The sequence below is a fragment of the Molothrus ater genome, chromosome 1, assembly GCF_012460135.2.
Source record: "Molothrus ater isolate BHLD 08-10-18 breed brown headed cowbird chromosome 1, BPBGC_Mater_1.1, whole genome shotgun sequence".
Lineage (NCBI taxonomy): Eukaryota > Metazoa > Chordata > Aves > Passeriformes > Icteridae > Molothrus > Molothrus ater.
Genome location: NC_050478.2, coordinates 58,433,525 through 58,572,338, shown reverse-complemented (window position 1 = coordinate 58,572,338; position 138,814 = coordinate 58,433,525). Strand labels below are relative to the sequence as shown.

General features: G+C 38.8%; 1 protein-coding gene and 1 long non-coding RNA gene across 2 annotated transcripts; one reads left to right on the top strand and one right to left on the bottom strand.

The window, feature by feature from the left end:
- Window positions 1-32,298: 32,298 nt before the first annotated feature.
- On the bottom strand, window positions 32,299-37,945 carry LOC118700137 (uncharacterized). Its single transcript, XR_004982189.2, has 2 exons — window positions 35,740-37,945; window positions 32,299-35,202 (listed from the first exon to the last, which is right to left on the bottom strand). It is a non-coding gene; the product is annotated as an uncharacterized LOC118700137 (long non-coding RNA).
- A 322-nt stretch (window positions 37,946-38,267) lies between these two features.
- On the top strand, window positions 38,268-105,400 carry TPPP (tubulin polymerization promoting protein). Its single transcript, XM_036404501.1, has 4 exons — window positions 38,268-38,341; window positions 53,510-53,761; window positions 84,670-84,823; window positions 96,668-105,400. Exons 2-4 carry the CDS (start codon window positions 53,514-53,516, stop codon window positions 96,860-96,862), a joined length of 597 nt encoding a protein of 198 aa, XP_036260394.1. The 5' UTR covers window positions 38,268-38,341; window positions 53,510-53,513; the 3' UTR covers window positions 96,863-105,400.
- The last annotated feature ends 33,414 nt before the right edge of the window (window positions 105,401-138,814 follow it).

The following is a 138,814-nucleotide window of genomic DNA, read 5'->3' as shown; positions in this document are numbered from 1 at the left end:
TGGCATTTATTCCTAGTGCATTTAAACTTGCACTAGGAATTGTTGCAGAACTCTGTTTATGTAGATGAGTTGGGTTTGTGTTGCAGGAGGGTTTGTGTGTATGTAACTGTAAATGTGAATTGTATGTTTAAACACACGAAGTGGGGCAATGCTTTGCAGTTGAATGATTGTTCCCAGAATGATTAGAAATTACTATAAATCTCAGAAAGTAAGACCGGATTTTTCCCAGAATGATCAGAAATTACTATAAATCTCAGAATAAGACCGGATGCTGCTTCTGCAAGGAAAGACTCCTCAGGAACAGCCCTGTGAGAAGCAGAATGCCCAGCTCTCCATTTGCTTATGAAGTATTCAGTCCATCAGTGCAGGATTAAAACTTGGTGAATCTCTCATGGAATTATGAACTTACACTAACTTTGTTTTCAGAAGGGTCAATTTGGATAACATGAAATACCTTGTTTTATGTTAGGTTTGCTTCTTTGGCAGTTCATTACATTACAGAGCACAGTCTGAAGTTCTGTATAATGTTCGAATAAGACTTTTCATTTTACATGGGAGAGGGAGAAAGGTTTAACAGCATAATGAGAAAACACTGATAGGCAGTATTTCATTCGCTTTTTTATGTACAAAACATAGATTGTTGCTAGGAAATGGTACGATGTCACTGGAGCACCCTTATGACAGCACTGTAGTTCTTGTTGAAACAGAGGTTGAGCAGTCAGCACAGCTGTAGATCTAATGCCCAAGGTCTTTTGCAATGTTTTTAAGAAAACAGTCTTAATTGTGTGCCTGTTTTTGCTTCTTTTGAACATACCCTGGAAAAAACCAGGTTGCTGATGATTATCGTGCCTTTATAGATGATTAACAGCATTGCTGAAGCTTTGATGTGCCTGCAGTTGTGTTTTTTCTGTAATTTGCATTCTCTGTATTATCAGCTGAGGACATGTGTGTCAGCTGTGTTGTGTCCCATAACCATTTACAATGCTGGACAGATCGAGGAAAGGAAGACAGAGACCTGTAAATTCAGCAGCATGCTGCATTTCTTGTTCAGGAATTCTTGGAAGAGATGACAGATGATGTTATCCCATTCAGAGGTCTTCCTATATATCTCTTTCTCTGCAGGAGGAGATAGGTCTAAGATAGGAAGACATGAAGAATTCTACCAACTGCTGTGAAGTTTCCTTCTGATGTTATCTTTAAAATATAATTGGTCTATACCAGCTGTTGAGTGTAGTAAGAGGTTTCGATTCTAACACTGACAAAGGCATAAAAGAAAAGGCAGCCAAAACAGACATTTCTCACCTATTAGCCAAAATATTTCTATGTTCTAGCTGATAGACGATGTAAATACAAGAAATATTGAGTCTTTTTTTCCTTAAATTTCTGCCTCTTTTAGCAAATATTTGAAGAGGCAAAATCCTAAAACTTCTGTATCTCTACACTGGTCCTTTTTTGAATTAGATTTTATTTTCTCCAGCTCAGCTGTGGTTCTGTTTCTGATGAATAATAACTTCACCTAGACATCATAGGAAATAATTGCATTTGGGCAAACAATGAGACTTCCTGGACTGGTGAAGAAAACACACCTTCCCATTGTCCTCATATTGTGTCAGTGAGCAGTCATTCTCTTCAAAATATTGGTAATTGCTGTCATGGTAACAAAACAAAAACATGGTGTGGCAACTATTTTCAGCTTTGCACATGTGTTATCTCTCCTGGCTGTAAAACACTTCAGTTTTTAATCAGGACAAGGGGTGTCCTCTAGTTTAAGCCTGGCATGGATAATTTTTTTCTGATCAATCGTCCAGGTGTGTGTGTGTGTGTGTGTGTGTTTTGTTTTGTTATGTTGGGTTTTTTCAGGCAGATGGGCTTAGAGGTAGGAGGGGAATTAGAGGACAACTCCTGAACACCTCTGCAGCTAGGATGGGGTTGGCAATGGAATTCTGTGGGCTCTGGCAATACCAGTCCTTGTGTTCTTTAGCACAAAACCAACCAAGCAAAAATGACCACAGGAGCTTCACAGGAAGCTGTGGTCATGCTGCAACCTCCAGGGAAAAAAGGTTCCTCAGATAGCTGCAGAAAAAAAGCCAAGAAAACAGTGGGAAGGAGAGTGAGATAAGCTGACAGGGAGGGAACACTTATGGAGGAATCGGCAAATTATGAACCAAGTGTGCACAGCTTTCATGTGTAACTTTTTTTCTTGGGCTTTTGCAGTAACAATATCTTGCAAACATTTAATGCACTTCATGCATCTTTTCTTCTTTTTCTCTGCCTTCTTTGCACCAGCTAAGGACTTGTAACAATTGTAAAGAGCACCCAGAAAAAACCAACCCTGAGGAAGGCCCTTCATCCCTTCATCTACTTCTAAATATTAGGGAACATTTAATAATAAGTGATTCTCTTAGCATGTAATTCTACTGAGTTGGGGAAGAAAATGGAGCATGAGGGGTTTTTTAGAGTGTAGATTTACTTTCTCTTTTGAAGAAGGCATGCTGACCTTGCCACATTTGGGTTTGATTCCAGGGAGGAGGATTCAAAAATGTGGAAGAAAGAAGATTGTAATGGAGGATTAATTCATTCAAAATACTAATAATTTGATTTTCAACCCACACAGTTCTGTGGCATGTCACAGGCTACCTAAAATTTGAGAAAGGGTAGAGAGTGATATTTAGCTTTCAGTCAGTATGCATTAAAAATTTAAAAAATATATTCTCCCTTCTTAATATTGAAAATCTACTTTTGACAGTGAGAGGGAAAGGTGCAAAATGAATATAGGTCTAACTTGCACAAGAAGAAGATAGGCTATGCTGGATAATTTTTTTCATTTTCTCTTATTATACTGAAGCTCTTACCAATAAAAAAAAATTCAAGTAATTTGATACAAAACTATGTTAGAAGGAACACATACTTGATCACAGTTTGTTCTCCTTTGAGCAATTTTGTCATTAATACACTTGATGCTTTCTTAACTTTTTTTAACACATCCCTGGTCTTCCAGTCATCACCTTATTTTCTCACCCTGTTGTTGCTACAATTTACCCAGCAGTGAAAAATGTGCTAAGAAAAACTTGAATTATTCTGTTCCAGTCTTTGACAGAAATAAACATTAGCATGTCATGAAGAATCAACACTTATCTCTGCAAAGACAATGTATAAATTATTAGATTAAGGAAACAATTTCCAGGTTTTAGGGATATTTTTTAAAATTCTTTTTTGGCCATATTAATGAAACTTTATAATCATTCTAATTGTTCATACATGGATTACCATTATATATATGGTAATTATATATGAATGGTGCTGCATCCAGCTGGCAGCCAGTCACCAGTGGTGTTCCTCAGGGTTCTGTGCTGGTGCCAGTTCTGTTTAATGTTTTTATTGATGACATGGATGAGGGTTTAGAGTCCTTTATTAGCAAATTTGCAGATGACACTAAGCTGGGAGCGTGTGTGGATCTGTTAGAGGGACGGAGGGCTTTGCAGAGGGACTTGGAACGGTTGGAGGGATGGGCAGAATCCAATGGGATGAAGTTCAATAAGTCCAAGTGCCGAGTCCTGCACTTTGGCCACAATAACCCCCTGCAACGATATAAGCTGGGGACAGTGTGGCTGGACAGTGCTCAGGAGGAAAGGGACCTGGGGGTGCTGGTTGACAGTCGGCTGAACATGAGCCAGCAGTGTGCCCAGGTGGCCAAGAAGGCCAATGGCATCCTGGCCAGTATCATGAACGGTGTGGCCAGCAGGAGCAGGGAGGTCATTCTTCCCCTGTACTCAGCACTGGTGAGGCCACACCTTGAGTATTGCGTCCAATTCTGGGCCCCTCAGTTTAGGAGGGACGTTGAGATGCTTGAGCGTGTCCAAAGGAGAGCAACGAGGCTGGTGAGGGGCTTGGAACACAAGCCATATGAAGAGCGACTGAGGGAGCTGGGGTTGTTCAGCCTGGAGAAAAGGAGACTCAGGGGTGACCTTATCACCCTCTTCAACTTCCTGAAGGGTAGCTGTGGTGAGCTGGGGGTCGGTCTCTTTCTCCGGGCAACAACCGACAGAACAAGAGGACACAGTCTCAAGCTGCGCCAAGGGAAATGCAAGCTAGAAATAAGGAGGAAGTATTTTACAGAAAGAGTAGTCAAATACTGGAATCATCTACCCAGGGAGGTCGTGGAGTCACCATCCCTCGAAGAGTTTAAAAAAAGACTGGATGTGGCACTTGGTGCCATGATCTAGTTGAGGTATTAGAACATGGGTTGGACTCGATGATCTTAAAGGTCTCTTCCAACCTAGAATTTCTGTGTGATTTCTGTGTGATATAAAATCCCATATATTTTATTAAAGCAACCTTTTGCTACAATTTGTATACTCACAAGGAGAGAGAAGATATTCTGCTCTTAAATGTATAGAAGTGCTTTTCTAAAAATAATGTTGCTGCTTCAAGGTACAAAATTGGCTAAAGCACTGCTTTTACCTGTTTTATGGATCTCTACAAAAATTTTTTTAGAAGTCTGTCACACTCTCTTATGTGTAGAATTAGGCCATTGCAGTATCAGTAGCTGCCTTGAAACTGACTCAAATTTAGTCATATTTTTATCATACTTGTTAAACTAAGGCCAAATTCACAAGTGTTTTTTTCAGTAGTTTATAAAGAAATCAGCTTTGAAATTTTCACTTCCTTTCTACGTAAACTTCAGGAATTTCCAGCTCTTACTGTGCTTCCAGTTTGTTTCTAGTCTATCTGTAAATATCTTTAAGTTAGGTACCAATGGCTTTGACTTGTTTTAGAATAATGTTAACTCATCATTAGGGTTTGGAGATAATTGTTCTGAAAAGCAGGGGACTACGAAACTGACTTGAAAGTACAAAAGTGATCTGATGAAATTGATTTTCTCAAGTAAGTGTTTAATTCAAAACCTTGTCTTTTCCCTGGTCCTCCTAGTCCTGCAAGTGGGAAGAGGCTTTGTATTTCTATCTAGCAAGTGTTCACATTTACCCTGCTAAGCAGAGCCCAGTGCCTTGTGAAGACACATGGACTAGCACAAACACCGCTGCATTTGTGCTCCAGGAGGTCACAGTCATCCTACCCTAGTTCTCAACAGTGTGGTTAAGTCACAGTGGTGTGAAATATATCAACTAGGCATATGTTGGGTTGTACCTCCTTCACTCACTCAGCATTTTTCCTGCACTATACAATATTTGTTCTGTCTCATTTTCTCAAACATATATGGAAGTATTTTTGAAGAAATAATAATAATAATAATAATAATAATAATAATAATAATAATAATAATAATAATAATAATAATAATAATAATAATAATAACACTCCTCAAGCCATGCAAATCTTCAAGTATAATCTTTTTACTTGCCTTTCAATCCTGCCTTTAGCATGGTTGCAGAAGAAATGTGACATTTGAACTTCTAGGGTTAGGTTAGCTGAGTGTTGAATGCATGTAAAGTAACAAAACTAAAACTGACTGCCTGTAACTTCATGTATACATTTGGTTTATATAGAGAAAACTGGAAAATCATCTGTATTCTACACTGATTATATGCATGGTATTTGATCTAAAAATTTCTGCTTACAGGACTCATTCTTTAAAATATGAATCTGATTAAAATATCTGTTATATATCTTATGCAAATTTTTTTTGAAGAGCCATATTTGTCTTTTTTTCCACTCCACTGAAGGATGCTAATCTAATACAGAAAAAATATAATATTCTGTGAAATGTCCACAGGCAAGATTTTTACAAACAGCAAAACAGTTGAAAATGCTATCTTTTGTATTCTGTACCTTGTTAGATCTTTTTTCTGTAACAACATGGTGGACAAAATCTTGATCACAGTGAAGATGATTTGACTTAAGTGCAGGCAAAATTTGCTGCAGGTATCTAGAATGTTCTATCTATTGCCAAACTATGAACAGTATGAGGAAGCTGCTCAGAAGAATTTGAAAATATCTACGAGAAAGATAAAGATGTTGTATTAGGAACCTCTGATATGGAAAACAGGGCAGGATATGCCTTGGTCTTCTCTTCAGAAGAGTCTGAGTCATTTTTCTTGTGAACAACCAGATGGTGTTTCTCTCTCGCTGCCCATCCTCCATCTAAGCCCAGCAGCAGTTGCCTAAAGTAAGAAAAATCTCTAGGTTGGCCATTATTTAAAGGATTGGTATTTGAAAAAGAGTACTCTCAAACAAAGAGTAAAACCAGAAAGCAATTCATGCTGTTATAAAAAAAATGTAGGAAGGAGGGAGAGAGAAGAGAAAAGAGTAAGTATTTGGTAAAATAACAGTAAACAGTCACCCTTTTCTGCCATGTTGTGCAAAGGCAGAACTGAAATTATTTTATTGGAATTTGCATTTCAACACCTGGAAGGGAAATGATAACTCCTCAAATTTGTTTGAGATCATGTGAATTTGTATATTTCCTTGGCCATGTTTGGACCTCTGCCCTTTGAGTGTGTGCTTTTTGCTGCATATATACATTTAGCCAAACTGAGTGGGGACCACTAAGGGTAGAGAAAGCTGGTTCCAGGTCACCTGTTTATTTGTCAGTTTGGTCAATCCAGGTAAATAACCCCAAAGTTAAACATCCACACCCTTAATTGGGAATATGTACAGTTGCATTTTGAAATCTCTGAATAAAAAACACTGCACTCGGTTTATCAGGGAGAAAGAAGTTCTACCTTTTGAAAGTAGTGGCAGATCTTACAAACAATACTTTCCCATACCATTATATACTAAATGAAGCTCTAACAAAAGTTCTTTTGTGCTTTGAGAAAAATCTGTTTGAAGATTTTAATATTTTTGAAGGTTTTTGGGTTGTTCTTTTCCATTTTCTTGTTCTTTTACTGCTGCCTCAGAGCCAGAGTTCTGAGTGTTTTGTTCTCATCTCCTGGTCATTAAGCTACAATGTGAGACCTGTCCCACTGAGCTCACACAATACAGGTCAAACTGCTTCTGATGTAAGACATACAGCAAACTTGTAACACCGTTTCTGATGGATGAAATTACTGATTAACTTTGGGAGAACTAGCGTTTCATTTTTACCTTTAAAACAAAGTCAAAATCCTCTGGGTGATGACAAAGAATGAATGACAGTTTATGTATGCACAACCTTTCTTTAGCAGTAACGTGGAGTTTGTATTTCAAATTATTTGTATCTCTAGGTCCCCTGTTTTAAGGTGCTTCTTTTGTCTTAGGGCTTGGCCAATGTTAATAAAATATAAATATTTATACTGGCCTTTGAATTGTTAACTGACTCAAGCAATAGATTAGCAACTGAGATAACAGAGGAGGTTATCTCTAGCATTTTGTTCTTACCACACTATTTTGCTGCCAGAAGTGCTATGAAAGGCTTCAGAAAAAATCGTTTTGGTGCACAGGGATTACAACACTTTTAAAGTTGACTACTAAACAAACTGGCTTGCAGTGACTTGTAGTGCTGTGCAGTAGTATTCCTGTTGTGATTCAGGATAACTTGATTTAAGAATGAAACAAACTGATGAAGCTATAACACTGTGGGTGTGATGAGCACAGAAAGGCTTGTTGATGTTTGCACTAAACCATAAAGCTGCAGACATAATTTTCTTGCAAACTGAGTTAGTGGATCTTCACGCTTTAAATGAAACCCTGCAATGTACGTGTGTGCGTGCCAGTATATATGTCAGTATAGGTGTGTGGACTTCAGGCAAAGAATAATGCAAATGATTCTCCATTTTAAAGTGCTTCTTTTGCTGCTCTTCTTTGTGTTTTGTGTATTGGAGGGGGTTGTATGTTTTTGTTTGGTTAGTTTTTTTGGGGCTTGGGCTTTTTTGGGTTTTTGTTTGTTTGGTTTTTTTTAAGAAATTAGATATGTCTATAATTTCATAGAATTCTAGAATACTAGAAAGGCTTGGCTTGGAAAAGACTTTAAAAATAATCTCATTCCAAACCCCCTGCCATGGGCAGAGACACCTCCCACTAGACCAGGTTGCTCAGAGCTCCATCTAACCTGGCCTTGAACACTTGCTAGGGATGGGGCGTCCACATCTTCTCTGAGCAACCTGTTCCAGTGCCTCACCACCCCCACAGTAAAGAATCTAATCCTACTCCCTTTCACTTTGAAGCCATTCCCCCTTTCCCATCAGTCCCTGGCCTTGTAAAAAGTCTCTCTCCACCTTTCTTGCAGGCTCCCTTTAGGTACCAGAAAGTCCCAGTGAGGCGTCCCTGTAGCCTTCTTCAGGCTGGACAATCTGAACTCTCTCAGCCTTTCCTCATAGGAGGGGTGCTCCATCCCTCTGGTCATCTTAGTGGCCTCCTCTGGATTCACCCCAACAGCTCCATGTCCTTCCCATGCTGAGGAAGGGAAAATGGTATCTTATGTATTCTGGATGTAGTGCACGAGATGGAGTCTCATGAGAGAGGAGTAAAGGTGTATTCCATTAATGCTTTTTTAATTGATAGAAAAATATAGCCATACTTTCTTTTTTATGGATTACAGATAAATCAGAGAAACACATTCTGTTTTCTAATTAAAAGCTCACAAGTTTGGGGGTTTTTTTGACCCTTATGCCTAGGAGGTAGGTATTAGTATCTCAGTAAACTTGGGTTGTGTTTTGTAGAGTATTAGCTGTGAATCCTCTTTAAAAATTAAACACCACCTGCACTTATTTAAAATTGTTTTGCACTGTTACACAATCAAGCAATATCTAGTGCACTAAAAAACCCTACAACTTCTAGCAGTTGTGAAAAAATAAATTACTGTGTTTAGCTGGAGATTAATTTCATTTACAGTATCCAGTTCTGAAGGATAATTTGTGACACCTCTTTTTTTCTGAATGATATGATGGGTTTAGTTTGCTGCTAAATATTTCCTAGGATAATTCTCAGAAGAAGACAGCACAACAATGTGCTTGCAGAATAGTAAGTAAGCAAATTACAAGCAAGGTAGAGTTTGATTAATACTACTCTAGAATGAAAGCTTTTTTCTTTATTCCTCTCTAGAAGTGGGTTGGCACTTCTGTAGTCAGACTGTAGCATGATTAAGTTGACTGCTCTATCCATTTATAAAGTGAAGGAAAGGAAGGGAATAGTAATAACACGAGCCTCCTAGTGTTGGACCTTTTTACACCTCGTAATACTTAATTATTGTCTGTTTACTTCAGGTACTTCTGGATGCCCAGCTGCTTTGGTCTTTGCAAATTGCCAAGCAGCCTCAGTTACTGCCCTTGGTTGTTACTATTGGTACTCTGAATATCTGAAAATTAACAAGAAATATTCCAGTTTCTGAACTAGATTTCAGTTTATCCTTTGCAGCTCCAATTTAGGAACTCTATCAGTGTTCTGGTAAATATAACAGGTTTTTTCCTCATGTTGCCATATTTAATGTTTTCTGGCCCTGCAAATTTTATCATTTAGTGTCTCTTATTCTTATCTCTATTTGCTCCCTCTGTTGTTTGGCATATGTGGAATGTGTTATGGAGATTATTTACAAAAAGGGATCTGTTAATTGGACTCTGGTGATGGTTGTTTTGATTGATTGACCAATTAGGTCAAAGCTGGGTCATGACTCTGATGAGGGTCACAGGTTTCTCTTCAGTATGATATAGTTTAGTATAGAATAGTATGCAATGTAATATAGTACAGCTTAATGAAGCAATTGTTCAGCCTTCTGAATCATGGAGTCAGAGCATGTTATTTCCTTGGCTGGGGGCACCCCGCATCGGTATTCTACCTGCAGACTAGAGTAGAGCCCCTAAAATCATCACGAAAAAATCAAGAAAGGCTGTTGTGTCCTTCAAAGGCATTTACTCACTTTTGGGCTGTGACATGTCATAAATTAATTGCCTGTACAAATAGTGTATTTATTACTATACTGGGACCACTCCTCACTCAAAAAATAATACTACTATGGTGCTTTCTATGCAAAAATATTTTACACCTAGAAATGCAATCTTGTAGCCTGAAGCAGAAAGCTGAGGGAAATCAATGCGCCATTAGGGGTGTTGCATGAAATCAGGCTGAAATGAAATGTTTTTTGAAAATTTCTTATGTTTAAAGATCGAGCCAGTTCCAAATAAAAGATCATTGTCAGCTGTACCAAAATTTCAGAAATGTCATTGCTTGCTTTACCAGTTTCTCTCCAAGTTCTCAGGTTGTTCACTCAGTAATATTTATATGTAAGGTTGCTGGATTTTATTAAAAATGTCTTATGAGATGAAACTGAAGTTCTTCAGCTCTGAGCTTTATTAAGCTGAGAACAAGCCTGCACTACAAGTGAATTTTTGGCTTTCGATTAAAATTGCCAGCAAGATCCTGAAGGGCTAGAACCATGCACAGGGCTGTAGTCAGTGGCACAAAGTCCAGCTGGAGGCATGCTGCCAGTGGTGCACTCCAGGGATCAATACTGGGTCCAGTCCTGCTTAGTATCTCCATTAAAGGTCTGGATGCTGGGACAGAGAGAAGCTCAGCAGTGTTGCAAATGATACATATCTCTGAGGAGTGGATTATGTACCAGACGGATGTGCTGCAAATCAGATGGATCCTGGCAGGCAGGAGAACTGGGCAGAGAGGAACCTCATGAGGTTCACCAAGGGGAAATGCAAAATTCTGCAAACTGGGAAGGAATGACCCCATGCACCAGTACATGCTGGAAGCCCACTGGATGAAAAACAGCTCTGTAGAGAGGGACACTGGCATCCTTGGTCTACAAGTTGCCCATAAACCAGCCATCACCCTCACGTCTAAATCAGCCATCAGTGTTCTGGGCTGCACAAAACATCTTTGTCAGTACTGGGGAAACATATCTGGAATGCCATGTCCAGTTCTGGTCTCCCCATGTACAAGTGAGATGTGGACTTCCAGGAGCAATCCTAGAAGGCTGACAAGGATGGTGAGGGGATAGGAACACCTCTCATATAAGAAGAGGTTGGAAGAGATGGGACTCTTTGGTCTGGAGAAGTCTCATCAATGTGTGACAGGAGGCAGATAAGAAGAGGGACCCCGATTCTTCCCACCCTACTGGCAGGACAAGAGAAAATGGACACAAATTAAAATATGTTTTATCACTTGCTTGGGTTTTATACTTCCTGTTGGGTTGAACCATGTACCCACTTCCCTAGTGCTGGTCTGGCTGCCACAGAATGCTTTTCTCTCCACTAGTCACCTTAAGGCATATAACCCAGTGACCCACTCATGTGTCCACACAAAGAATATCTTTTAGTGCCCTTTGTGCTGAGATAAGCCTTTTTTTTTTTTTTTACAATAATTGGCAATCATTATTTATATACTCCTTGAGATAATTATTCTTTTGGTCATCTCCTCTGATCCTTCTTCTGTTGCCAGAGGGTTTGAGTCAGTTAAAGTGGTTGAAGGTCAGAGAAGCTAAACAGCAAGGAAGAATAGTTGGTCACTGAGTAAAATGTCAGGGCTTGAAGACAGATAAAATAATTTTCATTAATATTCAAGTAAAGTAAAATGCTTAAACCTGCAGATATGTATATTGAAAGCTGCAGCTGCAGACTGTCATATATTGCTCACGTTTCCTGTGTCATTTTGCTACTTTACTACCAGATTTCTTTTGCCATATTCTGAGTAATTTACTCTCCTCAGTAGTTTATTTTAAATTTTTATCCTAATTTATTAACTTCTAAGATGTCTTAATGAACTCTGTATTTTTATGGTCTTGAATAGTCCAAATTGGGAAAAGTATTTTATTTGAAAATATGCAAAAAATGTATTTTAGACACAGGATATGGAGATGTTTGAAACTAACTAAGCACTGCTAATATTTTCCCCAAATGGATAGATTCACTGGCTGACTATTGGATCACATAAGTTGATATCAATTTCCATTTTAGAGCAAACAGAATCAAATTAATTTAATTTGTTCAATTCCTGATCTATCAACATGAAGAAAGAAGTTTCAGTTTAGACAGTGCTTATTTTTTTAAGGAAGTCGGGTGGTAGTGAGGTGTAGGTTGTGGCAAGAGAGTAAGAAGAAGATATAAATTAAATTATTTAACATGAGGTTTAGATATGTCCCACATACTTGTATGAAAACTCAGCAGAAAGCAAGACTTCTTTTTTATATTTCTAAAACAAATCAGAACTAAAATGAACTTTTTGTAGTCAAGTGTTCAGTTGAGGACATGAAGAAAACAAACCATGAAACCGTAAAGGTATGATTTTTTAACTATAAGAACTTGTTTTCCAAGTTTAACTTATTAATATTGAATTATCTTTTTTAACCTAATTGTTATGACCTTTCACCGTGTTTCAAGGATTTCATGTCATCAGTTCAAGATTATTTTGTCATTAAGTAATAATTTTAAAAATCCCCTGTCATTATGCATTTCCTTCTAGAAATCAGTTTTAGAGCTCCTGACTGCTGATACATCCTAATTTTGTTGATTTAGAGATACAGGAGCATTGGAGGCTCTTTAAGGCTTCCTTGCTGAACTGCTACCTAAATCTGGGGCTGGTATGACAAATTTTCAGGAAAATCTTCAGCTGCAGTATGGCAAAACACTAAAACTCAACACTCAAACTTGGTAGGAAATGTCAAGATGTAAGCTAAGAATTCTATATAAATATGTGGCTAAAACAGCATATACATGTGTATTTTAAAATATAATTTTAAAATTAAAAAATATATATAAGAAAATATATTAACAAAATATTATTTTAAAACTTCTTAGTGTTTCATTAATCTTCATTAATTAGAAGAAGGAGAATTTTTGAAATTTCAAACTGAAAAGGAATGGGGTTTAGGGCATTTTTATTTAATTTTTTATAGGAAGAGGAAAAAGCAAGATCTTAGATTAACTGAAAATTGACATTGGTATGTTATTTGATGCAAACAAAAAATATTTACTTTTCAGTTAGATAACATCAAGGTTTGATGTTGATATTTAAATAGAAATGCTAATCTAAAGCAAAGTTCCAGTTGTATGAATTGATCTGGTACTCTCTTTTCCATTAAATAGAATGAATGAAATTTCACTCTTAAAAGTAAATATACTCCTTTACATATCTTTCAATTTTCTGTTTTCCAAAGATTTAACTTCGTTAAAACCTGAAGGCAAAGATAGGGAAAATATTGCTTTTCTTGATAGGGATGGTAGAATTTTTTTGTAAGTTGTGACTTTTAATTTCCAGAGTCTAGCACTCTGTTTTTGTAAATACAGTTTACAGTGGGCTTGAGGAAGAAAATAACTATTTTCAACACTTGACAAAATTATGAAGCTCAGCTTTTTTTGCTCTCAACTATGTGCTACAGGAAAACTTTACACGGCATAGAGAAATAACAAATCTGTATTTTCTTCCCTTAAATGCAGCATTTTGAAATGAAACTAGTAGGAAACATGTGCATGATCTCATTATAACTTCAAGATCATTCCACAAAACAATAACACAATGAATATTTTTAATAAGACCAGAAACCTTAATTGCTTTAAGGTTTTATTTCTGTTGCTATAGTGATTCTGAGAAAACTCTAATGCAACAACTGAATCAACTTCCTGCCATGGAAGCAATCCAAAAATCAGAACAAAAGCCTTCTACAGACTGGACATGATGTCCTGGATTGTTATCATTCAGCAAACATGTCTTAGTAAACTAGCAGCCTTGCCTAGTTCTAGTCCTAGAATGCTGCAGCTTCTTGTCTAGGGGAGAGAAACCAGGTAAATGTACTCTGGAGGGAAAGTGTCCAGATCTTGCATTGAAACTTATATTTACAACAGATTTGGTGGGCAACTGGTTTTGACAAAAGGGCAATACACTCTTCTTCAATAGTTTAATAAAGAAAAATGCAGCGAACCTCTCTTCTTGTAATGAACATTACTGACCTTATTTCCATTCTTTCTCTCTTCTGGTCTTTGGGGATATGTCCTTTGGCTGCTGCTGAGAGAACAGCTGAGATGAGTGGCACAGGAATACAACATGGCAAGGAAAGGGTAAGGAAAAAGCAAGTTGTTGCCAGCTGTCCTAGTATCCTTGTCCCCCACACAGCAGCAGGAAAACTGAGCCAAGCATCCCAGGTCTTAGCCACATGTTTGCCCCATATTGCACCATCTCCTTTTGCTGTTTATGGGGGCAATTTAGATCCATTCTGCTCATCCTTACAACAGCTGCCTTCAGTCTTGCCTGGGACATGGAGAAATCTCCAGCCAGTTTGGAGGCAATTTAATGAGGACACAGCAATAGAATTGAAATAATGGATAGGCAGTTTTTATGTTACTGGTTCTCTGGTAAACTGAGAATTATTTAATTTTTATGAGAGACATACCCATACTTAAAGAACAGATTTGCTTTTCAAAAGGTTAGGTGTTGTCTGAAAAATAATTTCTAGAGGTTTACAGCTACAAAGGAAAACTGCAGACAAAATGTCTAGTCATTTTCTGTGCTAAAAAAAACAGGTTTGAAACTGTCAAACTGTACTCATATCTTCAATTAAATACCCTCGGTAAAGGGTAAGAGAAACATGGAAAATCACCTGGGTATTAACAGAAGTGTTAAAAAGGTGTTGAATCCATCTTCAGAGAACTTGAAGCTAAACATATCAGTCACAAAATTAAGTGACATAAGTCTGCTGGGGCTTTTTGCTCCTGTACCTACACTACCAAGATGGTTTGACACAGGCATAAATATTCTTCTTGGCTGCCTTGATGCTGAACACTGGCCTTGTGGGTGGCAATGCTTAGAAAGATGCTTGTCCCAGTAACTGCAGTGCAGGAGGACGAGGGCAAAATGTGAAAGCATTCTTGCATCCTGGCAAAAGAGAATGGGCACAAAATTCAGAAAGTGTGTTCAAAATTTAGATTAAGTTTCATATTATCCTTACTAGAAAAAAAATAGTAGCAGCGCTGCAGGGGAAATAACGTGTATTTTGTAGTGTTACAGAAAAGATTTAGACAATCCTTGAGTTCAGTACAGCCTGGAAACACTTTTTTAGCCTATGCAAGAGATTTCAGTGGGCCTCTCAGCCTAAAGGAATCACTTCATTCCACAGAAAGTGAAAGACATTGATAAACTCTGGCAATCAACTTAACTACAGCGGTATTTTCCAAAACACTGTTCTTAGATCTGTTGTGACTGTTTCATGACAAAGGTATTCCAACAAAACAAAATCTTTCTAATCTCAGATTATCCATTTTTGTTTGTTAGTTATTTATTTTCCTCCTGGTTACTGGCAAGTGTTTGAAATTTCCTTTGTTAAATTGAAGGAATATTTCACAATTTTTTTTTTCAGAAAGAGAAATTGTATGTTTTATATCAATTTTTTCCTACCTTGCCTAGTCCAAGACATACCAAATTGAACAATTACTTTAAAATGAGAAGTAAACAACCACAAAGGTTTCCATGTAAAGAGTGGCAAAACACTGAGCTCTCTGCTTTCATGTCAGCATTTAAAAAAACATATTTTAAATCTGTGGAACTATAATAGGTTCTGCATATTCTTCCTACAAGGCACCAAGTGAACTTTCTTCTTTCCAGATCTTTGATTCAAGATTAAAATCTTATTGTGGGAAAAAGTCTTCATTCTGGAGACCCACATAAAGCTTTGTAAATGCCCTTTGAATCTAGACCATGTTATTTTAACTTTGAAGCTGCAGTAAGTGCTTGCATAGGTATTTTGTTGTAGTGCAAACAGAATTCTAAGAGGAAAAGGTTCCTTTTGTAGTCTGCAATCTGCTTCAGTGTTGTTTTGTTCACCTATAAATTCCATGTGGCTTGTAGTGAGTGGGGCATTGTTCCCCCAGGAGAATACCAATGTCTGTGTAAAGTGGCCAAACTTGTTTCTTGTCACCTGGCTTGCTGCAAAAGATAAGAACTGTCTTGTCTGTCTCAAATTTTGCCTGAAGGGTGTTGAGATACACTGTGGGTGTGCTCATGCACACTCACCTAAACTGAGTGTATTTTGGCCCACACTGAAATGAAAGTGCACTTTGATGATTGATATTCCTAATAAGTAAGTAATTTGAGCAGGTACAAATGCACTTTAAAATTAGTGCACTTCATTAATTAAGAAGTTGAATAGTAAAAAGGCTGGCTAGGGAGCAACTGGTCCACTTACCTGAGCCTTGATTTGGGCTGCTACAGCCTGTTTTGCTGTAGATCAGGAACCACATGCTTTGCTGGTTTTCAGTTCACAGTCTTGAGTATAAATTAAGAGTTAATCAGAGTAAGTGTAAACTACTTTAGAAGAGTGTTTGTCAAAGCACTGAGACTTGCAATTACAAAATTACAAAAAAAAGGAGCCATCAGGCACCTTTGAGAGTATCCTGTAATTCAGTCTGCCTTTTTCCTGCTACTGGTTATACTCCACATATGTATGGTGATGGAACCAAGGGGAGCAATTTTCTATGTTATGAGGATACATACTGGGTTTCTCTGCTTGACTTTAAGTACCAGAACAGCCATTTTAGCCTCTCCTGAGTCTCATTAAAACCTCATGTTAAACAGAGATCATGTTTAACCTCATGTTAAACAGAGGGTGATCATAGCCATACAAACTTTGTTGCCTTAATAAGCGACACTCTTTCCATGATGAAAAATTGGTGGGACCAGAAGTAGACATTTCTGTTTGCTTTTTCTTAACGAGGGACCCATGTGTGCTCTGTTCCAGTATCTATAACTTGGGAAGTAACTGCTGTGGGAATGAAAGAACAGATTTGCACATCTTTCTCTCACGTTAAAGGTTGCTGTCTGCAGCCAGACCACCACCAAATGGATAGCAGAGTTTGCTGTGTTAAATATGCCTAAAATATGGGGAGTTGTTAGTGGTCAGTGTGTGAGGAGTACATTTAGTGCTCATGTAAGGAGTACAGCTCCGAGTGCAGCTGCAGCTGGAGCTGCAGGTTGGGCTCTGGGTGTGGGAGCCCAAGCCCCAGGCAAGAGGCCATGACCTGCCCAGGGACCTATGGCCCAGCCAGGGCGCTGGACACTCAGAGACACTTCAGGAGCTGATGACTCCAGACTTCCCATGCTTAGACTGTGAGGGTGTAAAAGCCCAGGGGTTCCTTTTTTCAGGGTCCCTCCCTGGAGGCACTCAGCTTGAGCTGTTATTTTGTTATTGCTCCAAGATTTAATTATTTTAAGGATCTGGACATCAGAGACTCTGCTAAGGGAAACCTAGGTTGAGCCCATAAGGAATCCTGATCTGACTGGGAGTATGGGAGGTGTAACTGCAAAGGGGCCTTGGTCCTAGCTTTGGTGATGTCAGAGTGGCTCCTGGATGGTCAGACAGGGAAGTCTCTTTAACAATTGTCCTCCTTTGACCATCCAACTGTTGACTGAAACTATCTTATAGCATCAAAAGTTTTAGTGGGTTCTGCAACACTTTACCTGTCATCAGTCACTTTTGCCACATACATGGGCAAGAACTGCTGTCTGAGTGGAATGGGGTGGAGCAAGTGGATATTTCAGTGAGAAAGATCTGGAGGTATCAAACTAAGAGTAACGTAGTAACAGGTTACTTTGCAGGGTCTTTACGTTTAATTCCTTGATGTTCTACTGCCTTTCCAAAACTGGTAAGATCAGCAAGTCCTAATTAACTCCAGTTTAATGCTATTTTGAGGAACAAACAGTGTGGAAGTCACTTGCACATTTTGTGCTAGTGAACTGCACAGAATTTGTCAGCAGGTTACACACTGCTTTGAGTATTCTCAGTTCAAGCCACTTTGATTGGATAAGGGTCTGGAGTTTAATTAATTTTGTCACAATTTTGATGTCTTTTTATATATTTACACTGTTACTATATGATTAAGATCATGTAACAGCCATAGTAATGTAAGCAAAAACTGTATTTTCTGTGTTGCCCTGCTTTTTGTAGCCTTTTTATCTGCTTTGACAGGGCTTTCTGCCAAGCTCTAAGTGGTTGGAACATTCACTGAACTGAAAACTGCTGTCAATGTTTGTTTAAATATGTAAGTATTTGTTGTAAACAACTGTGATGATTGGTTAACTGCAGCACTTCATGCAGGATCTGCTAAGATTAAGGACACAGTTTACACTGGAAAGAACTTAAAAAAATTAACAACAACAACAGAACAACCATGTAACTTCATTTTCTAATGTCTTTCTAATGTCTTTTCCTTTAATTGCTTTTATAGAAATTACTAATGTGTTTGATTTCAACATCTAGAATGAAATTTTATTTGATAATTTTTTTCATTAATTCTTTTATTTTTATTCCCCCCCCCCCGCCCCGTACTGTGTGAGTGAGATCTGTTAGTGCAAGGTGTGGATTTCTGGCAGTATCTCAAATAAATACATCATGGAATCATATGTTTGTTGTTCAACTGATAGCACTCATATTTTCTATGACCCAATAAATAAATGAACACCTTTAGAGAATTTTGGTGAAAAATTCTGGTTTTATAGGCTATTTTTTAGTTGTAGCTGGTTCACAGACTTCTTGTCATAGTATTCTCATGCTTCAGAAATATTGCCTGAAAACTAGATAAAAGCAGAACAGCTTGTAAAGAAACATGGAAGCACTGAAGTGTATATTTTATCATTCCAGAATGAGTTTAAACCACAGCTACCCAACAACCAGCTGAATTAAGGTGTGTTCAGCAGTTTGAAGCTATGTGTCATATAGATGTCAAAACATCTTTGTGTGGCAACTGTTAGAGGTTGTTTTTTCTTTATAAGGAAAGGCACCTGGCAAGTGCAGTACTGAACAATTTAATTGAAAAAGCCCTTAAAGAAGATAGATAAATCTGAAAATGAATATGTGTTCTTTTCGGTTGTGACATTTATTAATACTTGTTTTAATAGAGACTCGTGAAGTTTTTCTTATGAATAGTTCTCATAGCCTTCAGATGTAACCCATAATCAGAGCAGTAATGAGGAGCCCGGACATCTTTCTTAGCATTGTTCTTAAAAGTAGCCTTTGCCCTGTTCCCTCTGGGACCATATGTAATTTTAATGTGCATAGAAGGAAGAATTATTTATCAAGAGCATGAAGTAAAATTTGCAAGCCAACAAATTTTTTCACAAATTTTTCAAGGGAGACCTGAAAACAAACAAATAATTGCTTTCAGTTTTGTTGGATTTTTTAATGAACTGTTTATTGGTGCATTGTATCGTGACCTATTTAGCTCGTAGTATGTTTCTACATAGCTGCCCTTTACTGGTTCAGTAGAAATGCTAATTTTCTCTTGTGTATGCACATATTGGCTCTCATTAAATGCTGCTGGGGATATTATTCTTCCAAGAGACCAGTTTGACAGTCTTTTCAACTGAGTGGTTGGGGTTTTCTACTGAGCAGTGTCTGGAACTGGACTGCTGCGGAATATATGCAAAGATAATGTCAATTTCTCTATAATAATTAATAAAGAGTCCAGCTTAGCATCTGCTCCTGCTTTGTGTGTTCCTGATACAAATAAATGAAGAATTCTTTAAAAGGCCTTGTAAAAGCACTAGCCTCTCTTCTGCACCAGTCCCTGATGGCTTACCCTTCACTTACTCAATTGTTTGGGTTATGTTTACTGGTCATTACTGACCTCTTTGTTAACATAGCTACTGTTGACCTCACTCCCTATCCAAGAGAGATAAGGCCTTGTGTTCCGTTGCATCGTTACAGGGCAGCTGTCCAAGTGCAAATTGTTCATCTATATTTGAAATATTTGTCTTCTGGGCTTTGTAATGAGACTTGTTTACATAGGGGAGGGGAGGAGAAAAATCCTTCTAAATGAATGCAGTAGTCTTGGTATAAAACCCCACAATAATTCAGTGAAATAGCAAGGAGAATGTGTTTTCCAGCTGCTGTTTGTAGATCCCTGTTGCTAGGGTGCTTGATATCACAGAGTATAACCCTGTCCCATAGTTACGCTCTGCCTATCTTTGCTTTTCTTGACAACAAGGTTAATGACTTTACCCTCAGTACTTATCTGATTAAAACCAGCTCAGAAAATTAATGCTCAGAGAAAAAAATCTTATGAAGCTCATGTAATCATCAGGATGCTGGATTTCATTAATGAACTGCTAAACCCATTAATGACTCATTGGAGAGGTAGACATGAAAACCTGCCTTGCTTGCATTGATTTTATTGACTTTAATTAGGGGAAACATGTCCTTCGGTGTGATAACTTGCTGCTATAAGAACAATGTCTTTATAGAAAAGAGAAGCTTTTGCTCTTTAGAACAAGGCTGGTTGCTGTGTCTTGCATTAAAAGCATGGGCCATTTAACCATGTAGTCACTGGGCACCTGAATGATACATCTCATTGCCCTTATCTATGCTACTAGGTTGTAGAAAACTGCTCCTTCTCAGTTCACTCAAACATCTCCTTGGTACTGATTAACCAGTGTCAAAATATTTAATAGGAACTGCAGAAAGTAGGAAAGCAAGAGTTTTTCCTGCAAAAATCCCAATGCTTTTTGCTCTAAACAAATAAAACAACAAAAAGGAAGAAAGTAACACACTAACACCTGTGTCCAGAAGAAAAGAAAGCAGAGGCTGGAGAAAATATCACAAGTTTATTCACAAGTTACCAAAATACTCCTTTGGGCTTCTAGTTTTCTCTACTTGGCAATTATGTCCCATTGTCTTCAATGGTAAACCTTGTTTACAATTCATGAGCTGAATCAATCCTTCCCTGACCTCATTAGTCCAGCTGTTGGCTGTATTCTAAGCTATGTGGCTGCCTAGTTGCATCTGACATGTTATTCTTTCTTTTTCTACCACCAGTCAGGACCAGAACAGCTCAAAGGGCTTTAAACTCCTGAAGAAATTCCACTGCTGTTAGTATGGCCTGTAAATCCCCTGCTTGTTATAATCACTCAGTGCAGTGACATGCACAGTACTTGAAACTTTGAAGCAACAAGACTGGGGCTATTATAAAGCTGAGAAATACACATGCAATCAGCCTTTTTAAGATGGGATTTTTTGATTAAAAATGCTTTAATGAGTCTCTCAAGTTTTCATTGCATTGATGCCTTGCCATAAAGAATTTTCATCAATAAATTACCTTTCCTTGAAAGATATTGTCTTAAAAGGAGATTTTCAAAAACATCCAGTTACTTTGCTATGGCTCCTCTGTTCTGGGAGCACACTGGCCCCAAATTAATTATTTGCGACAAGACAATCTCAGGGTTATTCTTGTGTTTTTACATGAGTAGTAAATGTTCTAGAAATGGCTGTTAAGAATGTTTTATTTATTATGCCTATTTGGCTGTACTTTCTCTTTTTTCTGCTTATGTCCAAGCATGGGGGCAGGAATGAAAAACTAAGATGCAGCTGTCATCTGCTGGTCACCTTCCAAGAAGCGACTCTCTTCACTTCAGTTAGGGTGGTTTATCACCTGCATACAATCACTTTAAAGGATGGATAATATCAGACTGTTATTAAGTTTGTAGTTGTGTATCTGCCATACTGGGCGAATTTTGGTTAGAGGGCACATTGATCCTTTTGATTTTCCATTTGTTTGGGCAACTAAAACCTATATGAAGGGATGAATAACAGGCTACAGTCATAATGTGACCTACATATGAATGACCAAACAGCATGGTCCCAATTGCAGTGGGGACTTGAAAGAAAAACACCTTTAATGGATAAGTACAGGGTCCAACTTCCACCACTATCAGTGACTTATCAATCTCCTGTTTTAGATAAACATAAAATGCCTGTAAATGAGCTTCACACATTCTCTTAGCTGTATGTATACAATATAAAGGTAAATTTAAAATTTAAGTGACCAGCAGTCGTGGGCTTTGAAAAAATATTCCTCTGAAAAAGTAGAGTTGGAAGAACAACCATCAAAAAGTAAGCAGTTCTGCAAGAAGGTTACTGAAGTTTTAAGTTCCTATAATTGCCTTAAAATCCTTTAATGCTTTAAAATGGTCCAGTTGCTTAAAACCAATCCTGTGTCAAATCATATGGTAACATAGGAGTTAAATTACCAAATTAAATTCCAAAAGAGTTCCTGTTTGGACAGATGTGGCTAAAAATAGCCAGCATTACCAGTTCTTAGTCTTATCGGAATTGTTTGTCAAACTAAACAAGCAAGCTTGTTCTGATATTTTTCCTCACATCCAGCACAAAAATGATAAAGCAGGATCTGTGTAATTAATCTTGGAACAAGTTCACAGCTCTGAAAAAGCAAGACATCTTTCTTCAAATGATGTCTAAAACTTTAGCTATCCATATTTTAAAGGGGAAGAAATGGGTCCTATCACACACAAATATTTATCCAACTAAACAAGGTGAGAACTTGTACCAGATTGAAAAGTTAACATACCACATTATTTTTGCTAATTTCTTGTTGTGAAAATCCAGCAATCCTGAAAATGGTAATTTACTTTCTTTTCTCCTGCCCTCCACACCTACTGACTTTTTTTGTCCCAAGATTTTCCAGACAAATTCAAGGGCATCCCTCTAGGATTAGTTGGAAAGACTTCCAGAAGAACATTCTTATAATAATGTCCACTGATAAAGGGTTGTTCTACAAAGAACTGTATAAATCATGTACAAGAGTCTAAAGCCCTCAAGTGGGTTTAACTGAAGAGATATTGTTGTGGTAAAGCACATTCTATTTTTTTTTTTCCATGTGACATACTTCTTCACTTCCCAGCTCCATTTTTTACTTAAAACTTTTGTTCATATTACCTTTGACAAAATTATTATGATTTGGGCGCCACTGTGTGTTCTTTGTTCCTAGAAATGACAGAAAAACTTTGTTGAGCTCTGTCAAACCCCCTTCAAGTCAATGCGTGAGAGAAAAATCCTGATTTCTCTTTGCAGTCAGTGTTGTCTTTGTGGGTTTAATGGGTGTTTTTTTATGAGTTCTGTGGGGAAGTAATAAGCATGGGTTTGTATGTTTATTTTATTACTGAACATTAGTATGCTGAGGGCGTGATGAAGCAGATGATATTCTCTGCTTTGTTGCCTTTGGGAAGGACTCAGAGTGTCACAGACTGGCAGCCAGTTTGTTGGAACAGCAGCTTTAGAGAATGACATAATGTGCTTTCAAATCACTTCTGAGTTGGGCCAAAGGAAAAAAAAAAACCTGAAGGATTGACCACAAATAGAGGATTTGCCTGCTGTCAGGTTGCTGAGGGTCTCTGACCTACATATAAGTGGGACTGTGGCTTTTTCTTTCCAGTAATACAAAAACATCTAAAGAGGGGATTCCATTTCCAGTTTAAAGTGCACTTTGGCACTAGTTCTAGAACAGGCTCCATAACCCTGTCTGTTCTCACCTAAAACTTCATTTTACTCTATTTTTAAGCTTTGTATTGTGAATATTTTTAGTGTGAGAGAGCAACTGAGAAACTCTACTAGAAATTACATAATTCCTCTGCAAATAATGCAGCAACTATTAACAATATGTCTGTAAATTAATTTCTTGTGACTTTTAAAGAGAAACAGTTGTGGAAATCAAGCTCCTGTGGGAAATGCTGAGGTGGTGCTGCGTATTTCTCAGATTATTCTGTAAAACATCTTTCAACTTCATTGCTAAGATTTTACTATATCATAGGTTTTTATTAGCATAATTATGCTAAATAATTGGCATAATTAGCTAAATAGCTAAGTATACCAGGAGTTGAACTCCATGACCCTTGTGTGTCCCTTTCAATTCAGCATATTCTCTGTTATAGTTTCCTAGAAGAAAGTAGCATAGATTTTTCTAACAGCAGATAATATGGCACTGGGAGGAAGTGTTTTCAAGAAGAGAGCTTTTAGCCATTCTGTGTTCTCACATGAAGCTAAAATGATCTTCTAAAAGTGCTAATTTCCATGCCATTTTTCATTCTCATTTCAGGCCAGGATTTCTGATACTCTATTGCCTTGGTGTGCTGATTGCAGCTTTCCTTTCCCTCCAAAATTCAGTTTAGAGCTTTGATACTCCTTTGTACCCTAATGTATTCCCATTTGATCCAAAGGAGTGAACTGTTTGGAGGTGATGCGGAAGCTGACCAGTTTATTAGGAATGAAATTCAGCATAAATTAAATGAGAGAATGAATTTGGGATTGCATCCCAGGCAGAATCCATCCTCTTGTAAATGCAGCTTTCCCTTGTTGCTATCAAGGGGTTTTTATGAATTTAAAAGAGAAGTAAATTTGAAATTTCTTGAGATATTTATATTTCTTGTTCAAGCAGATCTGTGTAGAAATGGTGGCTGGTATCATTCAATAACTGCCTGGGATTTCCAATGTATTCCTCTTCACTAGAATGGCCAGGCATGCTTCTGGCCAGCAGAGAATGGTGTAGCAGTTATTGCTGTATTTTGGTCCATGACTTGAAACTGGTTTGTTTTTTTCTAATTGTGACACTCCCTCATGTATAGCACAGTTAGATCTATTGTCTTTTCCTATCTCCATGGCTGGAGGTATGTGCTACTTTTTCATTATATCCAGTTATGTCTCAATTGGCAAATTTCAATGGGGGACCAGTCAATGTGATATATAATGTAAGAAAACTCTGTGTGCAACCATACAGAATGGGAAGGTGATTTTTATTTTAAAGCTCATCTCACTTAGATCATTCACTTATATTTCACACATTCTGTGTGAAAGAAGAACCAAGCTGTGTATATTCAAGTGGTGTGGCCAGGGTTACTTCTGGCAACATATCCTGGTTTCTGCTGAGATATAGTTAATTCTTTTCCTAGTAGCTGGTACAGTGCTGTGTTTTGAATTCAGTGGGAGACTGATGTTGATAACACACTGATGGCTCAGTCACTGCTCAGCAGTGCTTACCCTGAACCAAGGACTTTTCAGGTTCCTGTGCTCTGCCAGTGAGGAGCTACACAAGGACCTGGGAGGGAGCATGGCCAGGACAGCTGAACCAAACTGGGCAAAGGGATATTCCAAACCACAGAATCTCATGTGCAGTATTTAAACTGGGGGAGTTGGCTGGGAGGGGCTGATCACGGCTGGGAGATGGGCTGGGCATCAGTCAGTGGGTGGAGAGGAATGGTACCATGCATCACTTGTTTCTCTTGTTTTTTCTCTCTCTTTTGGTTATCTCACTTTTCATTATTATTATTAATTACTATTACATTTAAATTTATTTTGATTATTAAACTGTTCTTACCCCATGGGTTTCATCAGTTTTTGATTCTCCTCCCCATCATGGTGTGGGGGTGAGGGGAAGGGGAGTGAGTGATTGGCTGCTTGGTGCTCAGTTGCCAGCTGGGATTAAACCACAACATAGCAGAAAAAGGGGCACTGCTTACTAAGTCCTCAGCACACATTTTGTGTGGTCCTGGATTATTCATTATCAGTAATTATATCCTGGTTCTCCTGAACATACTTTTTGTTCACAGTGATTGTTATAATTCATTTTTTTCATCATGTCTTACCTCTGAGTGTTATTAGCATTACAATTTTATTAATTATCCTTTTGCCTCCTTTTCTAACAATAGTCTGTTCTTTGTTTGCCTAATTAGATATCTTGATAAGCTGCGTGCTTATGTGCTGAGGCTGTGACGACCTGCTGTTCTGCACTAAGGTCTGGAGTGTGGATGAGGTTAGAAAGAAGGTACAGGGCACATTCTTTGGCTCAGTATGAAAGACCTGACAACAAATGAAATAAATAGCTTAATAAATAAAGCAGCTTAATAAAACAGCTACTTTAAGAAGACAGGATAAATAAGATAGAATAAAACCAGAAATTTAAGTAGGGAGTAAACCTTTTGTCCCTTCAGATGCTGAGAAGAACACATGCACACAGTGTCAGGTGGACCCTGGGCAGACATAGCTACAGCATGCTGTGCAGATACTGTCTGTGGACAGAAGTTCCTCCTCTTTGTTCCTTCAAGATAGTTCATAATGTTCTTACAAGTAAGCAACTCTACTCCTGAAGGTTATTGAGCTGAGAACTTCTGGCTGCACTGTTGGACATGGGTAAAGGTGTACAGGTGGAGCAGGAGCTGTCTGCAGGCTCCTCTGCTGCAGCCAGCTGCTGAAGTGACCCTGCAGAGATGGGGACACAAACACATAGAACAGCACAGCCTGGGGGCCACACTGGTGTCACAGTACAGCACAGCACGGCTCAGCACAGCCTGAAGGCCGTGCTGGGTGAGCAGCACAGCACAGTGCAGCTCTGTGTCTGCTCATGCAAGCTGAGATGTGGATCACCAGGTCCTCTATCTAAAGAAAGTGGCTTCCCAGGCAGGATAAATACACCCACTGATCTAGGTGTTACCAGCACTCATTGTTTGTTTTTTCTTCTCTGTGTTCAGTTATGTATTTGCATTCATACTTGATTCATACCAGTCCCAATATTTCTGTTTCTCTTCAATGCTACTTTTGTATGTTGCTCCTGGAAGCATAGTGGAAAATTCTGTCTCTTTCTTTCAGTGCTTTCTTCCCCTCTTTGACTCAAAAAAGGTAAGAGAAGGGTTTTACTTTAAAAAACTTCTTGCTATCAGAGGAAGCACAAGACTGGGTTATCAGACTGATGGCCATCAAACACAGTGCTCTGATTTATTTTGTAAAGTACTATTCTGGACATGAACTGACAGAGGTGTTCTGAGACAGTCATTACATAACCTGAGATTTTTTTAGTTGCTTCTGGGTGTAGTTCAATATATGAAGAATGGCAGGGCAAAATTTAGTGGCTTTATTGAAGACTTATCTTGCTGGGGAAAAAGGGTAGACCATGTTGCATACTGTAAACCTTTGCCAAATAATTTTCACAGAGATTTCTCTCTATCATGCATGATGCTTTTTTTTTACCTTTGTATTTCATTTTGGTTTTTTTGCTTAGCACTTTTCTGTTTTACCCAACCGGTAGACCAATATTGCTTTGAAAAAACATTTTCCATCTATACTTAATAAAACAAATCAATATTATTTTAAGCCAATTATTTATGAATCATTAGCTGTAACAATTCACAGAACCAGAGCTTTGGAAATTGAGCTATAGAGCTCTGTTGAGATGATAGCTGCTAAATCACAGCTTTGAGCACATTATAGTTAACTGCCTTAGGGACTTTGATATCCTTAAAAACCTGAAGAAGCTGCCCTTTTAATTCCAGTTATTTTCACATCTCTTTGCAATATGAGAGAAATTAATTATTCTGGCTCATATTAGAAGTTCTTCTACTGTAACAAAAGAGTGTAGGACCATTGAATGAATTTCCAATGTTGAAAGGCTTTATGTTTGATAATTTAGTACTAATGGATGGGTTTCTGTTGATGTTTGTGGGGTTTTTCTCTAATGGTATATTAGGTATTTTCGTTCTGAATCTTTGTATTGTAATCAAAGAACTAGTTACTGTTCTTCTCCTAAATAGGATATACATCCAATAGAAAAGTACAAAGCTGACAAAATACATCATGTTTGCTCTGAGTAACTCAACTGACATGATTTTAGTGATCATTGAACCATGAGCATTTAAATGTGATCTGAGACTATTCTAGGAGAAGCCTGATCCCCAGTGTAGTTTTGTTTTTTGTCTGACATGACTTGTATGGCTGCTCCATGTGCACACACACAAAACACAAACAAAACCACAGCAGCCTCCCCCCACCACCAAAAAAAAGCAAGGACTATACCACAGCATTTGAGGCTTTGAATGTCCTATAGCAATGCATGCCTGATTTAACCCATTTTAATGCCTGAGTTCTTTTCCTCCTTATACTAACTTGTTCTTGTTCACTGCAAGAGTTTTACATTCCTAAAGCAGAAGTAGCAGAGTGCATTTTCCTATCTCAGGTATTCCCATTCATAGCCTGACACAAAATCATCTACCTGTAGCAGTACTTTGACACATCAGAGTATAAAATTTGCTGTTTGACATGTGGACAAATAGTCTACTCAGACATCCTGTTACAGTGGGGATAGAAGCGGAAGAAGTCTAATCTAAACACCTGAATACAAGAATAACTTGATGAGCTTCAGCAAAGTTTACAGAGCATGTGCCTGTGTCTTTTAGTGTGGAAAGAACAGCCTCCAAATCCACTGATTATTAGAATACATTGTATTAATCATAATTATTGACCAGAAGATACTCTGATTTTACTCTAATTGACTGTTTACTTCATATTTTCTAGTTCCTTGGTTTTTATTTGCAATAGATGAAGATCTAAATTAAGAGTGGGATGCAGCTATTTAGACACTTCTGGCAAATAAGCACCAAGTGGCCAAATATGACATTAGACCTAAATCAAAAACAGCTCAGAATTTGAGAACCGTTTTTGCATTTGACCCTTTGCCTCATGTTGAACCACAGTCTTAAGCAGTACTGAAAAGATTATGTTTTGATGTGTTTTGGTTTGGTTTCATTTATTCGGGCTTTAATCTGAGTTTTCTGATTTCTTTTAAGTAACAGTAACTGACAAGTAAGGGAATTGCAAATCAAATGCTACCTCCTTTTATGTTAATGATAAAGGTCTTAAATTTAATGGGGCTAGAACTTCACTTGTTGATTTTAGGTTGAACTTCAATAAATCCATCTATGGTGCCAGTACATTTTCACACTGATCAGATGAGCTCTGACAAAGATCCGTTTGTCTTAACACCAGTAGAAAAAAAAGTATCACAAATAAGTTTGTTGGATAGGCTCATGTTATTTTCTCTAGACAAGAAATAAGATTACATGTGGTAGCTGCTTGGATAACAATCACTTAGTTTTAACACAAATCTACATCTCTTATCAATTCATTTTCTAATCAATGAACACTTGTTAACGGTTGTCTGTTAAAAAATGTCACAGTAAAAGAATTCTAACTTTCACACAAACAAAATACTTGTGAAATCTAGTGCCATCAGTCAGCAGGATTTGATATGAACAAATAGTGACTTTGAGCAATGCTTCATATATTTTGTTATTTGTTGACACAAAGGAATTAAAGCTAAACTCAACAAAAAAATAGCGTCTCAGATTCCAGCAGCTAACTGCTGCAAGTACCTCTTCAGAAAGCTTCTGCTCTGTGGTAAGTCTTGCAAAAGTTTTCCTCTTTCATTTTGACTTTCCCAGCTCCTCCTGAAGCATTTGAGAATGTAGGTCATGTAAGGAAAAGCAGTGCTGAAAAAGCCTTGCACTACAGAAACAGCATGGCATGGCCATTTCCATATAAATTCCATCAAGCTTTTTTACCATCTTAACTGCAATGCTGAATCTTAGGTATTAGGCTTTACTGAAGTTTACCCTCTCAGCAGTTCCACTTCCTGGCCATTTCCCCTCCTGTCAAAAAGAGAAGTGTGATTTATATGCCTTCCTAAGAGTATTTTAGGGCTTTGAAAAGAGTATACAATGTTAAAGATAGAGTGAAAAGGGGACTATACATGATAAATTGAATAAACCAACAAAAAGGGACAACAAAATGTTTTTCAATGATTAACTGAGGAAGAAAGAAATTAGAATTACTAAGGCTTCAGCAAGTACTTCAATCTTTGCCATTGTATGAAATTATATGGAATATAGATATTTAGAAATGGCTCAGTGGTATTGGCTTTTGAATGTGTTGTCTTTAACTACAAAGTCAGTGGCTTTAACTACAGTGTCACTTCATGTAGAGTTGATATTCAGTGGATGAAGGACCTGTCTTGTCCTTACAACCTCTAACCCTTACATCCCTGAATGCTTCCCTAATAAGATTTTTTTTCCTTTAAGTAATGACTTTGTGCTACAATATTCTATGTTGCTCAGATTCCTTACTGTAAAATGGACTATCTCCAATTTATGTGAGCAAAACAGGTGCAGAGGGAAACTGAGAATGTTGATAGCTTCTTAATGGAAAGCCTGTACAAAATGCACTACTGGAATTCATGCTTCTTAAATCATGATTCAAAGCATTGGATGTACTGCAAAATTTATCCTTTCCTACAACTGCTCTTCATTGTCCTACTTTCTGTTAATTTTTAACTTTTTGGAAGGGCATTGGGGAAGTAAATATAAGAGAAGTTGGAACAGCATTCCGTTTGAGAGAAAGATCATGTGATGGATGAGTTCTCCCAAAAGGGGTTTGTGTGCAACAGAGAAGACTAAGTGAGAAAGGGTGTTTCTTTCAGAAAGCTTCTTTCAGAAAGCTCTGATTACAACTTAACTTTTCATTACAATTTTTGATGGAAGGCTTGGCAATGAAAATGTTATCATGGTCAGTCATTTGTAGGACTATGCTCTGTACTGTTAGAGTGATCAAGTTACTTGATTAATACATGCAGTCTAGCTTCCATATCTGCATGATTTTATCAATAATATATTTTCAGTAAAAGTGATGAGCAGTCCTGACTCCTTAAATATAATCAGATTAGCTTCTATACAAAGTTACAGGACTGCATATAGCAAAATACAGAATGTCCTAAATCAAACTTTCTGTGTATGAGAATGGCTCTTTATGCTTGGCTACAAATTTGAACTTCTAACACACTCTTCATGCAATTAAATATTCTTTGAAATTTCATATATTTAGAAATACATTTGCACTGCTGGTGAGTATCTGGCAGGCAGCTAGTTTTGCCCTCCTGTAAAGTGACTATGACAATACACGTAGTTGTACATAAATTGACTATGTGTAACATAGTATGACATATTGACAATATGTATGTTGCACTTAGATATACAAATGGCATTATTTATGACTATTGGTATAACTTGGAAAGCTGTACATAATACTCACAAGATGAGTAGGCTTGATGGATTTTCAGTTTCTGTAACTATTCCAAGAAGTGGAAAAAAGGAAACAAGGAGAAATCTGAACAACATCTATTTTTCTAAATGAACTGACTACTAGGCATTTCAGAATTATTCCATAATTTTGATGGAAGTTTCAACCAAATTAATGGTCTTTGATTCACACAGATTTTTGATTAAAACTTATCATACTTGAAATTTACAAGTGAACTAAAGTGACCTTTAATAATAATTATGTGATCTTGGTGATACATTTCCCTACCCAGGCCTGATGGCTCAAGAAATCCTTTTATTTACTCTTTACCAGTTCTGGCTCAAGACAGGATTTGTCCTCTGATTCACTGAGTAACATAAGATTTATGTAATCTAACATTTTGTCACCATTGCATCACATGTCTCTCAATCTGGGAACTAATGTTGCCCACAAAGTTTTCCAGCTCTGGTGGAACTGGCTTAATGTATAGCAAAGAAGCTGTCTAAGCAGGAAAGAATTCTGTGTCTTGTGGAGAACCAGGCAAGGAAAGAAGAAATAGCAAAAAAAAATTAAAATAATAAAACCTTTGAACAGAATTCATATGAGGCTAGACACAGAAGTAACAGAAATGGGCAGTAAGTATAGAAGCTTGAAAAGAAGCTGTGTCAAATGCAGGAAAGAGATCTGCATCCCTCCTAGAAGACTTTGTCTTGAAACAGAAGAAGTGGCATGGTAGTTGATGGAGAGAATGAAGTAGGGAAATATGTACAGTTTTATTTTTAATAGATTTGTGTTCTTCTTGCAGTGTTAATTAAAATCAATAATATTCTTGAATTCAACATGAAATCTGGTTGTGCTTTATTGTGTAGCTCTGGAAAGGGAAAAGGTAGAGCAAGTTTTCTACTCTCTGTAGAAAGATGTCTGTTGCCACCAGACCAGAGGCAAGAAAGTTCATCATTAAACAGCAGCTTGTAGGAATTTTGTACTCTGAAAGTCCCAGAGGGACCCAGATTATAGGCAGTGCCTGTTCTCTGTTCCATTCCTGGGTTCTAAGCTGTACTGTGTACTAGCCTCCTGGGGAAATGCAGCTAATCTTAGGATAAGACAGTGAGATCTCCAGGTTGTGGTCAAGGGTCTTTTCTCTTGTGAGAGAATAGACTTCCTGAGGAGACTGAGATATTTAAGGGTTGGACTATTCTCCAGATTTCCTGCAAGGCCCTGTTCTGTGGCAGAGCACTACTGTCTCATCAGTGTACAACTGAATAGATTCTTCTCTGAGAAAAATCACTCTTTGTGCAAGGATGAGAGAGGGCTTCTGGGAACTCTAAGGAATTATTTGTAACAGTGCAATTGTATTACATAATGTAAGTGTACTGAGTGCTGTGGGAATCCACAACGTACATGGTGGTGTTCACATTATTTCATTTTCTGAAAAATGTCCAAGGCACACACATAGGACCCAATGACAGCATTATCAAGATAAAAAATAAATGCAGTCAAAGAAGAAGCACCAAATTTGCTTTAAAATATGGAAGAAGTTAATTTCCATACAGGATTAAGATGAACCCAAAGTTACCTCACTTTATTAAGATAGTATGAAAATATGTTTGGTTGACCTTGGCTAGCCTGCAAGGCACTCACCAATCCCTCTATCACTTCCCTGCCTCAACAGGAGATGTGGCAGAAGGCTTGTGGTTCAAGATAAGGGTAAGGATATGACTCAGTAATAACTGTCTTGGGCCAAACAGACTCAGTGCGGGTAAATTAATTTAATTTATTGCAAATCAAAAGTAGGACAATATGAAATAAAAACAAAATCTTAAAACACATTCCTCCCACTGGTCCTTACTTCAACTTCACTCTTGACTTCTTTACTTCCTCCTCCTGAACAGTGGATGGAGAATAGGGGTTCAGGTCAGTTATTAATGCTTTCTCTCTTCCTCCTCATGCTCTTCCCCCAGCATGGGGTGCCTCCCATGGTAATAAAGCCTCTTATTTGGCCTTATCATAATGCAGAGCACTAGGGCTCAGGAGCTCAGTCCCTGGGTAGGGACTGGGTGCCCGAAGCTAGCTCGCTCATGCCAAGACCGCAGGGCTACCATCTAGCAAGCATGGTGATTATCAGCTCTATAGTGATTGCAAGCTCTCAGGATTTCAGCTTTGCTTGCTAGGTAGTGGTGCCCTGGGCTTGAGGCTGCAGCAGACGGAGAGAGAGGAGAAGGAGAAGGCGCAGGCTGTTCCACGAAGATGGCTTTATTTGGGGAGGTCCGTGAAGGGTCTCTGCTCTTCTTCTTTCTCTCCTAATGGGGTACAGTATGCTTCTTTTATAGGGTTGGAAAGGATCCAAGCTTGACCAATGGGTAAGGGGTTAACATGACATTGCCTTATAGGGTTACAGAGGTAGGTTAAGGGGTGGAGGACAAGAAAACAGGAATTTTCTTTTGCTGTTTCAGCATTCCTATTGTTCATATCCTCCATGGTGCTTTTCCTAAATCTATGGGGTTTACTACACCATGGGAGACAGTATTTCACAAAATTATACAACACAGATCCTTCCCATGGGCTGCAGTTGTTCATGAACTGCTCCAGTGTGGGTCTTTTCCACAGGGTGCAGTCCTTCAGGAACAGACTGCTGCAGTGTGGGTTCCCAGATGGAGTCACAGGTCCTGCCAGAAAACCTGCTTCGTCATGAGCTCCTCTTCATGGGGTCACAGGTGCTGTCAGAGGCCATCTCAATGATGGGCTTTTTCTTCTTTGGTTCACAGGTTCCTTCAGGGAGCATCCACCTGCTTGGACATGGGATCCTCCACAGGCTGCACGGTGAATGTCTGCTCCGTAGGCTGCAAGGGCACACCTGCCTTACCAGGGGCTGCACCACAGGCTGCAAGGGAATCTCTCCTCCAGTGCCTGGAGCACCTCCTCCTCCTCCTTCTTCCCCTCCAGACCTTAGGGTCTGAAGAGTTGTCTGTACCATTCTCTCACCCATTGGCTGCTGTTCTGCAACACTTTTTTCCCCTTGTTAAATACACTGTCACTGTGTGCTGCCACCAGTAGCTCAGCTTTGGCCAGCAGCGGGTCCGTCAGTGCCAGCTGGAGTTGACTCCTTCTGGCACAGGGGCAGCTTCTGGTATCTTCTCACAGAAGCCACCCCTGTAGCCTGCTTGCTACCAAAACCTTGGCATGTAACCCAAATATGGATGATCCAAAAATGGGCTTTTATGATTTTATACTTGAATTTTCTAAAACATAGTTTGGGAGGTGTAAAAGACAAGCATCTTGAACAACAAACACCAGTTGAAAGAATGAAACAAAGGCTCCAACATTTTGTCTCATCTCTATCCTGGCCACTCGAGAGAGAGCTACTTGGTAGACTGTGAACTGAACGGTGGAAAGGAGGACAGTGTGGATTTGGTTGGCATCACATATATGCCCTGAGGTATCACTGATTTATTTCTGTGACTCATTTGTCTTTGCCAAAACTTCATGATGCCACATTTTCAATAGTATGACTCCAGGACCAGGAACTAAATTACTAAATTCCACTAAATTAAATTGCTAAATTAAATCTCTAAAATCTTCTCCGTCTGAGAATATAGGGTCTTCAAAGTGTGACCAGAATTAAGTGTTGGTAGGTTATTTGATAAAAAGCTCATGTCCACACTTGGCGCAGAAGAACAATATCAAAGAGAGGAACCTTCATCTTTATGGGGAGCTCAGAAAAAAGATTCCTTGTCCCAATCTCAGGAGTGTCACAAAAGAGAACTGATGGTCATCATCCAGGTCTGAAACACACCAGATGAGTCTGGATAGGCCTTCCAGACAAACTTAGGGGTTGAAGTCAGGGATACAATTGATGGCATTTGAGTTTTGCCTTTTTTTATTTTACATGTTGTCTGTATTCTTCACACATATATTTGTAACTATGCCACCTATTGTATTAGTACCTAGCTTTCCCAGTGATTTTCCATGGCTTTTCCCTAAGCAGAAAGACAAAACAACTTCCAGAGCTCCAAGCCCTGAGGGGTACAAGGATCCATGCTATCTTGGTTCTTCCTGGGAACCAAGAGTCAGAACCACTCTTCCAGATATATTTCATGGACAAAGTACAATTAGTGCTGAAGGGGGGCTCCAGAGAAGGGGCTTGGCCTGGGGGGGGGGAATTGCATCACCACTTGTCCTCCTAATTGGTGTTTTTTATCCATTATACTAACCTATAAAAATGTACTTACCCCTGGGAGAGGGTGGGTGGGCTTTTGTGGACATCTTTCCATAGATGCCTCTGAAGGCCTTCAAATAAATTTCCCCTTTTATATTACCTCCTTACTAAAATTATCTCAAGTTTCATTTCCAGGTTGGGCAAAAGGCAACACTATCTAGAGGGTATAACACACACTGTGGATGCAAGGGAATAGAATAGAATAGAATAGAATAGAATAGAATAGAATAGAATAGAATAGAATAGAATAGAATAGAATGTTCATCAAGTCCAACTGCCTGATTGTGACAGGGCTGATTCAAAGTTAAAGCTGTTTTTAGGGACATTTTCCAAATGCCTCACACACTGACAGCACAGGGCATCAGTAACCTCCACAGAAGACCTGTTCCAGGGAATGATCATCCTCTCGGTAAAGAAATGTTTCCAAGTATCAAGTCTGAACCTCCCCTTAATAAAGCCTCTTATTTGGCCTTATCATAATGCAGAGCACTAGGGCTCAGGAGCTCAGTCCCTGGGTAGGGACCGGGTGCCCGAAGCTCGCTCGCTCATGCCAAGACCGCAGGGCTACCATCTAGCAAGCATGGTGATTATCAGCTCTATAGTGATTGCAAGCTCTCAGGATTTCAGCTCTGCTTGCTAGGTAGTGGTGCCCTGGGCTTGAGGCTGCAGCAGACGGAGAGAGAGGAGAAGGAGAAGGCGCAGGCTGTTCCACGAAGATGGCTTTATTTGGGGAGGTCCGTGAAGGGTCTCTGCTCTTCTTCTTTCTCTCCTAATGGGGTACAGTATGCTTCTTTTATAGGGTTGGAAAGGATCCAAGCTTGACCAATGGGTAAGGGGTTAACATGACATTGCCTTATAGGGTTACAGAGGTAGGTTAAGGGGTGGAGGACAAGAAAACAGGAATTTTCTTTTGCTGTTTCAGCATTCCTATTGTTCATATCCTCCATGGTGCTTTTCCTAAATCTATGGGGTTTACTACATCCCCTGACTCCTAAGATTCAGGGAATCTTAGGATTACACAAGATATCTTTTGGCTGGTGTAGGGGACAAAACTAAAGACAGGAAGGGAGGGCTTATCTTGGCTTGTAGAAAATGGATCATAGAGGGCTAGGAGGACAAAAGCAGTTGCCCATGTGTAAACAGGTTGCTGGGCAGTATGCTTGTCTGGCCATGACCCTCACCCAATGATCACCCATTGTTCTGCATTCTTCCTAAATTCCATTTCTAGCTATTATCCTAAATAAGTGGACTCTGTTCTGTGTGGATGTGATTGTATGGATGTCTAAGAGTCAGCAACTGAAATCAGACAAGAGATTATAGGGCTTGCAAATCAGCAGAGTCATCAACTGAAGAGACTGGAGTGAGTAAAAACAAGCACCAATAACTCCACTGCAGATAAGGGATTATATGTGTCTGGTGCAAGCAATTGGACCAAGTGAGAGTGCAAATATCGAGCCAAACTAGGTGGAGAAGAGATTAAGAGGCTTGGGAAGGAAGTATGTCTCTAGAAGTGAGGCAGTTGGAGAAGGTAACTTCCAAAGGGACCAAGAAGTCCAGGCCAACTGATAGAGAGGATGTAAAATCTGAAGGTCAGCTGAGAGACTGCATGTGTCTCTGTGTGTGTGTGTACATGTGTGGGAAGAAGCTGGGGACAACAGTGATCCAGGCTGGAAGGAGGGCCTGTCTAAGAAACTGGGTGGTGTTTGCTCAGGAGAGATCAGCAGTGTGCATGTTTATGTGCTGCTGCATGCAAGGAAATCTGTACCAGCAGCTGGAGTGGGACTGTGGGGTGTGGAGAATAGTGTGTCCAGATGCCAGTAACTGGGTGACCTGGGATCCACAGCCAGTTACTGGGTGGATGGCATGTCTAAGCCCAGCTACTGAGAGAACTGTGGTGCATGTGAGTGAGGAGGGCTGCACCAGCCCTTGGAGAGGTGCTCATTTGTGAAGGTACAGCAGGCTGATCAGAGATCAGAGGTCCAGCTTTCAGCAGATCATGGTGTGTGTCTGTGGGTGACGAGTGAAGAGCAACTACAGTGGGACTGCAAGTCTTAGGAGCTCGTATGTCCAGGGTACAACAGTGGGGCACATGGTGGATCCAGGGGTAGACTGAGTATCTAAGGTCAGCTACTGGAGGAATCCACATTATACATAGCATATATTTCCTAATAATACACTTTCATCCTGATTAGCCACAGGGCAGCAAGATGAGGCCATTGATGCTGTTCGTGCTTGTGTGAGTGCTGAGTGTTTCTGGCTGTATTGATCTGTGTAGCTGTCCATGGCTGTATGCACATATATATTGCAGAAATGAGTTTGTATGTTTGTGCCTACCAAGAATGAGTTTAGTTTCACTACTGAATACCAATACAAGCTAGGGGATGAAGGGATTTTGAGCAGCCCTGGGGAGAAGGACTTGGAGGTTGATTTGAAGACATTGATTTTGCTCTTATGAGAGAACATAATTTCATTTGCCCTACACTACCACAAAACCTTCACTCATACTACAGCCAAACTCAACCCTAACATGAAGGGTCCTTTCAAGTCAATTTATGACATTCTCGGTCATTTCAATAATTGCCTTGAGTTACTGAAATCAGAGTTTATAAGCTAATTTTACAATAGTTTGTAAACTATTCTGTATCCTGAGGCAAGCATAGGTATATAACCAATCAAAAAATTACCCATATATATCTCCTACATTTGAAAAATTGCGAATCCATTGCACATTAGCATTTTGCTGTCCTCCCTCAGAACTGTGGGTAGATTGTTTTAACTTCATTCCAGCACAGCAGAAAGCAAGTTAAAATCCACCAAGGATGCTCTGGAGGGTCATTGGACTCTGGTTATAAATTCACAGATCAGGGTGCATAACGGCTGACTGGATTCCTGCTGACTCCTTGGACGGTGTCTGTGCTCCAGAGTTTTGGATGGGGTTGCTCTAGAGTAGGTTTGTGGCTGCGCCTCTCCGCTGTGAGGCCTCGGGCTGCTCCCAGGCGAGAGGCAAGCTGAGGGAAGGTGAGGCTTTTACTGAACGCCCGCTGCACCACACAGCCCAGTCTTTCACACGGTGTTCATTTACATCGACGATCCCAGCTCCAAGCACAGCCGAGAGGCCACCCAGAACCAAACCTGCCAGGGCGCGGCAGAACACAGAGGACATTGGCACCTCTCGGTGCATCGGCAGCGGGAGGCACAGGGTGCGCGAACAGGGCGAGGCTCCGCCCGACGCAGCGCACCTGCCAGCGCGTTTCGGGGGACGGGGCAAACGGGGATAGCAGGAATAACGGGGAAAACGGGGCTGGCGGGAGCGCGGCCGCGCCAGCGGGCCATGTAAGGCAGCGCCGGCCGCGCAGTCCCTCAGCCGCCCCGCGAGGCCGGGCGCGGCCCCGGCCGGCCGGCGCGCGCCGCCTATGGGCGCTCGCGGCGGGCGGGCGGCGCCGCGCGCCCGCCAATGCCCGCGCGGGGGGGGCGGTGCCGCTGCAACGGCCGCGCCGGCTGCGGACACCCGCGGCTGCCGCCAAGCGCGCCGCACGGAGCCCGGCCAGCGGCGCCAGAACTGCAGGCCTCCGCAGCCGGCGGTGAGTGTGCGGGTGCCGCTCCTGGGCTGGCCGAGCACCGCTCCGCCGGGGGTGGGGGGGTGGGGTGCGTGTCGTGTGCTGTGCGCCGTGCCCGCTCCCTCTTTCCCATCGCGTCGCTAATCGATCGCAGCTCGGCTGCTGATAGCGCGAGGGAGGGGGCGGTGGAGGCGTCTGCCGGGGGTCTGGCGGCTCCGGTGCCTCCCTCCCGGTACCAGCCCCCACCGGAGGGGCTCCCGAGCCCAACCCGGCGCGGCCGCCGCCGTCGTTATGTAACGCCCGCGGGGGGTTGCGGGCGGCGGCGCCGCGTCCCTCCTTGGGATTCACCTCCGTGCTGTCCCCGCGATTGTTCTGCGCTCCCCTCCAGGAACCGGGGACCAGGAGCTGGCGGGGAGCGGGGCTTGGCGAGGAGGTGCGCGCCTTTCCCTGCCATGGGGATGAGCTCCGCCAGCCGCATCCCCCGATCGCCATCTAGGAGGTACGCGCGGCCGCAGCCAGCGTGCAACCCGGGCGGCTTCCCGGCTCCCGGCGGCAGCAGGTCCGTGGCTGGGCGATGCTGGAGGCTGGCTGCGGGCAGCCGGCGAGTCCCGCGCTGCGCCCGCGGGCGGCTCCCGGAGAAGCCGGGAAGGAGCCACCTTGCGCGCACACGCCAAATGCTCCGCAGTCAACAACAAAGCTTCGACCGACGGCGACGCTGCTGTTGCTTCATGCGCTCGTTTAGAAGCACCGGACCGATGCGGAGAGACAATTTGCCGTTTCTTTTCTTTCTTTATTTTTTTTTTCCTTGAAATCCCCAAGTGGTAGCTGGAGGGGCTTCGTCTTCAAGACTCGCTGCTGTATAGCGTCCTCCGCAAAACCGGCATCAGGTGTGGGAGACCATTTAGCGCCGGCGGAGTAATGCCCGTAGGTATACAGCCATGTATTCAGGGGTGGAAAACGAGGACGAGACAAAATCCTGTGTTTTTATCTGTAAACTCGGCTAGCTTGTTTGAAAATAAATACAGCCTCTCCGCTGCCAGATCACATTCGGTTGCAAATATTTCTCCAGTCCTGGGTAAAAGCTCTTGTACATAGGTGAAATTATTCCAAGGGGAAGTTGGATGTATGCTACAAGGTGCCGAATGCACATGTGAATAGCATCTTAAACACTGACAGCTTCAAATCATGTAGGAGATGCTGCTGACAACCCGTTTCCCTGTTAATGTTTTGCAGGCTCTACACAGGGCAGGTTTGGGAGGGGACAATTTATTTTTTTTGGTTTTACAGAGGGTTGCATAACCCCTCATGTTTATTGAAGAAAAGAAAGAGGAGGAGCAAACCAAAGCCCCAGCTTGAAATGAAACACATGATGTGAGACTGTCTTTTACTGAGCCGTCCTGCTGTTTTCTCTGCTAGCATCATTAAATAATATGCTTTAGGTAGGTTGGAAAGGGTTAGCATGACAGTAAAACATTAAGGTATGGATTTTTTTCCCCTCTAGTTTTTTAGGGTTAGCATGATAGTAAAACATTAAGGTATGGGTTTTTTTCCCCTATACACTTTCATAGTCTTAGGCTTAAAATAGCATCACTGTTTATCGAACCTATACAACATTTTTTTTAAATAGCAATGGCCATTTTTTTAATCCTTTAGTGATGAGCCACTTCTTTATGTTTTTAGAGACCCCTATCCCAGTTTGACCTTTCATCTCCCCAGTCCAAAAATAAAATGGTATTTTGAATGCCTTTGTACATTTCTGGGTCACAGTTATATGCTTTTAAATAGTGCATCATTTGTAACTGCTGGAAATGTATGTCCAATATTAAATTATAGTACAGTGTAATGCTTAGACAGCATACCATGCAAGGATCAAATTGCAGATAAAGTTCACATAGGAATCTCCTGCAATGCTTGCACTTGACCCTTGTAAATCTAAGAAAAGGTATTTATAAATGGAAATATACATCCAGCAAGTAGTTCTTTCTGTGTCATATTTAATCTGTGGCTTGACTGTGGTGATAAAACATGCAGCTGTGATTGTAGTGGTTTTAATATTTGGCATTTTTATATTAACTTGGTATTTGGTAGTGGTATTGGTATTTTTGGTAGAGCTATTTTTGCTTCTTGTATCTTGAGCTTAATTTGAAAAAATAAAACAAGGGTCTTTCAAAGAGTGAGGCAGTCGGTTATGTCAATTTATGTTAAGTATTCTCATTATAGATAAAAGCAATTAATTGTACTCAATATATCTCATAGCACCTCAGAGAATAAGCCATGCAATGTTTAACCTTGATAACTTGCTTTCAGGTGATAATCTAAAATACAAAATAAAATCAGATGGTTTTCTTGCTTTACACACTTTAATTATGTAAGTCTCCAGTGTGAGGATGTGACCATACTCACAAGCAGCTATCTCTCTCTATGTTTACATATTACTGTATATATTTCATATATTACAAGAACAGTCATTCTGTGGCATAGTCAGTCATTCAATGATGTAATGTCCTTTTTTATTTGCACATGCGTAGTGATTGTAGGCTTGGATAAATGGAATGGATTCTCTTCAGCAAGCAGCAAAGTTTGTTTTTGTCTCCCCCCTGAAACCCATTTTTATGCTGTGCCTAACTGAAATTAAATGCGGGTATATAATTTCCACACCTACTGTTTCTCTGCTGCACTGGCATGACTACTGTGGGCATAAGTACTTCTAGAAGTCTCTGCCAGTTAGTTGAAAGGAAATATTTTGCTTACTGTTTGTATTGCCATAGTGTCTGGAAGCTGTGGTTGGGGACCTTTACTAATGTGTTATGTCCAGTATAATGGAACAATAACTTGGGTATGGCCCCCTAAATATTCTGATCTAAAATAAAGAACATTTTCTTTCCAAAGAAAATAAAGAACTGTGAGTGGTGCAAAAGAGAAATCAAGCTGATGTTAAGAAGGATACATTGGTATGTGTGTGCCTTATTCAGCTGTGTACTTTCTCATTCTCATGTAAGAGTAATGGGAATTGTAGAACTTAATGTAAGACTGCCACTGTTCTCTGAGGGTTATCCTTGGGACATGAGAATGGCTTGGGTTTGGGGGATTTTGAAATGCATCTAACTTGACTAAATGCTGAAAACTAAGGTAAACAATCTACATCAACCTAATATGAAACATTTTCTCTTCAGACCATCTAATTTTTACAGTTTTTTTTAATCTATGGTAATATTTTAAAGTTTTGAAGTGGAGTTTTCATTTCAAATTCCAGTTGTACAGGAAAACAAATGTTTTTCCTGATTTCCCATTGTTTTCCCTTTTCCTGAGTGTTTTCTGTAAGCTGTTCTAGCTCTTTCTTCATCTCATCCCCCTCATGTGCCTAACCCCCCTCAGAAATACATAATAATAATAACTACACCTTCAGCCAGCTAAAAGACATTTCTGAGTGAATGCATCACTTTGCCCACCCCAAATTGCCCATACATGGAAGTATTGCAAGAATTTCCCATTCCAGTGTAGGCTGTTTTTTGGGATACTTTGGAATAGTGATGAAAAGATCTGTACAGTGAAAGGATGTTACTGGTAAAATACCCTTATAAAAATATGGTCTTTAAGTACCCAGGGACTGTACATGTGTTACAGGACAAGTATGCATATCCTGCTCAGGTTTCAGGACACTCTTCCTGAGTGGGTGTTTATCTCAAGTGCTGACAGAGCAGAACAGACTGATTCTGTGCTACTCAGTTTTCTTGGCTCACAGTGGTATGTCCATCAAAACAGTTGGGAAGTTTTTCTTTGTTTTAGTTCTTATATGTGGTGGGTGGGCAATTCACTTTGCTGCTGCTGCTGCTAAGAGGGATTCTTAACTCTGTCAGGACTCTGAGGCAGCTGTGGAGAAGCTTAGGCTCTTACTCTTGCTAGTTGTCTTAAGGTTCCCTCTTTCTTTTCCTCCTGAAACTTCTCCTGCCTCGTAGTGTCCTGCATTTGTGGTATGAGTTTACCTTGTCCTGGATGGAAACCCAAGAGGTGGCAACCAAGAGTTTACAGCTCAAAGGTTCAATGCATTATACAGCTTATGAAATGATAAAAATGAATCTGCAGTGTTACTGTTTAAAATAATCAAGTTAATTTTTGCTCAGTTTGGCTAATCTCAGGAATATGCATCTGTGTCAGTGTTCATATATTGGGAGCATTTGACAAAATGAGCACAAAGAAACTTGAAATTAAAAAAATCAATGAGATAACAGTTTTTGCTTGAGTCTCTGAGGGTTGCAGTCCTAGTTCAAATTCTTAAATGGATCAATGCTAAGAAAATTCTTGCAGTAGTAGTGAAAATGCTAAGATATCTTGCTCACAATTTTTTTTTTCCATTGTTGATGACACTGTTTAATTTACAAACCTGTTTTGGCCTATCTCTTCTGATTTGAGTATTGGAAGGAGTAGTACCCAAATATTTCATCTTAGAAGCATGTATAGATGTGAAAGAACTTACTGATTTAGCAAAGTAGTATTTCCCTTCTTATTTTGGACCAGGCTGTGGGTGGTTGCAAAAAATCTGTACTTAATGGTTAGTTTATTTTTGTGGATTCAGACAAAAGTGAAGTAGCAGATTTTAAGAACATAAGGGATCTTTAGACAGTCTAACTTGATTCATGTATTGGTTATATTGAGTTAGTTATCCAAGAGCAATAACCTAGATATGGTAAAAGTCTGTCTTTCAGAGATATGTGACTAAATAGATCTTCTGTATTAAAGGCAGTCTAATGTGTGGACATGAGGATCTGAAGTATTTGCAGCTGTTCTTGGGAGTTACCTTCAGTCCCTGATGTGGTTGATTGTCTCTTCATAAAGAAGTCATATTTCTAATTTGCACTGACGTAGCCTGAATTTTCAACTGTTGAGTTTTTTGATATCTTTGGTAGTAAAGAGCCATTTAGTAGGTGATTCATTTTCTCTGCAGGGGTATTTGGATCTCTCAAGAATTCCACCAATGTAATTTGTAAAGTATCTTATGGTAAAACATTGTCTCATGATTTTGCATCTCTTGTATCATCTTCCTTTCTTTGATCAGAGGTGCTTTGTGACTACTAAGTCTTACAGTGCTTTCCAGTCTTTGTCAGCTCAGTTTTTTCTTAGATTTAATTCTGTCCCTGTCAATAGTTGATTCTCTAGATACTTTTACTTATGGGTGCTACTCAAAGTCCCCCATCTTAATGGAGTTTGAAGTGATCTTTCTGTACAATCTTTGATCCACTTTCATGGAGTGGATCTTCATTACTCATGGCTTTTCCAGAAATATTTTGTATGGGTTCTGTGGAAGTTCCAAGTAAAGTCTGGTCTGGGTGGATGTGGTGGGAGGATACAATGTACAGTGTATGAAGAAGTGAGGCGAAGCAAGCTCTACAATTGTAGTGGAACCTGTATTCAGCTAATCCTAAAGTGATGACAGGCCTAGCATGTTATTTGGAGCTGTAAATTAATTGTATGACTACTGTGGAGAGCAGCTGTTGTCTTCCACTCTTTCCAGATCTGTGATTTGAAGTCTTTTTTTGATACATACAAAATATGAAAAAATACCTCATCTAAACACTTGAGTCTCCTCTTTTGTTGTTCTTTAATTGGTGTCATTCAGTTTCTCCTGTGAAGGCAGTTCTAGACACTGGCTTGTATCCTTGCTTGTGTATGAAACTGCAGAATGTTTGTGTCCAGATTAGTCATCTACCAGTGACAGCAGCCTGGCAGAGCTTAGGATGAGTACTTAGAAAGTGGAACTCTCAAATGGAGTAGTGGCATAATGAAAAAAAAGCATAATAAGAGTTTACCAGTACATGTCTATGTTGTGGATGCCTTATTTATGCTTTTACCTTCATAGTTAAAACCTTGTGTAAGTGACGTGGTGGTTTTACAGGATATTGTGGAGCTAGTTAAGAGTTAGCTAGATAGAGAATTTTTGTGTACTTTTAAGTGTTGTCAGGTGAACATGTTTTTTGAAAGAAATAAGTTGCAATGGATCTGTTACTGATAAAGGTTTGTGTGTCTGTGTACAAATGCTTAGTTTATATAAAGAGGTGATATTTATGAAGTGGTTCTTTGAAATGAAGGAGTGTAATTTACTAAGAACTAAACTTAGTTTTGTATCTCAAGCAACATTGTAGAAGTAAGTAGCTGAATAGCAATAGTTTTTAGAAATACAACAGTAACAATAATTTATCAGCAGTCAAAATAATCTCTTTGCTCGAAAATATGTTTCTAAGTTAGATCCTTCAATGGCATATGTGATGGCATATGTTCACAGTCTGAAATACTGTTTTGCTGAGGAGAAACATTGGACAGGTTAAGTAGGTACCTTTTCTGTTACTCTGTGTGTGTCCTGCTGAAAGTCTAAATGTATCTGTATGATCTGGCCAGCCTTGCCCTTGTCCATAGTGCTAAATTCACATATATTGTTAAGAGAGCTTGAGTTTCAGCCATGCAGTTCCTCAGAAAGCCTGCAAAAGGATTTAATTTTCTTTAGGTAAAGATGGGTTTAACTTTAGATAGAGTTGTTAGCTTTGCTTGTTTTGCAGTGGTCTCTGCTCATTTGCCTTCTATGTTGTATGCTAGGGAATATGGGTGGCTGTCATTCACTTCAGCATCACATGTAGAGAAATATAACCAGAGCAGATCTCTGAAGAGAAATGCTTTAACTCTGGCTCCTGCAGGTAGCTGTGAAGGAAGCTTAAGGGAAGCTTTAAGAGCGGTTAAAGCATTGTTTTTTTTAGGAGGATGTTGCATTTCTCCTTCTGCTTGTCCTTCCCTAAGCCTGAATGTTTATGCAAAAATGTGGGAAAAAGATTCCATCTGCTGTGCATTGTCTCTGCTGTTTTTATTTGGCATAAATAATTACAGAGAGAAAATAAATGAGAATTCACTTTCATTGCAATTTTGTTAAGTTTTTATAACAAGGGGAAGATGGATCAAGTACTAAAATAAACCAGATACAGTCAGACAAATTCAAATGCCTTGCACAGTTCATAATTCATTATGCACTCAATTAACTCATAAAAATAACACCTCCTGTGCTCGTTGAAAAGTTGCTTTCTTGTTTACTTGGATTGGCTAGAAGGTCTTAAGAAATTCTGGATGACAACTACTTGTGGTGCATTGGATGTGTTTTTCCAACAGTGCAGTAACAGATTCCGATGAAAATTGTGCCCTAAGCACTTGCATGCTTGCCAAAACTTGGTGGGCAGGAAAAATGAGCAGGAGAATGGAAGGTAAAAACAGGTAACACTGAACATATAAAACTAGTTGCCTGGGGTGTATGGTAGAAAGGATTAAGAAATGAGGGAGGTATCAGGGCTAAGACTGAGACCCTGAAGAGATAGTGCATTTTAGGTTGTAGGAGCCTGAGGAATTTACAGTGCAGACTTTGGTTGCTAGCTAGGTGATGGCCTTGATGCTCAGTGTAAACATAACTTTGTGTTGTCGTGTTGCGGGTATTACACCTGAGAAATAAGGCTAGCCTGGGCAAAGGTGAGTGTTACAGGAAAAAGGAGATGCTGGCAGTACCATTATTGCATTGCAGCTGGGCCATTGTGCTGTCGGATTCTGAAAATTCATCAGTCTTAGCAGTCAGAGGTCTGCTTGACTCTTAAATGATTTCTGCTGTTTAAAAGTGTGAATTGGAAGTTTTCCTTAATTCGCGCTAGACTTTTGACGTCATTTTAGCAAATTCTTGGTTGATAAGTATTGTAAAGCATGAACAGTTTTAAAATCCATTTCCTTTTCCATCACGCTAATCCTTTTCCATTAGCGTGAATGCATCTGAGGCTGTAATAATGTTGTAATATTCTAGTCTGTTGCTCTGTCTTAGACAGTTACACTCATATTTGTTTCCATGGCAGTTGATGTTGTGAGATGACTTCATTAAAACTGTTTTTTAACACTGTTTAAAACTTCCTGCAAATGAAAGCTATTAGAGGTAAGCTAGACAAAGCAGATGAAAAAGTACATGGTAAAGCACCAAAAAAAATAGGAATTTTGTATCCTGCTGATATGTGTATCAGTCTTGAACTGAGCCAAGGGAAATATAGGTTGGATATTAGGAAAAAGTTTTTCATGGAAAGAGTGATAAAGTACTGGAATGGTCTGCCCAGGGAGGTGGTGGAGTCACCATCCCTGGATGTGTTTAAGAAAAGACTGGATGTGGCACATGGTGCCATGGTTTAGTTGAGGTGTTAGGGCATGGGTTGGACTTGATGATCTTGAAGGTCTCTTCCAACCCAGTCATTCTGTGACATGTATGTGTGTGTATATTTTTTTAATTTTTTTTAGTAAACAGTTTTTTTGATGTGAACTTCCTAAAAGGGTTTAATAGATTTGCAGCTAGTAAGAATGTATTTTTATTTCCTTTATCAAGTCAGAGAATGTTGGCTCTTAGAGTAGTCATTGCACTCATGTATCTGCTTTATGTGACCTTAATAATTAAAGTAGTGTAGAATATGGGTCCTGGGGTCCTCATGATGTTCTGAATACTGCAGAACAGAACAGACATGTTTCTTCATCCCTCTCCTTTCGTTTCTCTATCCATGCAATGGCAGTGATGATAATTTGCATTAAAAATACTAAGCTTTCTGCTGAGCAAATAAGCCATGAATTAGTTGTCAGGGATGGGGCAGTGAAGGTGCTGTGGTGAATTCTGACCTGTTAGGACATATGCATATTCAGAGTTGCATAAGCTTCTGAAATTGTTGGAAAAAATACTCTGGGACTTAGTAAGTCTTCCTTACTAAGAGGCAGATTACTTGTAAGAGCAATTCCCACAAATTTAAATCAAAGCTATACCATAATTCCTGCAGTTTCTTGACACTTGGAGAGGGTGTGAAAGAGTGTAAATTAATATAAGTCCTTCAGTAGAGTTGGCAGTTGGTTAGTACTGAGGCTTTGGGTATTCACACAGCTCTAGAAATTGACAACTGAAATTCACAGAAACATTCACTTCACATCTTTTATGAAAGAATCCAGGTTAATAAGTGACTTTATCTAGTGGAGGTCTTTCAGCTGTCTGTCTGCAGATGAATATATATTCTAGTCTCTGGCTAAAAAGAAGTTTGATGATATTAGAAAACTTTTTCTAATTGCTTAGGCACATGCTGAGAACACAGATCTGCACTTTCAGTCTATATAGCACAAGACAGTAATGAAGTCAGTGGCTGGCATCAGTTAACATGAGTTAGTTTGATCCCTGGCTTAATCTCCATATAATGTGCTGTATTATTTACCTATTGCAGAGTGAGGGAAGGGACAAGAACTGGTTTTTTGTGTTACTAAAGGACACAGACTATAGCAGTTCATAACGCAGTACCTAACTGTCTAAGTATTCTGTGGGTTTCTGAAACTCCATTTTTTTGGAGGATGGTTGTTCTTTCGCAAACCTCCAAAACTCTAGCATCTGCTTGTACCTCTTTCTTATCTGGCTGCTTTTGGTGATGTGGACCTGCTTGGTTGGAGCATGCAGTATTTGGAGAGGAGCATGCAGTATTGGTGGCTACTCCCACCTTCTTTCTGCTGACTCTGGAACTTGTTATTGTCTAATTTTATACATACTAGACCTTTTGGATGATGATGAAAGGCATTTCTTTGGTTAGCTGTAGTTGTTGTAGTCAGCATCTACACAGCTCATGCTTTTGAACAGTGGTTTAATTTTGTTTTACTGTATTTTATATTTGGTATTCAAGAGTAATCACTTTCTTTCATCTTTAACTTATCGTCTTACTGTGGCCCTGCCCCAACTTACTCATAATCTTTACTTCTAGCGGAATCTACCAAGCACCTTTTGATTCCTTTGTCCAGGGGAAAAGAATAAGGAAAACTCAGAACAGCATTTGATCTTGAATTTTTGTCAAATAGATTATTCTTTATTTCTGTTTGAGAGATCGTTTCTTTAACATGACATGATCTCCTTCCTTATCTCTAATCACTAAAAAAAATTAAAGGAGCTGGCCCCATTCAAAGTCTCATTTAATATCCTGTGTTGTGCAGTTCTTTACCTTCTAATTATGTTAACAAACACTTCACACTGTGTTGTTTGTAGAGTTAAGAAAGAAAAGTTTAAATTGAGACTAGATAATTTTTTCATCAATCCAGGTAGCTTTTTTTTGATATATTTCATGCTATTACATAGGATTTTAACAAGTAAACTGTAATTGTGATTCGACAAGGAGTGTCCATAATAATATTTGGCAACCACTGCAGAGCCCTGGTTTTAATCTCCCCTTGACTTTCTGCTTTAGATGGTGAGGATTTATTTGAAATTAGTTTGTTCTGCATACCAGATTTCACCATTCAAAACTAAAGCCTTTTCTGTCTGTTCTGCCTGATCCAGAACTACGCAAAAAACCCCAATACAAAGTTCATTTATTAATGAGTGAGAGAAGTTAGTATGGAACGATCTTTCTGAAGGCTAAATATGTTCGTGAGCATTTTTCCTATAGCAAGTTTATAAAGTTTAAATATATTAGCTACTGAAAGTAAGTAAAAAATTCTTTCAGTTGCTACACAGAATCACAGAATTTCTAGGTTGGAAGAGACCTTTAAGATCATCGACTCCAACCCATGTTCTAACACCTCAACTAGATCATGGCGCCAAGTGCCACATCCAGTCTTTTTTTAAACACATCGAGGGATGGTGACTCCACTACCTCCCTGGGTAGATGATTCCAGTATTTGATCACTCTTTCTGTGAAAAACGTCCTCCTTAATTCTAGCCTGTATCTCCCTTGGCGCAGCTTGAGACTGTGTCCTCTTGTTCTGTCTGTTGTTGCCCGGAGAAAGAGACCGACTCCCAGCTCACCACAGTCACCCTTCAGGAAGCTGAAGAGAGTGATAAGGTCACCTCTGAGTCTCCTTTTCTCCAGGCTGAACAACCCCAGCTCCCTTAGTCGTTCTTCATATGGCTTGTGTTCCAAGCCCCTCACCAGCCTCGTTGCTCTCCTTTGGACACGCTCAAGCATCTCAACGTCCCTCCTAAACTGAGGGGCCCAGAACTGGACACAATACTCAAGGTGTGACCTCACCAGTGCTGAGTACAGGGGAAGAATAGCCTCCCTGGTCCTGCTGGCCACACTATTCCTGATACAGGCCAGGATGCCATTGGCCTTCTTGGCCACCAGGGCACACTGCTGGCTCATGTTCAGCCGACTGTCAACCAGCACGCCCAGGTCCCTTTCCTCCTGAGCACTGTCCAGCCACACCATCCCCAGCCTATAACGTTGCAGGGGGTTATTGTAGCCAAAGTGCAGGACTTGGCACTTGGACTTATTGAACTTCATCCCATTAGATTCTGCCCATCCATCCAACTGTTCCAAGTCCCTCTGCAAAGCCCTCCGTCCCTCTAACAGATCGACACACGCTCCCAGCTTAGTGTCATCTGCAAATTTGCTAATAAAAGGCTCTAAACCCTCATCCATGTCATCAATAAAAATATTAAACAGAACTGGCTCCAGCACATACCCCTGAGGGACACCACTGGTGACTGGCCGCCAGCTGGATGCAGCACCATTCACCACCACTCTCTGGGCCCGGCCATACAGCCAGTTCCTAACCCAACAAAGAGTGCTCCTGTCCAAGCCATGGGCTGCCAGCTTGTGTAGGAGTATGCTGTGGGAGACAGTGTCAAAGGCCTTGCTGAAATCCAAATAAACAACATCTACAGCGTTCCCTGTATCCACTAGGCGGGTTACCTGGTCATAAAAGGCGACCAGGTTGGTCAAACATGACCTACCCCTCCTAAACCCAAGCTGACTGGGTCTGATACCTTGGCCATCCTGTAAGTTCTGTGTGATGGCACTTAATATAAACTGTTCCATTATCTTGCCAGGTACTGAGGTCAGGCTGACTGGTCTATAATTACCAGGATCCTCCTTTGCACCCTTTTTGTGAATGGGCATCACGTTGGCCAGCTTTCAGTCATCTGGAACCTCACCAGTGAGCCAGGACTGATGGTAAATGATGGAGAGTGGCTTTGCAAGCTCATTTGCCAGCTCTCTCATTACCCTGGGGTGGATCCCATCTGGTCCCATAGATTTATGAACATCCAAGCATTTCAGTAGTTCTTTGACTGCCTCCTCTTGGATAATGGGGGGACCGTTCTGCTCCCTGACACCATCAACCATTCCAGGCGGGCAGGTGTCTTGAAGGCAAGTCATCTTCCCACTAAAAACTGAAGCAAAGTAGGCATTAAGCACTTCTGCCTTCTCCTCATCTGCAGATGCTAAGTTCCCTCCCTTGTCCAATAAAGAACAAAGGCTGGTCTTACCCTTCCTTCTAGCATTAAGGTATTTGTAAAAACATTTTTTATTATCCTTTACAGAAGTCACCATTCTAAGTTCAAAATGAGCTTTGGCCTCCCTAATTTTTTTTCTGCATGCTCAAGCAGCCTTCTTGAATACTTCCTTAGAGACCTGACCCTCCTTCCAACGCTGATACATCCTCTTTTTATTCCTAAGTACCTCCAAAACCTCCTTGCCCAGCCAGGCTGGACGTTTACTCCATTGACTGATCTTTTGGCACACAGGGACAGTTTGTTCCTGCTATTATATTAAAGACTGTATAAGATAATAAAGCATGATTCTGCTGTGCTGTGCAAAGTTGATTCATGGTTATACACAACAAAGCATAATTGGCCAGCAAGGCACTGACACTGGCTAAGGAAAGATTTTGTTCAGGAGATACTTAAAAATGTAGGCACGTGGTTATATTTTCCAATGTCAGATGAGACAGAGTGATGCAGATGTTTTCTTGTTTATAGCTTGTCAACTGTGCTATTATTGTATCTCTTAAAGATACTCACTATGAGTATAGCTTCTTAAGAGAATTGCTAAGAGCAAGCAGGAGCTATCCCTGAAAATTTCCTGGAAAGTTTATTTGCCACAAGATAAAATTACAAACTGTTGCAAACCATATATACCTTACCATTGCAAATTTCCACCTTTTCATGTCCTGTTTCTTGCATACAAAGGTAAATTTGGTTTTTAATATCCTACACAGACATGGTTTTTGCTGATCTGTACTCTCTTTCTCTAGCCAGTTAGTATTAGCTTGGAAAATTTCTGGCTCTGTATTTCAGCTCCAGTTGATTTCAAATGCTACAAGCTTGGAAGAGACTTCTGCTTTTGGAAGTCAAGCTTCCTTGAATATAGAGGTACATCATAGATCTTCATGATCTGATTTTTAATACTCTGTTGTATGCGTTATGTCAATAGTAAATATAATAGAAATAATAGAAATACTCTGTTGTATGCGTTATGTCAATAGTATTTTTTTTTTTTTTTTTATATTTTACTACTGTTTTGGTGACAAAAGAATATAGCCTGATGAAGCAGAAGATTTGATCTAGACACATTTTGGTAAAAGTATGTGTGTCTTAATGTGTGTAGTAGCTTTCAATTTACTGTGCATGTTTTTTGTTTTAGTGTTTCAGTGTTGGGATGCTTTCAGATAAGGTTTTTGAGGTAAAATTCCTCTTTGGACAGTAGGCACAATGCAAAGGAAATAGAAATGGGAATTGGTTACTTTTTAAACGTTTTTATGAACTTGATATTTTCAAACTCTTTTTCCCCCTCTGTTCTTCACATTTATTTCATAGGTGCACATACAACTCTCAGGCTACAGTTAGTAAATTTTTGTCATAATAATTCTAATTTAGCATTTTGGTTTGTTGGCCAAAACTTGTGCTGTCTGTGTAAACAAAACAGAAGGATCCCCCGGCTTAAGATATAGCAAGGGATTTAAGCATTTAGGTGTTTTCAAAAAAGGCAGTAGGGCTTTGGCCATGCTATGTTTGCTCAAGTGTGAAGGACAGAGGTCCTTTTAGTATGTTTCTAATTAAAAGATTCTTTCTAATCAAAAGCTTCAACAATAACTGCTGCATAGCAAGTAGCAATGGTTACAGTGTGCAGGGAAGGGTATGTCATCATTGTTTGAGTGTCAGAGTTTAAACAATATAGGAAGAGATAGAATTTTAGAACCCTTTCCCTTGCTGAGGCATTTGTACTGATGTACAGTATATAAATCAAAAGAACTTCCTATCTGATAAAAAATAAAACCTTAACTAGAAGTACCTACCCATCTCTGTATATGTTAATCACATCTCACATACAGCTGCGGCTTTAGAAGAAAGGCTGGGTAAGTATGATGGGCTTTCCAGCCCTTATCTAGCATTTGCCAGATTTCTGATACTTTAACCATCTCTTTATAGGTTAAAAATTTGTAGCAGTGCCACCAACGTGATGGTGGTGACAGTCTGTGTGCAGCTTGTTGGGGCAGGCAGGCAGTGTGCCCTGTGCCTAGCTTTTTAGTCCCTAGTTTAGTGCCTCTTACTTCTGCCATGCCAAGAGTACATGGGCAGAAGATGTTTCTGGTGCTTCCGGGTGTGTTTTTTTTGTGAAGACACCTAAAAATAGTATTCTATTGCACAGTTTAAGGTTTCATGTAAAAAACAAACCTATACTATATGTACTTGGAGTAGTCTCAAAGTTCTTGTCTGAAGTAATGACATCCCTTCTCAGTATGCCTCCATCATGGATGTGTTCATTCCAAATGAATTCCACAGCTACAGTTCTTTGGGCATAAACTTGAGAAATAAATGGTCTGGATAACAGGAGAGACTTGTCTTGTACTTGTTAGCCCTTACATAATGTAACATAAGGGTTCTAACATTAATATTTTTGTTGCATTTCAAAAATACGTAATTTTTCAGTAAAAAATAAAATTAAAAGTTGAAGTCCAGAAAATAAAGGGATGTCTATTTTTCCTTCAGAAATAGAAGTACAAGTAATGCCTACAATGTAAAGGGCATACTTCTATTCAAATCAACAGAGTGACTGTGATGATTGCCATTTAAGAAAAAAAAAAAGGAGCAAATACTAAGTATTCTTTTGGTGGCTGATGTAATGATGGTGCAACTGGTTTTGTGTCCCTAGTTTCTTTCTGTACCTTTCCTTTTTTGTACTGTACTAGAATTTTTTTTCCCAGATGGGCAGAGAGTTTTACAGTTCTCTGTTTAGACTGATGTTTGATGGTGGAGGGGAGTGAGTTCTTTCTAACTTTATAGACCATCTATTCTTCATATGGTCTTCATATGTTGTGACATGAACTCTAGCGTGTAGATTGACAGAAAGTAATCTAGTGCAAATTAATACATTACGTTTACCCTCCTTTTCCTTGTAGCACAATGGCTGAAAAATCGGCAAAACCAGCAAAACGGTTATCCTCAGACTCAAACTCTCATGAGGGAGCTGCAGCAGGAGAAATAAGTGCTCTGGAAGAGGCCTTTAGAAAATTTGCTGTCCATGGTGATACAAGAGCCACAGGAAAAGAAATGCATGGGAAGAACTGGTCAAAGCTATGTAAGGATTGCAATATCATAGATGGGAAGAATGTGACAACCACAGATGTTGACATCGTCTTCAGTAAAATCAAGTAAGTTCATTTCAGCCATAATTTCATTATCTTCTCTCTCCCCACCCTCCCCCCCCATGTTAGTTAGAAACCATCTAAATTTACCTTCTGTTGCTTCTGATGTTGTGAGACACTGTTTGACAAAATCAATCTCTTTCTTGTTCCTTTAAAAAAATTTGTTGTTTTGTCTGAAGATACAGCTTTCAGCTTCTGACCTACTATATTAAATTGACTTCAATTTCACAGCTGTTGTATTATTCAAAGACCATGATGTGATCAGAATAAATGTAGGCTATTCCAATAAACTGGTCTGCAGTAAGTGCTGTCACTATTTCTTGAAAGATATCTGAATGAAATCAGGATGTCAGGATGATCTTGCCAAAGCTTGGCCTCAGAAGACAGAGGGTAAGGTGGGATATGTACTAAAAGTCAGTATTCTAACAGCAGTCATGATGTCCAGCACAACACCAGCTCAAGTTTGAAGTGTAGGGCCATGCCAGACTTAGGGTGACCCTTGGCTATGATGAATTAGGATTGTCTTGTCATCTGATCTTATTTTTGTGACTGGAGCTTTAGTGAAACTTTCTCCCCAGTTGAAAATCTAGGTGGGCTTAGTCAGAAACTTGTCGAACCTAAGAGAAGATATTAAAGGAAATATGTTAACAAGGGATTAATCTGTTATGGCATGTTCTGTATGAAGTCCCAAATAATTCTTTTGGTTTTGCTTTATGTATAGAATTGAATTATTTTTACCTTTCATATTCCCCTGGCATCTGATATGATAATCTTCTCTTTTCTGCTTTTTATTACCACACTGTTTAAATTGTCTCACATATCATTGTGTTGAGGGATATACTTTTTAAATAGGTCTCTTAATTGTACTTGTAGCCTGTAGGAACACTTATTTGGCTTATGCACTCAAATGTTGTGGTGTAATGCTGGGAAAACATGCAAACTGCATTGCTTACAAGGTAGCTGGAAAATCTTGCTACAAGCACTGACCATTTAGACTGCATCAAACTGGAGAAAGGCAGAGAAGAAAAGACCTTTAATCTTGAAAGTTGTCCGTTGTGGTGGTTTGACAGGAAATATGTTTTCTGGGATGCTGTGGTCAGGCCAATGTAAGTTCAGATTTTAATATTGGCACCTAATGTGGCCATTGGGACATTGGATCTGCCTCTGAGAACACGGGGCTAAAAGCAGGGCTTGCGCCCTGGGAGGTTCTCTTCGGTTTCCAGCGGGAAAGAGTTTGGGTCTCTCCCCCGGCCCAGCTGCTGGCTGGACGGGGGGAAGGGGAAAAGCCATGTGGCCAGGAGAGGTAGGCCTGAGCCCGGGGGCGGAAGGGTGGAAGAGAGAGAGAAACCGGGAGCCATCAGGCGCCTCCCCCCGGGAGACAGAGAGAGAGAGAGAGCTGGTGCCTGAGACTGTTACCTTGAAACTTGGTAAACATGTGCCTGTGCCAGCAGCAGGGCTGTGAAGGAGAGAAGGGGGGCGGGGGTGCAGCCAGCCGCTTGTAGGAGCTCTTAACCGCTTTTCAGACAATGAAAACTTTACAGAACATTAACCTTTCCTAGAAGAGAGATAGAGTGGAAGATGAAGGAAATGGGCAAGTGTGAGAGAGGTCTGGGCAAGTGAGAGATGTTGGAAGAATAGAGAAGAATCTTAGTGGGAAGAGATGATGGAGTGGCTTTTGCTGGACTCTTTTTGTATAGCCATGGACAGAACCATGTTCCTTGTGATACAGGGACTACATTCTAGGGGGAGGCAATGCCTCAGGACCAAGAGGGTTCGGTGTGGGTACCCCTTGGCCCCAGGGGGTGAAAAATATGGGGGGGGGGCAGGTGTCCCAAAGTTGAGACTGTGCCTTTTTGCAGTGGGAAGAAGCATCCTTAAAAGTCGACCCTAGAAGCAGCTCTGGTCGGTGTTCAGTGGTGAAGCGCTGGACATGAAAGGAAGAGGTCACCATTGGCACAAGAAGGACTCCTTGTCCTCTTGATGAACTGAGGATTGAGTATTCTGAAGGGTGGTGCCGGACTGAGAGTCGATGATTTGGGGGATGTATTGTATTGGGAATTTGGTGGGGATGGAGGAGGAGATGTATTTGTGAAGTTTTCATTTTCCTTGTGTGTTACTTTTTTTTCCCTTTCCCTTGTAGTTTAGTTAATAAATTTATTTTTTTTCCCTAAGTGGGAGCCGGTTTTGCTTATTCCTGGTCATATCTCAAAGCAGAAACCAGGGAGAGAGTATTCTCATGGAGGCACTGGCATTGTGCCAGTGTCAAACCATGACATTTGTGTAACATATATAGTTAGAATAACCTTATTTATTTGATTGATTTCTTTCTTTGTTCCTTTTCTCCTTGGGGTTCTTACCTAGATAACTGTAAACACTACATATGCACACTCCCACCCTCTTGTCCTTGTATCAATCCCTACTTGAATGGAGTTAGGTATACCATCAGAGAGCTGGCTTATTTGAAATGGATCTTTAGGTTGTAGGGTTTTGTTTCTTTTTTGATCTATGATATTTTCAATTTTTTTTTTTTACTTTCATCAGCTTAGAATTTTGTTGTTTTATTTCCTGTAGATAAATATAATCTTATTGCTGCTTTCTCATATCAGTTTCTGGGCTCTTTAGTGACAGGATAACCCCGTGATATGGCATAAACAGATGTGCAGCATTAGCAGATATAAAGAAGTATCAGGTTTGGTGACTGGGGCAGAAGGAATCCCGTCCTGTTGCACAGGAGTGAGTTGTAAGGTGGCAGGTACCTGAGCCTCCTGGGAAATGTTAGCAAATCCCCTTGCTGCTGTTGAATGCTCCCACCTCGGCTTGAAGGTTTTTGTCTTTGGCTCTTGAGGGGGAGGGTTAGCTCAGCAGTTTCTCAGACCTTGCTCCTGTGACCGCTGTTAAGTGTTGTCATTTCTCTTGGAAGAGGCATACCATCTTTTCCTCTATCCAGTTGTCCTGGTTTAACCTCAGCCAGTGGCCAAGCCCCATGCAGCTGCTTGCTTACTCCCCCAACAGCAGCACTGGGGAGACAATTTAGAGTAAAAGCTGGAAAACTCATAGATGAGATAAAGACAGTTTATAGGAAAAGCAAAAGAAAACAAGAAATTAATTCAGTGCTTCCCTTGGGCAGCCAGATATTCTGCCATGCCCAGGAGACCAGGGCCCCATCACATGTAACAAGTTAGGAATACAAACACCATCACTCCAAGTGTCCCTTCTCTTCCTCCTTCCACTATATTTACTGACCATGTTGTTGTGGGGTCTGGAATATCCCCCTGGTCAGTTGGGGTCATTTCATCTTTCCTGGCTGTGTCTTCTCCCAAGCACCCCCCCCATTCATTGCCAGCATGGCAGTATGGAAAGCAGAAAAGGCCTTGGCTCTGTGCAAGTCCTGCTCAGCAATAACAAAAATATCACTAAATTATCAACCCTGTGCTCAGCACAAATCCAAAATACCGCCACTGTGAAGAAAATGAACTCTACCCTAGCCAAAACCAGCACTCCAGTATTTAATAGCTTAGTAGATAACTGCATCAAATGCAAAAGTATCTTAGTTTTAATTGTTTAATGTTTTGTTCATTACTCAACCTGTACATGTACTTATAACATATATTTTATATATTCTTCTCTTTTAAAGTGATTTTATTTTTAAATTATATTGCTTAAGTCACATATGGGAGCTGAGATTTGCTCTCCTTATTAGAAAGGTCTGTATTTTTTGAATGTATGCTTTCAGTAGGTATACTTCCACATTTTCTTAACTGTTGGGGTTTTGTGGGCTTTTTTACATTTTTATTCTTGAGTGCATGTGTCAGCAATTCTTTTTAGTCTAGATCACATTTATTTCACATATAATATTTTAAGTTTTAAAAAGGGAAGATCTAATGGTTGTAGGAACTCAAATGTCAGTAATATGCTTTAACTTAGGAGGGTTAAGCATAAGCTGGGTATACAGGATTTCTTGAGCATGTTCAGACAACTGTTTTTCCTTGCTTTCTCTTTTACTTCACATTTAACCCTAAGCTCAAGGATAATGATAGATTTGGTAATGCATCAAAGAAGTCATACTCACATAATAAACTCACATTCTTTTTTTTTTTTACAAGCAGCTTTTTCCCAGCAAAGCTTTATGGTTTTTTGATAAACCAAATTTTTCCCCGTCTGTGTTAAATGTAAAACCTTAACCACTATAGAAGAATCTTCAACTCCCTCCAAAAGTGCAAAGTGCAGCTTCCATGCTTCAATAAGAATTCTCCTTATGGTTACCAGAAGGCTTTGTGCATCACTCTTGGTTTTGGACTCTTAAGCTAAAGTGTGTCTCACAAGATTAGCCTCAGCCTGGGATTGTTATGATCAGTCAAAGTGATGGTTCAGTGGGATGGGGCTGGTGGATTTTAGCAGTTGTAGGGAACACAACAAACATTTAAAAAACATGTTTGCCATACCCAACTACAGTTGCCATCTGCATTGTGTTAGACCTTCCAAATGTATTTTCTGCTGGTTCTGTTACTGGGAAGCCACTGTACCTGTACCTAGCAGGGTTGTTTTCTAGCAAGCTACACTTAGACTTTATGACAATGGCCATGTTGTTCAGACACTAGAAAATAATTAATCAAATAGAAATGTTCTTTGGATTTATGAGTTATTATGTATAAAGCCCACATTTGTTGTCTTGATAACTTTCCCAGGCTTTATTTATTATTCTAGTAGATACTGGCAAAATAGGTAGGAACTAAAAATAGCTGATAGGATAAAGTAACAAGGAAAATTAATAAGAGAGATGTTTACCTAAGAGCTACTGAAAGATAATGTTTTATTCATCAATTGGCAACTTGCTCTGCTGCAGGAGAGATTTTACCTCTGAAATTATTGAACATTTTTGTGGACTTAACACACCTTCTCCACCTCTGTCAAACCAAGTGAACAAAACTTCTGAGAGTTTTAAATGGTCTGTGATACTTCTTGAAAGCTGGGACCTATGTGTCTGTCTTTCAGAGATTAGTTCATTTGAAGTTAAGTTTACTGTTGTTATAAAGGTTGAAGAAATTCATTGAACCTTTGTTACAAATAAGAAAATAAGTATAGAATGCATGAGAATGTCAGGTCAGACTGAAATGTAGTTTGTTTATCTTGCATAAAAGGTCTACGAAGGCCTTCATGTGAGCACAAAATTTATATGTATTTGAGGATAAGAAGAAGGAATAGTCTAAAGCAAAGAATCCACAGTAGTAGACATGAAAGAATTATTGATAGAATTGCATTCTTTGGTAAGAAAATATGTAAATCAGATGATCTCTCCCCTGCTCCCCCCAAATATTTTTGTGTAGCAGTAATTTGTAGGGTCCCACAAATCCTTCCAACTTGGTGGATTGTAATACAAATTTATGTTTGTTAAAATTTTTAGCTCAGAAAATTCAAGAAATGAAAAAGAATTTTGCAATGGAATTAGTTGAAAGGAAAAGCTGAAGCCTGCCTATGAGAATAGCCATATGTATGAATATTTATTATATGCTTCCTTAGAGAGCAGAGTTAAAACACCTACATTTATGCCAAATATTTGGATTGCATCAATGCAGTTGGAATAGTCTGCAGTTTCTGTAATGAATAGAAGAGTAAACTTTTCTTATTTTTTTAGGTTATAAAGCATACAATAAAGCTATCTCTTATAATATCATTAACTTTCCATTAATCCTATGCTTGGAAGAGTAAAAGGCATTGTGAAGAGTGAATGACAAAAGTTCTACCATATCTTATGGGATGAAATCTGTTAAAAAATGCACCAAAGCCAACAGAAGTTTACATAACTGTAAATGTAATTATGAATTATGCAGTGAGCTTTCTTTTTGTAGTTTCATGGTCAACACTTGAGATGTTGTACTCCTTTCTTCAAAGCTAGCCTAAAGTTACTTGCTTAAAGTTATGTAAAAGTCCCTTCTGCTAATTGGTACCACGAAAACATTTTCTCTGTAAATGGCAAAGGAAGCAACCTCTTCTCAGAAAAATGGCTTATGGGATTATTAAAAAAAAAAGCCTGAAAACACTTTCTAGGAAGTGATTTTTTTAACTGGTCCATAAATTCACTGCCATACTTGAAGACAAAGAATAAATCACAGTCATATTCTGTGGGAAAGGTAGTTTTCGTAAATTACTGCAGCTGAAGTGTTTGTGATAGGACCAAAACTAGTACTCCCGACTTATTTTGTTATGATAATATCTTCAATTTCCTGTAGCTCAGGTTTCTGCTAAAATGTAGGAGTTTAGTATAAATATCTTAGTAATTTTTAGATCATTCAAAGCATTAATTTTTCACATACTATGTGAACCTTATTTAGACATCTTTCTTTTATATTTTTTTAGTGAAAAGCAATAATGCAATCTGGGTCCACTGAATTTAGAGACATACAATAGGCAGGCATGCAATAGTCTTTGAATGAAGATGTTTTTCATGGCAGTGGGAATTCCATGGGCATCTTTTCAGTCACTGAAACACTTGCCTGCTTTCTTGGAAAATTTCTTCATTAAATGTTTCTTTTCTGGTACTCTTCCGGAGTTCCAAAAGTTTGTGGGCTCTGTGTCTTGTATTTTGCTTGCAGAGTGCAAGTATGGATTTAGTGAATCTTGTTGCCTTGGAGAAAGCAAGGTCATTGGTGACAGAGGAGAAGGGCACTGAAGAGTTCTGTGTTTGGTATGAAAAGCAACATGTGGCTGCATTCTTCTTATTCCAGCAAGATGGTGAGACACAACAGTCTAAGAACTTCAGGATTTTTGTATTAAGGAAAGCAGAACACCCAAGAATAATAGATGATACTGAGCTCTTACCAGCATTCCAGCATGTTGCCTTAGGAACTTAAATTTCTTTGTTTATTGAGGGTCAACAACTGCTCTGGGAAACTTGATATGTTAGCTATGCTGTACACGTAGTACACTTGTTGTATGTAGTTAACATGGTCATAGTAATAGCCCCTATATAAATATCTCTGCTCTTATTTTAGAAGTGTTACCGCTCAGCACTGCAAGAATATGCTTTAAGCACTGCCATAAAACTGCTAATTCTATGACATTATTAGATAGAAAAATAAAAATATTTCTGTTTACACCAGCATGTTGCTATGGTTGCAGGCAGGCTTGGGTGACGTCAGCCATTGGAACCATTGTGAGCATTTATTTAGGTAGCCATCTCCATGGAAACATTTGTTTGTTTTGATGTTACTATGTGTTAAATTTTAAACAAATTTTTGTGATTCTATACTGGATTGTTATTGAAGATTAATTAAGCTACAGAAGCTTTGTAAATATACCTTACTCCTGCCCTCTAAAATATTCTTGGTAAAAGATCAAGTGGAAGCATAATTGTCTTCTGAAATTCCATTAGTAGCTCCTGATGTTGCTTTGACATGTTTTCTTGTTGCTGAGGAAGCCACGTATTCTAAAGCCCAGAAAACTCTCCTCCATCTTTTTGAGAAAAGGTTTTGTTCCCATGGAGAATCTTTGCAACACACTTTATTGTGCCCTGACTTTTGAGTAGACCCACCTGTGCACTGTCCTCACTGTCTTGCACACTTGGTTGTTTAGCCTAATTCCCACAGCCTGGATCAGTCAGGTCTCTGCAGGAGCACTTCGACCTGAGAACAGCTGGGCCTTAATGCAGCAATAATTCACTGTGGCTGCAAGACTTGGGTAATGGGTAGTGTTTGCTCTGAGAAGCTGGCAAGAAAACTCTTGGCAAGAATGAGTATTTGTCCCCATTTTTCAGCTGTAATATAATTGTTGTCTTTTCTTTGTATTGAATAAGTATGATGCTTCTTGCTTTCTTTTTGTATTTGAAAGGACTAGTACTTTGACACCTGAGCTCATTCAAAACAAATATCTGTCCATGAGGTTTCTCTGAAGTAAATAGTCTTTAATGGAGATTTTTACTGAAGTCTCTCTTAAATTTTTCAAGTATTTAAATAGGTATGAAGTGGTCTTTTTATATAAATGAAGTACCTAGTTATTGCAAGCTATGTTTTACATCCCTGTTGGAGACATTCTTTTGATAGTGACATAGAAAAGGATTTTTGTAATCCTACTTCATGCATGAAGTAGGCATAACAGCTAACTTTGGTACTTCAGCATGCCTGCATCAGGAAATAAGTTTTAAGTTTATAGAACAATATGTAGAGCAAAATCTTATCTGGTAAGTCTCAGGCAAGTTGTGAAGCTGTGCATTTTTAGGTAGAAATGTATCTAAGTATCAACAGAAAGTGTTCTTTTTTGCCACATCTATATTTTAATTGAAATTAAGAGCCTATTGCCTTTTTTGCCTAAAAAGCCAAATGTAATGTTGCCATTTGCACTTTATCCTTCAAAAGCTTTTTATTTAAAAAAAACAAAGCAGGTCTTCTTCTTCTGCCAAGAGGCATAAATTCTAAAAGTAAAACAGTGATAGCATATGAGAAGGAAGATGGTTTTAAATTCACTTGCTGTAACACAGGCTTGCTTTATGCATGTATAATGGGTAAATTTTATACCTGTAATGTTGTTTGCTGATTAGGATTTTAAAAACACCATTTTGCAGGACATCACATGAAAACCTATAGATAAGATGGTGAGTGACTCATTTCCCAGCTGATACGGAATGCTGCATGATGTCATACACAGTACTATATATAGCAGCTTGCTTGGTATTTGCCACACTTTTGGCCTATTCCACATGTGGGCTATTCCACATGTGTGCTACACAAACTTTTACTGGCGTAGAGTAGAAGTCAGTTGTTGTTTTAGTTTTTGGGTTTTTTTGCAGGTCAGCCTATTGCACCATAATTTAAAACTACATGCTTTTCACTTATAAAAGCAGCTATGTGAAATCTGCCTTAATTTTACTGACTAAATAAACTAAGTAACAGGCAAGTATTTTCCAGATGGTTAAATATCAGTTTTGATTTCCTGGATTGAAGTAGAAGATGATTAAGATGCAGAGGACAAGGCAGCCTTGTCTGCAGCAACAAGGTGATTGTAAAGTTTAAGATCCTGAGAGGATGATCAAGATTAACAACAGAATTACAAAGCTGAACTTCAGAAGGGCAGATCTTGGCCTCTGTATTTTCTCTCTGGAAGCTGCCCTGGAGAGAAGAGATGTCCAGGACAGCTGGTTGGTCTTCAAGGCAGCTTCATCAGAGAACAAGAACGTTTCATTCCCCTGTGCAGGAAGTCAGGAAGCATGGCAACGGGCTAGCAAGAGTAAGCACTGAGCTTCTGACTGGGCTGGACCATGAGAAGGAGGTATGCAAGAGATGGAAGCAGGGACAGGCTTTCTGGGAGGAATAAAGCCCATGCATGAAGAAACAGAGTGAGCAAAGTTGAAGTTCAGGCCAATCAGCATAACCTCAGTCCCTGGGGAGGTTATGAAGTAAATCCTTTTGGAAGTCCTGTTTTAAAACACAAAGGACAAGAACATGATTTGGAGCAACCAGCATGGATTTGCCAAGAACCAGTTATGCCTGATTGACTTCATTGCTTTCTCTGATGAAATGACTTACTCTGTAGGTAAAGGGGTGTAGTTAGTATACATTGATTAAGGCACGGACTTGGCTCCAGTCACATTGTCACGAAATTGGTGAGGCATGGGCTGGAGAGTGGGCCGTGCAATCTAGGGGGCAGCTCTAGAGGTGGTGATGGTGTCAGTGTTGTAGTTTAATAACCCCAGCTGGAAAATAAGCCCCATGTAGCCACTCTGTTTCTTCTACCAGTGGGATGGGGAAGAGAATCAGAAGGATAAGAGTGAGGAAACTCATGGGTTGAGTAAAAATAGTTCAATAAGAAAAGCAAAAATTGCTCACACAAGCAAAGCAAACTAAGGAAGTCATTTACCCCATTCCATGGGTAGGCAGGTGTTCAGCCATCCCCAAAAAAGTAGGGCTCCATCATGCAGAATAATGACTTTTAAAATATGATCACTCTGAATATCCCCCACTTCCTCCTTCCCAACATTTGTATGCTGAGCATGGTGTCATATGATATGGAATATACCATGGGTCAGTTGGGGTCAGCTGTCCTGACTGTATCCCTTCCCAACTCCTTGCATACCCCCCAGCCTTCTCGCTGAAGGAGCAGCAGGAAAAGCAGAAAAGGCCCTGAAGCTGTTTCAGTGCTGTTCAGCAATAACAAAAACATCTCTATGTTATCAACACTGTTTTTAGCACAAATCCAACATACCACTTCATACTAGTCACTGTGAAGAAAATTAACTCTATTCCAGCCAAAACCAGCACAGATGAGAAGTTTCTGAAGGTGAGGTGACGGCAGTCCTTGCAGTGAGTGTGAGTTGTGGCAGCAAGGAAGGGTAGCTACATCCTGGGCTGCATGAGTCAGTGTGTGGTCAGCAGGTCTGGGGAGGTGATCCTTCCATGCAGCTTGGACTTGTAAGACTGTATTGGGAGTGTTGTGCCCAGTCTGGGGCTCCCCTGTGTAGGAAATAGATTGATACAGTGGAACAGGCCTGGTGCAGGGCCACCAAGATGGTCAGGGGGCTGGTTGTGGTACATAGTGACATGTGGAATAAATATAAGTTTCTTTGTGCTCCAGTATAGGTAGTAGAAATTAACTTCTTGTTATGAAGTTAGAGTAATGGAAATTTTATACGGAAAAAAATGTGTGTGTATGGATGCTATTTACTCCTAAAAGTAGACGTGAGCTAGAAATCCTTCATCTCAGAAAGAGGATTAATATACTATATATGTTACAATTAGATATATTTAATATACCTATGTGTGTAAAACTACTTACACAATTTAGATGTAGTCTGCTTGGATCCTGATGTTTGTGAATAGAGGTGTGCTCCATCTGATGTGGTGTTTATCATTCTTCAACCTTTTTGTTTTTTGTTTGTCTTTCCTTTAAAAAACAACAGTGGCTGGACTTGAATAGCCTAATTGATGTATTCTTTCCATTTTCAAGATGTTTAGGAGGACTTTTTTGCAACTGAATTGGAACAAGTCTCTAAAAGACTGGAAATGAAATCCTCACCAGGATTCGTTAAAATGATGCTACTTTCTGGCATTATTGAAGTGGAGTTGCTTATCATTTACTTTTGTATGGGTGTGTGTCCATGCATGTGCTAAAGCAAAGGAACGTGAATGAAATCCAAATTTTATTTGAAGCTTGATCTCTGTTTCTGACTTTCTGCAGACTTCTAATGCATGTGCATGTATTCCCATGAATTTAAAAACAAAGTAAATACAGTTTTGGTATGGAGTTCTGGTACAATGCCCCCCACACCCCCAAAAAGGGCAGACTTCACCTTTGAAATTATTTTTCTATGTTGCAGTCATTTTTTGTTTCCTATTTTTACAAAGGTTGTGGATATTACCAGCAGACTGATAATTTTCAAAACCTTGCCGAGACTATGAATGTTGGTGCTGATTCTGCAAGCTCCCAGAACATTTTAGTTGCATGAAGAAATCTCCATGGCAACTTTTTCTAGGAGGATGTGCTGTTAGATAGTGAAGTTTTATGGTTGAAGGAGCAGATGTTGGAAAGCATTCAGTTTCAGCGAGGAAGGCTGACTGCAGCTGACAGTGTGGCCAGGAGTACTGTGGCTAAGGTTTTGCACCCTTGTGGTGAGGAGTAAGAGGAGCAGCTCACCTCCTGTCTGTCACCAGTGTTTTTGGCAGTGCAGACACTCCCAGCACTGATTGCTGAAGAGACTCAGTCAGTCCCTCAGGCAGGCAGGGACTGTTTCTGTACTATCTGGACATTTGTAATTCAGGAAGGAAAACCAAGCAGAAAACCCAACTGCAGGGTTTTGCATCATTAAGTTTCTGCCTAAGCTGTGGAGCAGCTTTAAGTGAAGCCCGAATCTTTGTCAGCGATGGCATGCGGTGGAAAATACCTTAAGGCAAACTTGTTTGAGGGGAACCAAGAGTTCATTGTGGAAGCCAGGGCACTCGGTGTTTGTTTGGAAGGTGTGATATTCCTGAAGTCCAGTAGGTTTTCTCGGTGCTTTTCCTTCCCAGGAAGTGGTTGTGGAGAGCCTTTTGGGAATGGTGCCATGCTGTGTGCAGAGCTGCCCAGCACAGAGTTGCTGCAAGCTTGCCAGGGGCTGTGGTGCTGCAGGAGTAAGCCCTGTGCAGCTGCAGGAGTGTGGGCTGCACTGCCCTGCTCGTGGGGCCCTTTGCACTGGGCTGGGTGCAAAGCTTTTGTGACATTTGCTTGGGTTTTGAACTGTGAGCTTTGAGGAAGGGATGGTAATGTGTGCTGACAGAAAATGAGGAATGTTACCTTGGCAGCCCTGATTTGTCTTTCCTCTTCTTTGCCTCAGCTTTGTTCTGGAGGGAAAAGTGTTGAAAGTGTGGGAAATCTTCCAGTCTCACACTGTTACCTTATTTTCATGATTGTGGCTTCACTATGTGATGTGGCATCACATCATGTGATGCTTCTAGCCTTTTGACACAAGAGTTAATTTTATGGCATCTTTTGAGGCCATAAAATTCATAGTTTTCCTGCTGCAAACAAGCCAAGCCAGTGCAGCTGCAGAGCTTTCAGTTCATATATTTTTCTTTGGCAAACTGCTATATACTTCTGTTACCTTATTCTCATTATTTTGTCACTACAAGGCTCAGAACAGCTAAAAGTTTTCTACAGTGCTCTTCTTCTAGACAGAAACATAGAAGACTCTGAAGAAAAGGATGAGCCACCACCATCATCTGGTGAGCAGGAGCCAGCACATCTGTTTGTCCAAGCTGATACAGGAGAGCATTGTACCACTTAGTGCCATTTGTGATCATGGGCATAAACAGCTGCAGAACACTGCTGATCTTTGGCACCAGGCTGTGACTCTCATGACACATGACAGCACTTGCTTCATTGCCCAGATGTCTTGGATCTTTATTATATGCTCTTCAGTTGCAAATATTGTTTAAAAATTAAAATAAGCTAACAAATAGTTATTGTACTATCAGTATGATGTTTTTAATGGTATGTAAAAGATTAAACTGATAGCTTTTATATCATTATAATTTTGTACAGAGAAGTTGTTTTTCTTGCAGTTAACAACAGATAATACAGTGATACTGTAACACAATAATAGTTCATTGCAGCACAACTGAAAAATTTGTATGAGAAAACAAAATGGGTCTGTGCCTGTTGTCTGGAATCTATCTCAGCTATACAGAATCTCCAGATATCCTCATTACAATTCCCAGTGCAATACCAATTCACCCTGGATTTAGCTGCTTTTTGATTTTCTAGGGGTTTGTTACTCTCTCTGGGGTGGTGTTTGTTAAACTTCTAAATGGAACCAACAGTGCTGAGACTGGAGAGTCTATTTGACACAGACCAGTGTGAGAGTAATACAAGAAGCTACTGACGAGAGGATCATAGAGTAGAGGGTGAGCAGTTCTTACTCATCATCATATGCAGTCTGTATTTCACAAAAAGGTATAAGGTGTTTGCTTCTGCTAGAACAAGCCTCTGTGGTATGTGCAGCTTAAAAAGTGAGGACTGCAGTATTTACCATCAGCTCTCCCATCACTTTCTGTGCTCAGCAGCTACTGCTGCTGCACACTTAAGATAGTTTGTGTTACTAGGGGAACACAAGGAGTCCTATTTTGATACTCCTTTATGGGCTATCTTCCTGTGTTGCAATTTGAAACAGGTAGTAAGTAACTTTTCTTCCAAATTTAGGCTGTTTACATTTTCTGCCTGTCATGGATGCTGTATGGAAATAGATGCCTGGGGCATTTGTAATCCAAGTGGAGATCAGCATGTGTCAAACTGTTTGCATTTGGCATGGTGCCAACAGAAGGTTTTGTAGGTTTCTAAGCAGTATGTATTGATTAATGTTTTCAGCTCTACAAGAGGGTTTCTAGGGAGGATGTTTTATTTGATTTTTTTGGCACCTTTTTAATTTTCAGCAAAAATTTAACTGGTGAGCTGGTATTCTTAAAAGAACCTATAAATAGGAAAAATAAGAAAAACTGAGTAATTTGGCATTTATAGGTTCTGTCTTTTTTTAGTCTAAAGAGCTTTGTAGGTTTAAAGCTAGGTTTCAAGTCTAACAGAACAATATAAGAAGGTACAGAAAGGTAGTAAAAGAAAATATGTATCTCATACAGTAGCCACTCTATTAGGTGATTGTCCTGTGTATATCCAGAAATAAAGAATTTTAATTCTAGATCTCAGATGAATATCTCAGATGAAGATGGTGGTTAACTGTCCGAGATTTCAGTTCAGGACATTTTTAATGCTAATTATTAGAGATAATGGAGTGGTGTGAATGCAAATCTAAAATTAATGACTATAATATGATTAAATAATTTTTGTTCCCAGTAAGTCCTGGTACTAGTTTAAAAAGAACAGTGAAGAATATTCAGTTTAATAGATCCTTTAGAGAGCCCCAGTGCATTTGCCTTGTGTTTCAGCAATTTATCCTTTATTAAAAAAAACATAAATAGCATGATTTTTTTTCCAAGACCTTGTAGTAAAATCAAATAGAAATTATTTCCTTACTTTTATAGAAAAGGTAAGGAGCTGTTCTGTGCTCTTTCAGGTAGGTTTCTTTTCTTTCATCATTTCACCTCAGCTGAGAGTAATGGGAGAGCTTTACATTATGCTGAAGTGGACATCGTAGCTGGGAAATCTGTTGAACTAAAATACACAGAACTAGCTTGATACTTTTTTTTTTCAAGACAACAGACTGTTGCCTATTGGGACTCCTCTAACCAGATGGAGAAAGCTATAGAGAGGGTACTAGGCAGTTAAATATGCTGCTTAGTTTTCCTGCTTCCATACCAAATAGGATGAACTTAGTGTGCTGATTTAACATTCTAGTTTTGAGTCTGACTTGCAAATCCATCTGACTGCAGCTTCAGTCAACATTGGCCATTCTGAATAATTTTGATAATTCCTTTCCTGATGTAGTTTTTTGTTCTTTGCCCAACAATACACTATCTCATGCATGCTTGGAAGATTGTTCCTTTTATTTCCCTTTTAGATGCTACACTGTGTCACCCCGTCATTGGCTTCCTTGTCTTTGAGTACTAATCTGTGAAAGCCATAGTCCAGGTGAACAGTGAAGTGGTGGTAACCTGAGATAAACAGAAGAGGTATATAAGAGCAATCAGACTTAAGGACTACCCATGGAGAGCTGGACTTCTTTAATGTTAGGGGCATTGACTTGATATTATTTGACATGACATTTGGTATTTTTGGAAGTTTTTTGACTCCACTTGTCAAAGCTTTGAGATAAAAAAGATGACAAGACATATTTTCTGGAGACAGTTACCCAAATAACTTAGGCCAAATGTTGATTAGATTTCTATATGTGCTTGCCCCAGGTGTGATCTCTTAATCTTGGAAGAAGTAATTTGCTGAAGAGCACAGCCTCTGCAACATACATAGTAATTTTCAAAGAGCTTGCAGTATTGACTAACCTCTCAACAGCATTGTAAATTGTCATATGCTGCTGTTTTTAGAAAATTAAGCATACAGAGTGTACCTGGTTTGCATGTACGCAGAAGATTTCTGGCCAGAATTTCTGCTTTTCATCCTTATTGAGCTCCATTTGAAAATCTGGAGGTTTTTTTTGAGCTTTGAAGTGTGAGAGGATTTGGCTTCTAATGCCTCTAAAGGGGTGGACACTCTATAAGTGCTGCAGGTTAGAAAGACATGAAGACTTAGTAGTTTTTGTAGCTGTGGTCTCAGAGCTTTGTTTGTGTAGGTATAGGGTACTCTGTAGGTATAGGATAAGATGTTCAGGAGTGCATAAAACTTTCTTTGATTGTCAAACTGTCAAACTTTAGTAATTGAAGAAGAGCATTTTCCTGAAACATTTGCTGTTGAATTCCTGCTGGTTTTGCTGTCCTTACTGTGAGACATTAAATAACCATAAATGCATCCATCAAGAACTTAAGCTGGTTTAAATTGACTACTTGAATAAATATTCCTAGTGTAGAGGTTCTGTAGTAAAAAAGACCAACATGTAAACCTGCAAAGGTGTTTGTCATTTGTGTATTTTGGGAGGTTTCAGAGTAGACCTGCACAGGCTGGTACATGCAACAGAAAACACAGAGCTGAACTGTATATATATACATTGTGTTAATCTATTGGTTTTGTACCATCCTATTTTCTTGCAAGAGCCAGTTTGCTTTGTGCTTTATAGGTTGTGAGGATATACTTGACTTGCTTACGAACAGTATCTACCCTATTGGCAGTGCTGATGGAGGGCGACACCCCTATATGTTGAGTTAGATCCCATGGAAGTTCATCAGTGGCCTTCAATCAGAAGATTTTGTACCACAAATAAGTTAGTATATTCCTGGAAAGTAAGACAGTTTTCTGACATGCTGTCCTGGGTTGACTATATGATGCTTTTATCCCCAGTCGTCTCGTTATGCTGAATAATAAGTTTTGCACCTTTAAGACTTGTTGCAGAGAGTGAAGGGGGAAGAGAAGAAGTGCACAGTTTTTTTCAGACACTGCTCTCACTTCTCCACATTCCTGCTCCTGGACTGTGTTGTCTGCAGATGGACAGACAGCAGGACAGAGCTCTTTTTTTGTCTTAGGTTAGTTTAGCTAGCTGAGGCAAAGAAGTTCCCTGGACTGTGATTCTTTCACTTTTCTTTGGACCTCTTGAAACCTGCTCTGGACTGAACACCCAGAGGAGCACTGGCAGCTGCATCTGTGGCCCACCGGGCCGGGTCTGGGCCGCAACATTTCCAGCACTGGAGGGACTGATCAGAGACTGAGTGAGCTGAGCCACAACCCGGGGATGGAGTTTTCTCAATTTGTCATCTCTTTTGGAGCGGCAAGGGGTTTTATTGTGTAATATTGTTTAGGTTTTATTGTTTAATAAACAGTTTTTTTCCACTTTTCTCCAAGGAGGTATTTTCTCCTGGACCAGGAGCCGCTTTGGGGATTCTCTCCCAAATTTGCTCTAAACCAGGACACATGCATTGGGATAAGAGCACAGAAGTCTAATACTAATTGCATCATTAACTGTGCACTATTTAGAAAACTTGTCCTTCTATACAAACATTGTGGGAATAGATACATTGAATATTCTTGCACCAGCATGTCAGTGGGTGACAGTTTGGAGTAATACTTTGAGGCTTCTGCTGGTGAAATCATAGGCTTTGAAGAAACAGTTTTCAGAATTGAGATAGTAATCTGAGAAAAATATGAAGCTTCATTTTCTGAATGTAAGTAACTGAGAGCTCCTGGAGATTGCTAGTGTAAGAATGTACTAATTTGTGTTTGTAGATGAAAATATCCTTTTGTACAAAGCAAAAATAAAGAGGGCATCAAATCTTACCCAGCACTGGCTCAATACCTTTGTTCCATAGGTATTGGTCTAAATAAGTCACAGATTTCCAAAAGAGTGTATGCTTGCTCTTTTATAGTCTCCTCTCTGCTTTCACAATTCATTCCAGCATCTTGGAGTCTTCCCAATTGTTCCTTATCATTTTGGTTTGTGATGAAGATGTCTGCAACTAGGTAGGTAAACCTCCATTTATTGTAAACTTTTGCATGTTTTGAATAGGGAAGTGTGACATTAATGAGAGAATGTCTGTATTGGTATCAACTGTCATAATTTTCTGCCTTTCTTTTGGATTGGTTTCAGATGCACATGAGTCAGCACTGTAAAGACTGATATACAGATCTTTAATCCAGGGGAAGTGATAGATCCCCATAGAGAATTGGGTCACTCTCTGTTTATAGCTTTCACAAAGTGCCAAGACATTATTGGCATGGACTGTTCTGCAGATTCTGTGGCACAACTGAGAGTTCCATTTGAAAAATGTGTTCCCCACTCTGGACACAGAGAGAGAGGATTAGTCTCTCTCACCCAACGATTCAAAGCGGCTTCTTTTTAAAGCTGGAGGTATCTTTATTGTAACTACTTGTTTGGCAGGCTTTTTCTTTCTCTAGAGTTGGGTTTTTTTTGTGAGAAGATGGATAAAACTCTGTGCTTTGTCTATGTTCAATTATTTTGGTCTCTAAGCTCACAGGCATGCCCTAATTACTTGTGAGGTATACTGGGGCTTCGTACAGTTGTTCTTGGTTATGATTAGTCGGGGATCTTCATTCAGATTGAGGGTTGCATTGTCAATTGCAACAACCTTGTGCTGAGATGAAAAGTGCCTAGAGATTGCTCTTGAGGTATATGAAGTAAGTGGTCAGATGCATTAGCTATTTTTTCCCTAAGCTGTGCAAAGGTAGGTACCCATCTCCACAAGTTATGATAAGGATAAAGGCATAGCAGAAGTGATGAAGGCATGGCAGAAGAACTTATTAAAGAATATTCTCTGCATTGGCAGTAGCAGACATATGGATTTGGCTTTTGGATCTGTAGTGGAAACGAGGTGCTCTCATGTATAAGTGTTACAGGGGTTTTGCTGTTCTATAATTTAGCCTTAACATTTCCCATCTGCACGTTTTAAAAATACTGTTGTTCTCTTCAAGTGGATACCTCTTCAAATGCTCTCCTACTCTCATTTGTAAACTGTTTGAGAGACTGTTTTGGCCACAGTCTACCTATTCTTCTGTCTTATATCTTGTTTTGTACAATGAGAATGCTGCCAATGCAGACAATTGCATCTCTAATTGCTGCTTTCATAAGACGTGAAGATAAGGAGGACATGGGGAGCAGAACATCATTGTGGATGTTGTTGTTTTAACATAGAGTGAAATCTCCTTTGCAAGAAACAGACATAGAATGGGAAATTCTCCAAGGTTGGGGATTGTATATTTAGAAGTTTGCTGTCACCATCCAATTTGCCCTTTCATATGGAAGGCAATCTTCCAGCTATGAGAAATATGCAGTTTCTTAATTATTTCTATTATACTTCTTGTTTTCTTTGAAAGAGAAAATGTTTCTGCTCTGTGCATAACTGCAGTCTGGATTCTCCTTTCTTAAATGTCATGGTTTGGTCCTTGGCTGTTGGTTATGGCAAATATTTTTGTGGCTTTCTTTGCATGTGACCTGTGGATATGGACTAACACTGTAGTTTGTCTCTCTTTTTTCACTTGGTGTGTCATTCTTGATTTCACACCTTTCTATCTCCAACCATGGTCAATGACTCTTACACACTGAGATCGTGCTGGCGTCAGTTAACACCAGCTGTCTATTTTTAATACTGCCACCTTCTCATATTGCCAGCAAAAAATGTTAGCAGATATACATACATCTGTGTTTTCTCTCTGTCATCAGGATCACTGAAACAACCTCTCCCACAAGCGCATACTTTTTTACTTAGAGAGCTCCCTATCATTGAGCTATCACTAGATTCAGAAATTGCTTTTGTGGTTAGATGTGATTTGACATGAAAAACTATCCATCTCCATGAAATCCTTTGAAAAACTGGAATGGTGCTGTTGTAAAACCATCTGACAATGATATTTTCTTAGTGAGACAATCTGATAAAACTCTTGGTTTTAAATTCTGTGTAATTAAACTCTAAAGGAAAATTCTACCTTGGATTAGAGGACTGCTGCTCTGGCTTCCATAGTTCCATTTTAGTCAGCAATGACTTGCTTACTGCTGAGCTTGTCTGCTGAGCTGGCTGCAGCTCCCAAATACATGAAGCTGTGTTGCTTTGTTTAAATTATGTTTCAGAAATAACAATGCAAAACTGTTTTTGAAAAATATGTACCATATTTCTATGTATAATATTAAATGGTATTGTACCTTTCTCACAAAAAACTCACTGAAAACCAGTCTGCAACTGGAAATATTTACTTGGAGGGTAGGGAGAAATCTCCTGGAGCTGGTTACCTCAGCTATCAGACAGCGCTTTCTGAATTTCTTGGCCAAGAAATTCAAGTAAACTTGCTGTATCCTGGTGTAGTGTGGTGATTAACAAACAGCTGCCATGCCTGAACAGTGGAGTGAATATGCTCTATATGAATTCAAGGTTGTGTTACTCATCCCTTTTCCTTCATTTTTCTTGTCATCAGCCAGGGACTTCTTTTCTTTATATTGACCAGTGTAATTTCTGAATTAGGATGGGAGTTTTGTCTGAGGCCTCACTGAAACAGTGATCCAGACACCTTTCTCCAAAGGAACAAGCAATAAAATGTTCAAGTTGTACTTGTGGTTTTACTTGAGCTTCATAGTAATTTAAAAACATGTCCCCACAAAACTCCCCCTTTGCCTTGCCGCCATTTTGCATTGTACTTTGTGTGTTGCTCTGATCTGGATTGGATCCATGTAGGAAAAATGGCTAAAAAATTTGGTAGTTATTAAATTCCTATCTGGGAATTAAAAATCCCTCATTAATATTAGACATTGTAAGGATACACAGATAGAGTTTTTGCTGAGACATCACAGTGTCTTGAGGAGGAAAATAAGAAAGAAATTCCAGGAAAGTCAATAGCACATAAAATTAGGGGGTTTGTTTTAATTTAATTTTAAGGAAAAACTGAGAGGAGAAAAATTTTTGAGTAATATGTTGTGAGATAAAAGCTTGGATACTCACTGTTGTCCCATAATAAAGAATTAGATTCAGTTATTATTCTGTCCCTTGTACAATGGTTTACTTTCAAAGTCCAGTTCAGTTCTCAATGAAAGCATAATTTAAGCTCTAATATCTTGAGACGTAAGGAATTAAGATCTTACTATGTCCAGTCCTATTTAATAATGCCATTGTTCTTTGTCCCCTTGAGTCTGAATTTTCTCTAAATCAAGTAAGATGTCATACAGATAACCATTCAATATCTAGTTCTTAGATATGAAGCTTTTCTGTTCTGGGTCTCATTATTAAAAACAGCACTGTCTTATGTAACTCTGTTTTCTATTGTAAAAATTCCACTTTTTATTCCCTTGTCAAATGTCATGTCCTGTTCTTGGTTAACTGGTCTCATCAGAAAAGGTAATGTCTTCCCTGTATGTCAACTCAATCAAAACACTGATACTGTATGTAGAGAGAAAGCAATAAGGAAGGCTACTGGTTACCAAAAGCCTGAGGGTGCTAATATGAAAGTTCATTAGGTTGTGTCTCTTTTCCTATCTCTGAGTGCCACGTATTTATATAAATTCAGGTTAGTAATATAAATGAAGTCCTGAAAAATAGCTAGTAATCTTAAAGCTGACCTTGAGAATATTTTTTAGTCATACTTATGAACAATTTTGGATAGTTTCTAACTGCTTGGGATAAAATGCATTCACTTCTGCTTAGAAGATGTTTGGCCATGCAGCGTTGACCTTACTCGTGGTCATGGTTTGTTGCAATGTTCTAGAACAGTGTTTCTGTTGGATGTCATTTCTTTATACTTTGATTTGTCTAATTTTTAATCAAATGTTTTCACACTAGGTGTGAAATCAAGAGAGAAAATCAAAATAAACTGAAATGCTGGTTTGTTTGTTTGTTTGTGTGTTTTTGTTCTGGGATGTGAATGAGACATGTCAGCTCACGTGGGATTGCTGGTGAGCTGTAGAAGGATGCCTTGTCTGTGTATCCTACTTTTCTTTCCCTGGGTTATCAGGCAGTGTGTTCATATGCACTGCTTTAGCTGGTGGAGAAAGTACAGGTGATGTTGGTTCTTTGTCCTGTCGTCTCAGTTGTAAAGCCTTTGCCCTAAGCCCCTGCACTTCAACAGCAAGAAAGAGCTTTTGAGACTGCAGTGGTTGTATCAGCTTTTTCAGCCCTCTCAAGATAAAATGGGAAGTATTATTATAGGAAAAATCTTCTTACCACTAGTTTGTGTGGTAAGCTCACCCTGGGGAAGACAGATAGATGAAGTGATTAGCTATTAAGAATGCTTAGTAAATCTTCAACTATTCTTAACTGCTTTAATTTATTTATTTGAAGCTGACTTAATGAGCACTATGACCTATAAAATCCTCTTGGATTTTTGCATTTTGGATGTGCTTAGCCCTGTCTCTGGCAGCTGGGCACAGTATTGGGTTGTTACACTGTGGTTAGTGTCTGCTCCCTTCCTCTGTGGTCTATATGTATGCCTAGCCTTGTGCATATCCTTAAGATGACAAGAACCAAAGAAAATGGCAAACAAATTGAGCCTGCTAGAGAAGAAACAAGCATATATGCCAGAAGCCTGATTTTGAGGCATTGTCTTTCTGCTTCAGCACTAGTTTGTACCCTACCATTTGTATCTAAGACCTGTCTGCAGCCTCTTTTTTGAATTGCTTCTAATTTCTCTACTTTGGCCAATATGCCTGCTAGTTTCACTCACCCCTGCCATGTCCTTTAATGTCTTAACTTCCAACCAAATTGTGCTGTCAAATTATATCAATCCTTCATACACCCAAGGGATGGATTTCTGTGTTACTGAACATTATCTGCAAGTTGTATGTCATTTATTGGATTCTTTCACAGGAGTAGACAGCATTCTAAGGAGTGATAAAATTATCTTGTGTCTTGTTGTGTGTGTAATTTGGGCAGAGTCCACAGGATTGGCAACCAGAAGATGGATATCTCTCTTCTATAACAAGGAAAAGCTGAAGTACTCCCAGACTACTTTGTAGCACATGTTTCTATCTTTTCCCAAACTCTGGTCCATGCCTCTCATGCCAAATACACTTGCAAACTCCTTTAATGTAAATTGGGGCATATGCTTTCTTCAGGCTTCACAGAGTTTTCCTAATACTTCTTATCAGTAGCTAACCATTACATAATCTTCATTATTAAATGTTCAAATGTAACATTATTTTTGTTCTCTTAAACTGAAGAAAACCTCAAACAAATGTGAAATATTGGATTCTGCTAGTCTGTTTAACTAATTTAATCTATTCCTCTAAGCTGTATTAGGTATCAGACCTACTGTCTGTTTGGACTTTCTCTTTTCCTCATCCACTGTAAATCCCATTAAATCTCTTTAACCCCTTTAACTCATTCTGGGATTTGCTTTCTTTTGGAAGCTTTTACTTAGTAATGTTTTTGCCAAGTCATATTCGTTCTCCAGTCCCCCTTTTTTCCCTTCCCAATACTATTTTATCTGATAGGCTTATAGCTGTTTGATTTCTCTTTTTTTGAATTTCAGATTTTATTTTAAAGGAAACAAATTTTCACCATGAGTGAAGCACATAGGAAGCACACATGGTAGGAAAAAAAGTCAAGAAGAGAGACATATTAACTCAAGGATCAGAAAACAGAGTTTTCATAAGAGAGGCCTAAAATATTTAAGTTGCAATGAAGTCCAATCAACTGCTGGTTTAGTGAGCTGTTGATGTCCTCTTGCTTCGGATTTTCATTGCTTTCTACTTTTCTTGCTTAGCAAACTCTGCTTTACCCTTGCTCATTAGTGAGACAAAAAGCAACAGGAGGGAAAACTGACCATTCCAGATTCAGTTCCTGAGTAAATGATCTGAGGTGTTCTGCCCTTGTGGCCCACTCCCAGAGAGGTTTCTGTAAGTGAAGACTATTTGCAGTGATATAGTGAGAGAATTTTGTACTGCATTTTGCATTGCGCTTGTCTTGTTTTTCTATCCTAGAAAACTGATAATGGAATTCACTTGTCATCATGGGGTATATGAAGCCATCTAGTCCAGCTGCTGTACTGTGACTTGGCCAACATGCCATCTGTCTTAGAGAAAGTAATTGTAAAGGTCATCTGGATGTCTTCATTGTCAGTTGCACTCTTGCCGCCAAAAGAATCCACTCGTAGTAAATAGCCATGCATTCAAAGGTGCCTGTGTTCCAGAAGTGACCACTACTTTAGCTGAAGATCTCTGTTGTAGCTTCTAACTAGGATCACTTTTTTGAAAATATTGTCAATGCCTCTTTCCTCACAATTTGCCAAATTACTCCTGCTTGCATCAACATATGGATGTCTAATTTCAGTATCCCAGTTTTACCCATTAATTGGGCAGAACTCTATGCAAAGTGATATTTGAAGTTTTGTTACCTTAATTTTGGGTTTTTTAACCATATCTCTTTAGAGCTGTTAGTAATTGCAGGGCAAATACCCTGATAGTATTAAAGTAGCTTTCTTTGCTTGCTCATCTATCCTCAGCTCTATTTTTAAAATTTATACACAAGCCTGTGCTTTGGGTTAATTGCACATTGTTCAGTTTTATCCAAGAAAATCTTCTCTTTAAATTTTTTTAGGGTTTTTTTTTGCACTATATATCTAAGAGGTTTTTTGTTCTGTTCTTGACTGATATATAGGGAAAACCAGACCTTCACAGGATATCTTTAATACTCCATTAGATTGCAAGGTTCTACCAGCCTGGTTAGCTGCCTAGGGACCTACCTTTAGTTTGGGACTTCTTGGCTATGAATTGTTGTGCTGATAGCCTGCAGAAATTCTGAGCTGTGTAAGAGAGGAGAAAGGGAAAATTGTAAACTACAAAAAAAAAAAAAAAAAAAAAAAAAAAAAAAAAAAAAAAAAGAAAAAAAGAAAGAAATTAACCACCAGCTCTGCAGCATAATCTGCTTCTTGGTTACACAACCTTGGACTTTGTGGTGATAGCATTACAGCAGACATTCTTGGAAAAAAAATACATCTGTTAGATGAGTGTTGTGTTTTGCAGAGACGGGTAAAACCTATTTTGCTTCAAGGAATTTGAATTTGTATGTGATACTACCTTATGTTTGTCGAGGCGTGCAGTACAAATAACACTAGCAATCGTTACCGATATACATTTTGTTTATAGACCACATCATGAAGACTTGGTGTTTTTACAAGTAGCATGGAAGAGAAAGTGTTTCTTCTACTAAACAAAGAGGGGCTGTAGCAGCAATAATAATAAAGTTGCTGCTGTAAAGTGGAAAGTAAGAAAAATCTTTGTATGAAAATCAGTAAGTTTCAGCTGTAGTGACTTTTTGGTGTGGCATGTTAAGATAAAAGACAAACAGATAAAGTATGAAGTAAGGGCTGAATGTCGTTAGGAAATATGCCTTTAGTTAGTCCTTAGGGAAGAACACCTGACTAATAGTCTGGTTCTCAGTGATGATGCCTTTATGTGATTAATTTGAATGATTTTCAGTGTTTACTTCTGATAATTAAGAAGTGCTTCAGTATTAGTTAGCAGTTCCCTATGTAGATGTGGGAGCAATAGTGGCAAATCAGAAATAGCCTGATCAGGCTTATTGTGCCAGTAAGTCACAAACTGTCACAAATAAGCTGTTCATGCATTCTCTTGCCACCTTGGTCCTTCATTCTGTTTTCTGAATGAATGAGACTGCCTTAGGAATAAATATAGGAAGTACCCGAAGTCCTGTTCTAATTTACAAGAAGAGATGCTGTTGAGTTTTACTTGACTGCTCAGTTGATCAGACACCCAAGTCCCTAGTGAATTTAGAATTACAAACAAAACTCCTGTTAGAGTTTATGCAAAAGCATTTGTTGGGTTCCCACTTCTAGTTATAGTGTTTTTAGACCGTTGTCAGACCTGCTATACTCCTTAGACCGTAGATGACAATTTCCACAGCAGAACAGTCCTGGTTATTGTATCCTGCCATAATCCTGTCTGACATACTAACAAAAATAGAAACTTCTCTCTGTAATTCTACATTTTCTTTCTTATCTTCAGTGTAAGAAAATAGAAAAGTATCCTATTGTGATGGGCATTTGGGATGTCTTTTGGTAGATTGGAGATTACAGCAGGATCTATTAAGTTGTGGACTTTGTTTTATTAACATTGAACTGTTTTAGTGCTCTGGAGATAAAGATCTCTAATACCAGTCAAGGATTTTGTGTATCAGGTATATGGAGTGTAATTGTGTAGCTTTTCAGCTGAAATTGTGGACAACTGTTAATCCAAATAGTATTCAACTCCATGGTATCAATTTGCATCAGTACACTTTCACTTTTAAGAATTCAGGGCACTGTTAGTAGTAATATCTGCAAATGGAAGCTGCATCGCTTGCTGTTCCAATCTACTTTGGGCCAATGATTGATACTTTGCACTTTGTTTACTGTGCTGGTGTCCAGACACAGAACTGATGCTTTTATATAGGTGAACTTGGGCTCCCAAGAGCAAACTGAGGATTTCAAACTTCAGTTCATAATCTCCTATTACGGAGTAGCCACATGTGGAGACACTTATCAAGGAAGGGGAAGTGGTGGGAAGCTTCCTAAAATTCTTCTGAGTATGTTCATTCTGTTCCCAAATGTAGGCATAGATACAGGAGGCTGTCATTATTGTTCCATGAACACGGTTTCCGCCACTGAAGGATGATGCATTACAGTAATTCTGTTTGTTGTAAGAAGCAGAGCTTAAAATAGAATGGTATGTAAGAATGTATCCTTTCTGAACATAAAGGTTTCTTTGTGTCATAATGAAGTATAGGGCTTTAAAACTTTTTATTATTCATGTCCCTCATATATTTTGTTCTTTTCATTGAAGTGGCCAACTTTATGACACCTAGTTTTGTAAAAACCTTTTTTCCCTCCTACCTTCCCTTGCTTGTTGCTATTTTCCATTTTGTCTTATTTTCTCGTCAGTTTTAATTTTCATTCTGATGCCTTGATTTAGAAAAAATTTTTTTCAACATACAGTTTTTAATCTTTCTATGCTAACTCTCTGGAATGCTAAATCTAAGAGATGAGTCTTAAGAGCTGAGTGATCACCCTTGGCATACTTAATGGTAGACAAGTTGTTTGAACTTGTAACACTTGGAAAATGAAAGTGAATATATTTGTTTTGTTATTCCCATGGAAACGAGATATTTATAATGAGCTTCTAAAAACAAGTTACAAATATACACAAAGAAGCTGATTCTTTGTAGCAGTTGCTTAATAAAAAGGAATTTGTTTATTTGGGGGGTTATGGGTTGGGGTTTTTTTCTTAATTTCATGAAGTCTGAAAATCTGGTACAAGGAAGGGATTTCCTGAATGTGAACAGGACATAAAATGGTGAAAATAAACTAGGGGTATGACAGCCTGTGTTCATAGTATTATAATTTTTCATAAATTACTTTGAGTTGGAGGGAGCCTTTTACATGTCATCTAAGTAAACACCACCACCTCGCCCTTCTCCCAGTGAGCAGGAGCATATTGCATGAGACCAGGTTGCTCATAGTCCCATCCAACCTGACCAGGGATGGGCCATCTATCATTTCACTGGACAGCCTCTTGCAGTGTTTCACCACCCTCCTAAAAATGTCTTCCTTATGTCTAGTCTGAATCTACCCTATTTTAGTTTGCAGCCATTACCTTGTCCTATCACAACAGCTCTGCTAAAAAAGCCTGCCCCCATCCTTCCTTGTAAGCCCCTTAAAAGCTGCAGTAGGGTCTCCTGGAGCCATGTCTCCACCAGATTGAAGAACCCCAACTCTCCCAAACTTGTCTTTATGGCAGGGCTCTTTCTTCTCTCTGATCAACTCTGTGGTCCTCCTCTGGACTCACTCCAACAGGGGCCCCAGAGCTGGATGCAGTGCTCCAAGTGGCCTCTCAGCACAGCAGAGTAGAATCCTCTCCCACACCCTTCTCTCATGCTGCTTTTGGTGCAGCCTCAGATACAGGTGTTGGCTTTCTGGGCTGGGAGTGCATGTTGCTGGCTCATGTCCAATTTTCCATCCAATAGTGCTCACAAGTCATTATCCCTAGGGTAGTTTTGTGGACCTGGATTGGAGAGAGTGTGTAAATCAAGGTTTGTTGAAAGACTTTTCCTCTATCATTTCTACCTACTCAGTCAGTGGTCTCCTGTGCATTCAACCCATGTCTGTACAGACAGAGGAGAGGGGAGCATGCTGTTCTAGTTAGTAATCATGATGACAGCAACTGCTCAGAGCTCTTCAAGACCTGTCTCTAGAGAGAGGAGGTGTATAGGATTGCTGCTTGATAATTTAGATGCTGGTAAATGGCATACATGTACCATACCTCACATACCAAAAGTGCAAGAACGTGTCATGTTCCTAGGGTTTTCCACAAGACTTGGCATATGTTGCAGCTGTAGAGTTTTGGAATTAATTATGATGCTTTACAAGTGGATTTGATAATCTTGTAATACATGGAGGAGCAAGAGGGGATATTTTTGGAGTGTAGAAAAAGATAACAAATTTCAAAATTAAAGCTGTTTTATTTAGGAAACTTGGGATATAGTTGCAGAAATTCCTTCACTCCCAATCCTATTTTAAACATGGCTCCAATTAATGTTGCTGTCTGGTAAAGAATATCAGCTATGATGCACATTTGTTTCTCTTTCGGGGTTCAGCTGCAATAATAGTACATTGGTCATATATGTGTCCAATTTGTGATTTTACCTTAAGCTGAAGAGGAAAAATCCACTCATTTCCTTGCCCCATGTAAGTGACAGGGAAGAGATTAAATGCGAAAGGTAGGTAGACCTGTGGACCTGTGTCTTATACCAAATGTTCTTTGTTCATCTTGGCAGCCATATTTATGTATTTTTCCTTTTAATTCATACAAAAAAGTTATGCTCTTCTATTTAATAAGTGTGCAAGCAGAAATTCTCCATGTGTTAATAAAACCCTGAGATCAGTTCATTTGTTTAGAGCGTGGCGCTAATAGGTCATGGGTTAGATCAGTTAAGGGTTGAACTTGATCATCCTTGTGGGTCCCTTCCAGCTCAGAAGATTCTGTGACAAATAAACAAGTTAACATGAATTTTTCCTGGTTTTGCTGAAAGTGATCATTCTCTTTCCCACTGCAATGATCCTGACTGATGATCAAAGATAAACCTATGTGCTACAGAAAACTGCCTTTTTCAAGGCCTGAATGCTAGGCTTGGCTAGCCTAGCAATGAGTCTGCAGAGAATTTAGGGTCTTAGGGTGTTGTTATGCTGGAGCATAACAACAGTGCAGTGATTGCAGTGATTGACAGTGCTTTCTTTTTCTAAATGAGAGGCAAAACAAAATGAAGTCTTGACCTCTTTGTGCTACTTAAAAGTTCTTGGACGTGTTTCATCAAAAGAGGGATGTTAATCCTATTAATGAGAATCCTGGAGAAATTCCAGGTAGTTAATTGCAGTTTATTCCACCTGTCTTTCTGATTAATGAAATGCTGGATTATATTCTTTATTTCTACTGTCATGATGTTCTTTTACCAGCTAACTCTGAGATACTCCAGCACATGCTTTACCTAAAGCAGACAAGTAGTTGCAAACAGCAATGTTTGGTTAAGAAATACATAAAGTTTATTTTGTGGCGGTTGCTGACATTTGATACATATGTTGGGCTGCATTGAAAATAAAGAATGCTAGTAATGAACAATTATGTAAAGGGTTCCCTTAGTGTTGAATTTTGTTGTGAATAGCCAATTTCTCTTTGTTTTAAAAGCCTGGTATAAAATTTCATTTTTGTTTAGTTAATTGAAGCAGGAGTCACTTTCTAAGTATTGGTTGGTAAACCAGAAATAGCATTTCCCCTTTTCATTAGTGGAGGCATCCCCCAGCTGAGAGGAATTTGACCATTGAAGGTATTTAAAAGAAGATCAAAGATAAATCCATGACGTATAGCTGAATTGCTCTTCACAATGGTCTTTTTGACACTTGAATTAAAATAAGATCTCTGTGTACTGCTTTTCTAGCCCAAGATTTCTGTTGCTGGTGCACACTTTCTCTATCCTAGCATCTATTGTTTATTCCTATATAAACAGCTGTCCCTGTTGAAAGGACTGGTCTGGGTTATGTGGTGGTGCTTGGTTATTTTTTTCCCCTGATTTGCTTGAAATGTTCTCTAAATTGGCATAAAAATAAATGCTCAAGTAGCAAACAAAACTTGTGTAGTAGCATGTTTCCCAGCAACATGGACTCTCAAATGTTACTTTAACTTTGAGAATTTTGTAATCTAAACATGTTCTGCTTTTTAAGATGGTACTGTTTAAGATTATATCAGCATAAGTATCAACACATCTTTTTGAAAATGGTTCTATTTGATCTGCTAAACTTTAGTTCAAAATATATGGCTACATTTTAGGGTGTAAATTCTTATTCTAAAGATCAGAGAATCTGTAGTTTACTAATAGAGGAAAAGATGTGGTTTGTCTCTTCTGTAATTCATAACAACTAAAAATAGTTGGTTTTTCTTTAATGTGAGTAAACTCACTGATGCTGTTGCTTTGTACCTGAATTTTAAAATGAGGAACACTAAAACTAGGTTAATATTAGGGAATTGAGTGGAACTGTGCTTACTCTGTAATGTTATCTCCTGCCTAAACTGAATATTTTAAAATGCTAGAAAACAGACATGCATTAACCTTCTTTGGTTAAACATATCACTATGGTGAATGCTTTGTAAGAGTTCTATCAACTGAAACCTTTGGTGTGATGGACCAAAAAAGATCTGCAGGAATGACCGTATAAACTGGTGTTTGTAAAGTGTGAATTTCCCATTATCAGGATTTGCACCACACACTTGTACAGCAAAATCTATGCGCTTACCAGGCTACTATATTGTGTTTTCTGCATACCTTTAAATGTTTTTGAAGATGATGGTCTACAAAAGAAAACAGGTATTGAATTTAAATGTATCATTTAAAAACTTGTCAGTCTTCAATTGAAAAGGAATTTCAAGTTTTTAAATACATTTCAGTGGTTTGCTTTGCACAATAGCAGAATAATTCTTAATTTATTTATGAATACATGAATAGTGACTTATAAATAATATGATAACAAGTTATTCAAAGAGGAATAAAAAGTAGTAAATAAAAAGACTCGCCTAAGATGCTTCAGATCTTGTCTTATAAATGCAGACATTATAAGTGATCAACCAAATGAGACTGTATTTAATTTGTGAGCTGCAGGCATTTTGACGGTAGACCCAGTCACTTTATTTCATCTTTATTTTTGAACATTCATCAAGGGAAGTCTGTGAAGTGCTATCCTGCTGATGTATACATAAAATGATATTCCTGGAATATGTTTTATTTGACACCAAAAATGGGGTGCATGGGCTTTCCTGTTCTGTTACAGTTTTCTGTTGTTCGCTGTGGTAAACTGAAACCATTTTGCTATTCTCGAAATGCTTTTTGTGCTCTCTTGTAATTTCTTTCAATTGCTGTGTGTTTCAACAGGGGAAAGTCTGTAAGAACTATTACTTTTGAGCAGTTTAAGGAAGCTCTTCAAGAACTCTCCAAGAAGCGATTTAAAGGCAAAAGTGATGAGGAAGCACTTCAAGAAATGTATAAACTAATTGAAGGAAAAGGCCCAGGTTTAACTGGAGTAACGGTATGTTACTGCTCTCATGGACAGATTGTTTCTACCTGTCCTTTGTTCTATTGCAGTGTTGTTATGTTTACCACTTCCCTCCACAATCCACAAATCCAATTTCTCTGTGAGCCTGAAGGCAGCAATTGCAAAGCAGAATTGGAGCAAACAGTGTGCAACAACTGAGTATTGTGCTACTGTGTGTTCCTATGTGGTACTGTCATTGCTCCTTCTAGGAATTGTACTATTACATAGTAGCACGTCAAGAATATCCTGAGCTTGTGTATGCTTAGAACAATGAAATGTTGTTGAAGAGTGGTATATGCAAATCAAAAGGAGTATATTAGAGCCTCAATAAAAAGTTTTAAGATGTTTTGTGAAATACCAAAAAGCGAAGGCATCTTAAAATACATTTAATTACACCATGTGAATCCCAGAACACTGAAAACCTGGGAATAATTATCATGTGGTCTGGTCTTTGTTTCTTGTTTGTTCCAAGTCTGTCAGAGCTATAATGTTCTGTCTTTTTAATTTTAAAATACTGGTGTTGAGCTTTGTATGTGAAAAGGGAGCTATAAAGCATACTGTACATTAGCTTGGTTGTCCTTTTAGATGCCCAGGCTAGGCAAACTTTTATCCAGTATTTTAGGAGATACTGGAGAGTGTACCATCAGGTTGAATAGTTCTGTCAGTTTAGTTCATCTGCTTAAAATTTGTGATCCTCCTGAATTTTGCCTGAATTTGCCTAAAGCTGTGAATGAAAATGTAATCTTTTCAGAAACTGGTTCTCTATAAATGATTAGTGTAAACATCAAGTGGAAATAACTCTTTTGAGTTCTAAAATAAGTTAGCTTTTTGCAAGTTTTTATTTTATTGCTCTTCTACTCTCATTTAAAACAAGTGGTAATTTCGATACAGACTTAAAACTTGAACCTTCCTTTTTGTTCTTCACTTGCCTTGATAGATTTGAATAACTTCTTCATCTGTTCAGGGATTCTTCTCTCAAATTGTGTGCATCCTTCTACACCTCACTCCTGATTCCATTTTGAGTATTTTAGGAGGCAGACATTGAAATGAGCAGTGTCTGCTACTAAAGGAATAGTCTCTTTCTTTGTGGGGTGCATGGATGAGAGAGCTTTGCAGATGCAAAGTAGTATCATATAGGCTCAGCAGAGGTATATGAGTGAGCAGGAGGGGAAGAAAGAGTGGAGGGGAATATGAGCCAGAGATGCGAGGCTTGACTGTTCAATATGTGCCCTTCTGGGGAGAGTTGAGAAGTTAAGAAAAAGGGATCAGAATATCTTGTTCTGCTAGCTGGAAAAGTAAGGGGTAGGAGGCAGAGCTTAAAAAGGAGGGAGATTGCAGACTGGGAGTGTGTGCATGTGTGTATGTAAAACCAAATTTCATGTTTCTTTTCTCATGCTAATTTAGTTCCTGGATGGTAAAAAAGACCCACAAACTTGGCAATTAAAGACATTAAAATAAATAAATGAATACAAGGCCACTCTCCTCCTGCAGCCCAGGAGCATAGATATGAATTCTCTATACAAGCTTTTAATGCTTAGTTTACTTTGGGAAGTCAATATTGTGGAAATTTCAAATTGTGCTGCTTTCTGTACGGTTAGATAAAGTTACATTAAGCTTTTCTTAAAAGTTCTAAGGTAAGTCAGTCATGCCTTGTAGTGTGTGCCCTGCTCTGTAAAACTCTGCTATAGGTCATGTAGATTTGGTTCAGGTCTCAGACAGAAAACTTTTTGTGACTACTGACACATTACTCTAAACATATTAGGGAAGGAGTTGAAAGTATGATTAAGTAAAGCTTGTGGATAAGAATACTTCAGCAGCACATGGGGAACTTTGTGTCTTGGCTTCTTCTCATGTTCTGCACTGGGTGTTCTGGGGAGGTAGGTGGCAGGGGCAGTATGTGTGGACTAAATGGCAGCCTGTGGAAAGCACTCCTTCAGCAGGACAGTTGGAAAGTTTACCTTCACATCAGACAATGAGGATTTTAGTGCATGTTGGGATAGAAGTGATAGAAGATCTTTTATTTTCTTCTGTTTATTTTTTTCTTCTCCTTCAGAATGTCATAGAATTACAAAAATCCCTGCTTGTTGTTGGTGTGGTTGAGAAGGCTCAGCAGCCAGACATTGAAACCAAGTGAATTTTAGGCTACTTTCTAATCTAAGAACAGAACATATATTATTGATTTTGTCACAGATGAAGAAAAACACAGGAAAGTGATACAGGTTAATGAAGCCAGTGGCTTTATTAGCTCACTTGGTGGTAATGTCTCAATAGAATATACGGTGCCGGTCATGTAACTTTGGCGGCTTGTAAACAGACATGTAAATGAAGTCTAGGGCCTTTTAATTGTCCTCATTCCTACACAAAGGTTACAAAGAGCAAAACTGAGGTTCTTTCTTTTCCTGTACCAAGAGCTGTATGCCATAACCATTCTGAATGCATTTTTGCACCTCCTGGGAAACAGATCCTTACTTTGGTTATTGTTTGCTGTTAAAATAAAACCAGTTGAACTGCAGTGTATATTGATCAGGGTCCTTGACATAGAAATTCAGAACAATTTCAAGTGCAAGGAATCTGGGATGATCTCGTTCAAACCTTTTGTTCACAAGAGGGTAACTTAAAGCCAGATCAGGTTGTTCAGGGTGCAATCCAGTGAGATTCCTGGTGAGAGGAGTATGGGTAGCAGGGCAGTACAGCAGCAACAGCACTTTAAAAGCTGGATGATGGGTGCTCAGGGGGATGTTGATGTGGGCAAGATCATATTATCACCAAAACATTAGGTGATAATGGGCAAGAGCAAGGAAACCAGAGTGCATCCCACAGAGTGTGGTAAATGAGACAAAACAGTTGTTGCAGCAGAAGTGCAAAGAGGCCTAGGAGTTCCGCTTAAGACTATGTGGATCTGCTTGAAGACTGTACAGTGGTAGTCTGAAAAAGCTGCAGGAGATACTGTCCACCACATGGACTTCCATTCAGATGTAGAAGTCTGCAGAACTGAGAGTCCTTGGCTCTCTTAGGAAGAAGTCCTATATCCACCTTGAATGCTTCAGAGAGCTTCTGTGTCTTCCTGGAGGTCAGGGCAGTGGTGGCCACTCTTGTGGGAGATGTGCTGTAGTCGAGGTCCTGAGATTCCATGGTGGGAGAAGATGAAGAGGAGACTGATGTGGTATTTGTGGAAAACCCAAGCTACACAAGGTGTGGAAGCAGTGACAGCTAAAGACCAAGTGGACAGAGACCATTGAAATAGAAAAGGCTGAAAGGTTGTGGCTTCTGGCAACAAAAGATCACAGATCTGCTCAACCTGCAGTTGTTCAATTTCAGAATACATATAGTATCCTAAGCACTGGTGAGGATCAACAAGGCCCATCAGAGTCAGCTGAACCTGAATTTAGTGTTCACACAAAAAGGGGAGAATGAATGATAATGTTGAGCAGCACTATCTCACACTGTGGGGACAGACAAGTTCTTTTAAGAATCCTTGCTTGAATGAATCCTTGGCTGGCCACAGATTTGTAGTTATATTAGGCCTTAGCATGAGCTGTGTGTTAGTGAAAATCTGGAAAGGAGTTGAGTGAACAGTCACAGAAGATTTTGCCATCCCAAATATCTCATGTGCTATTACACTTCCCTGTTCCATAACGGGTGACGCTATACTCTGGCAATAGTGCTGTACCATGAGTCAGGAGTAATGGGTACTAGTCACAGAAAATTACTGGAGATTCTTCTTGTGGATGATCAAGGCATGTATCTTCTGATCTCACCTGATGTCTCAGGAGTTTTATTGCTTGGTAGGTGCCATGATCTGGGATTGTTGCAGATGCACAGCCAAGATTTGTCCAACCTCCTCACATGGACCTCTTCTTCCTCTTTCTCTTCCTTGTGGGTATCCAGAGTACTGCTCTGGAGGTAACCTGCTGCATATAAAGAGGAACTACAGAAGTTTAGGGATGAGGGTGATAGGTAAGGAGCTGAGATCTTGCCTTGCCAGTTCTGGGAGGAGGAAAGATTGGGTAGAAGTGGACTGTATGGCTTCTCTTGAAGATGGGGCTTTGGCTTCTAGGACTAGAGAAATGAGGGCTACTCAGCAGGGATGGAATAAATCTAACAAAGTAGAACAAGAGTATCTTTACAAACTAAGCCAACTGATCTGCTGAGGAGACTATGGAAGGTTGCCATGACCTGAAGATGAAAGATCATAAGGGGCAGAGCAGATATGTTTGGGGGACAAGCCTGACAAGGGAGGTTTTTATCCTTCCAGAAATGCAGCAGGACATGGGGTGTGTCTCTAACGCCTGCACACAAAAGCATATAGTATGGGGAAAGCAGGGCAAATTACTTGCAGAGATGTGATTCACTGGGATTGTGCAGATGTGTTAACAAAACTCTTCTAAGTGGAGTGCTGCACAGGATGAATAGAGGCTCGTCAGGAAATACATTTAAAAAATGAGGAAGATGGATGGTAGTGTATGTAAAGGCTTATGTTGACAGCATCTAGCTTTGGACCAAGTCTCATTAAAGATTGGTTGTAACATTAAATTGAAGAAGGATTCAACAACACCCTCACTGGAAAAAAAAAAGGCTTTATAATATATTTCCCTTTCTGTTTTGTCTTCACCACCAACAAGAATGAAAAACTCCTCAGAGAAGTGTTGGCACACTGTTTTTGAGGGAGATCATGTAAATCAGGCTGCTAGATCCCTGAGCTGAGATCATGCAGTGACTTGGACTGTTGAAGTGCTGGAGAACTGGAGTTAAGGGGCTAATCTTAGAGAGGAGGAAAGGAAGGGGTCTCTTATAGCTGCCAAATAACACCTGCCAGCTGGACTTCACATGGTCTTCTCTTGATGGAGCTAGACCTGGGTCAGGCACATTTATGTGAATGCTTATGCTATAAGGGGTGTCACATATAAGGAACCTTTTTGATGTCTTTTCTCTATCTCTGGCTGGACTCCTAGTAAGTGAGAAGGTTTAGGTATGTATATAGAATTAGGACTTGCAGTGCTATATCATCTGAGTGGCATTACTGGGAACCATTCCACTGAAAGTTCTCACTAGGATTCGTTAAAATGATGCTACTTTCTGGCATTATTGAAGTGGAGTTGCTTATCATTTACTTTTGTATGGGTGTGTGTCCATGCATGTGCTAAAGCAAAGGAACGTGAATGAAATCCAAATTTTATTTGAAGCTTGATCTCTGTTTCTGACTTTCTGCAGACTTCTAATGCATGTGCATGTATTCCCATGAATTTAAAAACAAAGTAAATACAGTTTTGGTATGGAGTTCTGGTACAATGCCCCCCACACCCCCAAAAAGGGCAGACTTCACCTTTGAAATTATTTTTCTATGTTGCAGTCATTTTTTGTTTCCTATTTTTACAAAGGTTGTGGATATTACCAGCAGACTGATAATTTTCAAAACCTTGCCGAGACTATGAATGTTGGTGCTGATTCTGCAAGCTCCCAGAACATTTTAGTTGCATGAAGAAATCTCCATGGCAACTTTTTCTAGGAGGATGTGCTGTTAGATAGTGAAGTTTTATGGTTGAAGGAGCAGATGTTGGAAAGCATTCAGTTTCAGCGAGGAAGGCTGACTGCAGCTGACAGTGTGGCCAGGAGTACTGTGGCTAAGGTTTTGCACCCTTGTGGTGAGGAGTAAGAGGAGCAGCTCACCTCCTGTCTGTCACCAGTGTTTTTGGCAGTGCAGACACTCCCAGCACTGATTGCTGAAGAGACTCAGTCAGTCCCTCAGGCAGGCAGGGACTGTTTCTGTACTATCTGGACATTTGTAATTCAGGAAGGAAAACCAAGCAGAAAACCCAACTGCAGGGTTTTGCATCATTAAGTTTCTGCCTAAGCTGTGGAGCAGCTTTAAGTGAAGCCCGAATCTTTGTCAGCGATGGCATGCGGTGGAAAATACCTTAAGGCAAACTTGTTTGAGGGGAACCAAGAGTTCATTGTGGAAGCCAGGGCACTCGGTGTTTGTTTGGAAGGTGTGATATTCCTGAAGTCCAGTAGGTTTTCTCGGTGCTTTTCCTTCCCAGGAAGTGGTTGTGGAGAGCCTTTTGGGAATGGTGCCATGCTGTGTGCAGAGCTGCCCAGCACAGAGTTGCTGCAAGCTTGCCAGGGGCTGTGGTGCTGCAGGAGTAAGCCCTGTGCAGCTGCAGGAGTGTGGGCTGCACTGCCCTGCTCGTGGGGCCCTTTGCACTGGGCTGGGTGCAAAGCTTTTGTGACATTTGCTTGGGTTTTGAACTGTGAGCTTTGAGGAAGGGATGGTAATGTGTGCTGACAGAAAATGAGGAACGTTACCTTGGCAGCCCTGATTTGTCTTTCCTCTTCTTTGCCTCAGCTTTGTTCTGGAGGGAAAAGTGTTGAAAGTGTGGGAAATCTTCCAGTCTCACACTGTTACCTTATTTTCATGATTGTGGCTTCACTATGTGATGTGGCATCACATCATGTGATGCTTCTAGCCTTTTGACACAAGAGTTAATTTTATGGCATCTTTTGAGGCCATAAAATTCATAGTTTTCCTGCTGCAAACAAGCCAAGCCAGTGCAGCTGCAGAGCTTTCAGTTCATATATTTTTCTTTGGCAAACTATTATATACTTCTACTTCTACTAGAGTAGAGAACATTAATGTTGTTGACTTCTGTGCTCTCATTTCCTTTTTACAGTAGTTCATTTCTGTTTCCTAAGCGCTGATAATGCATTTCTGGAACTAATTCAAATTCTTGTATATAATTAAATGGATTGTGTTGCTTGCTCTGTAAACTGGTCCTTGATTCATTAGTTTTCTTGAGGTAGCAGGCAAAATCTGTGTAAGTTTGCAGAGTTGTCTTTCTCAAGAGAGGGAACGGGAGAAATGTGGCATTTGTTAAGGTTTTCAGAGTTTAAAGACAGCAGCTTTCACTTCCTGTCTTTGGTATGAGGGCTGCTTCAGACAGAAGTTGCCCTACTGGTAATAGGGAATTTGGTTGAGCTGTTGGATTGTTTTGATTTTTTTACTTACCTGCAGTGTGGTCAGACCCTGGAACAAGTTGCCCATGGAGGCTGCCCATGCTTTGCAGGTGTTCAGGACTTGACTGGAGAAGTTTCTATGTAAGCCTGTTGGAGCCTTGCTGTGAGCAGGACCCTATGCTAGATAAAGACTCATACGCAAAGGTTCTTTCCAACCTAAATTGTTCTGTGACTTAGTCATTTTAAGTTTTGATAATCCTCAGGAACAGAGAATCCCCCCCTCTTTCCAGGCTTGACCAACCACAGGGGTGAAAAATTCTCATGTGTCTAGTTGGAATTTCATATCTTCCAAATCATGCCCATTATTGTTTACTTCCAAACTGTCTCTGTTTCTAATATAACCACTCTGTTGAGGACAGGAATACGATTTGTATTCCTGAGTTATTTAATTCTGAGTCTTTATAAACACATTCCCATCATCTTTTCCATGTATGTCACATGCTCTAAGCCTCTTGCTATCTTAGCAGCACTTCTTTGTAGACACTAACACAAAGTGAGGAAAAATACTGAATTTCTAAGGAAAAAAATGCACAAAAAATAAATAAACTCTCTTTGGAGCACTAAATGATTATGTTTGATTCTGTTGTGCTAAGTAAAACTTTCTTCTTAGACAAAGTTTTTTAAAATAAATTGAAGTTCATGGGCACTTTCTGTGATATGCAAACTTTGTGGTTGACTGTATGTGCAAATAAGAGATGGAAAATGAATGCTTCTATGGTCTCAGAGAAAAAAAAAAGAGGAGGTTGGCCCCAAGGAATTTATTTCCTTCACAATAATGTAACTAGAGAGATTATATAACTTACTCTAGATAGTAAACAGTTCAAGCAGAATTGCTATATGACAAGGCAGAATCATTTGTATGTGATTCATTGTGAAAAAGAAGGGAGGGTAGAGTAGTAACATGCTGTTGTGGAAATTGTTCTCCTCCAGCCTTTTGTGCTCTTCACTATATTTCTTCCTACATTTTTCTTTACTTAAAAAGGATGATCAGCTTTCTCCCTCCACCCCCCACTTTTTTTTATTTGCCTCCCCATACCATTGTGCAATAATGAGCAGATGGGTTGTAGAGAATGAGCTCATGGTCACCTTTTCAATTGGTTTTGCCTTTTGCTTAGTACCCAGTTTAATCTGCATAGTTGTTTTTTTTCAGAAACAGAAAAAAAAAACATTTTTATAAGAACAGTTACTTGCACATTCAGTTTATAAAGGCTGTTCACTAAAAATAAGTCATCAGCTTATAGAGGAATCTTTATGGATAAACTTTTCATGTTAAGACACTGAAAGTAATGGTACAGCTAGTCCTAGAAATCATATCCAGGCACATGAATTAGAGGAAAGTCATCAGGAGTAATCAGCATGGTTGATCACCAAGGGAGAGTTGTGCTTGACTGACCTGTAGACTTCTACTATTAAATGACTGCCCAAGCAGACCGGGCAAGAAGGGAGTAATACAGTGTCTATCCAGGCTTCAGTAAGGCCTTTAATGTCATCTCTTACAAGAGTCTCACAGCCCCTCAAGCTGGTGCTGTAGTGGCTGGATGGGCAGACACTGAAGTGGATTGAAAACAGACTGAATGGTTAGGCCCCGAAGGTATTGATGAACAGTGTGAAGTCTAATTGGAGGTTGGAAAACAGTGGTATACCCCAGGGATCCATACTGAGTCGAGTCCTGTTCAGCATCTTCATTAATCATCTTCATGATAGCGTGTGGTATACTTTCAGTGAGTTTGTGATGACACAGAGGTGGGAGGAGTGGCTCCAGATGGGATGGTTGCCATCCAGAGGGACCTCACAGGCTGGAGATCTGGGCTGGCAGGAACTTCAGCAAGCTCAGCAAGCAATGCAAAGTCCTGCAACTGGTGAGGAAGAGCCTCATTCACTAGTATGTGCAGGGGGCCATGCAGATGGAAGGGAAATTGGTTGAAATGGACCTGGGAATGTTCATGGACACCAAGCTGAACATGAACCGGTGAGCTGGTATCTCAGCTGCACTAGAAGTATTGCCAAGCAAACAGAGTGTTCCTTCCCCTCTGCTCAGCACTGGTGAAATCTCATCTGAAGTCCTGCATTCAGTTCTAGGCTCCCTGGAGAAGACTGATAATCTACTGGAGAGAGTCCAGAAAAGGACCATAAAGATGATGGAGGGACTGGAGCAAATCTCTTGTAATGAAAGGCTGAGGGAGCTGGGACTGTGTAACCTGGAGAAGAGAAGGCTCAAGGGTGAATCCCATATCAATGTATATAAATACCTGAAGGGAGGGTGCAAAGATGATGGTGCGAGGCTTTTTTTCAGTAGTGCTCAGTCACAGGACTTTTCTATGATTCTGTGATATATAGTACCACTAGCTGCTTCTGGTTGAGGAGCCCAGGATGGGTGTGAAGGTGTTGTGTATTCTACTCTGTATTTACAAAGACTTTCTTGAATGAAAGCATCTTAGCACAACCTTAAAAATGTTCACCTCACCTTAAAAAGAAATGAGTATTTTCTTTTTAATGTATGCATGTTCATCATAACAATGATGGAAAAGAAGGGACAGGAGAAATGAGGTGTTCTGCATAGCCTTGTAGTGGCATCTCATCTCTGATCTTTTATATAGATACATCAGTTCAGGGAGTGAGAGCATAATGTGCAAGAAATTAACATTGCTTGGATTTTGTATTGTTAGAAACAAGGTGAGCCTCTCATTTTATAAGAATTTTGCCAACAGCAAATCAACAGTATTTCAATTGTAATAATCTGCCATATGTAGGAAGGGGCACATCAGTGACTTGACGTACAACTTAGGAAAAGGCTGTATTTCTTACTCAGTAAAAAGCAATTCAGAGAAAGAATGTTTGCTACTGCCTTTAATGTTCATTTCACATATTATGACTCCTGTGATGCAGGAAGCATTCTGATCCATCTTGGGCTGAAAGATCACATTATGTGGGATCACTGTTGCTCTTGCTCTGGATTTGTGCTGTTCCTTGTGCTGCAGTTTTAGGTTTTGCTTAATTGCTTTTTGGGACAAAAATATTATATTTTTTAACCTGCTAAGCTGTTGCCCATCCTCAGTTTTCTTTGTTGGTTTGAAATGTGTCTACATATTAATAAGAAAAGGAAGGGCTTGTGTGGCATGCTGTTGTCTTGTTGTAAAGATACACCTTATGAGGCATGTGTGTCGAGGTCTTATCAGAATGCAGATGTCTTAATATAAACACCACTTTTCTCAAGTTTACCACTGGGAATAGTTTTCTGGGAACATCCTTCATTATTGACATCAGCCATTCTATTAATCCTCATTTTACTGTTTCTTCTTGCATGTTAATATGTGTGCATTTCCATCCAGTCACACAAGTTTTAGTATGTATGTTACTAAATATGTTGCTGTACAAAAATTCTCATATGTTTTTATTGTAGTTTGTGTATTGAGGAAAACTTCATACATTTCATGCCGCACCTTTGAAACAGAGGACCAGAAGCTGTAGTCTTTCTTTTTCAGATAGTGATTAAGTTTACCATTACAAATTCTCAGAATAGCAGTCTGTCCTGAGAATGAATTAGGTAAAGGAAAGGGCAGTCAACTGGAGTTTCTGAGACTTCTCTGTGGATGTGATGGTAGAGAGTGTATGCACGTGTAGACAAAACTGATGTTCTGTAAAGTATTGTTTTTTAAATACAAAGAAAGCAAATATGATTTAAGTTTAATTAACTCCATATTGAATATATTGCTCTTGTCTTTCATTTGGAGTTTTCCTTGTTAAAAGGTGCTACCAGGTCAATGTGAACAAGTAAACAGTATATATTAGACCAATACTTCTTCCTAAGCATTGTCTTGATACCTATTTTTTCAGTATAGGAAAATAACCACCTCTGCAAATAGTACACTTAAGACTGCAAGACAGAAGTCCCTAAAGGTCATTTAGCAGTGCTGTTTTGAGCAAAGACTGCTCCAGTGGTCATTTTCTTTCAGATAGTGACAGGTGGCACACATAAAAAAATGCCTATATTTTAGCACTCTTCATTAAAAGACAAAAAGTCTTGTGTGTTTTTTCTTCACATGATTTTAAATAAATAAATAAAATTAAAATATAATTTAATTAATTAATATAAATAAATAAAATTAAATATAAATTTAAGGATCAAAGAGGCTGCTCCTAGTCCAGGCACAGAGGTTATCATGCTTCTATATTGTTATGTACAGTAATTTTTTTTTCTGTTTCTGTAGTCAAATATTTTTTGTCTCGATGACAACAAAACTGATTCTTGAGCCTGATATGACTCAGTGGAAGAAAAGTCTTTGCTCAGTGCCATTTCATAGACTGCTAATTTTCTAATATTAGAAATTACTTTCAGTCCTTCCAGTTTGTTATTTCTCTCATGAAACCTAGAGTTTAGAATGAAATTGTCTTTTCAAGCAGTGAATTCTAGTTGTATTGGAATACCTTTTCTATATTCGTGGAGCCATGCTTTTATACTTTCATGTTGACATAATGGATTTTGAGCATGGTTCAAAATGTGAAATCAAGATGAAACTTGTTCGTATCGTTGGTGCTTAGAACTTGATTATTAATCAAAAGTATCTTATAGTGAAAGTCTCTTCTTATGTCAAAAAAGTTTTGACATAATTTTTGCTATTTCCTTTTCTGCTGTATTATTATTGTCATTGTATGTAATGGCAAGAAACAAACATCTTTTGTATCCTGTTGCTGGGAAGGAGTAGGTATTTGCCTAGTCTTTGTCATTAGAAAGATTTAAATCTTGGTGGCATGTAAAAATATCTGCATTAAGAATAGCTGATTTCTGATGTGTCTTTTTTGTTTCGTTTCTTTTTTTTCTTCCAATAGAAAACCGTTGCATCTCCAACTGTTTCACGCCTTACAGATACTTCAAAATTCACGGGTTCTCACAAAGAGAGGTTTGATGCCAGTGGGAAAGGAAAAGGCAGAGCTGGCCGAGAAGATCTGGTGGATAACTCAGGATATGTATCTGGTTATAAGCATGCAGGCACATATGATCATAAAGTACAAGGAAACAAGTAAGGCTGAGGGTTTACAACACAGAGGGGAATAGAGTATATATTTGTAAGGATGATGTTATGAATCCCACATGTTTCAGTCATTGTGAATGTTGAGACTATGTTGTCAAGAAGTTGTCTTCAGGAACTGGAACTGATTTCAACATCTGCTGAACTACTTGCAGTACAATGCCACTTCATTACATTCCTCATGCATATATTTGCAAAAATAAATTAATATGTAGGTATAAAAAATACATTATTTTGTTGAGCTTTAGGAAAAAAACCCAAATCAACAAACAACAAAGCCAAAGTCAAGAGCAGTTATACCACACTTTGTCAATTCAAGCAAAATAACTCAAACATTCCTTGGTGTTCAGTTGCCCTGATGATGTCAGAGAACCTCTTGAAAAGAGGATCTTTCATACCAGTCTTTCTGAAGAATATCCCATTACTTATGCAGTTTCATTTGACTATTATTTTAGGGGTTTTTTTTAATGTCTTATATGGGATCTAGCACTTTTCTTAAATAAACCATGGGGAAGTAAGTGGTAGTAATATACTAGGTTCTAGCCTGTGATTGTCATATACCACTCATTGAAAAACTGAAAAAAAAAAGCTATTTCTAAGACAATATAGGCTCTAAAGTATTTTATGTCAGCAGAAAGAGCTGGAAAATACCAGCCCTTACTTTCCTCCTGTCTATACTTTGTGCTTGTTCTTGTGTCTACTGTAGCATGGTTCTGACTGGCTGGATTTGGATGGAGCTATTGTACTAACCTGAGAGGTGAGGAACATGACATTACTAAGAAAGTATAGTTAAGGATTTTCACAGTCTGTTTTCAAGTTTGCACTGCCTCACATTGGAAGAGAAAGGGGCATTAAGCTAATAATACTTTAAAATATTGTTTATGACTTAACACTGCCAATCAGATTCCTATTAAATGAATGTTGTTTTGCACATATGTTGGCACATAGTCCCTTTAAGCTCTAACATATGTAAGGAAAGCTTATGGCCCCTTGGAGTAAGGACATTTACAATTAATATCTATGTAATCAGGTGCAATTTTCCCACAAAAAAAAACCCAAATCATTATAACTGGGCTACATTTTATGGTTGATTTGTTTGAATCCAAGGGATTTGATTCTCTGTTCACTTTTGCTACCAGACTTGGGGGCAATAGTATTGCTGGGAATGGCTTTCCAATGTTACCAGGAGAGCCAGTCCCACAGGGTTAAGGTACAGGCAGCTGAGTGTGACCTAGCTGGGGTCCAGAATGCTGAAAGAAATTAATTGGAATAAAAATAACTTTTTTTAATATTGGTTGAAAAGGAGAGAAAAGGCCATTCCAATTTTCTGCAAGAGCTCAACAAGTACCTTGATGTATTACTCTGTTTCTCTAAAGTTATGAAAGATAGGATGTTCAGAATTCAAAACCAGCTCTTTGCAGTTCTGCCTTGCTTTCTTTCAAAAAGAGCTTGTGCCCTGATTTTCATGTTCAGCTCTTAATAAAGGTTAATAGATGTATTGCTCTCCCTCCACCCGTACCAGCATCCCACTGAGAGTACATAAACGTGGGTGAGCAGTATGTGCTGTCATGTGCCATGCAGGTGAACAGTCTGTATTTGGCCAATGTATGGAAAGAGAGCTCTGGTTTTCAGCCCTTAAACTGTTCATGTTTTATTCTGCTGACATTGTGTGGTAGCCTGTCCTATAATTTTGTCCTCAGTGACCCTTTGAGCCCATACATCAGCCTAAAACCAAAACAATAGCAAACAAAAGGCAAGGGCTTCCTTGTGGACTTGGAAATCCTTTTGTTTGTTTATAATTCATTTTGATGTTTGTTTTTAAGCGGGAGAGAAGTTTGCCAAAACACAGCACATGCTCCTGAAGATTTAAATTGCTTTTCCCACAGATGGTTACCTGTGAAGAGTTTAGGTGTATGAAAGATGCTCAGGATGCAAAGTGTTCAGCTTTGTGAACCCTTTCCAAGAATTACCCAGTGTTCTGGAAGAGTGAAAGGTTATCCACTACTGTATGGCACTGGGGACCTGTCATACTCCAAAGCAGAAAATAGGATACTTGATACCAACAGTGGCTAAGTTATTCTGGCATGGTAGTAAACTGTCCGAATGTAAAGAGCCTTCTTTGTCACTGATGCCTGTGCACCTGAAGACGGCTCCAGGGTAGTCCTGGTTTTTCTAATGAATCAAAAGGCTGAGCCTACAACCCTTGATGAATTCTTCAGCTGAGTTATATGCAAAATCAGTGTCCCTGTTTTTCCTTTTGATTTTAAGACTTGACTAATAACTCATGGTAACTGAAAAGTTCTAGACCCAGCCTCACTAAAGGGTGACGTCCAGCCTACTGCAGAGTCCAAGAGCACACTGTTGACCTGGGTGTTTGTTCCTAGCTATTGTCTGGCACATTGGGTGACACTTTGCTTTTAGGTACACAAAAGACAGGCTTTCTCAGGTGCCCAAATACAGAGTCTGTAATGCCAGAATGTTTCCATACAGGAGAAGTGATTGGTTAGGAAGATTTTAAGATATAATTAGGTTTTAAACTGTTGGTTCAAAGTGAGAGAGAGATCAGCACACGAAGGCATGCAAGGGAATTGAGAGTGCAAACGGATCCAAGCTGACACTGTCCAGAAATTGAGCTGTAAGAGGCTGATGGAACAAGCAGAGGTTCTGCCAGAGTTTACTTTGCATTGCTTGTGCAGTATAAAATCCCTGCCATAAACCAAAAGCACTTTATTTGTACCTGATGCAAAATTTGAAATTCTCTCAATGCCATAGTAAGCTTGGGATCAGAACCTGGGAAGATGGTTCAGATAGCAGTATTTTATTTTGAGGAACACGCTTCTTTTTTCTACTTTGTTTCTACAGTATGATAGTTTTAAACCTCAAAGTGTTACATGAAAAGAAGTCATTCGGATGTAACAGTTACAAAGGAGAGTTGTTACTTGGAAGATAGTACAGGTTTTTCTCTTTTACTATGCTTGGTGTGAAAGATAATAGCTATGAATAAAAGCATCTTATGCAGCTGTGTATTAGGGGTTCACCACCTACTTAAGGTCTTACTATTCCACTAATATTGATAGGAAATTAAAAGCCTAAATACTTGCTTGATTATTAGCTTTTAAGTTCCAGGCCTGCTTGGGAATGAGGAAAGTACATTTTCTTACTCATCTGCTATTCCCTCAATTCTCAGGACAGTAAGTACAGCTTATACCTCAATGATGACAGGAAAGGATAGCTGAGGAGGTGCTCCATTTTCAGTCCTTAGAGTGTTGTTGAGCATATTCTCTTCTGATGCACCATGCTGCAGACTGTAACTAAACATCATGTCTGAAATAAGGACATGGGAACCTAATAAGATTTACTGTCCTCTCTCTTTTGGGGGCATCTCAATTGATTCCATCTAAATTTCCAGCTTGATTTTCAGCATCTTCCACTATGTAGCACTGTCTTATGTGACATCTTCTATAAAACCCTATTGTTCCTAGTTATATTTGTTTTCATTACTACAGTAGATGCTACCAAAAGAAATATGATCAGAAAGTCAGATAGCTTTTAGGAATAACTGCCTTAAAGAATAGACTCAAATTTCATTTAAATACTGTGGCAGTACACAATCCTTACGTGTGTGTCTACTGAAGCTTAACCTGACCATCAAAACCTGAGAAGACTGAGGGCAAGAAACTAAAATCCTTACTGAGGCAAATGAATAGTCATTACAAATAAGTTTCTAAAAATAATGTTGTTTTTAAGTAAAATATGCAGCAGTCAAAAGGGATTTTCTTATTAGGGCTTGCTTACTAATTCTGTTTAGTCACTCCATGAGCTTTAGTTCAGAGTTTCGCTGGGAGTTTTGCAACTATGGAAGTATCAAAACCAAAAATGATTGTCCTGCTCTTTGTGGTTGTCAAAGCTATCACAATAGCATTACCGAGAAGCAGACATTAAATACACACATAATTTCATGGGTCTTATATGAACAGTTGTAATTAATTGTAGTCAAATATTTGGAATCCCAAGGGAAATGTTGAATATTAGACTATAGACAAAATTTAGTCCCTATTTTTTAAAACTATAATACTTCTTACCTCCTTTTTATTTAGGGAAGGGAAAGGGATATTTGAAAACTACATACATGTCACAGCTTGTGTTTTTCATCAGCATGAGATCGTCTTTCAAAGATATTTTGAATTGAAGTATGTATTTTACTGACCTTTCCTAAACTAAAAATTCTGACAATTAAATTTAAAAGTCTGACAATTTTTTAGCATTTTACAAAGCTTTGTTCACAAAGTACCATTTCAGTCATCCTTTTTTTGCCCTCTATTGGCTCAATTAATATTTTTATAGTAGCTAGAATTAGGCAGAACAAAAAGGCAAATGACTACTATGGGTTTGACTTACAAGTGATAGACATCCCAGCCATCTGTAACCATCTGTAGAGAAAATCCTCATGTATATTCCTCCAAAACCAAAACTTTAAAGTTGTAATTGATAGGTTTTTTCCTTAAGACTTTTCATAGTTATGAAATAAATTTTAATTCTTTGTGCCTGCATGTATGATAGTCAAAACATAACCCTGCCTTCAGGGATGCATGTATTCTGGGGGCATGTGCCTGTCATCTTTGACTAAGAATTCTCTGTTTGCACTGGCCAAGAGCAAACCTTTTACCTTCATGATAGAGCAAATGTTATGTTGCACTGGTACGTGCCCTCTTAACTGACTGTCAGCCTTGCGTGTGTGCCAAAATAACTACACCTTTGTGTATGTTGTTTGTAGTGTGAATATTATGTTCTTGGCTTGTCACTTTGTTGGTATTAAGTAATGTAATGCACAAGACTTGTGTAGGTTTGTGTGTGTACACATGCTCTTTGGATACAGCTTAAGTAATTAAACTGTGTAAATGTTGATGAAAAACTAAAATCTTATTAGGTCCAAGCTCTAGTCCTGCAGTCAATGCTGTTCAGCTTGACTGGTTGGGGTGTTGTTATTCTCCCTTCATACTATAAAGGTGAAGATCTAAGGAGGCTCTTATGGTTTTACCTGTCCACCCTGTTCTGAGAGAAATCACTCTTCAGCAATTCTAACATAGACTTAGTGTGACAAGTGGAGTTTCTCCATGGTGAGGAAGTAGGAGAGAGAGAAAGAGTGAAATCAAGCTTTCCTCTGAGTGCTCTTAAGAAACCATTTAAAACTATGCTCTGCATTTGCCCTAGCTTTGTGAAGCAAGGTGACACTGTGTAAACACAGAGTTGTTCATCATCTGTCAGTAAGTATAAAGCTGTGGTACAGTGAGATGGGAACAGGAAACAGGAGTGTCATACATTGCCTATGGACTCAAGTCTTGCTTAAACCATTATACAATTAAATACCAGAAGCATAATGGCAGCTCTTAAACTTGTGTGAAATTCCTAAAGTCTGGAGTACCTCCAATTAATGCATGTGTACCTCCTGTATTTGAAGGGTTTGCCCATAAAATATCATTTAACAATCAGTTCCTCATTTTGTGCAACCCCAAAGTGCCCATTTGGCTTACTTAATATTACAGTCAGGATTGTTCTTTTAAAGTCTTCAGAATCCTAGAAGTACTAAGAAACCTGTAGTTGCTTTCATGCTGGCGCATTAAACTCAAAAGCAATGCTTTGGATGATGTCCCAGCTAAGAATAATGCTTCTAGAAGTAAAAGAATATTGCAGATAGAACCTCCATGTCTTAATTGTCCAAGTAATTTATTCTTGCAGGGAAAAATATCTGTTAATATATTTGGAGGTTTTTTTCATGTTTTTCAGTAAATTAGACTTGGTATATTGCTTTAAAAACCCTATGGAGAAGGTGGATTTCAGAACAAGTTTAAGATACAACTCTTGACTTTGTTGTCAGAAAACACCTGAATTGGCTTTTTTCATTCAAACTACTTGATCATCCACTCAAGGTAGACTTTGGCAAGAATAAGCCTGATCATAAACAAAAGGGGGGGAAATCCAGCCTCTTGGCTGAGCATTCTTGACACATTTGCAGTTCTGGTAGTCTGAAACAATTTTTTTAAAAAGAAGTTATCTTTTCTGTTCATGCACATGCACACTGTCACTATCTGGGGACATGGATATACATGAGGGCAAAACTACAGAAGAACTACAGAAGAGACTTCTTCTTTCTCTTTAAATCTTGCATTTAGAAATTGGCATTGAAATGCCCAACTGACTAACCTGATTTGGAAAAATGATAAGCTATTATCATATTCCATTGCAGCTAAATAGCCAATGAATTAATTTTCAAATACAGATATACAGCATCTCTTTTTTGTGAGCTACTGTAAAGCTTATGGCACTGTACAAAGTGAGTTTTGATGTAAACATTTGCAAAGACCTCAAAGATAATGCTCATAATTTGTCCTTACCTCCAGTTATCTTTATGCAAGGTTTTTCTAAAACTTTGCACATTTTTCAGGAAAAATCAGAAATATGAGTAAAGCTATACTCAACTAAATTAAAAATGTGGCCCTAAAGATACACTCAGTTCATCCATTTTGATCTTTGCATTTTGATCAGGAGCTACATTATAGATGAACAACAAAATAAGAAAAAATTATGGCAGTCTGAATCCCCACAGTGGTAAATTATTTCAAGTTCCAGTTTACATCAGATGAGTTTCTGTATGCTTCCATTTGCTCAAATGCTATTTTTAAACAAAGTAATTAAATAATGTGAAATAATGCAGCCTGGACTCTGTTAAATAGGGTTATATTAATGCAACTGAAATGCTGTGTATGTCTGTAATATTCAAGCTAAATATGTGCTAGATCTTTACAATAGGGTAAAGTCAGTTAACCTACAGACTGATGTCCTGTATAAAATCGTGTTGGCAAGCTACTTTTGTTAGCACTGTAGTATATGAAAAGGTAAGATCATAGGCAAAACCAAGTTATAGGGTGAAAAAAAGTGTGTTTATTTTCAATCTTTGTGCTGGGTTCAGAATATATCAACTTTGGCAAATTCTTGCAGGAGGGAAATTTTTTTGTACAATGCTTATAATACAAAGTAATTTGTCTTTACATTCTGTAAAGCAGAGAAATGGTCAATGTTAGATAAGTGTATTGAGGTTTATTCTTAGCCAGGTGTGATGTTTCAGAGATTTAAATATTAGAGGAGAAATATATATTTATACAGAAGTATAACTTTTGAATGAGATTGATTTTGTTCAGTCATAAACCATTTATTTATCCACATTATGCTTTATTCCTTTGCTAGCATGTTTATCAGTCCATGCTGTTCCAATATCCATTTCTAATTTGATTTAGATGTTTTGATTCATCATTTGCACAAATCTGAACATGCGTGCTGTCAGGACCTGATCATAAAGGGTGAAGGCAAAACTGTTTTGTCTTTGATTATCTAGAGCACTAATTAAAATTTAATCGTTAAGCAGTTGGGATATGGAGATAGGTCTTGACATAGTCTTCCTTGGAGCACTGTACACTATGATAAAAACCTTCAGTGAAGCTTACTAGTTTTTGTTCTTATTTTCATTTGTCTTTCATCAAGCAGTAAGCTGCTGTGTGCTAATAATTACCTGCAATATTTATAATTGCAGGCATTGCAAACATTAACATGCAGCTGTACTAGCCTACTGTGTTCACTGTGAAATTTTCAACACGGTAAAAAAATTTACATGATCATTTAACCTTACAAGTTTACTTTTTCTCACTAATTTAACACTGAATCTTCTTTTCATTATTGCAAATGAACAACTTGAGCATAGCATTTCTAAATCTTAACTATAGTAGAAAAACATGACCTAAGCAAAGATTTTTAACCACTTGATGAAGGGGGCCAGGCACCTTCCAGTGCAAAGCACACTGGGCAAAATCTTATCCCCACTGCAGCCAGTTCCAAAATTCTAGCTGGTGTTAGCAAAAATAGAAACACCATTACCAAGGGGTTAATATGCTTAGTAACCATGGCAAGAGGTTATGGGGGAGCAGAACAGTGATTCTCTTATTTCCATGTCTTTGTTTCTGTTAATTTAAAACTACTACTCTTCAATCTTTAAAATAAGTAAAAGAAACTTGAAGGGGGGATCATATACTACTAGTTTGTACTAGGTTTTTTCAAGAAAAGGAAACAAATTTATATATATATATATATATATATATATATGCAATATATTTTTACACTGTTTATTAATTCTAGAAAGTATTAAATGTATCACTTTATCTGTGTGAATGTTAAAGTAATGACAATGTTACAGATGTTTTAAACCTTTTGAAGTTGTCTTGTTAAATTCTAAACCCACATTAACAATGGAAAAGCTACTTTGTCTGTAACATTATTGTTGATGTTTTAGGGGAAAAGTTCAAGTGCAGCAGTTGTTTTGATTAGCACTGTAAAAGCTTGGCTTGACAAGTTATAGTGAAATCCATATTTTAAACACCATTTCGTTAAAGCATAGCTTCTCATGAAGTATGTTACTGCTGTTGACTGACTGTATAAAATTGTATTTTTAGTTGGTAAAGTGATCAATAAATGTGTTACTACATCAGTTCTGGCGTTTATTGAGTAAATGATATTTGCTGATAAACTTTGTAAGCAACAGTTATTTTACAGTTGAGATGTTAACTTAGTTGCTGCTGAATTTATAAATTACATGAAAATACTCTCTGAACATTCAGCTGTCTGGTTCTGAGCAGAACTGATTTCTTCTTTTCCATTTATTTTCCTAGTTTGAATAATGACTAAAGCTGACCATTAATATTTTGAGGATTCTTGTATGATGCTTGAATAGCCATCTTAATGGTAATCCACCAAATGAGATCTGTCATCGATGAAGCCATTTGTTTTTAACTAGCTACCTTAGATTGATCCTCAGTGCAAAAGCCTGAGTTACTTCTCTCAGCTTCTTTAAGTGGTATTGAAAATATTTTACTTCTAAGGAAAGAAAGTAATTCGCTACATAGAACATTGTTTCAATGATGTTACATCCAAAATCAAATATGGACCTTCTGTTTGTAAATAACAACATCACTCAGCTTTCCAGTAGCAAATACCATGATTTTATTCAAGAAGCAGAAGGGTGAAGTATTTAACTCAAAACATTGTAATAGAATACTTAATAATGTGACAAAACAAAAAGTCAGAGTGATGCTCTAGAAATACAGCAGTGTCAATTGTTAATTGACATAATGAGCAGTCAGTTGCTAATCCAGTGGTTAGCAACTGCAAGGAGACATAACTAAATAGCTTACAGCTCCCCTGTTTCTTCACCAGTTGTTCCCAAACTGGAAATGGTATTCCTTGTTCTCACACACTAGACAACCTTCTTTAGAACTGCCTTTTAAATGAAATCTAATACAGCTGTGTCCTGAGATAGCTTTTCTTCCTGCACAGAGACCATGGACTGTGCCTCCTATACTCCTTTTAACTCTTAGCATGTATGGGTACTGAAGCTGTAAAAAACATAGTGAAGCAGAACCTAAGGGAAAAATCAAATTCTTTACTATTCAAAAAGCCTTTAAGATAGGGGAAGATAGTACTCTTCTGCCCTATGAGAATATAAGACACTAAGATCTGTATTTTCAAATGAGACTTCCTTCTTTGGATTCCTCTAAGAAGGAAACTAAGATCTGTATTTTCAAAAGAGGATTCCTTCTTCCTTCAAAAAAGGATTTTTTATTATTTTCCTATAGGGCCTCTAGAAATGTCCACTCACCCCTACAGACCACTTTCACATCATGACTTTAAAATGAAAATAACCCCCCTCTGCCAGGATGTGTTCTCTTTTCTCCAGGAATACAATTATTTGGGCTAGTTTTCAGTCTGTGTAGCTACTCTTGCCGTAACTATGCATTCCTGCTCTCGTGTCCATATGTCACATGCAGGCTGATCTTTCCTGGCTCTGTCAAGCTGTTCTACCACAGCCAGGACTACACAGACAGAGGTGTGGAGGCAAAGGCTACCTCTGCCAAATCTGAGTCTTCAGGGGACTTAACCTGGTCTTCTAATTAGCTTTTTTTTTTTCATTTCCTTAGCTTTCTATTTAACTCACTGCACCGATTCATTATTAATGTAAAATAACCCAAGCATATTGGTCACATACTTATTGATAAGTATTCATTAGGTCCCAAGGTCACATACTTATTGATAAGTATTCATTAAATCCCCTCTCAGTCATCTCTTCTCCACAACAATAGTGAACATGTATGGAAGGAACCAAAGGCAGGGATGTAGGTGGTCTGGGGAGGAACAAGCACAGGAAAACAGAGGGATAAGGGACTAGTCCCTTGTCCATGCAGTTATTTGGTGATGTCCTGGATCTCCTAAGTGCCAGCTGCCCTGTCTTATTAAATTAGATATCTAACTATTTTCTTGGGTGAGGGGATTCTCTGTTGTGCTTATGGAGGTCTAATTGTTACCAGCTGGAGTCATACCATGGGTCATAATAGCCAGTGTTACCTATTGTGCCGGCAACTGGAGTGGAATCTGTGGGTGTCAGGAACCCATATGCCTGTGGTGCTAGCATCTGGGCCAAGTGAGGGCATGTCTAGCACCATTTGGCTGCCAGCAGATACTGAGCTGAACCTAGACAGCAAGCAGGGGCTTTAGCTCAGTTACCAAAGCATTCTGGCTGGGCCAGATACATGTGTGTCTCTGAGACAGCTGGACGCACATACCAGAGAGACCAGGCAGTCCATAACAACTACTGGGGAGGCTACAAGGCCTGATGGCATGCGTCTCTACACACATAGAATTTGTGGGATAGTTACTCAGCTGGCTGCACATCTAATCCCAGTTATTCAAGGGATCCAGTGTGTGCTTTAGGCGGGAAGGGAATGATGACATGGGACTGTACCAGCAGATGAAGTGTAGCTGTGATCTTTGTAGACTTGCATGTCCAGATTCCAGCAGCAGGGGAAAATAGTGATCTAGGCACTAATCATTGGATAGGCTGGCTGGAGGGAATCTCATTAAATATACATGTGTTTCCTGACCAGCCCTTCATCCTGGTCAGCCATAGACAGGTTATTGGAACTGATTTTGGTTTTTTGGTGGTGCTGGCTTTGTTTAAGTGTGGAGAATTTCTGTCTATCAACATTACCATCATGAAACAACTTTGCCTTATTTGCAATGGTACTAACATCTGTTGTTGCCTGTATTGTTACAAAGATGTTGATTTGTTGTGTTTCATAACTGATAATAGCTCCCATTAAATTGCTCAAGTTGAGTCTCAAGGCATGTGCATGTCTGCTAATTCTTGATAGAAATTAAAGTTCTTTACATTAAAACAATTCAAGCAACCAATTTTGTTCATTACCCCATCTAAATTAATTTTTTTTTTTAGTATTTTCTTTTAGTAGTATTTTGGTAGGTTTATTCTATTTTAGTACTACTAATTTGAACTTTGCCTCAAAGCAAACACTTTAAAGGAACATTTCTTAGTAGTTTCTTAATAGAAAAAATTCTTGTAGTCGTACACTGACATTTATTCAGTGAGAGTAGGTTCTGTATGTTGACGTCACTGGACCAGATGGAGTATAAAATATGAAAAGTAAATACAGTTTTTTTAATATAAGATTAAAATTTCTTATATCTCTATATGTAAAACATATCTAGATATCTAGATATATCTACACATATTGAAATTGGTATAAAATGTTTCCCATTATTTGAAACTCCATCTCTGTTCTTAGGTACTGTCAGCAGTATGAGGTGATGTTGTATGTTAATTTTGGGATCCTGCTTTAGCTTTAGCTATTTGCCATGACACAGAAATCCTGAAGGATGTAATCTTTTACTTAAGTAAATCTTGTCTACCTTAAAACACATCACAGTGTCTTGTCCTCCGTGCCTTCTCATTCTCATCATCCTCATAAACAGCGCTTGACAATGGTGTTCATCTTGAGCTGTGTCTCATTCTGCTCTGCAGTTTCTTGTCTGTTTGCTCTGTGATGTCCCACTGTATGGGGAAGGAAGCACCCAAGATTGGTAAATGCTTGTGGTCAAAAAGAATGACAGAAGTCAGAGGGCCCACAAAGTTTTATTAGTAAATTACACACTTGGCATGGAAATTGATATGTTAGTCCCTGACCTACTCTGTAAGCCAGCAGTGGGTTTTGGGTGAAGGGGTAGGGTCAGAGGGAAGAGAAAAAGGAAAAGATGAATTAAAGAGGGAAAGAGAACAAGAGAGATCATCTCTTTGGCCAATGGGATTTGCAGAGTCCTGAGGGTGTGTGCCTGGGCTTGATGTGAATACCTTTTTACAGAACAGTTTTGCCTGCCCTGAGGACTGGTTTCTTGTTTCTATGCAAATTAGTCATCATTGGCAGACCTTTCAGACCTATCTGGACATAGTTTGGAGGGTCACAGAGGTTTTGGGTGGTCTCATATCCTCCTGCTGGATTTGCTCTTGGTTGACAGTTCATGCCTATTTCTTCACTGATGCTGTCTTTTGTTTGTTGTACCTCCAGGGAGTAGAACAAAAAAGTTTTTCCCTGCTCTACCTCCACATGGTCCTGTTCTCCAAGCAAATCTTGTTCTTGGTACAATACACATTAGCCCCTTATTGTCTGGGCTTCTACATACTCCTGGGCCCTAGCTTGGTCTCATTTAAACATTACCTGAGATAATTTTGGACCAAGTGGTGTTTCTGATTCTTTCTAGAAGTAATATGAGATTGTAAAAATTTCATTTTAACCAAAATTTTTACTTCTTTGCAGAAGTAGACCATATAACAACTCTTGTTTTAATTACTGAATAAGTCGCTGTTTTCCTCAGATATTTTACACCAACCAGAATGTCATTAATTATTATTGATGCTATATGTTAAAGTAAGAACACTTTATGATGTTGCTAAATTCAACTGGATGTTAAACAGAAGACATGAATTAAGCCTTATCTGTGATAAGTTAAGAAATATTTTTTCACCCAAGTAATGGGGTTGTGAGTTTACTTTTTGGAAACAAGTAAAACCTGTATTTCATGGACCTGTGAAAGGAAAAGTCTTTGGCCGGATGTTAAAAAGAATCCAGTAGGTGGTGCACAAAGCATAGGAGAGACAGGCAGTGTTCTGGAGACCTAACTGCCACCTAGAAGCTGTTTTCAATTAAAAAAAGAAGTCATCACAAAGAATCAAAAGTAACCCCAAAATCAAAGTTTAAAAGCTTTGATAAAAAGCCTCAGTTGGAAATCCAGGATACGAGCAAATTTAACTTTGCCAATAGAAAGTCTTCTATGCAGATTCTATGCAGATTCAATGACTACATCTGGAAGAAAACCAAACCTTACTGCTAAAAAGACAAAACCTTTTGTCCTAAAGCCTGCACAATGTGATATTGCTAGAGTAGAGCAGGGTGAGTGTGAACTACCAAATACCTAATGTATGACATTGAGCTGAACCCTAAAGGTCACATCCATTTCTCCTATCACACTGGAGGAAGGAAAAGGCTTGTGGATCTTCTGTCATTTCCACTGCAGGGTATGTGTCCTTTATGTCCCATATTACCTTGAGATACTCTTCTGCACAGCCCATGTGCATGTCTTCCTCCACAACAGCACCTCCAGTTATTAAATTCCCTTATGTTTACCTGAGCCATTACCTCCCTGTGCCATGGAAGCACTCTCACACACACTGCTTGCTAAGCAAGAGGCAATTTTTGGCCAGCATGCACAAAACTTAGCCAGCCACTCACCACAGGTATACACAAATGACTAAATGACTAAAGACTGCAGCCTTTTTATCTTCAGTAAAGACACTATCAGAAATTTCTGTGCCTGTTCTTGTGTTGGTCATCTCTGTGTTGCAACTTCCATTTTATAAATTGGAGACATCAATCATCATTTTTTCTGACTTGCAGTCTGTGTCATTTTTCACTACAGTTCTGCATGTGACTCCACTAATCCATATTACAACTTCAGAAAAGGATTTAAATGAAAGACAATTATGTATTTGATAATTTTCCAACACCATCTTCAGAGAAGAAATCAAATTTAAAATACTACACTATATAACTTACTTGTATCGTAGTTAAAATCATAAAATAACTCAGGCTGTAAGGGACCTCTCCATGTCCTCAATTGTCCAACTTATGCTTAAATGAGCTCTCTAACTTCAATGTCAACAAAGCTGCTGCACAGTGTTCTGTTGAGTCATATTTCAAAGTCATCTCTAGGTGCTTGACCAGTGGAAAAAATCCTTTTTTTATGTCCAGCTGGAATTGTCTTTGTTGCCACAGAAGTCTTAGCTGCCTCTTGTCATTTTAGTGTGTGTGTTGGTGAAAATCTGGTTTCATCTTTCCATATGCCCCCATGTGAAAGACAATAATTAGATTCCCCTCCTCCTCACTTTTCCCTAATTCTTCTCTGGAGTAAACAAAACCATATCTCTCAGCCTGTTCCTAGTGTATGTTCTAGCCTATACCATCTTCTCTGGACTCTTATGTTTTATGACCTCTCTTTTTCGTGGGGAGCCCCAAAGTGGGATACAGTACTGCCTCATAAGTGTTGAGTAGAAGGAAATAATTTCTTCTCTCAATCTGCTCTCGTTAATAAAGCCCAACTTGCACTGCAGTCATGTTCAGCTCATTACCCAGGAAAAGCCCAAATTTTCTGCAGAGCTGGTACATAACCTGTCAGATCCTGCACCTGCTGCAGGGGTTTATTCTACCCAAGGTACCACTTTGCATTTGTCTTTGCTGAACTCAATTATGTCTGCCAACTTCTCAAGCTTGGTTAAGTTCCTTACTAACAGTAAGCCATGTCCAGTTTGTTCTTTGCTATACATTTCTAAACACGAAACTCCTTTCAATTTAGAAATTATCTTGTTGCTTTGGGGTTGGAATAGGAAAAATAATGTAAGTTTACCCAGAATACATTTATTTGGAATAACTTGCTCTATTGACTCACCTTTTTAAAGATATCTGTAGAATCACATGATCATATAAAAAAAACAGTTATAACTGAAGGTGATGGCCCTGAATATAAGTTGATGAGTCCACTTTAGACACCTAAGTTTGAGCATGCTGAGGAATGTAATTTTAGTAAATGACAGTAGTTCTTTCTTGTTCCACAATTTTCTGGCTGCATGTCCAGAAAAACAAGTTCCTAAGGTGAGCAAGAATAGAGATACTGGAGTTTATGGATTCTTCACATGAGCAAGTTCTACATACAACAGATGCTGGAGAGACATTTCAGCTGAATAAAAACTAGACAACACATGTTCTTGTTAGAAGGTTTATATTGCTTAACTTTCTATGTGCTACCCATAGCTTTACAGAAAGGAAAGTGATAAAAGTATTTCAGATAGTGACGGGTCTGGTAAAAATGATGTAAAGCCATTATTTTATTTACATGTAAATAATTGTGAGAGCTTTTAAAATGTAAGACTAAAAGCCTGATGAGTTAGCCATCTACACAAATAAAATCAGATGACTAAAATAAGCCTGCTAATTTAGACCAGTTAATGGCAGCATGGTTTGCTGAGAACAGCTCAGCAATCTGCTATCTTACCTGCAATCTGCTAGGTAAGAAGGAGACAACGGAGCACTGCTGATCTGGAAAACACTGGGCAAGCTAAAAATTATATTGCACCTGTATTTATGTGAGCATACATATAAAAAAAGATAAAGTTATTTTAAAAATCCACAGAAATACATTAAAAACAAAATACTAAAATTATTCTAATTGTAATTACTATATTCTAATACTGTATCTTGGCATAACAAAGTGATAGTACCAAAGCTAACATTCAAAACATAAAATAAATTTGTTTTTTATTGACAAAGTGGTGCTTAAAGGCACAATATGCAGTTACATAAACACAAAGAATCAAAAGAATGGAAATTTAAATGCAACCAAAGAACACTCAAACCAGGTATTTCAAAACAAAAGACCCATTCTGAATACATCAGAAATCCCTTCTCCTCTATGCTAACTAGAGCTATTCAGTTCCCAAAATGCTTGCAAACCCATTCCAGGTTTCCAAACAAGCTAGCAGGAACATAGGATGCTAGTGTTGAAAATAAATGTCTTAACGAGCCCACCAATGATGTATGAATGTCAAGAGACTAATTGATGACAGAGGATGCCAGCTGAAAAGGTGCCTCCAAAAGTGAATTAATGCACAAGAAACTGGCAAGACTTGTTAGAGATGTCTCTGCTATACCTGTGCTGCTGAGCATGCTGCAAGACAGCTATTTTTAAATGAGACATGTGATGTACCAGAAACATTCCAGCCACAGAAGCATGAAGCTGTATGTAACCAGCTCACCACACTGCAAGGCTGCAGAACTGTATGTGTAATTATCTTTCCAAAATATTTAGGCAAAATTCAAATGTTGAGTGAAGTCTTGTAGGTTTTGTAAGTATTTCACTACAGGTTTTTCCTGAACTCACCTAACTGTACTGTTCACTTTTGAATGAAGCTCAAATTTCTGTGACAGCATTGCAATATCACTGTTTCAATTAATGCATTTGTACCTTCAATTGTTTAATTCTGTTGCTCAGGAAAACCTAATTTTAATGCATTATCTGTACTAAACTGCACCAAAGATGCATTTCACTCAATTATCACTCACTGGAAAATCATCTACAAAAGGAAATTATAAAATTAGGACTTGTACAAGTGTTCAAGTCAGGAAGTTTGAGCAATGCCCCAAAATCTTTAAGATTTGATTGATAATCTGTCTTTTAATTCAGCAATGTCATGAATCAATACTGAGATGGGTAATATATGTTAATGAAAAATAAGTGCAGTCAAGATAGCATTTTAGGACATGAAATTGATGCTGACATAGTAACTGTACACAAAACCTTGACAAATCATGTACATCTAGCTATTTTTCAGAGGAAAGAAGATTTTAAATTTTTTAAACTCACATGTCATGAAAAGGTTACTTTGTGATGGCCATTTTGAAATAATTCATTATGTTACATAAGTTGCTGAAATTCATCTCCCATTGACAGCACATGTTAGAGCTCTAAAGGAAGCATTAAGAACTTGCTGACTTTATGTTAATGATACTTTTAGAATATCTAGGAATACAAAGAAAGCATGACAAATTTAGACCAGCAACATGCAACAGCAAGGCATGTAGAAAATTTAGGTTGGTATTGAACAATAAGAATTTTTGGCAATAGGCTTTGTGGCCAAAATTGATGACTAATGTCAGTAGCATTGGTACTTCATGTACAACTAGGAAAGCTTCTGAATACTGTTTGAATACGATGACTGTCCTTTAACTTAGTCTTACACATGAAATGATGCGATTTCATTCATACAAAGGTAAGCATGCAAACTGTCTGCTTTGAAGTTTGGTAACAGGGAAGATTGAATAACAAAGTTTACTTGCAAAAAATAGTACAGAAATAACTGTACAAAAGTCACAGAAAACACAAGAAGGTTTCACAGTTGATTTGGTTTCCACTCCAAATATACCTCTTGCTATATTGTTTAGTCAGTTAATAGTGTTAGTTATACTAGTAACTATTAATAGAAGTAGCTATCTTCACTGTGGCCTTTGATATCAGTGATAAAGCAATAAACTACAATATGGATGACAGATGGAAGTTTACAAAGTAATAATATGGCAATTTGTTTTGCAGCTCTAAAGACAATTAAAAACAGTCCAGCTTCCCAGGGGAAACAGAATCTAGTTTTCTTCCCTGATGCTACTGTGAGCACAAGATCAGACAACATTTCCAAGGAAAAAGAAATAAAGCTGTCACCTCAAAAACATTTGTGTATACCATCAATTTGTGAGATTTGTGTATTCCTGTGAATAACTGTGAATTAATCAAGTCATGTCCTCATAGGATATAATATATAAAATAATATAAAATATTATTCTATATTATTTTTATTATTATTATATTATATATAATATATATAATGTATATAATATATTATTATATTATATTATATATTATTATTTATATTATTATATTATTATATTTTATAATAATATAAAAGCTTAAGTGTAAAATATAGTACTGTTTTGTATTACCTGAGTTTTACTTCGATGCCTACTTCAAAACAACTGTAGTCTGAACTAATTTTATATTTCCAGAGTAGAGTCTGGAGTAATAGAAATTTGGTATTTTACAGAAGCCAGAGTAGCCCAAAGCAAGAGCCTTTTAATTTAGATGAGCATAAAGTTAGAAGAGAAACAAGACTGAATTAAAAATTCTGTTCTCCTTTATTATTGGCATTCATCAACCTGAGAGTGTGACGTGCCAAGAAGACCTGATCTAAAAGCTCACATACCCTGAAAGAGAGGGAGATGACAATCCTTTCCCCCTGTTTTTTCATTCTCTTTTTCATGCTTCCAATCAGAGGTTGCCAGTACACATATTTTTTACCTTGCACAAACTCCTGTGTTCTCTGGATTCCTCTGTGAGCTCATGTCACATGTCAACTTGCCAGAAAACAAGTGGATCAGGAAAAAGAAGATTCTCTTCTCTACTAGATTAATGAACTGAACTGACTTGAAGAATTGTCTGATGAGTGCCAGAGGGACAGCAAAGGAATATGCAGGACTATGTGTCCAGGAGCCATGGATCAGGGAATGAGGTAGGATCTCTGCCATGACAAGGAGGATACAGGAATAAAAGCTATTCTTTGCTGCATCAGCAAGGCATTCATTTCACTCCTTTTTTTCATGAAAATATTCTCATTGTTACAAACTTGGAAAAAAGAATGGTTTTATTTTTGTATTACCACTGCAAAAAGCTATAAAAAGTAGAAGTAAAACTAGCAAGTTTCATTTTAATTACAAAAAAAAAAAATCTTAGTGTAATGCATGACAACCAGGTTTTAAAGCAGCATGTGAATCCTAAGTGCTATTTCTCCTTTCCCACTTCAATTGTTCAAGTTCTCACACCATTTTTTACATTATATCTCTTGAATATGTCAGGTGTTTTATCACTACAGTTAACTGGAAAGCTGGTATGGCTGAAAGATAACCAACTGGCATATTTTTTGGTTTTCAAATGTATATATAAATTCTTTTAGATTTATTTCAGCCTTCAGCCATACAAACGTCTTAGTGTTTGTGACAGGAAGCAGCAGATACATTTGTTTTGTCAGCTTCAGTTAACATACAGACTTAATTGCTATCCCACCTGAGTCAGAAAAACTTCAAAAGTAGTAATATAGTGATGCCTTTTTTTCAATAAAACGACTTAAGTAGCTAAAATAATCCTAGAACAGAAACTGGTGCCTTTTCCTTGGTCCTAAAACTTAAGAGTCAGACACGGTTAAGGGGTAAAGGGCTTTTACTTCAGTATTTCAAAAGGATCTTTATGGTGCACCACTTTGCCAAGGTGGAATGTGTCAAAATGCACACCCCCATAAAACATGCATACAATTTTACAGATGTTGCAAATTAGCATATTTAATAAAGATGCCTCAATGAGAGGCTTGAATGAATAGCATTGATATCTCCCCATCCCGAAGAATTCCCACGGAGGGGCCTAATCCTAATTTATAGGATGTATTTTACTGCTTGGTTTTTCAAGACAGCATAGGGCCTTCCAGCCTCCAACTTCGAGGCCTCTGGGATGTTTGGTCTAACAGAATACCAGGATTATGCTAAGTTATCAGACTTAAAGAATTACAAGTATGCATGCTAAGAGTGCTGAAGATACAAAAAAGGTATATAAAATATTTATTTTTAAAAAAACAAAAAATCATCATGGCATCAAAACAACTATTCAGGATCTCTATGTGAAGCACCTGGGATTCCCATGATGCTACGAAGAATTCTGTGATTTGCTGTGTTTGACTTCCTGTGAAATCAGAGTAAAATCCTGTTTGCTATTAAAGAGAAGATCCTTCAAGTGTTGTCAGCTCAACATGCAGAGGCAATATGTTGTTCTGCATGCTCACCCACTGATGCAATATAATCTTTGTGAAAGGAAAAAAGTTTGAAATACTTATCCAAGCTCTAAGTCTACTTCACTCAGACTACTGCCAAAGGTTGGTTTGTTTCAGGTGCTCATTTTGAAATACACTAAATCCATGCATGCATTCCAAAGTGCCTTTTGAATAGCTACAGGAAAATAAGTTTTAGATGCTGATGGATCAAGTGCAGCAGTACAGTCACCACCTCAGAGCGTGAAACCTACCCACTTCTTAGGATACATGTCTCAGGAATCACCACCTTATTTACAGTGATATGTTGTAACTGAATTAGGCACTGAAAGTCCCTCATTTCAAAAATGTTACTATAGCAATGTTGCTCTGCTCAGCTAACACTGTTCTAACCTTGTCTTCCATAGGCTTTCAAGACTTGGTGTGTATTAGTTAAATCTTTCCTAATTCTAGCTGTTAAGCAAACTCCAACCAACCAACCAACCAACCAACCAACCAACCAACCAACCAACCAACCAACCAACCAACATCCTTACTTCCAAACTAACCAATGCATTATGAGAGAGATCTATCAGAGAATTATCAGAGAATTTCAAAAAGGAGTCATTTTCTCCTGTGAGAAAGGAGCAAGGATGGTGCATCACCGACTTCAGAGCAAAAGGGCAGGCCAAGTGGGGGCATGATTGGGAACATCAATAACCTCAGCAGTTTAGTACTTACATACTAACCCAAGTAAGTACTACACATTTTAGTACTTAATTGGGTTAATACAAAATGCATGATGAAGCTATTCTGCAGTATATCAAGAATTTGGTATTCAACAAAAATAGGAAACTAATTTCTTGTCGCTGTTTGAGGGGCTTTTTTGGTGGTTTCTTAAATGGCAGAACTAGTAATACTATGTGGTAACCATTGCAAAAGGATGCTAGTAAAAACTATTACATCTTTCAAATGCCACTTAATATGAAACCAGCCCTTGCTGAATTCTCTGCATATCTATTCTCCAGGACAAAATAACTTGTATGCTTCCAGCTTTTCCTTGAAAACAAGTATTTATAGTAGGTGCATATTATACAAATTAAATCACTCTTATATACAGGGAAAACACACAACAGGTACACAAATCTGAGTTTGATCTTCCTTAGGAAAGAAGCTATGGAACAATAAAAACTCAGTTTCTAAATATATTAGGGGTTTGCCCACAAAGAACATTTTAGATGTGTCATATGAGTTATATTTTTTTTTTAATGTAGAGGTAATTTATAAGAGAGAAAGTTGATTGTGCATTCCCTGGGTTTTGTGGTGGTCTTGGGCCTATCTCTGCTGAACTCTGTATTTCTGTAGGAACAGCTGTAAAGCAAATTAAGACAGTGCAGGAAGCATCCAGAGTAAAATCTAGCCAGGACACAAGAAGCAAAGAATGTATTTCTAAACTGGGAACTCCTACTCTCAGTCTGTGTATCAGGCATTACCTTTATTCCTCCCCTGATTTAACTCCACATGTAGCATTTTCTTTTCTGAAGAATTTATAAGCCTTAATGAGCTTAGTTTCCGTATCTGAGAATGCTGTTTCCAAGTACCCTGGGATATTAGAGCATTACATAATTTTTGAAAACTTTCAGTTTTCAAGCATTGAATTATGAAAAACACTTAGTATTTCACATTACTCAAAGTTCAAGAAATAATTCAAAATTTACTGAAGCATGTCAGTGGCACCTCTAAATTAAGTTAGCTTTTAAAGTCAGCTGCATCCTGGGCTACATCAAAAGTGGTGTGGCCAGCAGGTAAAGGGAGGTGATGCTTTGTTCTAGCGAGATCCCACCTGGAGTGCTGCTCTGGAGTCCCCAGCACTGAAAAGACATGGACCTGTTGGAGTGATTCCAGAGAGAGACTACAAAAATTATTAGAGAGGTGGAACCTCTCTCCTCTGAAGAAAGACAGAGAATTGAGGTTGTTCAGCTGGAGAAGAGAAGAGAAGGCTCCAGGGAAAGTTTTTTGTAGCCTTTCTGTACTTAAAGGGAGCTTATAAGAAAAATGGGGACAGACTTTTTACTAGGGCATTCTGTGATAGGAAATGGGGACACAGTTTTAAACAACAAGAGGGTAGATTCAGACTACATATAAGCAAGACATTTTTTATGATGAGGGTGGTGTAACACTGGAATACGTTTCCCAGAAAGATGGCAGGTGTCCCACCCCTGTGAACATTCAAGGCCATGTTTGGGCAGGGCTCTGGTCAAGCTGAAGATGTCCCTGGTCCTTGCAGGGTATTGGAGTAGATGAGTATTAAAAGTCATCTTTTAAAGGCCCACCCATCACCCTTCTGTGGTTCTATGATCTACTAACAGAGGTAAAGGTAAGGTCAGCTCAGCCAAACAAATAACAGCTGCTGCCACTACCTGCAAAGAGATGAAAGGAGTTTGGGAACCAATGGAAATTCCTATACAGGAATTCCAAGCCTTCTGGCATATTTAAAGCAGAAAGGTAAGGCAACCTGAGGGGTTTTTACCTGAAGCCTACAGTTGGACACTTTTCAATCCTGCTCCTCCCATATCAACCTTCCTTCCAGGTATGTTCTCCTGTTTCTTTATTCTGCATTGACTCTGGTAGTAATTTAATAAATTTTCATGGAATAACAGACAATTAAACCAGAATTATGCAAGAACTTTTTGCTGGATTACCAAATTAATTGTAATAATTAACTGCATGAGATAATAAGCACCAGAGATGGTGCAAAGTAGAAAGATACAGCACTAGAAATGAGGAAAAGAAAAGAGCAATGAGGAAAGACAACAAAAACAAAACACCCCCATATATCAACTACCTTTTAATTTACCATATTAAGAAATCAAATTTAAGAGCATGTTTCTCTCTTCTAGTACTTTTATGTGATATATGTGCATCTGACTAAGAATTTACACATTCTGATTTTGTAGCGATTTATATCCCTTAAGCACACAAAACAAACTACCACCTAAAATGCAAGGTGACAAGGGACTTAAATAAATCAGCAAACTATAACTATTCTGGCATGTTATAAATGATCAAATTGGTGGCCAAATTTATGAAAAATTTGACAAAGATTTATTGGATCGATAACAAAAAATAGAATTTCAAAAAAAACACCACAACCAAGACAGTGTCTGCCCCGGGTGCAAGCGCTGGGTGAACTAGGGTCCACTGACAAAGTGACAGTGTGCCCCCAGGAGTTCACCTCGAGTGCTTCCAGCGGCTAGCTTATATACAGTTTATTCTGACTGAGGCAGGGATGACCACATTTTTCCTTGTGTCTCTTCGAACATAAATTTGGATCCATACATGTGCAGGAATAGACAAAGACTCCGGAGACCCAGACAAATGTCTGAGTATCCAGGCAGAAGCTGCATTCACATGTAGTAGTGTGATACCAGTTCCTGAGTACCGCAGATGTAATCATACCCAGGTGCAGGCCTTGTGAGCTCCTTGAGACATTCCATTAATCATGGTCCAGGAAGGTCTGGATGCTATCTCCCAAGTGCAGGTGCCAGAGGAAATCCTCTATGATGGCCCAAAGCTGTCCCATTCATACGGTAACAGACCAGATATTATCTTAACGCTGTCCAGGAACTGGTTACAATGAAAATAGAACTCTGCTCCCAGCCAGAGTGGTCAAAGGCATAACTTTAGATCTTAACAATATTTTATACATACATATATCTACCTCTATAGCATGAATTATCTCTACCATATATTACATGGCATATGGTGTACACAGCAGCTAAAAATCAGTGTGTTCTTGTGGTGTGGTTGGGTTTTTTTCCTGCTGACTCTTCATCAACAAAACACTATCTGTATTTTCTTCTGTTTGGAACACGTTTTGCTTGGTGCATTTGTAGGCAAAACACAGAACAGTGCTTACGATTAAATATTCAGAGAGGACAGTTATCTGTGGTGCCAAAACCCCAAACCTGGGTTTAATGGTCTGCTGACATGAACCACTGCGGTGTCATTTCATCAATGCATGAATTGTTGGTCAGGGGAATGCGACACCAGTTAAATTTTCCCTTATTGCAGTAACTGCGGTCGCTCCGGTTTGCAGCGAGCGGGAGCCGAGGGAGCGCTGGGGTGGCGGGGTGGCACGTACCCGTCTCTGCCTCCGTCCGCTGCCAGGGGCTGCGTGCGGGCACGCCGCATCGGCCGCTCGCTCCTTCCCGCTTCCCCTCCGCCCCTCCCGGCCATTCCCGGCCGGAGCCGCCGTCCGCCCTGCGGCCCCGCGCGCACCCGACCCCGCGCCCGCCCGGCCCCGCGCGGGCAGCGGCGCCGCAGGGCTGGGCGGGCTCCGTGCGGGCCGGGGAAGCGTGTGGGCTCGGGATGGGCGGGAATGGGCCGGAAGCGTGGCCCTGGTTCCGGGCGGGAAACGTGAGCGGCCCGGTCTGCGCCCTTGGAGGCTGTCGGGCCTGGGACGGCGCTTCCGGCCCCAGCAGCAAACTGGGCCGGCCCCCGTTGGTGCGGCATCCCTGCGCTTGCCCTCCTTTCGGCATACGTCCGTGCTGCGCTGCTACGCCTTGTAAACTGTTCACTTGAAATGTTTGGTTTATTGGTGATGAGAAGGTAATTACATTCTGGTGTAAAGTTGCATTATGACAGAAAATAAAATATGTTTTAACTTCATGGCCTTCCTGAGTTTTTTAACTGCTGTGAGGACATTTTGAGCTGTAATATGTGTATGGTCTGTGAATGCAACCGATCAGTTTTTTACAAAGTTTCAGTTTAAAACAGCAAACTTACACCCAGTGTTTGTGAAGAAGTCCATAATGTCCTCTAAACTGTAACCACGTTGCATTACTATCTTCAGCCTTGAAAGCGTCTTGTCTTTTTACCTGCCCATACTGCCAGCCTTTTAAAAAAATGATATAAAGACAAACTCTCTTGAGCACTGATTGTCTAAAAGGTTTTATCTCTATTGATCCTCCCAAAATACTTACATCATGTTGATTATGAATCTGATATATTTTCGTTAGTATAAATAGGGAGTCTTTCTGTTGGATTAATGATAAAGAACAGATAAAAAGCCTGACTAATGGTGAATTTCTTAAATAGAAGAGAAACTAAATCTCCTCACAAGATATGATCTTCTCACATTATCTTCGGCCTTAAGAACTGCTAAGTGTAAAATCTGTACAGGTACTGTGAATTGGGATGGGGGGCCAGAATGTATGTAGTTATGTTAATGTGCAGATGCACTTCTATAACTTGAAGTGAGGATTATATAGTGTATGTTTGGCTGTTTATGGTTTTTAAGGAATGTTAGGAAGAAGGAAGAAAACAGACTCAAAAGAGAAAAGTAGCTGCAACATGAATATCCATCATGGTGTTAAACATCTGACTTGTGTGCTTTTTTCCTCTTAATTCCTATACATTAAATAGCACTTTTATTTGGATTATACTCATGTCACTCGAAATACCTGTCTAGCAAATCCAAACCCACAGAATCATTGGATATCTTGATTTGGAAGGAACCCACAGGGATCATCAAGTCCAGCCCCCGACTCCACACAAAGCAGCCTCAAAGCTGATCAGCATGTGAGAGCGCTGCCCAAACACTTGCTGAGCACTGACAGCTTGGGGCCACCTCCCTGGGGAGCCTGTGCCAGTGCTTGGCCACTCTCGAAGTGACAATCACTTTACTAATACCCAACTTGAACTTACTAATACCTTCCCCTGACACAGCTTTATGCCATTTCCTCGCATCCTGTTTCTTAGCGTTCTTTCTGCTAAGAGAAAGGAGTAGGAGATGTTTTAAAAAGATTTTTTCCTTAATTTCATTTTTCATAGTAAACATAATTGTTCCCTATAATATAAGACTTTTTGTAGCTCAAACATCTTACCTTTTTTATTTGATCTACTTTAGGCTACCTGCCATTCTTTATGTTAGCTGTTTAAGGCCTAATTTTGTCACCATTATATGGCTGACTATGCATGTAGGCTTTTCTCAGTTCTTGTTCAGTTTTTGGAAATTGGATAGTATTTTATTGCTAACAGAATATACTCATCAATCTATTAAAGCCATTATTAGTTACTTTGAGATTAGTGTGCAAGACAAAAGCTCAAAGGTGAAACTTGAAAAACAGAAGGGTCAAATAAATAAAATTGCCTTTCAAATAACTTCTAAAAGTAGAGTCAGGTTTTTTTTTTCATGTTATCATCTTCAAAGCAACCAATATGAGACTTTTTGCTAGTAAGTCTAGGAAGGATTTCTTTCTCTTTTCTTAAGGTCAAGGAAAACTTTCTGACTAACTAAGTCAGACAGGAGGCTTTTGGCATAGATCTGTCAAAGTTTTGTCCAGATTTTAGTCTAATGCTATTCTCAATTCAAGTTCTCTAAGTTTTAAGTGGATTAAAAAGAGAGAGTGTATTTACTATGTACATTGCCCATTCACCCTAAATTTAGGTGTATTTTTCCCCCCATTTTATTCTAACTATACAAATTTTGCCAAGAATGAGAGGAAAAGATTCTATAAAGTAATGGCTATAAGTGAATATACCAAGTATACTGGGTATGGTAGTCAGCAGCATTTTCCTCTACAGGTCTTTTGATTTTCAGCAATACTTGATCATGTAATGTAGCCCATCTGATTTTTCATCAGTAGAAATGCTAATCCAATAATTTTTTTTCATGTTCAATGTTTCCATGGTTCATCATAGTAATGGATATGAAAACTAAGAAATTTGCAGATCATAAATATTTTTAAAATTAATATTGTTTAGACATAAAGAGAACAGTAACTTATCTCTACCACTACAGAATGTTGCAATACAAGTTTGTTAAAACAAAAGCTACTCTCACAAGTTTAAAATAGTAGAGTTAGTTCCCAGAGTACCTTCAACTGGACATTAACCAGAGGGAAATGAAATGTTACTTTCCCAAAATCTTTTTGACATCCAAATCCTTTACATCCCTATTAAAAACAAACCCTACTCCATATAAAGCTGCTAAGAAGTCCCTGCAATAAAACAGTCAAAAGAGGATTTTGAGTAACTGTTGCTGAAAGTTGCTGATAGGAAAAACAAGGTTCACAAGAAAAGAAAGTGGTTTTATGCAGAGTTCTCTTTTTTTCCTAGATTGACTCAGAAAAAGAAGTCTCCTGCATATGTATAGAAATTGCATTCTGCTCATACACTGAAGGGTTAATGTGTCTAATCCATGTTCTGTTCAGTGGGATTTTTTTTTCATTAATTCTCATTGTAGAAATAATGCAGATTTTAAAAGTATTTAATGCTTGTTGTTCTGAGAAGGAAGCACAGGAGAAAGTCTTTTGATGTTCTGCCAGTGTTCAAAAGTTTATCTTTAAATATAGTTTTAATATGATAATGTCTAGGATTGTTTATATTATCTTTAGTAGAATTTCTTCAACAAATACATAGGAGAACTCATTATGTTAAAACAGACATTGTAATGTCTTTCCACGCATTGGGAAGATTTTTTTTTCATAGTGGAAATGTGTTTTTGCAAGCATACACAGTTCTGAACCAAGTGCTAAATGTTAGATTTTTCAGAGCAGTATAGACAGTTTGTCTATAACAGTCAGAAATTTTTTATTGCAGGCAACATATTATCTACTTCTAAGAAATTAGGGCAAGAAAAGGAACAGATTCATTATACTGCCAAAGAAGAGACTCAAACACAGTACTAAGTACCAGAATTTTCACCCTCTGAACATCTCATTCTAATGTCAGTTACCTTAGCCCCAAAATAACTGGCTGTTGGTTGTGCTCATGTTCCCTCTGCTCAGGACAGCTGCTGTTCATGAAGTGCTGATTTCCTATGTGCTTAAATTTTTGTTCAGCCATCAAGAATGATGCGTAGCCATTAGAAATTAATCTCTGTCTGTTATTCTAATGTTCGTTTGCAGGTCTCATGCAAGTGTATGCAAGGAAAATTCCAAAGGCACTGCTGGAATGTGGGACCCAATGGACAATATTTTTTCTTGATGATTGATTTCTTACCTGCTTTTTTGCCTTTGAAAAATGTGCCTCAAAGAATTCCTTCCTGTGGAAGGCCTACAGGAAAACAATTTCTATATGGAGTTATAGTAAACCTAGAAAATACACTGTATTCAAGATAAAAGACTACATTTTTCTCTTAAGAGTCTAATTTAGGGGGGAAATTAGATGAAAAAGAGACAATTGGAAGATAATGGGAAAGGTTAAAAAAGTCTACAAAATGTTTTTGAAAAAACAAATCTGTGGATTGAAAATATAAGCGTTAAAACAGCTACAAATGTGTTACCTCAGTTTCAAACTCATTGAAACGTTTTTGATCAGACATCTCATGTTCCAGGAAACAATTACCAATATAGGTTGGAAAAAGAAAGGAAGATTAAAGGCATCTAAAACTATCTGACACTACAAAATCATAAAATCATGCTACAAAGTGTAACAGCTTTGAAGATTGTGTAAGTAAATGGAATTCACTCTTGTGTCTGTTTCTGAGCTTTGCCATACTGAACTAGGAGCCAGTTCTTGCTTTATGTGAGGCTGTTTCTTGGATGTCATGGAAGGGATCTCTTGAGGCCATGTGCCCAACTCCCATCCCCCCTGGTTCAAGGCATGGTTGGCTAAAGCAAGTTCCTTAATACCTTGTCTGGTCATTTCTGAACATCTCCATGAATGGAAACTCCATAGCCTCTCTGTGCAACCTTATCCAGTGTTTGACCTCACCATAGCAATGAGGGGTTTTTTCTTGTGTTTAAATGGTCTTTCCTGAATTTCAGTTTATGCCCGTTGCGTGTTGTCCTTCCAATGAATACCACTGAGAAGAGTCTGGTTTATATACAGTGGGATTCTCACTCACCAGTTTTGCAGATGACACCAAGCTGGGTGCTGCAGCTGATGCTGGAGGGAAGGGATCTCATCCAGAGGTACCCTGACAGGCTTGAGCAGTGCATCTCTGTGACCCTCATGAAGTTCAACATGGCCAAGTCCTACAACTTGGTGTGGGCATTCCCCAATATCAACACAGACTGGAGAATGAAGGGATTGAGAGCAGGCCTGTGAAGAAGGATTTGAGGATAGATACTGGTAGATGAAAAATAGGATGTGACCCAGCAATGTGCAATTGCAGGACAGAAAGCCAACCATGTCTTTGTCTGCATCAAAAGCAGCATGGCCAGCAGGTTGAGGGGGTGGTTCCGCCCCTCTGCTCTGGTCTCATAAGACCCCACTTGAGTACTGCACCCACTTCTGCAGTCCTCAATACAAGAAAGATGTGGATCTGTGGTAGCAGGTCCAGAAGAGGGTATGAAAATTACCAGAGGGATGAGGGAACACCTCTCCTGTGGAAAAAAAAAAAAAAAAAAAGGACCTGAAAGAAGTTGTTCAGTCTGGAGAAGAAAAAGTTCCAGGGAAACCTTTCAATATATAAAGGGGGTAATAAGAAAGATAGAGAAAGACAAGACTTTGCGTTAGCAGATGTGGTAGAAGAGACCCTTCCATTGGCAGAGTGGTATTGGATCTCTGAATGTTCTATTCAACCCAAATCATTCTATGGTTCTATGATTCTGTGATGCTATACAGGCAGCCAGTAACAGGATAAGGGGCAATGGCTTTAGGCTAAAAGATGACAGGTTTAGATTAAATGTTAGGAAGAAATTATTTACTCAAAGGGTGGTAAAGCACTAGAGTAGGTTGCTCACAGAAGTTGTGAATGCCCCATTGCTGGAAGTGTTGGAGGCCAGATTGGGTGGGAGCCTGCAAAACCTGATCTCATGGGTGGTATCCCTGCCCAAGGCAGTGGGCTTGGAACCAGGCGATCTTTAAATCCCAGCCAACCCAAACCATTCTGTGAGTCTATACACCATTCAGAAATACATAAACACTTGATAAGATCTCCCTTGAGCCTTCTCTGCTAAACTAAATCCCAGCTCTCTTCGTCTTTCCTCATTTAAGGATCAATGTATTTCCTTGACTCAACTGATACAAGCCTTCATTTCAATAAGGGATGTTTTTGCAAGTCAATGATACAATGCAAAAATAATTTAGAGACTTGAGAAATAATTTTAGAATTCTAAAATCTTCTTCCAGTTGCAAAGCCAAGTGTATAGCTTACTTTGTTGCGCTGGGTGTCTAGAAAGAAAGAAATCTGGACTGTTGGGGACTAATTCTCAGTTCAGATCTATATTCTCCACTGTGATAAAGAATTGGTTAAAAATCAAAGTGGGGTGGTTTTTTCCTTTCTTTTTCTATTTTTTTAAATTTCTGTAAGTTTAGTATGCCTAAGTCATCTAAAAATCTCCTTAAAATCTGAATTTCATGACTGAAATCATACAGGAAATTAGAATTCACCAATTTTCATGAATTCTGACTTCAGTTCTAGTATGTACACATATATTTTATATGAATATGTATCTGTAGATGAATGTAAATATAATTCAATAAAATCCTTATATCTTTTCATTGTTATTTTCTCTCTTGAGTTCTTTGGCAATTTCAGTTGCCTGCCAGAGATAATACTTTACTTTGATAACCACTAATGAAATTCTATATACTTTGGTGAATATGAAAATTTATTACATTTCTTCAAGGACTGAATACATTTTCAAGAGTGAAGTGTAAAAAACCAGAAAGAAGTGGTATAACTAGAGTATTTTAACAAGATAAAATCCAAAGGAGCTGGTTATTCAAATCAGCAGCATACCACAGGTTTTACTCCCTTTTTGAAGTAATTTGACAGAAGCTGTAGGCTAATTAAGGCTATTTATAAGAAACTAAAGCAGGTCATAAGACATTTTGTGCCATATTGCTTCAAGACAGAATGGGAAGGGAAAATATTTCTTACTGAAATTGTGAAATAGGTGGTTAGAAACAAATTTCACCCTAGAATCAGTCATGCAAAAAATGCTTGGATCATGTGGTCCTTGTGGCAAGGATTTTCTGTTGTAAATGTAGGAATCTGGACTTATTCTTATCTTGAAAAATTGTAACATTTGAAAAGTAAAGTCACATCAATTAATTTCTTAAATCTCAGTAATAAGGTTTTACAGGTGTCCTGTGTTGTGCCACGATCAAGAAATCCAAAGTAGGTTCAAATAAATGTTTGTCATTTCTGTTTCTTCATGCAAGTTTCACCATTCTGCTCTGCAGAACTGCTGCACCTATCATCTAGCAAGCACAGCTACAGTGATTTGTGAGTAGTGACAGTCTCATCTTCCATGTGAGAGAGGTGTTTTTCTGATGTCTGCTCAAGCCCTATGCTCCAATCCAAGCCATCAGGACACCATGTTTAGCTCAGTGTTGACATCATTACCAGGAGTGTTAATACGCTCTGCCTATCAGCACTGCCTTAACTGAAGCTGTGCAGCATTAAATCTGTAATCTGAACCCTGAGTGGCGTGCTGAGTTCAGTGTCTTTTGTTTGCAAATGAAATAATTGTATACCACTGCATTTAAACTTACTGTGTTTCTGGTGTTTTTTGGGATAATGAAAAAAGATCGGGCAGGATTGGATCTTTGTGAGGAAATCTGTAAATGCTGTAGCTAGCAGTCGTGGTTACTCAGCAGATGCTGCTTTTTGTTCCAGTTGGTTATCAGTCAGTGCCATGCCAGGACACTTGGTTGTTTTGGTTTTTTTTCCTCAAGCAAAACCAAAGTCCTGGTTAAAAACCTGATCAGAGAATGGAAAGTGTTTCTTGAAAAATAATAATAATTTTTTAAAAAATTAAAAATCAGATCCTTATGTGTAAGACTGACAACTGGAAAATTTCCACTTATAGCTAGAAAGAAACCAATTTATGAATGTCACGCAACTAGTAAATTAATAACTTGATTTCCTTGGGAATACTGTAACATGAGATCCTTAAGATCCTGCAGCATTTCAATGTATAAATTTAGATTCTGAGTGTCACAAGTCAAGTGGAAGCACAGGGATGATAGGCAACAGAGTAGCAGTCAGCACAGCTACGTGGGACAGAGCATGGGCATGAAAGCAATTACAAATATTTGGTATTTTAGAAGCAAACTTTAACAACAGTTCTGAAATTGAACTAAGCTAAAATTCTTTCACTTATACTTTCATACCTGTAATGTGTCTGGATCTAAGCTAACAGTCCCTGATAATATTCTTGTAGCAGTTTTCATTTGCAATAACTTGAGAATTTATTTCCAGAAAGGATATTGTCCAGATCCCTTGCAGGCAGTATAATATAATTTTTGTATTTTAACAATACTTCCAGTAGATGGCAGTAGCCGCTTATTGGCCGAATGAACACCATCATAGTGCACTATATGAACATACAGCAGTAAAACCCAAATATGTTCCTATGCAGGTACTTAACACACAACTGATCTGTAATTGTGTCTGTTACAAGTGTGTCACCTCTTGGCTGTATCTGAGCATGAAATCTTTCCTGAATATTTTCCTTTTGAGTCTGTTGGTTTGCTTGGAAATGTGTGATAGTATAAAACTAATAAAGCTGTAAAGGGCTACGAAGGTTTAGGGACAAATAAATCTCAAATTGTGTTTGGTTCTGAGGTGATTGGATTATGCCTACATTTGAAAACTGTTGTGGGCTACTCTGAGTTAATTTTACAATGTCTTACATTCAGATTAAAATGCTTTACTGTAAATTATCTGACATAAATTGTGCTTTTATGATTAGAATTTTGCTCAAATAATATTATGTGCCAAAATAATATTGTGCCAAAATCAGTATGGATGATTCTGCATTGCAAAACATGTCATGTTGCAAGACTGTCAAAACCCTACTATTGTTTTTCTATTTTGTTTTGCTGCTTCTAGGCTTTCTGTCCATCCATGTTGCCTTTTCTGACCTGGAGACATGTTATAGAAATTGTTTTTTGTGCTGGTTTAAACACTGATCAAAAGACTTTTATGTGGTTGTGCTGAATTCATAAGGAGTTCACAAACCAAAGCTCTTGCTTGGTGCTTCATCTGCCATATATGATGTTGGATGGAGTCAAGTTCTGAGAAGCTTGGAGAGAACTTGCATTATTTTAATTGATCTGCAGTTGTATAAACAGTCACCATTATATTGATGAAGGAATACATGGGATTAAATCTGGATTTGCCAAATATCTCAGAAGTAGATTTTGGATAAGAATTGCAGTGATCTAGTATTTTTATGGAAAGTTTGATGATACCTTGGTAACTGGGCATCAGCAGTCTCAACACAAACATGAGAATGTCAAACACACTGACTCAGAAACCCCTAAAGAGATATGGGGAACAGAAGACCCTGGAAAACACTGAAGAATCAACCTGAATCACAAACAGAGAACAAAATGAATGCAAAGGGTCAAATTCAGTAAATAGAAATTAATACAGTGATATTCAGCTTCAGTGTAGGAGGGTAGGGAGGTTTAAATAAGTTATGGCACTAACACATTTTCCAGCCTTTTTTTGTTTCATGGATTAAGTGCCTTGCCTACTACCTTGCCTTCATCCTGGCTTCTGTTCAGCTGTACTGTACACGACCTATTGGCACTTCCCCATTTCTCTAAGCACACACTAGAAGAAAGAGTGTCCCACTCTGTCCCAGATCATGGTGCTTCATCTCTTCCTTTCTGCTGAGTTCACTCTGAATGTCTGAAAAGAGTGTTCTTCAGGTGATAGTTTTAAAGACAGTCTTATAGAGAAGGGTGAGTGATATCTTTGAGAGGATCAAAGAGCACATGTAACTCTCAGCTTTCCACTGATACACTGTCAATATATATCTTTACAATATTCACAGAAGCCTCTGGCTTGTCAGTGGTCATTAATTTCTGTGGCTTGGCAGGGCTACCAGTTTTCAGTGTGAAGCTTCATATCACACCTGGGGAGTGGCTATGCATGTGAAGAAGGTAACTTTTTCTCCTTTTTCCTTATAACTCTAATGCCATGGAAAAGAAAGGGTGGGGAGCGGGAAGGGGTAATGAATGATGATACAAAGGCCAGCAACTTCTTCACATACATACCTAAGTAGTCACTTGAATCTACATAGTGCTATGAAAGCCTGCGACAAGATTTTTATGAGATGAGTTATTTTTTTTGGTATTGCTATCTGATGAATACAAGACTTGATGACTGTTTTGGATCATTGATCCTCCTTTTATTTCATCATCATAACATATTCAAAGACTCTGAAATAACATGGAAATGTCAACCTTGTAACAAGGTCTGTATTACAAACTTGCATGAATATGCAGAAAAAGAACATTAAATGTGATAACATTTATCAAATCTGATTAAATTATAATAAACAGTACACTGAGCCAAGAAGACATGTAGCATTTCTAAGACGTGTCTTCTATGAAAAAATGTATACTGAAGAGCTGAAATTAGTATCAGTATGTGAGTATAATACATTCCTCAGTTTTGTGATTTTGTCTCATTTTACTGAGTTCTCCTTTCTGATTTACCAAGCTTGCTTTTCTTCTACTCCTTTTGCAAGGTTCTTTCTTACTTGCTCTCCTGAGCTTCTGCAAAACACATCCAGCAGCAATCAAAGGCAACATGGGGTGTTTTTTCACTTCTGGAATCTTGGTCTTTCAGTCTTGCGGATGTGGCATTGTATTACTGCCTGGTCTTTCCTATATATCTCATCACTGTAGGTGAATTTTCCAAATGCCAACCAAATGCTAGTATACCACAGAGGAATATTTTTCTCTGTTTATGAACATTGGGGTATAGACTTAAAAAAAACTTCAAGCATTTTGACAAACAATAGACTTATTTGATTTAGAGAATGCCAGCTCTGTAAAATGATTTGGTTTTGACTGAGCCTGAAGCTACCGCTTTCTTTTGCAGGTCATCCTGATTCACAAGTTACTCTCTACTTTGTATATTTTGGCAACAACTACCTGTGTTCATCATAATTTGCTCCTGACTGCCTTTCTTCACTATGACAAAGAAATAGGGTAATAGAACCAAGTGGGCAATGAGACCAATAGAAGGGAAACTTTGCTAATGACAGAGGAGCTTCAAGGTTGAATGAATTTGTCCCACTGGGCAGTGGGAGTGTGCATAACAAGCTTTGTACAAACCAAGTCAGACAACGAAAAATTAGTTAGGTCCAGCACAATGGTCACAGACATATCACATGGTGTCCTGCCCCATCTGCTGTGGGAAGCATGACAGAGACAAGGTGGGTCACTGGTGAGCAGCATCCTGTAATGGGTCATTCTCATGTGGACACTGCAATTGTAAAGGCAAAGTCTGGCTTTGGACCAGTTGACTCCTGAACATTGACCAGCTGTCCCACTCTCATAGTTATATTCCACATCCCCAGCAAATATGGATTTGTTTGCTCCTACTATTTCAGGCACAGTGCTGAAGATTTGCTTCTCTGAGTGGAGAGATAGAGAGGAGGTAGAAAAATTGTGCTGGCCTTGCCTTGAACTCTGCTTGCACCTGCTCAAAACAGGCCTGTAGAAAGCAAAAGTTCTCCTAGGCAAAAACTGGCAAGCTGCCCAAGATGTCAAAATGATTTGCTGTGACCCTGCTCCATTACAACTCCATCAATTCTAGGTCCTGTGCAACTTGCCAGTCTGGTTGAATATTTCAGCATCAATGACATATTTCTAGTGAACACTGTATCTTTGAAGTTGTTGTTGGACTAAAAATATGACAGGTCATTGGCTTCTAGACTAGTCCTTCCACACACATTCTACATAGTTGGCTGTCTGACCTTCCTGACACTGGTAATGTCAAGTTCCTGAAACACAAAGCGAACTTAAGCTTTGGCAGACACCAAGAAGTTATCCACTGCCCCAACAGACAGACCTTTCCCACCCTAGGTAAGTATTTGTCTCATGCACATACAAGTCTTGATTTCCTGGAAGGAATATTTAGAATACATGAAAACTTTATTGGAATGCACTGTTGTTCTGGAGATGGTACATTTCTCTAGGTGTATAAATCCATGCTTTATTGTGTGTAAATCACTTAGCTGCGAGATAAGCAAGTAGGTTACTACTTCCAAGCAGGAGTAGTTGGCTTCTAGTGGTCAGCTATCTCCTGTTGCTATTTAAAGCCTCTAAAATCTGTTTACAGAGCTGTTTGTATGAAACCTCCCTATCCTTTTCATTCATACTTTTTATCCTGATCCTAACTGTGCTTGTTTTACTGTGAGCTTTACACTCACTGTGGAATATGTGAACAAACATACTGTTCCAGGGAAGACAGAATTTCTTATTTTCCAAAAATTGGCTGTGAAATATGTAATGTAAAGTAATTCGTGCTTAGGGGGAAAAATGTATAAAAATAAAATTGTAAAATAAATTAAACATCCAATAAGCCTCTGATCATGGACAACCTGGAGACAGATTAACTCCTGGTGGCAGCAGGAGAAGAATGCTTTGTTAACTAATAAAAGAACATGGCTGGCGTGGAGATGGGCTTACCAGGGAACCATCAGGGAACACCCAAGGATGATCAGCACTTGATAGATACCATCAATCAAGACAACCAAAGTCCTCCAAAAAACATACATCTGAATACCCAACTTCCCCTGACACGATCAGTGCCTGCCACTACTCAGGAAACAGCAATTGTCCAGCCCTGCACAGTGAAAGAAAACTTCATACATATGCAGAGTTACAAAAGAAATAGGGGCACCTCTGCCTCAGGCATAAAAAACTATAAAAAATAGTCTTGCTGGAAACGGCATTCTTGAACAGAGGGAGATCCGGTGCGATAGAGGTCAGATCCAGGTTCACCCAGTGCCGATCGCGGGCTCGACAGTGTCTCTTTGACTGTGGTTTTTGAGGACTGTATTTTGGTTGCTGTTATAAATGATCAATCGAAAACCAAATTATCAAAAATGTGAAAAGATTTATTTATCTTTTTCCGTGACCAAAATATGATCCTCAAAACCACCACAGCTAAAGAGACAGCGTCAAGCCCGGGATCAGTGCTGGGTGAACCTGGATCCAACCCCTATCATATCAGACCCTCCCCCATTCACGAGAGTTGCTTCTAGCAGGGATGTTTTATACAGTTTATTATGCTCGAGGCAAAGGAGTCCAGGTTTCTTTTGTAACTCCGCAATTTATAGTTGGTTCTTTCACTGTGCAGAGCTTGACAATCGCCTTTCCTGGTTGATAGCCAGCATTGATCAAATCCCAGAAAGTCGCATATTCACATGTATCTTTCTGGCGACTTCGGCTACCTTGATCGATGTTATTAACAGGGCAATGATCGCTCTTAGGCGTCTTCCGATGACTCGGGATACCAGTGATCATCGTGCTGGGTGCGTCTATCTATAAGATAAAGCTAAATGCCGATCATTATCCTGCCGCCTTCAGGATTTCAGAGTTTGAATAGATGTCTGCCTCTTTGGCTGCTTGTGGTCAAGACTCATTTGGATTTCACAATCTTTATGACATACATTCTTTTATAGCATGAATTATTTCTAACATATATTACAGTCATGAAAATAAATCTTTCGCATTTATTAATTTGGCTTTCTCATTGATCATTTTTAACTGCAGTGTGATAAACATTACTTAGTTTGAATCAGAACTAAAAAATTCTGCCTTAGTGCTGGAATGGTATGAGTGCAAAAATGCCATTGAAGTGTTTCATTATAGTAATTTGAAAGATTCATTCTGGTCCTTTTTCTTTGCCCTCAAAAAAAAAATCATTTTATGGCAGCTCTGAGTAGTTTTATGCTATAAAAAGATGGTTTATTCCTAAATGTCACAAGTCAAGCAGACAAGGCAGAAGGATGGCTTGGCTGAACAAATATCTTCTCTTGAAAATAAGATGGAAAAGGAAGGTTATGTCCAGTGGAAGCAAGGCCAGGTGACTTGGGAAGAATACAGGGATGTTATATTCTAGCGCAGGGAGAAAATTTATGCAGCCAAGGCTCAGTTAGAGATGAAGCTGTAATGATGTTAGAGATGAACTGTGGAGGGGCAATAAAAAGAGGGTTTTTCAAATATATTAAAGGCAAAAGACAGTTAAGGATGGTCATCTCACAAACTGGGACAAACAGAAGTGTTTAATGCATTCTTTGCCTCTGTCTTCAACATGGGCCAGGAGTTGGACTCAATCACCCTGATGGTTCCCTTCCAACTCATCATATTCTGGAATTCTATGATTCTAAGTTTTTCTGTCATTCTGTGTATCCACCTAGCCCCAAGGTGTGGAAACATAATGAACAGCTGTATCAGCAAAAAACACTTTACACTTTAGTGGTTTTCAGTTTTTCTGTAATATATTTTAAGATGAGTAAAGGGCATGAACGTACCAGAGTTCTATGGGGCATAACTAGCAAATAATTGTGATCTGTGAGTGATTGTGAGGCAGACAAGTGTCCTGTGATGAATCCAGATATAATCTGCTGCTCTCTGCTAGAACATGTCTCAGTAGATGGAAGTATTGAACACTATGGATGTGTTAATTGTGCTATTTGCTGTCAAATAGTTCTTTAAAAACCTATTCAGATACATTGGGACCAGTGTGAAGAGTAATTAAGATTGTATTGTTCCTCTTTCGTTGTCATGAACTCTGGAGGTTCTAGAGGTTGGCCCAGGAAACTGGATAATTCCTAAGGCAGAGCAGCTGCTTTGTCCCTACAGTCCTTGCAAATGGATATGGAGCCTTATCTAATTCCGTTTTTTCTTGACCACAGAGAATTCACTTGGTTCAGAGTTCAGAGATGAGCATTGTCTTTCAGGACTGTGCCCTTCAGTTTGAATGCAGATTCAGCAGGTGTTAAACAAGTGAAAACAGCTCAGCTGACAGCAGTTGCAGACTTAAGGAAAAAATAGGTGGGGAAAAGAGGAGTATTTCCCTCAGTTAAAAAATATGTTTCACCAATCAGTTAATATAACTGTGAGGGCATGGTATTTTGTCAGCAAAGAAACTACTGAGACAAGTTTCAGGCAAATGCTGACTCCTGAAAAAATAGATTTGTCAGATATGTAGACATGTCATTAACTTGAATCCTTTCAGGAGTTAAGGAAAATTCTTGCTTTTGTTTTTTTCCCCAATAGAGCAAAGGTTATTTTATTTAAAAAGGAAAAAAAAAAAGTTGATTTGATGTTCAACTCAACTAGTTAAGTAATTCACTTAATTTGTTAAATCCAAAAGCAGCCAAGGACTTTTGCTTGAGCTATAAATTAGGGCTTTTCTTTAATTGTGAGACTCATGTTCACAAAGCTGCAACACTGATAGGAATACATTAGGGTTTAAAGACAGTCTCTCTCCATCTCTATGTGGAGGTGAAATGCATGATTTGTAGTTTTGTTTAACAAAAGATCTTTGTTTAGCAAAATATTTTTTAGCAAGATCATAATTACAGAAATGCTGAACAAACCTGGTATCAGAGTTTTTCATGAGACCTTGAGATTTTGACTGTTATTTTTCCATCTTTCAATAAGAGGCAAAGTCTTATGAGCATTTCATAGTGTCAGACATCTGGTTTTGAATCAGAACTTCTTGATTTGGTACTCTGAGCAAAAGCGATCCAGCAGTCCAGACATCTCTCCTAGTAGAAACTTGGGATCTTAATGGAAACATTCCACCCACAATGAGATTTGATGAATCCTGGTGCTGGAAATTTAATGGTCATCTGCAGCCAGAAGGCATAAGATTTGAGAAAGGGGGAACTGATAAGCCATCTTTGCTAATTAAGGTTCTTCCCTACTATGCTGTCATCTTATAAAATAATGTATTTGAGGAAGTCCTCATTCCCGTTTACAAAAAGGCCTTCTAAAGTACACAATTCAGTTAAATTTAATATGTATTTAGCTAGCTTGAAAAATTATGCATTTTTAAACTTCCACATGAACTGCATTTAATCATTGCCAAGTCTGCACAGACCAGCTTCTGCTGATCTGAGGGTTTCATTGCAAGCTGTATGAATTGTTACAGGGTATTCTCTTGAGACCACAGTGTATGTGAGTTAAAATATCAACATGCTAGTACCAGAAATATAATTTACTAATGTCTAGTAAGACAATTGACAGCACATTCAGTGATTCAGACAGTAAAATCAAGATTGTAAAACCTGCTCCAGAGTTTAATACTTTCAAAAAGAAAATACATAAATATTAGAAACAGGAAACTGCTGTTGTGCAAACACTATTATAATCTCTGCAACAATTAAGAGGTAGGAAGCACTTAGGGTTTTACTCACATATCCACATAGAGACACAGGCACATCCCCTTGTATAAGAGTCTAAAGGTCCTAAGAATTCTTCCATTTTTGGCTCAATTTGTTTCAGATGCAAGCTTTGAATACCCCACCTAACTTGCGGGAAATCCTTTCTCTGTGTTTACAGATGGGGTTTTTTGTATTTACATCATCAGCAAACCGAGAACAATGGTGGCCTTTTTCTAAATTGTTTTATCTCTTGGAATTGTTAGAGGTCCCACAGCTCTGCTAGTCACTAGGTCACTTAGACAGTTTAGCTTTTCCCCATTATGTGTACTGTGACAGAGCACCTCTGCTTCCATACATAAGGTCTGACTTCAAAGGATTCATCCACATCTGAAAGCTGGCTGAAGCACTGCATTTTTATAGAAAAAGTAAAAAACAATTTCCTGTTCTAGACAGAGTTTTTCAGCTGATATAACTTTACCAGAATACCTTGGCTTGCTCTCCTAAGGTGCATAGTAATGGCAGAGGGATGCAGTTTCACTTGCATTTGGTGACAGGGATTCCTGACATTTGGTCACATGTCCTGCATTAAGTTAAATCACAGGGTTATGCTTCTGCATTGCTTAAGACCACAGACACATCCTGAATGCAGCTATCCCTCCTTAGGACCTGTAGTTTCATAAGGAATGACTGGGACAGGGAGCAGGGCTTGTCTGCTCTCAGTTTTTGAGGTAGCCAGTGAATTTAGGTAGTCTTTATGTCATTGTATCTTGATTTGCAAATGATAGTGACTTAGATCTCTTTCCACAATGTATTAACAAATTCCATATAAGATATGATAAGATATTGTTCAGTTTCTCTTTTTGTAAAACCTCAGGGTCTTAGTATGTTCATCATGGCAATCACAGACATTTTTTATCCCAGGGACTTTACGTTAAATGAAATATAGGCATAGGCAGAGACAGAAACAAATCACTCAAACACTTATTATTTATTGATCACTTATTAAAACTTTTATTTTTAATTGGATTGTAATGTGAATTTGGCTAAAACATGATGTGATGTGTACAGATGGTGAATGGGAAAATGCTTGTGTTCAGAAGAGCTTGTCATTTATAAAAAGAACATTTATAAGCCATGGCATACATATAGCCTTGCAAGAAATAATTTGTTCAAGTTTAAAAATCATTTATTGTTCAAGCTTAAATTTTATTTTTATTGCCAGTGCTAAAACCTAGATCGTGAAACAGAACTTCAAATTCTTGTTCATTCATGTGTTGGTAAGCAGTATTGTGCAATTAATCTAGGGAAATGGAAAGTGATCTTAAAACTTTCTAAACTATTAGTAACTCATGTACTCTCTAGTAAAGTAAAAAAAATAGCTGGCTAGCAAATGTGTAAAGATAACCCATGTCTTTTACTTGCAGTTCAGTTTAGTTATGAGAGAAAATAATCATTTTGGGAGATGGTATTTAAAATATATTGAACATAATATACATTATTTCTCCTGCATAAAACAATAACTTTTTTAAACCTGTTGCTATGTCTTTGCTTGTGTGCTTGAACTTTTTAAACCTGAGCTATGTCTTTGCTTGTGTGTTAGTGCCTGGCAAACTTTTTTTTTTGTTGATGTATTTCCTTTTAGACATGGTATTATGGGGGTTTGAGTATGTCTTGACTGGTTTTGAATCTGATCTCTTATTTCTAACATGTTATTTTTCCTTTTATGTAGCATCTCCTAAGTGTGTTTGATAGATCCAAAATCTGGGTCTAGTGTGGTTTTCCTGGTGTTTCTCTTGTCTTTTCAATTCTTCATCATAAAGTTTGCAACAATGCTAAACAGTAGTGAAGAGATGTAAACCTGTATTAACTTGGTGATTTCCCATGGAAATGCATTGTTATTAGGTGGTTAAAACACTACAAGTCACTTTACACATCTGAATGTGATGATATTGATGGACTGAATTCCATAGACCTGAAAGTTCATGCTATAGGACTTCACAGGACA

Excerpts from the sequence above, each read along its gene's own strand:
- TPPP (XM_036404501.1), top strand. The coding sequence starts at position 53,514 with ATGGCTGAAAAATCGGCAAAACCAGCAAAACGGTTATCCTCAGACTCA. Across the intron at positions 53,762-84,669 it reads ATCGTCTTCAGTAAAATCAA|GGGAAAGTCTGTAAGAACTA; the intron begins GTAAGTTCATTT and ends GTGTTTCAACAG. Across the intron at positions 84,824-96,667 it reads CAGGTTTAACTGGAGTAACG|AAAACCGTTGCATCTCCAAC; the intron begins GTATGTTACTGC and ends TTCTTCCAATAG.